This window comes from Saccopteryx bilineata, chromosome 8, assembly GCF_036850765.1.
Source record: "Saccopteryx bilineata isolate mSacBil1 chromosome 8, mSacBil1_pri_phased_curated, whole genome shotgun sequence".
Classification (NCBI taxonomy): Eukaryota; Metazoa; Chordata; class Mammalia; order Chiroptera; family Emballonuridae; genus Saccopteryx; species Saccopteryx bilineata.
In genome coordinates, this window is record NC_089497.1 from 51139413 (window position 1) to 51256575 (window position 117163).

The 117163-nt window shown below is 38.1% G+C and overlaps 2 protein-coding genes and 1 pseudogene across 5 annotated transcripts; 2 read left to right on the top strand and 1 right to left on the bottom strand.

The window, feature by feature from the left end:
• Nucleotides 1-5451: 5451 nt before the first annotated feature.
• On the bottom strand, nucleotides 5452-73057 carry IQCB1 (IQ motif containing B1). 4 transcript variants are annotated; one of them, XM_066241820.1, is made up of 15 exons: nucleotides 72968-73057; nucleotides 72379-72460; nucleotides 65883-65994; nucleotides 65500-65662; nucleotides 63655-63784; nucleotides 58408-58501; nucleotides 49066-49165; nucleotides 28876-29054; nucleotides 27624-27733; nucleotides 26842-26951; nucleotides 19281-19423; nucleotides 17365-17513; nucleotides 12240-12371; nucleotides 8511-8667; nucleotides 5452-6025 (listed from the first exon to the last, which is right to left on the bottom strand). In XM_066241820.1, exons 3-15 carry the CDS (start codon nucleotides 65980-65982, stop codon nucleotides 5796-5798), a joined length of 1797 nt encoding a protein of 598 aa, XP_066097917.1. In that variant the 5' UTR covers nucleotides 65983-65994; nucleotides 72379-72460; nucleotides 72968-73057; the 3' UTR covers nucleotides 5452-5795. The 4 variants fall into 4 exon arrangements, with proteins under 4 accessions (XP_066097917.1, XP_066097918.1, XP_066097919.1 ...); XM_066241821.1 differs by lacking the exon at nucleotides 72968-73057 and adding an exon at nucleotides 72918-72936; XM_066241822.1 differs by lacking the exon at nucleotides 12240-12371.
• LOC136312248 (large ribosomal subunit protein eL24-like) lies at nucleotides 9269-10036 on the top strand (annotated as a pseudogene).
• Nucleotides 73058-73158: 101 nt separating the features above from the next.
• Nucleotides 73159-110810, top strand: EAF2 (ELL associated factor 2). Its single transcript, XM_066241298.1, has 6 exons — nucleotides 73159-73345; nucleotides 82665-82759; nucleotides 87998-88134; nucleotides 92414-92556; nucleotides 97287-97538; nucleotides 110643-110810. Exons 1-6 carry the CDS (start codon nucleotides 73249-73251, stop codon nucleotides 110687-110689), a joined length of 771 nt encoding a protein of 256 aa, XP_066097395.1. The 5' UTR covers nucleotides 73159-73248; the 3' UTR covers nucleotides 110690-110810.
• The last annotated feature ends 6353 nt before the right edge of the window (nucleotides 110811-117163 follow it).

Here is a 117163-nt window from a genome sequence, read left to right on the forward strand (position 1 = left end):
TAACTTTCCTTACACACATTTTAATTAGGCTGACAGGCATAAGGTATACTGACCTATTAATATGAATGATTTAGCTGCATAATTTATATATCCAGTAATAAAATACCTTATAGGAGTCCTATACAGGCACAGGTATTAGTCTACTTCCTGGAACAGTCTTTCTCAATAAGATATGACTTCCTCTTTATGCCTGTGTGGTGCTGAGGGTTGCATATTCTAGAGAAGGCCACCTAGGACTTTGTCTCATCTCTTTATCTTCTTTATGTAATATGGGAATTCCATTAAGCCAATGTAGTCAATCCATATCAATTTTATATTTATATTTCTATGCTGCATATTTTTGTGACAGTATTACATGAAAATCCAGAGCACTAAAATTGCTTGGATCTCAAAAGTAGGGCAAACCCACTTTCCATGTGACAGACAAATCCACACTCAATCAGTGCCTCTTCATGATAAATTGAATATATTTTTTTCATTCCCTATGCCTAAAACAGTCCTCCTTCTCCTTTAACTGGTCAGTTCATTTTTAGTTCACTTTCCTGAGAGGCTTCTTCTGTCCGTCTCCCAGACTAAGTTAGTGACTCTCAGTATACATTACTCTCTGCAGAATAACAGTCATAACACTTTAATTCACTTGCTTAATATTTCCCTCTTCTACTGAAATGTAAACTCCATTAGCAGAGACTGTCTTCTGTATCTAGCACGGCATCTGTTGCATAAATTCTTCTAGGTATTCACTGAATGAATAGCTGTATCTTAGAGTTTAAAATCTTTTGAGATAATAGACACTTGGTCAAATATTGAGAATTCAGTCATTGAGGAGTTATTAAGTGGACATAATGCATAGTGGAGGACTAGAAATATATGTATAATGCACCATCCCAGCCTCAAGAGGGCTTCAAATAAAGTCCTCTTGTATGAATGGGCCATTTTCATACAACCAATTAAATAGCTATATAAATTCCAGAAATGAAAAGAGTGAATGATTAACTGTAGTGAATAAATGGTTCGTTTTAGAGTTATATAGAGCCAGATTTTTATTTTATTTTATTTTTTTTACAGAGACAGAGAGAGAGTCAGAGTGAGGGATAGAAAGAGACAGACAGGAACGGAGAGATGAGAAGCATCAATCATTAGTTTTTCGTTGCGCATTGTGACACCTTAGTTGTTCATTGATTGCTTTCTCATATGTGCCTTGACCGTGGGCCTTCAGCAGACCGAATAACCCCTTGCTCGAGCCAGCGACCTTGGGTCCAAGCTGGCGAGCTTTTTGCTCAAGCCAGATGAGCCCGCGCTCAAACTGGCAACCTCGGGGTCTCGAACCTGGGCCTTCGCATCCCAGTCTGACGTAGAGCCAGATTTTAACCTAGGCAAGATAGTCAAAGCCTCTTGTCTTTAGTTTTCACATCTGTGAAATAGAAATTATAAATGTTCCTATCTTGTAAGGATTAAATGAGAACGATCATAAAGTAATTAGCAGAGATGGGCAAATATCACACAATAAATTTTAACTATTATTTAGTAGCAGTAGTACACACTAGGTGAGGGACCAACTGTTAAAGACAAATGCTGAAATGGTCATCTTAGATCAGCAGTTCTTAAACTTTGATAAAAAAAGACAAGCAATAACAAGTGTTGATAAAGATGTGGAGAAAAGGAAATCCTTGTACACTGTTGTTGGAACTGTAAATTGGTACAGCCATTATGGAAAACAATATGGAGCTCCCTAAAAAATTAAAAATGTAACTACCATATGATCCAGCCATTTCCTTTCTGGGTATATATCTAGAGGAAGTGAAATATATATAATAGAATATTATACAGCTGCAAGAAAAAAGGAGATTCTGCCATTTGTGACATGAATGAAACTGGAGGACATTATAGGAAGTGAAATAAGCCAGAAAGAAAAATTAAAAAACACTGTATATGATCTTACTTGTATGATGACTTTTTTTTTTTTTTTTTTTTTTAAGATCAGAGGAGTCAGAGAGACAGACTCCTGCATGAACCTCTGATTGGTGGATCCCCATCAGGGGAATTGCTCTGTTGCTTGGAAACCCAGCTATTTTAAGTGCCTCAGGCAGAGGCCACAGAGCCATCCTCAACGCCTGTGGCCAGCTCACTTGAGCTAATTGAACCATGGCTGCAGGAAGGGGTAAGAAAAAGAGAAGAGTGAGGGGTGGAGAAGCAGATGGTTGCTTTTCCTGTGTGCCCTGACTGGGAAATGAACCCAGGACATCCACACATCAGCTGATGCTCTACCACTGAGCCAACCGGCCAGGGCCTATCTGGACCCTTAAAAAAATCAAATTAGTGGCCTGACCTGTGGTGGCGCAGTGGATAAAGCATCGACCTGGAAATGCTGAGGTTGCCGGTTCGAAACCCTGGGCTTGCCTGGTCAAGGCACATATGGGAGTTGATGCTTCCAGCTCCTCCCCCCTTCTCTCTCTGTCTCTCTCTCCTCTCTCTCCCTCTCTGTCTCTCTCTCCTCTCTAAAAATGAATAAATAAAATTTAAATAAATAAATAAAGGAATCTACATAAAAAAAAAAAAATCAAATTAGTAGAAACAGAGTAGAATGGTGGTTACCAGGAGCTGGAAGGTGGAGGAAATGGGGAGATGCTGTTCAAAGGATACAAACTTTCAGTTATAAGATGAATAAATTCTGCAAATCTAGTGTACATCATCGTGACTACAGTTAAAAATATCATATTATATATATGAAATTTGCTAAGTGTAGATCCTAAGCATTCTCACCACATAAACAAGAGGTAATTATGTGAGATGATTGATGTATTGTATTAACCTGATTGTGCTAATCATTTCACGACTATATAGATGAAATCATCACATTATACACTTTAAATATATACTTTTGTCAATTAAACCTCAATAAACCACCTGACCAGGTGGTGGCGCAGTGGATGGAGCATCGAACTGGGATGCCGAGGACCCTGGTTCAAGACCCGGAGGTTGCCAGATTGAGCGCGGGCTCATATGGTTTGAGCAAAAGCTCACCAGCTTGGACCCAAGGTTGCTGGCTCGAATAAGAGCACGGGGTTACTTGGTCTGCTGAAGGCCCATGGTCAAGGCACATATGAGAAAGCAATCAATGAACAACTAAGGTATCCCAACGAAAAACTGATGATTGATGCTTCTCATCTCTCTCCGTTCCTGTCTGTCTCTCTCTGACTCTGTCTCTGTCAAAACAAAACAAAAAAACAAACCTCAATAAACCTGGAGAAAAAAAAAGACTTCAAAATTTAATCATTAAATTGGCCCTAGCAATCATGCATTTTGATTCCCTTTTGCCATAATTTGAGGTTGACCTTAATGATATGGATATTTCTGAAATGAAAAACATGATTCAGAGTGGCTTTTCAACAGAATTTGTCTTACTACATAATTTTCTACTTCTATTATGTTAAGAATTTGTATTCCTCATATTTTTCTCATATTATTTATATTATAAAGTATATATAAATGCACTTTATTCTCTATAGAAAATGACCCCTGATGTGAGCAAGTCATCCAACAAAATTTGTGACAAAATGTAGATGATTAAATTATTGATGAAATCACTTTTTCATGTGTCTTAGATTTTTTAGTCTCATCTGAGTAATGCAGAATTGTTTTGTTATAGTAATATAGTAAATATAATAGCATTATAAGTCAGAGACTATGACAGCATTGTCAGAATTTGGATTGTCTTTCAGTATTGCTGTGGGGGGGTTGAGTTAGTCAGTTTAGCTGGGCTTGGTTCTTTTTATCTTCAATGCACCCCAATTCCTTTATTTTTTAGCTGCTGTTACCTTGTGCTTAAAGAGGGGTCTGGAAAGCTGTTCTCAGTGTTCCTGTTCTACCCTCCACTTTTAACCACCCCTGTATGCTTTTCCATAGAGGGAACTCCCTGCACTTTTACCCTATCCCAGCAGTAAACTTTATTACTTGGTGTTAGGCGAGACTTCAGGTCATGGGTGGTCTATTGTCCTGATCCAGCCTAAATTTTAGGCCAGGTCTCTTCTTCCTGGGTTTGGGGTATGGCTTCCTCAGGGTTCCTACCCTTTACCCCATGGCATTCAAATTGCTTCATCTCTGTGGCTGGTCTTGAGCAGGAGAGTTTCCTCCCAAGAATTAGTTGACCTCTGGTTTCTACTGATGTAACATTTCTGGGCCCAAGATTTTTTTTGCCCCTCTCAGGAGTGGAAGGTTTTGTTTCTATCCCTTCCTCAGCAATGCTAGAGCTCTACTTGTGTCTGGGTCTAGTGTTTCCTATCCCGCCCCAGGGACAGATAGATTTTGATTCTATTCCTTCTTTACATGCAATAGAATTTTGTCAGAACCTTGCAGGTAAGAGGGCTTGCTGCCCCTGCCCTTACAACTTTAAGGTTATTAAGGCCAGGGTTTGGGAAAGCAGGTAACGCTTTGGGCATATCATCTAGTAAGTAGCAGTCTATCACTTGTTTGCCTGCACCACTAAGGGCATCTCTTTAGGCCTCCTACTGCCCCCAAAGTTTCTTGTATGTGCTAGAGGTCTAAATTCTCCTGCTATATGAAACTCCTAGATAGTTTAAAGTGACATGCTACCCTACACTTGGCCTTTAAAATTTTAGTTGATTTCTTATCCTGCTACCTGTCTCCTATGCTCTATGAAAGATGAAATAGTTCATCTCACAGATACTGAATCTTATTATCAGTATCTGTGAGATGAACTATTTCATCTTTTAGAGCAACATTTTCATAGAAGTTTCTACATTCTAAATGAAACCAAAACTCTCATCTGCTTATTCTTACAGATGAACTTTATACATTTCTTTTCCAATCCCTAATAAAAATATTAGGATTTTGATTAGAATTTTACTAAACTCAACTTTGGGGGAATGGACATTATACTATTTGGTCTTCCCATCCAGAAATAGTGGTATTTATACTCATTTATACAAAACACACACTCCAGGTTCCTTAATCACTTGTTAACTGATTTAACTTAAATTCCATATAGTTACAAACACAAATAGTGGTGACTTTTGCTATTAAAACACAAGTAAAGATAAATAGGGACACCAGAGATTAATAGGTTGGAACCAAATAATCATCTAGGTACCTAGAATCATAACAAAAATTAAGCATTCTATTTAGCTTTGAGATTCTTAGGAGACAAGAAAAAAAAAGGGTAATAGTGGGTTATACAGTTCTCATAGAAAGAACGCAATTTTACCTTGAGAAATTTTTCTTGCATCGAATCCTATGATTTTTTAAATGTAGTACCTTCTAGAGATAATTAGATAGAAATTGAGTTCAAACACTATTGTGTAGAAAACAAATGTTCTTCAGTTGACCACTTCTTTTCCATATCTTAATAAAGGCCAAGAGTATACTTCCTATAAAAATAGGAATTCTAATAATAAATATGAAAAGGTGAAGTAATTCTGACAACTTTTTCAGAACAATCGTTGAAAAAATTTATTTCAGAAACACCATTAGTTGGAAAACAGCAGAAACAAACGAGAAATACCACATTTTTATATAAACAGAATGACATGCTGAGTTGAGTTCCACAATTAAATTCACTCCAATTTTTGTGTGGCCAGGTATGGAGGTGTGGGGGGAAAAAAGGAAACAGAAATAAGATAGAGGTAGAAGTGAACTCTGCTTACTTCCTGTAAGTGTTGTTTGGAGGGGAACCTCTGGAAAACTGAGTTAGGATGGGTCTAGTTTACTAGCATGCCAGAAGGCAGAACCAATATAATCTCCTAAAATACAGAATTTGTACAATTTCTCAGGGTACCTACTTAAGGGGGTTTGGGTCCACTAATGAATAAAGTTCCTAATTCTACACTAAGCTCATCCTTTGGGTAATCAATCTCATCTCCTGCTTCTTCCCCCAACGTTTTCCACCAGGGTGCTTGTACATGCTTCAGAGTGGTGAGATGGGCCTGCTTGGCCTTGGCTGCCACAGGTCTGGATCTACTTAGGAAGAGCTCAGGTTCTTTTTCTTCTGCTTCCTTTAGACTTGGTGCCTCTGTAGTAAACAGAAAATAAACAGGTGAGAGAAGAGTTCAATACAAACAAGTAGGAACTTGAAAACTATAGAGTTAGAATTCTGCAACAGAGACAGGGACAAGTTTCCAACTCTGAATCTATTATCATTGCTGGATTTATATGGCATGTGACTATTCACAAGTTGTAGCTGTGGCTGGCAGCAATTGCATCCACCCCCTCATTATATGTTTTTCTTTTTCTTTTTCTTTTTAGTGAGAGGAAGGGAGATAGCGAGACAGACTCCCGCATGCACTCCAACCAGGATCTACCTAGCAACCCCCATCTGGAGCTGATGTTCAAATCAATTGAGCTATCCTCAACACCTGGGCCGATGCTTGAACCAATCGAGCCACTGTCTGCAAGAGGGGAGAGAGAGAGAGAAGGTGTGGTGGAAAGGGAAGAGAAGCAGATAGTTGCTTCTTGAGTGCTCTGACCAAGGATTGAACCTGGGACATCAACACGTCAGGCCAACACTCTATCCACTGAGAAAACCAGCCAGGGCTTATATATTTAATAGAATAAGAAAAGATGTAGATTTATTTTAAAAGCATGCCCGGCATGTGGATGTCCTGGGTTTGATTCCGGTCAGGGCACATAGTAGAGGTGCCCATCTGCTTCCTCACCCCTCCCCTCTCACTTCTCTATTTCATCCTCTCCTGCAGCCATGGCTCAATTGTAGCAAGTTGGCCCCAGGCGCTGAGGATGGCTCCGCGGCCTCCGCCTCAGGCACTAAGAAGAACCCGGTTGCTGAGCAACGGAGCAATGACCCAGATGGGCAGAGCATCAACCCCTAGTGGGCTTGCTGGTGGATCCTGGTCGGGGCACATGCAGGAGTCTGTCTCTGCCTCCTCTCCTCTCACTTTATAAAAACATTTTCCCTTTAATTAAAATTAAATAAAAGGCAGGAATATTTAAAATAATAGAACTCCATCCTACAGATGAGGTTCAAATATAGCCACCTATCCCTTCAAAAATACAAAATTTGCAAGTAATGCATGAAATAGAAACCTTGGCCCTCTCTCATACACATATACTTCAAGTGTTTCAGAAACTGACTGAAACACTGTGGCTTCATGGATGGGATATCTCATTAAATGTACCAATGAGGATCAGATAAATTTATTAATTTTACAGAGGGTAGGGGGAATGACAAGTGTTAATTCAGGGTTGCTTTACTCTAGCTATTCATTGGTTGCCTATCCTATATGCCTTGCCTGGGAAAACCCAGAGTTTTAAACTAAGGACTTTGGTATTCCAGGTAGATGCTCTATTCACTGCATTACCACAGGCCAAGCCAGATGAATTTTTGTGAAAGCCCTTCATTAAAAATTATAAAATGGGCCTGACCCGGCGGTGGCACAGTGGATATAGCGTCGAACTGGGATGTGGAAGACCCCAGTTCGAGACCCCGAGGTCACCAGCTTGAGCGCGGGCTCACCTAGCTTGAGCAAAAAAGCTCGCCAGCTTGGACCCAAGGTTGCTGGCTCAAACAAGGGGTTACTCGGTCTGCTGAAGGCCCGTGGTCAAGGTACATATGAGAAAGCAATCAATGAACAACTAAGGTGTTGTAATGAAAAACTGATGATTGATGCTTCTCATCTCTCTCCGTTCCTGTCTGTCCCTATCTATCCCTCTCTCTGACTCTCTGTCCCTGAAAAAAATAAATAAATAAATAAAAATTATAAAATGGCACTGTAAACACTGTCATCATCTACTTCTAAAACATGATCAACAGCTTTGAGACTACATAATTGTTGGAGACCAAATAAGCCAACAGGGTATTTTGCAATTTGGATGTCTTGGGGACAGAGGTGTTGGGCCCAACCCCTCACCTCACCTGCCTATTTAAGTGAACAAAGAGATGTGCTTTCTGCCCACCCATGTTCTCTGGAAGAGACTGGAAGCTAGTTTCTTATTGGTGTAAAGTTAGATTGAATGGTATGGTGATAGTTGTCTTTGAGTTGCCTTGGAAACTTAATTGAATTGCTAATGGACCACATTTTCCCATGAATAAAGATGGTTGTCTTTCTGGGGAAGTCATGTTGTGGCTCAGGAACAGTAGTTACTGTTGGCAAGCCATGGCATCCTCCCAAACCCATCCAGTATGTATATATCTTTAAGTCTCTATCTTTAATTCAATTTCATACTTCTTCCTGCTCGAGACCCCGGAATAGACTCCTTGTAGCTGGTTCGCAACACATAATAGAATCTGGCTAGTAGGTCTCAGCATCTTTAAAGGTAATAACTGAGTTGGTACACATGAATGATAGCAAGGCTGGAGGTAGTCAGTAAGGAGGTTATAAGATCTGCATCATTTGCAACATTGTTTTGGTATGATCTAGTAGAGATTTCTGAGGACAGGAGATGGACTAAAAGACCATTCAGTGGTGTTTTCCTTCTGATTTTGGATGTCACAAAATCTTGCATAGGTTACTTTTAGGAAACAAAAATGATCGAGCACATACTCATTAACTGTTCAATGTTGGTGCTGATCTGAGCCTGCAGAGCCTCTCTGTGCTGCTGGGCTCTATCTTCTAGGGCTCTGCCCATGAAGTAGTGTTGTAGTCGTTCTTGTGCTTGGGAATGGAGCTCCCTGCTGGTCACAGCTGACATCTGAGAGCTCTGGGAACAGAGGGAAGAAAACATTGTCACAAAAAGGACATATATACCAAAGTATGCTTCACCCAACCACTTAGTAGAGGTTACAGAATACTTAGCTGTCTCTCATCTTATTAACTGAGTGTTATGACTGATATCTACCTTCTACTCTTGTGCAAGCATTTAAAAAGACTCTTAAAAGCAGCTTTAGATGCAACTACAGGTGGGGAAGTTTCTTTTGGGATGCTCCCACTTCCTCAGACAGTGTGATATTCTGGGAGAATAGACAGGATTGAGAAATCTTAGTAAAGATTATAAACGGTTTGATAAAGACACTGGCCTGGGAAAGTAACAAGGCCAACCCTTTTGTTCTGGATCCCACCTGATAAGACTATCTTACTTATCCCTACTCCCAAACTTATCTAAGTCATATGTTATAACTGTTTTTGATTTCATAGAACAAGGGACAAAAATCAGCCAAAGAACCATATTCTTTTGGCTAGTAAGCTACTTTAAGGAAAACTTAATTAGTTTGGAGAAGAATAAAATAATGTTAACTTTAAAGCTGATAAAATGATCCTTTCCTTCTCTTCACCATCATTCCTTCTTCCCGGCAGCTGTAACCATGAAGGTCGAGCTGTGTATTTCAGTGGCTACAAGATCTACCCCGGACACGGGAGGTGCTACACCAGGACCAAAGGGAAGGTTTTCAAATTTCTAAAAGCAAAATGTGAGTTGGCATTCCTTTCCAAGAGGAATACCTGACAGAAAAACTGGACTGTCCTCTACAGAAGAAAGCACAAAAAGGGACAGATGGCAGAAATTCAAAAGAAAAGAATCTGCCAAGCAATCAAATTCCAGAATGCTATCACTAGTGCATCTCTTGCTGACATAATAGCCAAGAGGAATCAGAAACCTGAAGTTAGGAAAGCTCAATGAGAACAAGCTATCAGGGCTGCCAAGGAAGCAAAAAAGTCTAGGCAAATGTCTAAAAAGACTGCAATGGCTACTGCTAAGGCTCCCACAAAGGCAGCACCTAAGTCAGGGGTTGGGAATCTTTTTGGCTGAGAGAACCATGAACACCACATATTTTAAAATGTAATTCTGTGAGAGCCATAAAACAACCCGTGTACGTTATGCATTATCCAATAAAAATTTGGTGTTGTCCCGGAGGACAGCTGTGATTGGCTTCCAGCCACCTGCAACCATGAACATGAGAATGTTTTATATTTTTAACGTTATTATTTTTTTATTAAAGATTTGTCTGCAAGCCAGATGCAGCCATCAAGAGTCACATCTGGCTCGCAAGCCATAGGTTCCCGACCCCTGACCTAAGTGAAAGATTGTGAAGCCTGTGAATGTTTCTGCTCCCTGTGTTAGTGGAAAACAGTAAGTTGGCAGATCAGATTTTTAAATAAAGGCCTGACTAGAAATCAATCAATCAATCAATCAATCCGACAAAACTTCCAACACCATAAAAATTCCAATTCCTGGATCTTGGATGCAGCTCTGCCCCAGCTAACACCTTACTGTTCAGCCATGGAATTTTAAACAGATACACTAGAATACAACTAGAGAAGCACTTCCTTTTCAAACAGGAGTATGCAACAGAATCACACTTAGTGCATTCAAAAAAAGACACTAACAACCTAAACATAAGAGCTAAAACTATATAAAACTCTTAGAAAAGGTGGAAGAAAACATCACAACATTAGATTTTGCACTGATTTCTTGGATATGATACTGAAGACACAGGCTACAAAAGTAAAAATAGACAAACTAGACTGTACCAAAATTAAAAAATTTTGTGCACCAAAAGATACTATCAATAGAGTAGAAAGAAAGCACAAAGAATGAGATAATATTTGCAAATCATATCTGATAAGAGATTAATATCCAAAATATACTGCTCACAAAAATTAGGGGATGTAGGCCCTGGCTGGTTGGCTCAGTGGTAGAGTGTTGGCCTGGTGTGCGGAGGTCTGGGTTCGATTCCCGGCCAGGGCACACAGGAGAAGCGCCCATCTGCTTCTCCACCCCTCCCCCTCTCCTTCCTCTCGGTCTCTCTCTTCCCCTCCCGCAGCTGAGGCTCCATTGGAGCAAAGATGGTCCGGGTGCTGGGGATGGCTCCTTGGCCTCTGCCCCAGGCGCTAGAGTGGATCTGGTCGCAACAGAGCGACGCCCTGGAGGGGCAGAGCATCGCCCCCTGGTGGGCGTGCTGGGTGGATCCCGGTCAGGCACATGCGGGAGTCTGTCTGACTGTCTCTCCCCATTTCCAGCTTCAGAAAAATACAAAAAAATAAAATAAAAAAATTAGGGGATGTGGCTCTGGCCGGTTGGCTCAGTGGTAGAGCGTGGGCCTGGCATGCGGGAGTCCCGGGTTCGGTTCCCGGCCAGGGCACACAGGAGAAGCGCCCATCTGCTTCTCCCCCCCCTCCCCCCTCCTTCCTCTCTGTCTCTCTCTTCTCCTCCCGCAGCCAAGGCTCCACTGGAGCAAAGTTGGCCCCGGCACTGAGGATGGCTCTGTGGCCTCTGCCTCAGACACTAGAATGGCTCTGGTTGCAACAGAGCAATGCCCCAGATGGGCAGAGCATCGCCCCCTGGTGGGCATGCCGGGTGGATCCCAGTCAGGCGCATGTGGGAGTCTGTCAGACTGCCTCCCCACTTCCAAATGCAGGAAGATACCCCCCCCAAAAAATTAGGGGATATTTTATTGCTTCATAGTCATTTTCGAAATATCCTCTAATTTTTGTGAGCAGTATATTTAGAGAACTTCTAAAAACCAACAAAAAAACTACCTGATTAAAAAAAACCTCTAAAACACCTGAATAAACATTTCTTCAACTAAAATATAAAATTGGCCAATAAACACATGAAAAGATCCTCAAACCCTGACCAGTTGGCTCAGGGGTAGAGCGTCAACCTGGTGTGTGGAGGTCCCAGGTTTGATTCCTGGTCAGGGCACACAGGAGAGGTGCCCATCTGCTTCTCCACCCCTTCCCCTCTCCTTCCTCTCTATCTCTCTCTTCCCCTCCCGCAGCCAAGGCTCCACTGGAGCAAAGTTGGCCCAGGCACTGAGGAAGGCTCCATGGCCTCCACCTCAGGTGCTAAAGTGGATCTGGCTGCAACGGAGCAACGCCCCAGATGGGCAGAGCATCGCTTCCTAGTGGGCATGCCAGGTGGATCCCAGTGGGTGCATGCAGGAGTCTGACTGACTCCCTGCTTCTAACCGGAAAAATACAAAAAAAAACCAAAATCAAATAAAATAAGATGCTCAAAATCACTAATTATTAGGGAAATATAAATCAAAATTATAATACCACTTCATCTATTATGACGTGAAAATAACGAATCTTGGTGAGGATGTGGAAACAGTCTTACTGAGACATTATGGAAAATAACTGACTTGAAGCAAAGTTTTCTGCTATACTACTACTGACTATACCTGTACACCTCTATGGCCCATGTTCATTAACTCTGTGGTAAAGCAACTGCATTACCTTAGACCACCAATATATATATACATATACATGAGACACTGTTTTGTTGTGAATATCATGTACTAAAATAACGTAACCGCATACAAGGCTACATACTGGATGTCTTCTGACATAGTCATCCACTTGTTGCTTCAGTTCAACTCTACGTGCATCAGTAAGTTCTCTGAGTCCTTGCCAAGGAGCAAATAATTTCTTTTTCTTATGGCACTTTGCCAGGAATTTAAGAGTCTACAAAGAAAAAAAAAATTGAGATTTTTCTTTCCCTCATAGAATTATTTTCTTCCTACAGCAATGTATGGTAGCAACAGCAGTATAATAGCTGTTAACTAAGTGCATATGAGGAGGACGTGGGGCTGTGACATGGTGAAATGACTTTAATTACATTCTTCTGTAGTGTTTTAATATTTTACAAGGATATATTCATGAATTATTTGTATAGTAAGCAACAAATAGAAAAAAATAGGTTCTAGTCTCAGTTCTAGTCCCTTATAAAGTGTACAATTTGGGGCAAGTCACTTATTTCTATAGGACAGAAAACTGACCTAATTCTACTTATCCTACAGGATTGTAAAGATAAAAAAGACAATCTAAAAGTAAAAGTTTTAAATTATAAATGAATGTTCTTCCCATGTCCTTTAGAATGGACTTCTAATAGAAAATCTTGTTAATATAAGGAAAGATTTGGAGACAAATTTGAAATTATTCTGCCCAATTTATTTTCACTTTTCTCCCTTTGTAGTTTTTATTTTCACTGAAGTTCGTACTGGTTAAGGCAGCAATTATCAACCTTTTTTTATTTCATGGCACACATAAACTAATTACTAAAATTCTGCAGCACTCTAAAAAGTAGACTATATTTTTTGCTGATCTGACAAAAAACCCTTTTAAAAAAATTTTTTTTCCTTTGATTTGAGAGAGAAAGGGAAAGAGAAGAAGAGGGAAAGGGAGAGAGGGGAGAGGGAAGCATCAACTCGTTCTACTTAGCTATTCCATTTGTTGTGCACTCATTGGTTGCTTCTCATATGTGCCCTGACCAGGGACTGAACCTGAGACCTGCGCGTGCTGGGGGTACGCTCTATCCACTGAACAACCAGGCCAGGTCCAAAAATAGATATACTTTTGATTCACACATACAGGATGGCTATTGTTTTACTAGCTGTTGTTATTTTTTTACTTGACAATTTAAGGATAAAGAGGTCAGTGCCCCTAACTAAATAGTCAGGTATGCACATTTTAAAAATTCTTGTGGCATACCAGTGTGCCATGGCATACTGGTTTAAAATCACTAGTTTAGGGCAAAGGCTGGCAAATTATGGTCCATAGGCTAAGTTGAGCTTGTTGCCTATTTTTAAATGGCTTACGGATTAAGAAATTTTTTTACATTTGATATGGTTGTACTAAGTTTAAAAAGAAAATATTTTGGCCTGACCAGGCAGTGTTGCAGTGGATAGAGTTGGCCTGAGACGCAGAGGACTCAGGTTTGAAACTCTGAAGTTGTCGGTTTGAGTATGGGCTCATTCAGCTTGAGCATGGGGCTGCTGGCTTGAGCAAGGGGTCACTAGCTTGGCTGGAGCCTCCTGGTCAAGGCACATATGAGAAGGTAATCAATGAACAACTAAGGTGCTGCAACAAAGAATTGATGCTTCTCATCTCTCTCCCTTCTTGTCTGTCCCTCTCTCTCTCACACACTAAAAAACAAAAACAAAATATGATTACTGAACTGGGTGGTATCATTGGGGTACCTTATTGTGAGTATACTTATGACTCTTCCTTTGGGCTGTTCAGATTTCCCAAAGAAAACACATTCAATCTACAATGTGCAGGATATAAGCCTGCTTTACAGCACTGAGAGCTGAGACAAAAAAAAATGGCTGGAGGCCTTCACATTTGGTATATAAAATTTCCCTAATACCACTGTTTTCTAGTACAGTATTCAAGTCTTCAATTGTACTTGCCTTGCCCTGTTGTAAGATCCTCTCCTGCTATTCTTCCTTTTCCTTGATTTTTCTTCCTTGCTTCCTCTATCTCCTACTTTTAGTACCATCTTAGGCTTATGATGCTATGTTGGGAATTTCAGAGAATTGTTCCAAAACAGAGGAATCACTGCGTTTAGATCAGAAATGTCCACCTTTACTTTTTTGCTGTCTCCTTTCCTCATTCTTTGTCATTTCAGAACTTTCTGAAATTGTATTTATCTTCTAATTTTTATTTATTTTCTTCACTGCCAATGGTTTGTTTCACTAAGTGCTTTTGTGATGGGCTGTGATGGGTATGTGCAAAGACACTATAGAACTTTTCTGCTATAATCAAGTAGCAACAATTAGCCATAATTCTGGCTCTAGAAACCAAATACCAGCAACCATTACCTTCCTTCTAAGCTTAAGCAACAAGAAGGCAAGAAAAGAAAATCCTGGAGCATTAAAAGGGAAAAGGTAGCTAACTTCAAATTGAATTACATTATACTGCTACAGAGAACTCCAACTTATCTATGTAAGTAAGAATGTTTAATTTGAAATTAGCAAGTTTACATAGGGTTTTCTTGATTTTTAGCTACCTAAAAAACAATGTCTCTGCTTTTGCACAAGGTGATGGATAAAAAGGAAGTACACGTGCCCTGGCCAGATGGCTCAGTGGTAGAGCGTCAGCCTGGCGTGCAGGAGTCCCAGGTTCGATTCCCAGCCAGGGCACACAGGAGAGGCGCCCATCTGCTTCTCCACCCCTCCCCCTCTCCTTCCTCTCTGTCTCTCTCTTCCCCTCCAGCAGCCAAGGCTCCATTGGAGCAGAGTTGGCCCAGGTGCTGAGGATGGCTCTGTGGCCTCTGCCTCAAGCGCTAGAATGGCTCTGGTTGCAACAGAGAGGTGCCCCAGATGGGCAGAGCATCGCCCCCTGGTGGGCATGCCGGGTGGATCCCGGTCCGGCACATGCGGAAGTCTGTCTGACTGCCTCCGTTTCCAACTTCAGAAAAATACAAAAAAAAAAAAAAAACCCCAAAAAAGGAAGTACACAAACAACAGTTCTAGCCTTTGTCTGTGAAGGACACTAAAATAACCAGTTCCTTCTGAGGACCCAGTCCAATGAAATGATAATCCTACTTTTTTCTATGAAACTGACCAATGATTATTTCCCTTTCTTACCAAGGTCAATTGCAGAGGCAACAGAAATAAAGGGTGGGGCAAAAGTAGGTTTACAGTTGTAGATACATAAAACAGAATTTATTTTTATATTATATATTAATTATTCTATTAGTTTTCCATATAGGCAACTGTAAACCTACTTTTATCTCACCCTGTATAATGCAAGTCACATATGTAATTTTAAATTATATAGTATATTGAAAAAAGATGTGTGAAAGTAATATTTTACATAGTTATATAAACATTATTACTCAATATAAGTATAATATCAGCATTTTTACATGAAAATATAAAAAATGATTGAGATATTTTATACTTTCTTTTTTCCATAGTGAGTCTTCAAAATATAGCGGGTATTTTTACACTTATAACACATTTCATTTTGGACTAGCTATATGTAAATACTCACTAGCTACATGTGGTTAGTGGCTACTGTATTGGACAATACAAGTCCAATTAGTGTACGTCTTAGAAATTGATGGTTCAAAAATGTGGCAAATGTGTCCTTTACTAATTATTGCCCCGTCCTGATTTTCTCTACTACTTTCCTTTTTCTTCCCTGTCTGGACTGTTATTTTTCTTTCTCTTTTCCCTCTTTGAAAGTAATCCTCTTCTTTCCTTCTTTATTTGACTAGCTTTGCTTTGGCCTCACTGTTATTTTTGGTAGTGAGCTCCAAAGACTATAAAAATGACCGTGACCTTCCCATTTTGATCTTACTTCAATGGAGATCCATATTCTTTTTTGGGTATATATAGAAGGCAGACTTGACATACTTTTTTTTCCCACTTATGCCAAAGGAAAGTGTGAAAGCCAAAAGAACTTTGCCTTTACGGCCCTCAGGTATTCTCCTATAACAACCCCTGCTCTTCTGTTTAAAGGAATGGTAGACAAACTCGAGTATCTCACTTTAGGAGAGAGGACCCTTTTACAAAGTGTTGGGCTTATCTAAATCAGGCAAAGTAGTGAGTCTACATAATAAAGACTCAGTTGATTTTCTGACAGGGAACAGTTTAAAAAGGAGGTTGCCATGAGGTAAAAATATTAGAAAGGACTCAAGGATTCCTCTAAAGGAGATGTCTCTAACACGTGACAGCCATGGGTTAATCCTTAGATGGTCTTATTTAGCAGAGAGTAAATATCAAATGTGGGTGTGATTCAGTGGTTGGTGCAGGACTGTTTGATGCAGGTATAGCCTGAGATTAAGAGACTGAGGAAGAAGTTGACAGACATCTCTTCCTATTTTCCCAGAACTTACTCTATTCTTTTTTATGAATGATTTAAAATAATCTTTGTAAAAGGTTAATCAGATAATTCAGCAAAGAGACTGTTCAAAATGTACCACTATGAAAAATCAAAAGTGACCAAACAATAAGACCTGAAATAGTAAATGATTTCATAATATATGTACTATGAAAGTTAACCATGTATAAGAACAAGATATCAGGAAAACTTGCCATGAAATGAAATAAACTCGTGTTGTGCTTTCCCAAGGCAAAAATTTATATATAACCATGCTCTAGATAAACCCCAGGAAAATAATCATTTAAGAACACCTTTCTATAACTCATAAATTATAGTGATCTAGTCATACCTAATCATTATCTACACATTAAAAATATCAAATGTGACATACTGCATTTACATAGAATTTTGCAATTTACAAAACACTTTCCCAATAAATTAGGTCATCTGATCCAAATAACAACTGAATGAAAATGGTAGGGTAGACATCCATTCATGCATCAAACATGTGCTGAGAGCTGACAACAATAAATATGATTTAGTTCCTTATCCTGGAGATGCTCACAGTCCAACTAAGAAAATAAAAGAATAAACACTGCAGTATGGTATATGTATACAAGGGTCTATGCAATTCTAAGGACTGGATGTCTAAATTAGTTTGGCAAGTCCAAAGAAGGTTTCTACTTTATAGAAGAGAAACTAAGGCTCAGATTACTGAGTCACTTAGGTTACTCAGTCACTAAGTGACCTGACCAAGATTACACATCAGGTAAATAGCAAAGTCAGGTTTGAACCCATTTTTTGCCTCCTAATCCAAGTACTCTTTTTCCTACATCAGACTCACAGCTCTCTGAAGTATGACAGCTGCTTTATACTCCATGAGAGATGGCTTCTGTTGGTGAAAATTTTTCCTTTCCCTGTATCCTCTCCAATGTTTCTGGATAATCAATGCTGATTTCTCTTCTAGTTCCCGGTTATGTTTTTCCACCTGACCTAAAAGGAGAACAGACACTGTTACAACCTACTCACCTTTATGCTTTCTCAAATTCTGGAATCAAAACAATGATAGTAACAAAAACCTTACAGTTCTTTGTTTAATTTTTTCCCCATTTCTATTGTTTTCCAATAGTTCTAATTTTCAGAAACAAAGAGCTCCAAAGGTTTTTTCAGATTTCAGATTGTACAAATTCTTTAGAGAAAAGACTCATGTTTTGTCACAGAAAAGAATAAGGGGCTAAAAACTCAATAGCAAGAGCACTTAGAAAAAAGAATCACAAGTACATACTTGTAAATGACTTGTGAAAGTCATTTAGTACCATGAGAGAGAAGGGAAAAACACACGTAAATGTTATCTATTGTGTGCTTTTAAATTTCTCATTTTACTTTCTGGGAGCTGGTCCACATATGGCCTAGGGTTCGCAGTATGTACTGATGGAGTAAGGCCGTCAAAGGTAATAATAAAAAGGGATATATCTGAGAGATGACAGTACAAAAAATTTGATAGGATTTACAGACCAACTGAGGGTGGCAATAAGGGAGGAAATGAATGCTAGGTAGGATGTCTCACAGATGAGAAACTGAGTAGACTATTGGTGCCATTACCTGAGACTGGGAATATAGAGAGAAGAATTAGAGGGGAGAGATAAGGACTAGACTCAGGGATATATGTGGATAACTAAGTAAAGTTATCAAACAGGCAGCTGGCTACAGAGCTATGCTGTCCAATATAGTCAACAGTCAACACTAGCCACAGATAGCTACTTAAGTTTAAATAAAGTAAAGTTAAAGATTCAGGTCCTCAAGTGCACTAGTCACAATTCAAATAATTAACAGCTCCTCTGGTCAGTGGCTAAATGTTAGACACTGCATATACAGAACATCTCTCATCTTGTAGAAAGTTCTGTTGGGTTAGAGCTTAGAAGAGAGGTGGAGGATGGAGAAAAGATTTCAGAGTGCTCAGCACTCGGTAGTCGAAGCTTCAGTTATGGATGGGATAACTTAGGAAGAACAACACGAGAATAATGGGGTGGAGCCAAACACTGAGAAACATTTAGATTTATGGAAAGGAAGATAAATAAGAAACTAGTGAAGGACACTGGCAATCAGTAGGAAGAGAAGAGGGAGAACAAAACAGAACCTTGAAACCAGTCAGATCTCTCTGACTACACTTTTTTTTTTAATTGATTGATTTTAGAGACATAGATAGGGAGGGGAAGAGAGAGAATAAATTCATTTGTTGTTCCAGTTAGTTGTGCCTTCATTGGTCACTTCTTGTATATGACCTGAATGGGGACTGAACCCACGACCTTGGTGTTTTGGGAAGACACTCTGACTAAACTAACCGGCCAGAGCCTCTCAGACTACACTTCAATATGAATTCCAGCTTAGTGTGTCAATGACAAGAAGGGGGTCACAAGGGTTACACTGGAGTATGAGTACAGTTCTAATGGCAGAATGGTGATATTCTAACTCCTTCAGTTCAAGGGATTCTCTATGTCACTGACAACTAACTTTAAGAATGTGTTTACCTATTTCACTACTTTATCTGAAAGATAAGAATAGAAAAATTGGTAGAGCTAGCTCATTGTCAACTAACAAGAGGTAGGTATTTGACAAGAGATTTAATAAGGTTTCTCTAAAAAAAAGAGAAAGAGAAGGTCCAAATTTTAAAAAAAGAAATCCCTAGGTAGCTAGAAAATTTAGTCTACTAAAAGATATCCTATACATTCTTACATTTATTAAACTGATACTGCCACCCACCTGGATGAACTATTTCGAGCATACTCAGTCGTAATTCTCGGGAAAGTCTCATTGCTCTCTGTCTTTGGAGTTGCAGTTGTAGTCTGCGGTCCTCTTCTTCCTTCCGTCTACTTAGCTCCAGTAATATCTTTGCTCGTCTGGATCTGTGATGGAAACATTAAGTACCATACATATAATTTTCAGAAGTCATATGCCCACTCAGAAGTATATGAAAAATGCTTAAACTCATTAGTAATCACATTGATATAGACAAAAAATATTTCAAGATAGTTCTTAGTGTTGTTAGAGTATGGGAAAATAAATTTTCCGGTTCTGCTGCTATACAACCTTCTAGAGAAATATTTAAAACACGTATCAAAAGCCCTAATTATGTTAACAAATTTATTCCATTTCTAACAATTTTTTTAAAGAAAGCCTGATATGTATATGAAGATTTATGTTCAGGGATGTTCTCCACAGCATTATAAGAGTAACAGTTGAAAACAAACTGTATGTCTCACAACACTGAACTGAACAAATACCGGTTCATTCACTGGATGAGTACTATAAAACAATAAAAATTTCAAAGAATATTCAGTAACATGGGAATATACCAACAATCTGATGTTAAGTGAAAATCAAAACAGGATATAGAAGACATCTAAGCTGTGTTAAAAATATATATTTACTTATATAGAAAAATGATTAAAGCCTGACCTGTGGTGGCACAGTGAATAAAATGTTGACTTCAGATGCTGAGGCTGCTGGCTTGAAACCCCAGACTTGCCCATTCAAGCATATATAAGAAACAACTACCACAAGCTGATGCTTCCTGCTCCTCCCCCTTTCCTCTCTCTCTTCTCTAATTTCAAGAAATAAATCTTTTAAAAAGAGTAATTAAAAACAAAAATTTCAACAGGGATCTTCACTGCATAGTGTGATTATGAATAATTTTAATTTTCTTCATGTTTACCTGTTTCTCAATTATTAATATTATTGTTATAATACATGGCCACAAAATTTTATTTAATTAGCATTCAATACTATCTGATTTTACTCAGCAAAATTTTACTCCCCAACCATTTTTAGCCAGTTTTAAATGCTTCCTACATCACTATGTAAGGAGATCACATGTATCAGTCATATATACTATACTGCTCACAAGAATTAGGGGATATTTTATTGCTCCATATTCACTTTGAAATATCCCCTAATTTTTGTGAGCAGTATATATACTAGTAGATTTCAACCTTTTTACACCTGGGGACCAGTGAAAATAGGAGAATTATGTTGGGAATTGCTAAGGTAAAAATAAGCTTAAGGAAATTCAACTAAGATCATTTGGTCTATAATCTTCATACATCAGGTGGTTTAACTCTTTCGCGGACCGACATGAAATTTCTGGTAGACTGGTTGTGGACTGGTGGTTAAAAAACACTGCTATATACTATTTGGTATGTACAGTATACTCAAAATGCCTTCAGATGACCACAGAAAACAAAACCAGAGAGAATAAGAAATGAGAAGCAAGATGCATTATTCATTTTATCTCTACAAACTTAATCTGCATGTATCTCACTGAAAAACATTTGCTTTTTTCTCTTAGATTCTTATATTGAACTGCCAACAAATGTATCTTGGCTATAGGAGACTTCATAATGGTGTAAAGAGGGATATAATGATTTTTAATCTAATTTCTTTTGGAAAAGCAAAAACAATTAGGCATATAAAAGGCATTTTAAAGTAGAGGAGAAAAACTACTAATGAATAAAATAAACACACAAAATAGAAACATGCATATATACAGAGAACAGACTAAGAGCTGTCAGAGGAGAGGGGTGCTGGGAAGCGGGGAAGTAAAGGGATTAAGCAAAATAAACAAAATAACCTAAACAAAGACACAGACAACAGTACTGTATACCAGAGGGAAAGGGGGGTGGGGGCAGGTAAAAGAGGGTAAAGGCAGATAAATGGTGATGGAAGGATACCTGACTTTGAGTGATGAACACATAACACAATATACAGATGATATATTATAGAATTGTATACTTGAAACCTATGCAAATTTATTAACCAATTTCACCCCAATAAATTCAATGAAATTAAAAAAAAAAAAACTCTTACCACTATTATCAAAGATAGTGAAGACCTGAAGTATGTGTGTGTAAAAAGGGGTTCTCCAGAGGTTGTAGGGTGAGCTGAATAGTTTCTAAGTATCTCTTCCTCTTCCTGAGAGATCAAGTAAGAACCTTTTCTTTCCCTTCCCAGTAGCTGATGGAAACTTGCCTCTCCTATGGAACACCCCCTCCAAAACTTCTGGGTTGTACAGTATGCATATAAAGACATTTTCTTCTCTTTTCTTCTTTTTTTTATTTTTATTTTTTATTTATTAATTTTAGAGAGGAGAGTGTGTGTGTGAGAGAGAAAGGGGGTAGGAGCAGGAAGCATCAACTCTCATATGTGCCTTGACCAAGTGCAGGGTTTTGAACCGGCGACCTCAGCATTCCAGGTCGATGCTTTATCCACTGCCCCATCACAGGTCAAGCTGAGACATTTTATTCTTTACCTACTTATAGAGTAAAAGTGAACAGGCCCTAAACAGCATCTCTTTTCAAATTCATTAACAAGAAAACGAAACAAAAACCACTTGTTTCTAACTTCTAAGTGATTATAGATTAACACCTAGTATGCATTACCATTATTAATATTATTATTATTATTGTGTGTGTGTGTGTGTCAGAGACAGAGAGGGACAGACAGGAAGGGAGAGAGATGAGAAGCATCAATTCTTTGTTGCGACACCTTAGTCGTTTATGATTGCTTTCTCACATGTGTCTTTTTTTTTTTTTTTAATTTTTTTTTTTTTATTCATTTTAGAGAGGAGAGGGAGAGACAGAGGGGGGGGGGAGAGACGGGGGGGGGGGAGGAGCTGGAAGCATCAACTCCCATATGTGCCTTGACCAGGCAAGCCCAGGGTTTCGAACCGGCAACCTCAGCATTTCCAGGTCAATGCTTTATCCACTGCGCCACCACAGGTCAGGCTCTCACATGTGTCTTGACCAGGGGGCTACAGCAGATTGAGTGACCCCTTGTTCAAGCCAGCGACCTTGGGTCCAAGCTGGTGAGCTTTGCTCAAACCAGATGAGCCTGCGCTCAAGCAGGCGACCTCAGACACATTACCATTATTTTTAATATACTAAACATAGTAATCATTAAAACTGCATCACTAGGGCATTTAATCTGTCAAAAAAAACTGAGTTTGGGAAACAGCTTAGTTATACAGGCTATAAAATATGGCTAAACCATAAGGCTATGAAGCATGCAGGTGGAAATAAAATATAAACCAGCAAGAGAGAAAAGTAAGGTTTGGTGATTGAAATAATGACTAAATTGTAAATATGTGTTTCTAAATTTATATGCTTTAATTTCACATTTTAAAACATATACTAGGATTGTGGATGCCTCCCCCCAGAAACATTCTAGTTATTCTGTGGGTGAGAGTGTCTATAATTACTAATCACTCAAAAATTAAAACACCATTAATTTAATTGCATTAGTAGTCATGTGACCATCTGGCATTTGAATTGTACTTCTGAAAAGGAAATGAGTGATTGGATATCATATTCTTAAATTAACTTACATAAGTATAACCCATGATTTACATTTAATTAACATGAATCTTTGCCATCAAGGAGGGAGTTGACCAAACTATCTGCTGACAAGACATTAGAAATTTTCCAGGAATTTCTTTCTTGTGGAAAAAATAAGTATAAATCTGGCAAGTACAATATGAATTGATGGCAAAGTAGTTGATGGGCTCAGTTCATTAATTCAATTTCACTGAGTAATTGCTACCTGGTACTAATGTCCTAACAGAGGAGAGAAACAATTCTGTCCTTACGAAGCTCAGTTTCAAGGAATAGTTAAAAGGTAGGAAAATATGCCATTATGGCATAAAGATTATTTTGAGTTGGTGGCAAATGAAAATCAGCAAATGCAGAAAGATTTTCAGGAGCTACCCTTATTGGACTAAAAGAAAAAGGTCTGTGAAATGAGGAGAGCCATAAATCCTCACATCCTAAGGAAGTTTTATGGTCATGTAGAAGATGGAAAGTTAGTGTCAAGACAGACCTGCACAAGACAGACCTATCTTCCATTAATTTATCCCAATATATTTACCTTCCGACAGTTTGCTGCCCCTGGAAGCCTAAAATAAAATGCCTTTCTTTGTAACTGTCACTCCTCTCCAAATTTATTAATATTTGTTAAAAATCTTTATAAGCCCAAGTTCTAAGCAACCCTTTGAGTTACTCATTATGTGAGGTTTCTTCTGAGTGATATACACTGCATGAGTGAATAAACTGTTTTCTCTTGTTAATCTGTTATTTTTTCTATTAGTCTAATTTGCAGGGCCACAGACAATGAACCTGAGATGAGTAGGAGAAAAAATTGTTTTATTTTCTTACAAAGTTAAAGATGTATATTTAAAACGCCTAAATATCAGCAACAGGATAGAAATAGGTAAATTGCGATGTTTCATGAATGTAGCTGGAGCAGTTATTAGCTGCTACAGAAAACAAAGTTGAGAAAAAGGTACTGAACAAAATATAAAGTTTCTGACCATGGAAAATGATTAAGTGAAAAAGAAAATCTTCAAGAAAGTGCTTTAGCAAGGTTGTCTATGAAAAAGTGCCTCTTGCTGAATGTTAAGAGTTCTGATGAATCTGAACCCATAATTGTGAGTGGTGGGCAGTCCCTCCCCCCAAAAACAAGGGAGGAAGAAATTACTATGAGATAATAACCTGACCGCAAAGTGACAGAAATAACCTTTGCAGAAAGCCCAGCTGTAAAGGAAGCAAGAGATATTTGCATAAACTGTTGCAACTAAGTAGATGAGGAAAGGTGAAGCCTGAAGCAAACTTGAAATTAAAAGTTAAATAGAACTCAAAAGTTAAAACTATACTGCAGTCAGTCCTAAAACTTCAAACCCAAAATACTGGAAACAAATTCATTATAATGTGTGATTTAAATAATTTTGGCTTAAAAGCTAATTTAAAAAAAAAAAATAAATATTTACAACCGATCTGGTTTGGTTACATAAATCAATGAAATTTTTCTATTTTAAAATAGTGTAATATGAATTAGATTCTAAAAACATACTTCTAAGTAGACAAAATTTATAATCCTGGGATACTTTTAAATAAAGATTTTAATAATGCAAGAAAAAGGAATTGTGAGACTAAACATTAGAGGTCTGAATCCATGTATGGGTACCTTTAAGTGTAAGAAGATAATAGCTGAGAATAATAGCAGGTAGAATTCATAAGAAATAACTACTGTGAGTCCACCACACAAGGTAAAGGTATTTATACTAATAACATCTCAGACTCCTGAACAGAAGCATATACGTTGTGACTCTCAAAGCATTCATCATTTCCCTACTTTACTTGACCAAAAAAATCCTTTTACAATTTTTTTTAAGGAGCTTTTTAGATAGACAATAAATTTTGAGCAATTCTGGAATGGACTATATTTGCCTCTCACCAGGACTATCAAACAGATTCATTTGTCTAACTAGATTTGCAATCTTCAAAGAAAAAATATGTCATATGGATTTCCCCTACCATTTTCTTTTTTTTTAAAATTATTTATTTATTCATTTTAGAGAGGAGAGGGAGAGACAGAGAGAGAGAGAGAGAGAGAGAGAGAGAGGAGAGACAGAGAGAGGGGGGGGAGGAGCTGGAAGCATCAACTCCCATATGTGCCTTGACCAGGCAAGCTCAGGGTTTTGAACCAGCGACCTCAGCATTTCCAGGTTGACACTTTATCCACTCCGCCACCATAGGTCAGGCTCCCCTACCATTTTCTAAATGTCTAGTAATATACTAAAAAATACTTTATATTAATCATGTGAGGTACACAGATAATTAACCCCATTTTATAAATGGGAAATTTGAGGATGAAAGAGGTGGGGCAATTTGTCTAAAGTTATTTAGCCTATAAATTGCAGAAATGAGATTCAAACTAAAGTCTATTTAGCTTTCCCAATATCTGGCATAGCCTCTGGCATATAGTAATTGAAATATGTTTAAAGAATTAATGTGTTTTGTTTTTTTGTTTTGTTGCTACCAATAAAATCCATGCCCAATAATACTAATACCCTATCTTTAAGTCTTCTCTGAGGGAAACTTTCATCAATAAAAGGAACATTTACTAAGGATACAGTTAGCCTGAGTGGCTTCAATACCTGCCACTAACCCATCCAGATTTGTACAGGCAATGGAACATATGAACACACACACACACACACACACACACACACACACACTCAGGTCATTTTATAAAAAAGTCAGTTATGATAAAGAATGCATTTCTTATGCAGTCTAACTTAAACCTAAATTTTAGTTCACTATTTTAAAAATATTTTTTAAACTGAGAAATGCGGTTGCAGTTATTAAAAGAATAGTTTCAATTAAAACCAACTGCTTCTAGAACATGCAAGTTTCACTTTAGTAGGCTAAAATTTAGCTTTAAGCTAGGCTGCATGAGAAATGACCTTTGGGGTGGCTCTACTTTATCATAAATGATCTAGGAACCAAGTCATTTGTGTGTGTGTTCTTTTTATTGCCTCTAAGAATCTAGATGAATTAGTCATACTAAAAACTGGGCCATGTCCCACCGGCAGACCCTTCACAGGCTGAATCTGTCACTTTGTGACTGATGGGAGCCCAGTGAGCTTTAATAAAGCAGCCTTGGTCAGCGGTGCTTTGAGCATCAACTCCTGTCCAGCAGCCTGACACAACAAAGATGCCCAAGTACAAAGTTCTCCAGAGCACTGAAAGAAAACACAAAGCCAACCAGGAGCAATAGCAACTCTTCCTCTGGTGGAAGTTTTCAGCTATTTAAGCAGGACTTAAGTGACTCATCAGGGACTGGATGTTTATTATTTCACATTTGGATTCTTTGGATCCAACAAGTCTGCATTGTACAACCCATCAAAAGAGTGTCAAACTTACTTGTATTGTATTACTTCATACTGGTGAAATTATTGTTCTTGTTTCTAATAACATAGAAGGGATTCTAAACAAAACAAAACAAAACAAAACTGGGCCATGTCTTCAGTATTTCATTTGAAATAGAGGTAGATGACAACTACATCATAGCTCAATAACCATAACTATCCAAGCCTTATTGAAGAAAATCAGGTTAACATACTTAAATACACATACATGTTTTAATCAGAATTACATATAAACAATTATGGCAACTTTTGATTTTAAGGGTTTAAAAAGGTCATGATCACTGGCTTCCTCTCTAGGCTTGGCTCACATCTTATTAAGTGAATAACATTGTGTATTTGTTACATTAGATTCTTGTCTTATATTATGTCCTTTGCTTTGAAAGTACATCTTGTTACTAGAGTGCTGGTACCCAGAAATGTATAAACAATGAAAGTAAGAATAAAAGAAACAGATTATAAAATGAAAAAGAAAAACAAAATTCCTGAGTTTTTACTCAGCTGTATCTAATAAGATGTATCTAACCCTCTCAGGTTACCATTCCTCTCACCAAAAATTTTTACCTGAAATTCCTCTGCAAAGTAATCAGAGCAGATGGAAGCTTCTTTAATCTCTTTCTAGTTTGGAAACCCTTCCAATAAGCTTGAATCAAACTAGCTGCTTGATGTAGTTTCTGAAATTAAATGCCAGAATTAATTTAAAGACATCTCTAAGAAATACAGTTTCAGAAGTTTTACCTCTTTTTTGTTTGTTTCCTAACCCTAACTAACCCCAAACCCTAACCCCTAAGAAGTTTTATTTCTTAAATCAGGTCTGGAGCATTAATCCCATCTCTAATAAATTGGGCAAGAAGCAACACTTCTTATAGGCCCAGGACAGTAAAGGCCAAAGAATATTAAATCTGACCTCCCAAAGGAGGTATGTTTAGGTTTATTTACTTAAGCAAAATCTAGAATGTATTCAAGATACAGTGTAATGAGCTTCAAATTCTCTCTGAATAATCTTACTTCCTACTCCCTTTACACATATTTCATAGTTCTGCTTATTTAATGCTTTAACTTCTTTGCTTGGCATCTTATTCCTAGCCTAACTTACTCAAAGATTCAAGGTATAAAGAACTCTACGTAGGCTAAAAATAATTTTAAAAAAAGGCTCTGCTGTTTAAATACAGTCCATAAATAACCCCTTGCCCCATCAAACTATGGCTGCTGTGGATCTTAGGGGGAATAACTAACAAAAAGGGAGAGCAAATAAAAGATTCAAGAGGTCATCACTCCAATACTTTGAAATGAAAACATTTACTGAAATGTTAGCAAATATCATAATTATTTTTATAATTTAATACCTCTTCTTCTACTTCCTGATAGACTCTAGGGCTTAAAAGGCCAATGAGCTGTCTAAATTCTTGACAAAACTCTGTCCCAGGCTCTTTTTTATTCAGTAGACTTCTGAGTCCTAAAATGGAATAACAAAGATACAACTATTAATAATAAAATACAATTTTGTTACTCAATTAATATTAATTTGAAGTTACAGGCTGATTTAGAAATACATGAACACAACAAGATTAATCACATGATTCTTCTTTTTCCTTCCCTCAGACTTCTAGATTGATGTCTTTAGGATACTCCTCTGTCCTAAGAGTTCTTATGTGCCCCATGTCCTTAAGGGTCCTTGTGCATTCTGATGCAAAATCTGTCTAGCTAATGTCTTGAATTAAAAAGATGGAGTGGAATCATTATGCTAAGTCAAAGAGTATATACCTAATTTATTTCTATTTGAATATAAAAACCTTAAATTGAAACATTTTAAAAAAGATAATGAATACATACTGAGAAATGCCTACCCAGTGGAAACACTTAAGCAGGTTATTATTCATCATTAATTAGTTACTACTAAATAAAAATACACAGTGGTGCTAATAACTTGGGCAGATCAATAGGTTCCTGAGCAGAGAGATGTTCTGTTTTTGAGGAAAGACAGTGAAGGAGTTGAATAGTAATTATTAATTGATATAACGATCAAAAGGGTTATCAACCTCTCAAACACAGCTCTATTTCTCCAGTAAAGTTTGTCCTGGTAAGGTCACAGATCTTTCTGGTCATAATTTTATAACAATATATGGTATATTCAATACACAACCTTTTCATCAGAGAGGGAGTAAATCTTCATTGTAAACTCAATAATGTACCAAACGCCATCTGTTGAGACACGAAGTTGCTTGCTTACCTAAAGACTTTTTCCTGGTTATCTGTTGTGATATTTTATCTGCACATTTCAGTTACTGACTTTTTCTTTTTTTCTCTTTAAGATTTTATTTATTCATTTAAGAAAGTAAAGACAGAAAGAGAGAGAGAGAGAAAGAGAGAAGGAGGGGAGGAGCAGGAAGCATCAACTCCCATACATGCCTTGATCAGGGAAGCCAGGGTTTCAAACCAGAGACACCTCAGCATTACAAGTCAACACTTGATCCACTGCGCCACCACAGGTCAGGCATAGTTACTGACTTTTTCAAAACATAGAAATAGTTTTCCATAAACCAACAATAAAAATGTTAATTTTTCAAATCTAAAAAAAAGAAAGGATATATGTACTACCTTTGTAGCAGGCACTTAGTCTTAGTAAAATCAAAATTTCCTGATGGGATTCTGCCATCAACAGTAGGAGCTTTGTAGCAATACTTCTTAGGACTGGACTAGGAGTTGATAAAAGCTTGAAAATAACTTCATCTAAAATTGAGTGCAGGGTTTTTGCTTCTATTCTGAGTAAATCACCACTAATAGAATAAAACAAAAAGAAAATGGACAATTACTAACTGTACATAGATATTACAACAAATTAAACAAAATGTCAGCAACCTGTGGCTGACTCTGGCCTGGTCCAAGAAGATAAGCATTTTAAAAAAGTATAGCTTAGTTCCAAGAATGCAGAACAATTAAGTCAATTAATATTTACTGAATTCATGCTGTGTATAAGATACCATGCTAGGTAAAATGAGGAATACAAAGTAGCCAAAGGCCCTCTCCTCAGAAAATCCTACAATCAAATTGTGGAGTAAAGATAAATGTGCAAAATATTCAAAAGGTTATTCAAAAGGTTCAAGGCAACAATAAGAAGAAAACCACAAGACAATAGTACATAATTGTTTAGTGATGTATGAAGACAAAAATGCTGTAGGAATTCAATTATCATGTCCTTTTTGTAGAAGAAACTTATGTTTCCTTTGGTATTTCTTTCATTACACTATCAACCTTATCTTGCAGTACTAATGTCACGAAAAATTATCTGAAATTTAGAAATAGTCAAGAGAGGCCCTGGCCAGTTGGCTCAGCGGTAGAGCATCGGCCTGGCGTGCGAGGGGACCCGGGTTCGATTCCCGGCCAGGGCACATAGGAGAAGCGCCCATTTGCTTCTCCACACCCCCTCCTTCCTCTCTGTCTCTCTCTTCCCCTCCCGCAGCCAAGGCTTCATTGGAGCAAAAGATGGCCCGGGCGCTGGGGATGGCTTCTTGGCCTCTGCCCCAGGCGCTAGAGTGGCTCTGGTCGCAGCAGAGCGATGCCCTGGAGGGGCAGAGCATCGCCCCCTGGTGGGCAGAGCTTCGCCCCTGGTGGGCGTGCCGGGTGGATCCCGGCCGGGCGCATGCGGGAGTCTGTCTTGACTATCTCTCCCCGTTTCCAGCTTCAGAAAAAAAACAAAAAACAAAAAATACAGAAATAGTCAAGAGAGAAGACTGGGAGTCTTTTTACTCACATTACCCCTAAAAATCACATACTCATTAATGAGGTGGGAAGATTTCTACTCACTACTGTTTGGATATTTTGCAATTCTGTAAAAGTAGAGGTTGACTTGTAGAAAACAAATAATAGCAATGATGTTTATCTGAGAGCAAAAGATTCTTATTCAATAACAATATAAATGACTTTTTTACAGTAGAAAAAGCAAAGTTGTATCTAAGTATGTACCCATTCAACTTCCTTGATACAATATTCTTCCAGATCCTCCTCCACTCAGAAACTTCTGACCGTTCTACCTCAGTCTTCATTGGCTACCCTTTTCCAGTATAAAGGTTATTACCCAGGATTTCATTTTCAGCCAATTTCCTTTATCACTCTATTTATAGTATATTTTCCATTGAGCTCATGTTCTCATGTTTTTAACTGTCATTTGTAGGTTGATTACTCATACATCTATAACTCTAGTCCAGATCTCTTCCAGAAGTAAGTCTATCTACTCACCTAAAATGGATATTTGAGTCATCTTGTCTTTAGCCATCTCAAATAAAGCTGCTATAAACATTTGCATATGCAAATGGAATACTACTCGGGCATATAAAAGAATGAAATCTTACCTCTTGTGATAGCATGGATGGACCTAGAGAGTATTACGCTAAATAAAATAAGTCAGAGAAAAACAAATACCATATGATTTCACTTATACATGGAATCTAAAGAACAAAATAAAATAGAAACAGATTCATAGATACAAAGAACAGACTGATGGTTGATAGAAGGGAGGGAGGTGGGGGACTAGGCGAAAAGGTGAGGGATTTAAGAAGTATAAATTGATAGTTACAGAATAGTCTCAGAGATGTGAATGCATAGGGAATACAGTCATTAATATCGTAATAACTATGTATGGAGCCAGATGGGTACTTGAAATACTAGGGGGACCATACTTTATAAAGTACATGATTGTCTAACCACTATGCTATATGTATGAAACTGACAAAATAATATTGAATATAAACTCATTGAGAACAAAAACAACCAAGTTTGTTTACGTGACCGCATGAAATGCCACTAAATGGAAAAGGAATCTGAATGAGTTAAAATAACTGAATCTATGCTAGGTATTATAACATGATATTGGAGTCTTGCATTTAGAAAATGAAGTCTTTCAATACAATGATAGTTTAAAGAAAAAGACATAGTTTTATCAGTATATAGCATTTTTCTCTGACTTTTATAAATTCTAGGAATAAAAGGCAATTTATTCAAATAAAAAATTAAAAAAAAATCTTGACAATTAAAAAAAAATTGTGTACATGTTTTTGCATAGACTCTTATTTCCCTGCCGATGAACATATCTCTGTTCAACATGACCCATACCGAATTCGTCATCTGTCTCCCCAAACCAACTCCTTACATATTCTTTGGTGGTTATACCACTATCTAATTATCCAATTTAACACCAAAACTCTGGTGTCATACCTGAATGCATCTTTTATTTCATCTCATATCAAAACATTCACCAAGTTCTACAATTTTTTAACAGCTCTAGTAAGTTTAACTGATATATAACAAACTGCACATAAAGTGTACAATTTGATAAATTTTGACTTGTTTCACTACCATAATCAAGATAATGAACATATCCATCACTCCCCCAAAGTTTCCTTGTGCTTTACTATAGTCCTTTTCTTCAAGCCCTCCCTGTAACCCTATCTTCAGACAAGAAGACAAAAATACTACAGGAATTCAATTATCACACACTTAATAGAGAAGGAAATTTGTCTATTCTTTGGTTTTTCCTTTATTACACTAAGAACCTTATCCTGCATATGTCATAAAAATATAAAACTTAGAAATACACAAAAGGGATTACTGAGTGTCTTTAATACTCACCTCACTTGGGAATATGTGATTTTCTAGGGGTGTACAACCATTGATCTACTTTTTGTCACTACAGTTAATGTTTTCTAGAATTTTATGCAAATAAAACATACAGTATGTAATTTTTTGGCCTAGCTTCTTTCACTGGGTATAATAATTTTGATATTCATCTGTGTCATCACATATATGAAAAAGTTATTTGTTTACCGCTGAATAATAATCTACTGTATATGACACACCACAGGTTACTCACCCGCAGGGAAAAGTTGGGTCGTTTCTAGCCTTTAGCTATTACAAATAAAGCTGCTATGAACATTTGTGTACAAGCCTTTGTATGGACATATGCTTTCATTATTCTTGGGCAAAAACCTAGGAATGGATTGAATAGGTAACATTGATGTGTATGTTTGTCTGTTAAGAAAGTGCCAAAATATCAGAGCCACAATAATCAAAACAGCATGGCACTGGCAGAAAAACAGACATACAGACCAATGGAACAAAATCGAGAGCCCAGAAATTAAACCACATATATATGAACAAATCATCTTCAACAAAGGAGCCAAGAAAACACACAATGGGAGAAAAGAAAGCCTCTTCAATAAATGGTGCTGGGAAAATTGAAAAGTCACATGCAAAAGAATGAAACTTGACTACAGTTTGTTCTCCTTCACAATAATTCAAAATGGATCAAAGACCTAAATATAAGATCTGAAACAATAAATTACATAGAAGAAAACAGGTACTGAACTCACATCCCTTGGCCTTAGAGAACAATTTATGAATTTGACCCCAAAGGCAAGGGGTAAAGGCAAAAATAAATGAACAGGACTATATCAAACTGAAAAGCTTCTGCACAGCAACAGAAACTGACAACAAAACAAACAGGCAGTCAAATAAATGGGAGATGATACCATAATTCCCCATGTATAAGACGCTCCCATGTATAAGGATGCACTTTAATTTTGGGGCCCGAAATTTGAAAAAAAAGTATTACATAAAGTTATTTAACTCAAGTTTTATTCATCCTAAAATTCATACAACTACTCATCTGTGCAAAAAAGAGAAAAATGCAAGTTAAAAAAATCTACAGGCCCTGGCCGGTTGGCTCAGCGGTAGAGCGTCGGCCTAGCGTGCGGAGGACCCGGGTTCGATTCCCGGCCAGGGCACACAGGAGAAGCGCCCATTTGCTTCTCCACCCCTCCGCCGCGCTTTCCTCTCTGTCTCTCTCTTCCCCTCCCGCAGCCAAGGCTCCATTGGAGCAAAGATGGCCCGGGCGCTGGGGATGGCTCTGTGGCCTCTGCCCCAGGCGCTAGAGTGGCTCTGGTCGCAACATGGCGACGCCCAGGATGGGCAGATTATCGCCCCCTGGTGGGCAGAGCGTCGCCCCTGGTGGGCGTGCCGGGTGGATCCCGGTCGGGCGCATGCGGGAGTCTGTCTGACTGTCTCTCCCCATTTCCAGCTTCAGAAAAAATGAAAAAAAAAAAAAAAAAAAAAAAAAATCTACAACCACTGTATAAGACATACTCAGTTTTTAGAACCCAAATTTTTCAAAAAATGGTGCGTTATACATGTGGAAATATGGTATATGCAAACAACAGCTCGGATAAAGGGTTAATATCCAAAATATACAAAGAACTCACTAAGGGCAGCAACAAACAAGCAAACAATACAATTAAAAAATAGAGAGAGGACCCAAACAGACACTTCTCCCAAGAAGACATACAAATGGCCAATAGTCACATGAAAAGATGCTCATCTTAACTAGCTATCTGAGAAATGCAAATCAAAACTACAGTGAGAGGCCCTGGCCGGTTGACTCAGCGGTAGAGCGTCGGCCTGGCGTGCGGGGGACCCAGGTTCGATTCCCGGCCAGGGCACATAGGAGAAGCGCCCATTTGCTTCTCCAACCACCCCCCCCCCTTCCTCTCTGTCTCTCTCTTCCCCTCCCGCAGCCAAGGCTCCATTGGAGCAAAGATGGCCCGGGCGCTGGGGATGGCTCCTTGGCCTCTGCCCCAGGCGCTAGAGTGGCTCTGGTCGCGGCAGAGCGACGCCCCGGAGGGGCAGAGCATCGCCCCTGGTGGGCGTGTCAGGTGGATCCCGGTCTCTCCCTGTTTTCAGCTTCAGAAAAAATACAAAAAAAAAAACACAAAAAAAACCTACAGTGAGATACCTCTTCACACCTGTTAGATTGGCCTTGTTATTATTAACAAGACAGGTTGGAGAGGATCTGGAGAAAAAGAAACCCTCATTCACTACTGGTGGGAATGTAAACTAGTCCGACCATTATGGAAGTATGGTGGTTTCTCAAAAAATTAAGGACAGAACTACCATATGACCCAGCAATCCCTCTACTGGGCACCTACCCCCAAAACTCAAAAACATTGGTACATAAAGACACATGCATTTCCATGTTCATCACAGCATTATTCACAGTGACCAAGACATGGAAACCATCAAAGTGTCCTTCAATAGAGGATTGGATAAAGATGTGATACATATATACCATGAAATACTACTCAGCCATAAGAAATGATGACATATTACCCTTTTCAACAACATAGATGGACCTTGAGAACATTATACTGAGTGAAATAAGTAAATCAGGAAAAGCTAAGAACTGTATGATTTCACACATAGGTGGGATATAAAACTGAGTCTCATGGACATAGATAAAAGTGAAGTGGTTACCAGAGAGAGATTTGGTGGAGGAGGTTATATGGAAGGAAGTAAAGAGGGACAAATATACAATGACTAAAAATGATTTGACTTTGGGTGATGGGTTTACAACATAATCAACAGTTGAAATGCTATAGAAATGTTTACCTGAAACCTATGTACTCTTATTGATCAATGTCACCCTGTTAAATTCAACTTTCTAAATAAAAATTTAAAGAATAAAAAAGAAACTGCCCAATTATATAAAGTGATTGTAAATTTTACCACTCCCACCAGCAGTGGATGAGTTCTTCCATGTCTTTAACAGCTGGGTCAGTCATGGTTTTAAATTTTAGTCATTTAATAAGTGTGTAGTGAAATCTTCCTCATTTCCAATGTTGCTGACTACCTTTTCATGTGCTCATTTGCCATCCATATATCTTTTTTCATGAAGTATCTGTTCAGATCATTTGTCCATTTTTTTTACTTTATTAAAAAAAATTTTTTTTGACAGAGAGTGAGTCAAAGAGAGGGACCGACACACACGATGGGAGATGAGAAGCATCAATTCTTCATTGCAGCACCTTAACTGCTCTCATATGTGCCTTGATGGGGAGGGGGGGTTCTAAGAGCAAGTGACCCCATGCTCAAGCTAGCAACCTTTGGGCTCAAATTAGCAACCGTGGGGTCAGGTCTATGATCCCACGCTCAAGCCAGCGACTCCGCGCTCAAGCTGGCAAATTCAGGGTTTCAAACCTGGGTCAACCATATCCCAGTCCAATGCTCTATACACTGCGCTACTGCCTGGTCAGGCCAAACTTTAGTCATTTAATAAGTGTGTAGTGAAATCTTCCTAATTACTAATGTTGCTGACCACCTTTTCATGTGCTCATTTGCCATCTACATATCTTCTTTCATGAACTATCTGTTCAGATCTTTTGCCCATTTTCAAACATTTTATTATTAATTTTGGAGAATTCTTTATATATTCTGGATACAAGTGTGGACAAGTCCTGCCGGGGGTGAGGATGACAGAGACGCAAAGACCCGACTCTGGGGACCAGGTTCAGTGATGCAGATCCACTTTATTCAGAAAGTAAGCTAGCTTATATACACAGGTTCAGCCTATAGAGTGTTACAGCGTGTCCTTCGTAGCCAATGGCTAAAAAGATCAGGGAGCTGCATGGTCAGTGCTGAGTCACCTTCTTATAGCGGGCGAGCTCCCTCCCTGGGTGTGCCCAGGAGGGTTCTGGGAGCTGGAGTATCCCCACAGTATTGCATCAGCCACAGCTGCTAGGAATGCACTCTGCGCTCCACCCACATACAAGTACTTAAGATATAAGTTTTGCAAATATTTTCTACCAGCCTGTCTCGTCTTTTTCATTTTTTAAAACAATGTTTTTTGAAGAGTGCATTTAAAAATTCAATGGTCTAATTTATCAAATTCTTTTATAAATTTTACTTTTAGAGTCATAATTAAGAAGTTTGTTCAACCCAAGTCATTATAGTTTCTACTAGTTTTATTCAAAAAGTTTTTCAGTTTAAGTTTTACATTTATGTCTATTATCCATTTTTAATTAATTTTTGTATATGGTAAGAGGTATAGATCAAATTTCTTTTCTTTATATATTAATAGCCAATTGTTCAGCCACCCTTAAAAAGACTAACCTTGCCCTACTGAATGACTTTATACCCCTTTTAAATATCAATTGTTCACACATGTGTGATTCTATGTAAGGATTCTACACTATTCCAATGATATACAGTGTGTCCATAAAGTCATGGTACACTTTTGACCGGTCACAGGAAAGCAACAAAAGACGATAGAAATGTGAAATCTGCACCAAATAAAAGGAAAACTCTCCCAGTTTCATACCTATTCAGTGCAGTTCGATGTGGGCTCACATACAGATTTTTTAGGGCTCCTTAGGTAGCTATCCCGTATAGCCTCTACAGACTCATCACTGACTGACGGCATACCAGAACAGGGTTTCTCCACCAAACTGCTGGTTTCCTTCAACTGCTTATCCCACCAAGTAATGTTATTCCTAGGTGGTGGCGCTTCGTTATAAATGCGCCGATATTCACATTGCACTTTGGTTATGGTTTTGAATTTAGCAAGCCACAGAACACACTGAACTTTCCTCTGTACCATCCACATCTCGACTGGCATGGCCGTGGACTGTTCCGCTGTATACACGGTGTTACGTCATCATCTGCACACGCGCACATGCTGCCACATCATCCTACAGAAACTGGGAGGGTTTTCCTTTTATTTGGTGCAGATTTCACATTTCTATCGTCTTTTGTTGCTTTCCTGTGACCGGTCAAAAGTGCACCATGACTTTACGGACACACTGTATTTGCTTATCTATGTACCAATACCTCACTGTCTCAATTATATCAGCTTTACTAAAAAGTCTTAAAATTAGGTACTGTTAGGTCTCCCAACGTTGTAGGGTGGGCTATTTTATATTTTAGTTCTTTTGACTTTTATGTGGATTCTAGTAGATTGGCTTACCAATTTCTGCAAAAATGGGATTTTGATCAGGATTATGTTTAAGGTAAACAGTAAGGTCTTCAATTGATGATGTCAGCAGGGTCTGTGACATTAAGCAAAATGACATATAAACAATTTTACGATAGGCTAATGGATTAAACAAGAGTTAAGTTCCTACAGCATATCGCCAATGTTGTAACAAAACAACATTGAACAATATGTTATTTGAAGACCTGCTGTATATCAATTTACAGAGAATTCAAATCTTGCCCTGGTCAGATGGCTCGTGTATAGAGCATCAATCCAGTATGCAGAAGTCCCGGGTTTGAACCCCAGTCAGGGCACTCATGAGAAGCGACCATTGCTTCTCTTCCCCTTTATCCCCCCTTTCTCTCTCTCATCCCCTCTTGCAGTGAGTGACTTGACTGGTTTGAGCACTGGCCCAGGTGCTGAGGATAGCTTAGCAAACATAGGTTCCAGATGGGGAAACATTTGCTGGGTGGATCCCAGTCAGCGCACATGTGGGAGTCTATCTCCCCTCCTTTCACTTAAAATAAATAAATAAAACAAAGTCTTCACAATATTGTACCACTGATCTATCAGCACAGCAAATCTCTCCTTTATTTACATGTTCTGCAATTCCCTTCAGCAAATTCTTATACTTTTAAGTAAATAGGTCTTTCATCTTTTATCAGATTTAACCCTACACATTTCATATTTTTATGCTATTATAAATAGCACTTCTGAAATTTCAGTTTCCGAGTATTACTCGATGGATATAAAAATTCAATTTATATTTAATATTGATCCTGTATTCTACTACCCTTGTTATACTCAATTGGTTTTAGTGGCTTCTTTGTACACTCCATTAAATTTCTTTATACAGATAACAGTGCTATCCCCAAACACAGAAAGTTTTGAGTCTTCCTGTACATATGGATAACTTCTCTTTTCCTTGTTTGATTGTACTGACTAGAAACTCCAGTACGTTTAGAAATTTATCAAAGTGGGCATCCTTGTCTTGTTCATGATCTTACAGGGGAAGCATTTAGTAATCTACCATTAAGTATCTCAGCCATAGGTTTTTCCTTAATCAGACTGAGGAAGTACTTCTATTACTACTTTGCTAAGTTTTAATTCACTGGGGTGACATTGGTTAATAAAATTATAGTTTTCAGGTGTACAATTCTATAATACCTCATCTGCATACTGTATTGTGTGTTCACCACACCACGTCAAATCTCTTTTAATCACCATTTATTGCTTCTATATCCTCACTTACCTCCCCCTGTCCATCTGGTAATCACCATATTGTCTGTGTCTATGAGGTTTTTTTCTTTTTGCTTAATCCCTTTATCATTTTTTTAAAAATTTATTCATTTTAGAGAGGAGAGAGAGAGAGGAGAGACAGAGAGAGAGAAGGGGGGAGGAGCTGGAAGCATCAACTCCCATATGTGCCCTGACCAGGCAAGCCCAGGGTTTCGAACCGGCGACCTCAGCACTTCCAGGTCGATGCTTTATCCCACTGCACCAACACAGGTCAGGCCCCTTTATCATTTTTATCCTGCTTTCTAGCTGCCCTCCACTCTGACAGCTGTCAGTCTGTTGTCTGTTTCTATTTTGTTTGGTTATTTTGTTCATTAGATTTCACATGAGTGAGATTATATGGTACTTGTGTCTCTGACTGGTTCATTTCATCAGCATAATACAGTAGTCTCTCGCCATATCGTGGTTCACTTTTCGCAGTCTCATAGTATAGTGGATTTTTAAATTTACATATCTAATTTTGTATTGTGGATTTTTCACTATATCGTAGAATTTTGTGGTATATAGGTATTTTAATATATTTATTACTTTTGTGGTAAAATAAGCATTTTTTAGCCTAAAAAATTGAAAACAATATTAAAAATATTAATTAAAACATCACCACTCAAGTTGTAATATATTCACTGGTAAGTACCCATATAGAATTTTATCTATTGTTAAAATTACATAGGTTTAAGAGTATAGATTAAAGTGGTTAGGAGCATAAGAAGTGTTCATAAGAGTGTGGGAACGGTTTATAAGACTGTAAGGATGGTTTATAAAGCCTTAAACAATATATAAATAATAAAATAAAGGTCGCTACTTTGTGCATTTTCACCTATTGCAGGGGGTTCTAGAACCTAACCCCCACGATAGACGAGGGACCACTGTACTTTCTAGGTCCAGCTATTCTGTCACAAAAGGTAAGCTTTCCTTCTTTTTTATGGCTTAGTAGTATTCCATTGTGTAAATGTACCTCAGTTTGTTTTTTTTATTAAGTGAGAGGCAGGGAGGCAGAGACAGGCTCTTGCATGCACCCTGACCAAGATCCACCTGGCAAGCCCCTACCAGGGAACCATCTGCTGAGTAACCAGGCTATTTTAGCAACTAAAGCAGAGGCCATGTAGCCATCCTCAGCACCCAGGGCCAACTTTGCTTGAGCCATTCAAGCCATGGCTGAGGGAGGGGAAGGGAGAGAAAAAGGGGGTAGGAGTGGGTAGGGGTGGAGAAGTAGATGGTTGCTTCTCCTGTGTGCTCTGACTGGGAATTGCACATGAGACTTCCACAAGCCAGGCTGATGCTCTACTGCTGAGCCAAGCAGCCAAGGCCATATCACAGCTTTTTTTTAAAAAAAATCTTTTAAAAAATGATTTTTCTGATTTTACAGAGAGAGGAAGGGTTGGGGGAATGAGAAGCATCAACCCATAGTTGCTTCACTTTAGTTGTTCATTGATGACCTGGCATATGTGCCTCGACCGGGCAAGCCCAAGGTTTCAAACTGGCCAACTCAGTATTCCAGGTTGATGCTCTGTCTACTGTGCAACCAGAGGGCAGGCGTACCACAGCTTTTTGATCTGTTCATCTACTTACGGACATATGGGCTGCTTCCATATCTTGTCTATTGTAAATAATGCTGCAGTGAACATAGGAGTGCATATTTTCTTTTTAACTAGTGTTTGTTTCTTTTGAAATAGTCTAATAAATGGAATTGCCGGGTCATAAAGTAGTTCTATTTTAAATTTTTTGAGGTAACTCCATTGGTTGCACCAATCTGCATTCCTACCAACACAAGGTTTCCCTTTTCTACACATCTTCACCAACATTTGCTTGTTGATTTGTTGATGACTGTCATCTGACAGGTGTGAGGTGATATTCCGTTGTTGTTTTAATTTGCATTTCTGTTGATTAGTGACGATAAGCATTTTTCATGTCTATTGGCCATAAGTTTGTCTCTCTGGAGAAGTGTATTCAGGTCCTTTGCTCATTTGTAAATTAGATTATTTGTTTTTGTTTTTTGGTGGACTTTTATAACTTTATAAATTTTTGATATAAACCCCAAATCAGATGTATCACTGGCAAATATGTTCTACCATTCTGTGTTTTGTCAGCTCATTTTGTTGATGGTTTCCTTTTGCTGCGCAAACACTTTTTATAGTCTGATGTAATCCGATTAATTTATTTTTCTTATTTCTCAGCCTAAGGAGATATATCCAAAAAAATACTGCTATGAGACATGTCCAAGATTTTACTGTTTTCTTCTAGAATTGTAATGGTTTCAAGTCGTATAATTCAGTCTTTCATCGATTTTGAGTTTATTCTTAGATATGGTATAAGAAGGTGGTCTAGTTTCATTTTTTTCACACCTGTCCATTTTTTCCAACACCATTTATGAATGGACTGTATTTACCCCATTGTATGTTCTTGCCTTCTTTGTCAAATACTGACCATAAAGATATGGTTTTAATTCTGGGCTCTTTATTCTGTTCCTTGATCTATGTCAGTTTTTATGTCATTTCTATGCTGTTTTGATTCCTATAGTCTTGTAGTATAACTTGATTTCAGGTAGTGTGAAGCCTCTGACTTTGTTCTTCCTTCTCAAGATTGCTGTTGTTATTCGGGGTCTTTTATGGTTCCATAGGAATTTTTGGAATATTTATTCTAGTTCTGTGAATTATGCCATTGGTATCTTAATAGAATCAAGTTGAATCCATAAATATGGCATATGCTTCCACTTATTTGTATCTTCAATTTTTTCTTCAGTGTCTTATAATTTTCCGAGGACTGGTCTTTTACATCCTTGGTTAAAATTATTCCTAGTTTTTTTTTTTGTTTTTTTTTACACAATTGTAAGTAGGATTGCTATCTTATAATGATTGGTGCATAAAAATGCAACTAATTTCTGGATTTTTATTTTGTATCCTGCTACTGTATTAAATTCATCTATTAGTTCTAGCAGTTTTTTTGGTAGAATCTTTAGGGTTCTCTATATGCAGTATCATGTCACCTGCAAATAATGACAGTTTTACTTTTTCCTTCTCAATTTAGATGCACTTTTAATTTCTTCTTCTTGTCTAATTACTGTGGCTAGGACTTCTAGTACTATGATGAATAAAAACAGTAAAAACAGACATCCCTGTCTTGTTTCTGATCTTAAGGAAAATGCCTATGGCTTTTGCCCACTGAGTATGATGCTGGCTGTTGGGTTGTCATATATGGCCTTTATTACATTGAGGTATATTGCCTCTATTCCACTTTGTTGAGAGTTCTTTTTAATCATATATCAGTGCCGAATTTTATCAAATGCTTTTTTCAGTATCTATTGGTACAATCATGTGATTTTTATCCTTCATTTTGTTTATGTGGTGTATCACCGTTTATTGACTTGTGGATATTGTATCAATCCTACATCTCCAGAATAAATTCCACTTAATCATGGTTTATGACCTTTTAAATGTATTGCTGGATACAGTTTGCTAATATTTTATTGCAGGCTTCAGCATTTATCAGTGATATTGGCCTATAGTCTTCTTTCTTTAGTGTCTTCATCTGGTTTTGAAATTAGGATAATCCTGGCCTCATAAAATGAGTTTGGGAGTCTTCTCTACCCTTGAATTTGTTGAAATACTTTAAGAAGAATAGATGTTAGTTTTTCCTTGAACATTTGGTAAAATTCACCTGTGAAGTCATCTGGTTCTGGACTTCTGTTCTTTGGAAGTTTTCATTAGTGCTTCAATTTTACTACTTGTAATCTGTCTGTCCAGATTCTCAGATTCTTCCAATTCAGTTTTAAAATATTGTGTATCTCTAGGAATTTACTCATTTTGTGCAGATTGTCCAATTTGTTGGCTTATATTTGTTGGTAATATTTTCTAAATTTATTTATTTATTTATTTATTTTTACTTTTCTTTACAGAGACAGAGAGAGAGTCAGAGAGAAGGATAGATAGGGACAGACAGACAGGAATGAAGAGAGATGAGAAGCATCAATCGTCAGTTTTTTCGTTGCGACACCTTAGTTCACTGATTGCTTTTTCATATGTGTCTTGACAGTGGGGCTACAGCAGACCAAGTAACCCCTTGCTCGAGCCAGCAACCTTGGGTCCAAGCCGGTGAGCTTTGCTCAAACCAGATGAGCCCGCGCTCAAGCTGGCAACCCGGGGTCTCGAACCTGGGTCCTCCACATCCCAGCCTGACGCTCTATCCACTGCGCCACTGCCTGGTCAGGCATTTTCTTACATTTCTTTGAATTTCTTTGATGTCAGTTGATGCTTCTCTTCTTTCATTACTAATTTTATTTATATACTCTCGTTTTTTATTGATGAATTTGGTTACAGGTTGTCAATCTTTGACAGTAATATTGTCATAATAGGAAATTTTAACACTCCACTGGCATCTTCCAGAAAGAAAACCAATAAGGAAACAGGGGCCTTAAATGACATAATAGATCAGATGGATTTAAGTGATGTCTTCAGAGCATTTCATTCCAAAGCAGAATATACATTCTTTTCAAGTGCACAAGGAACATTTTCTAGGATAGACCACATGTTAGGACATAAACAAAGTCTCAATAAACTTAAGGAGACTGAAATAATATCAATCATCTTTTCTGGATATAATGGTATAAAATTAAAAATCAATCACAATCACAAGAAAAGAAATTTTAAAAATACACAAAGACATGGTGGCTAAATGTTACTAAACAATAAATGGGCTAACAATGAAATCAAGGAGGAAATCAAAAGACACTTTACCTGACCAGAGGTGGCACACTGGATAGAGCATCAACCTGGGATGCTGAACACCCAGGTTCGAAACCCCAAGGTCACTGGCTAGAGCATGAAATCATCCAGCTCGAGTGCAAACTCACCAGTTGAGCATGGGATTATACACACAACCCCATGGCCATTGGCTTAAACCCAAATGTCACTGGCTTGAAGCCCAAGGTTGCTGGTCTGAGCTCAAGTTGCTGTCTTGAGCAATGGATCACTGGCTCCGCTCGAGCCCCCTGGTCAAGGTACGTATAAAAAAGCAGTCAGTGAACAACTAAGGTGCCATGACGACAAGCTGATGCCTCTTCATCTCTCTTCCTTCCTGTCTGTCCCTCCCTCCCCACCTCTCCCTTGCTTAAAAAATTGTATTGGCTTTTTAATATATTCTTGGACACAACTTGCTAAATTTTTAGAATTCTTTACATTTGTGTTCACGAGTATATTGATGAGTAGTTTCTCATGTCTTTGACTGGTTTTGGTATTAAGGTAATGCTGACTTTATATAACAGGGGTCGGGAACCTATGGCTCACGAGCCAGATATGGCTGCATTTGGCTCGCAGACAAATCTTTAGTAAAAAAAAAAATAATGTTAAAAATATAAAACATTCTCATGTATTACAACCCATTCATTTCCTACTGCTCATGTTCATAGTTGTGGGTGGCTGAAGCAATCACAGCTGTTCTCCGGGACAACACCAACTTTTTATTGGATAATGCATAACGTACACAGGTCGTTGTATGGCTCTCACGAAAATACATTTTAATATATGTGGTGTTCATGGCTCTCTCAGCCAAAAAGGTTCCTGACCCCTGTACTAGACTGATCATGGTGATCACATCATAAGGTATATAAATGTCCACTCAATATGTTGTATACCTGAAATTAAAATATTATATGTCGGCCCTGGCTGGTTGGCTCAGCGGTAGAGTGTCGGCCTGGCGTGCGGGGGACCCGGGTTCGATTCCCGGCTAAGGCACATAGGAGAAGCACCCATTTGCTTCTCCACCCCCCCTCCCTCTTCTCTGTCTCTCTCTTCCCCTCCCGCAGCCAAGGCTCCATTGGAGCAAAGATGGCCTGGGCGCTGGGGATGGCTCCTTGGCCTCTGCCCCAGGCGCTAGAGTGGCTCTCATCGCAAAAAAGCGACGCCCCCTGGTGGGCAGAGCTTCGCCCCTGGTGGGCGTGCCGGGTGGATCCCGGTCGGGCGCATGTGGGAGTCTGTCTGACTGTCTCTCCCCGTTTCCAGCTTCAGAAAAATACAAAAAAAAAAAAAAATATATATATATATATATGTCAACTATACATTAATAAAAAATTTTCAATTAAATTTTTTTTAGAGATAGTGAGGCAGATTCCCACATGCACCCCAACTGGGATCCACCTGGCAACCCCACCAGGGGCTAATGCTCAAGTACAGAGGTATTTTTATTAGAGTCTGAGGCTGATGTGCTCCAATGGAACTGTCCTCAGCTTCTGGGGAAACACTCAAAACAACAGAGCCACTGGTTACAGGAGAGAAAGGGGGACAGGAAGAAGCAGATGGTAGCTTCTCCTATATACCCTGACCAGGAATCAAACCTGGGAAGTCCATATCCTGAGTTGATGCTCTATCCACTGAGCCTCTGGCCAAGGCCAAAAACACTCTATTTTTATTTTTGGAGAGAGATAGAGAGACAGAGATAAAAGAGAAACAGGAAGGGAGAGAGATGAGAAGCATCAACTCATAGTTGCGGACCTTATTTGTTAGTTGTTCATTGATTGCTTTTACGTATGTACTGTGGGGCTCCAGCTGAGCCAGTGACCCCTTGGCTCATGTCTATGATCTCACGCTCAAGCTGGCAACCATGTGCTCAAGCTGGCAAACCTGTGTTCAATCTGGTGAGCCTGCGCTCAAGCTGGATGAGCCCATGCTTTAGTCAGCAATGTTGGGGTTTTGAACCTGGGTCCTCAGTGTCCCAGGAGGATTCTCTATCTATTGTGCTACTGCCTGGTCAGCCTAAAAAAATTTTTTTTTAATGTTGCTCAACTATCTTTTTGCTTACATTGCTTCTGATAGGAAAATTGCTGTCATCCTCATGGTCACTTTTCTGTATATGATACCTTTTTCCTTCTGGCTTCTTTTAATATCTTCTATCACTGTTTTAAGCACTTTATATACAATATGCCTTCAAGCAGAATTTCCTTCAAACTTATTTGTCCTTGGGGTTTAATGAGCTTCTTGAATCTTCAAGGTTATGATTTTCATCAAATTTGGAAATTTTTCAGCAACTATTTCTTCAAATATTTTCTTTTGACTCTACTATCTCATTTAAGTACTCTGATTATACTATATAAAGCTGTTTGAAATAGTACTACAGATCACTATATTCCCTCCCTGCCTTTCTTTTCCTTCCTTTCTCCTTTTTGCTTATTCTTCTCTGTTTTGTTTCGGATAGTTTCTACTGCTCTGTCTTCAAATACACTAATCTTATGCAGTGTTAATTTGTTATTAAGCCAATGCATTGTACTTTCATCTCAGACATTGTAGTTTTCATGTCTAAAAGTTCAGTTTGGATCTTATGTATGCCTCTATTCAATATCCTGAACATATGGAAAAATAGCTGTAATAACTGTTCTAATGGCCTTGTCTGTTACTTATAACATATATGTCAGTCTTGATCAACTGATTCATATTATTGTGGGTTCTGTTTTCCTGCTTGCTTGCATTCCTGGTACTTGTATAAATTTTTATCTTGTTGGGTGCTAGATATTTTTGTATTCCTAAAAATACCTGTTTTCTTTTGGTTAAATATTTTCAAGAGCCATGTAAAAATCATATGCAAGCAATGATTTAGCAAAATTGGTAATGGTTCTGACCAAAACACTAAAAAAAAAAAAATCAATAACATTTTGTAAAATCAGGTTGCCTACTGATCTGCACTGTTTTAACAGTTATAATTACATATAATATATATATATATATTTTTTAGCAAAACCGACAGAAAGACAAACAGGAAGGAAGAGAGATGAGAGGCATCAACTCATACTTGTGGCACTTTAGTTGTTCATTGATTGCTTTCTCATATGTGCCTTAACTGGGGAACTCCACCCAACCAGTGTCCCCTCAAGCCAGTGACCTTGGGCATCAAGCCAGAGACTTTGGGGGCTGAAGCCAGAGACAATGAGGTCATGTCTATGATCCTACACTCAAGCCAGGACCCCATTCTCAAGCTGGTGAGCCAGTACTGCTCAAGCTGGCAAACTCAGGTTTTCAAACCTGGGTCTTCAGCATCTGTCCACTGGTCGGGCTAGTTATAGATTCTTTCTGAGCATGATCAGTTTGCAGTGACTGCAAGAAATTATCACTTTGCATCACTAAAGGAAGAGAAAAAGAAAGATCAAAGATTCTATGATGGGCCTGACCAGGCGGTGGCGCAGTGGATAGAGCATCGGACTGGGATGCTGAGGACCCAGGTTCGAGACCCTGAGGTTGCCAGCTTGAGTGCGGGATCATCTAATATGAGCAAAAGCTCACCAGCTTGGACCCAAGGTCGCTGGCTCAAGCAAGGGGTTACTCGGTCTGCTGAAGGCCCGTGGTCAAGGCACATATGAGAAAGCAATCAATGAACAACTAAGGTGTTGCAAAGCGCAACGAAAAACTAATGATTGATGCTTCTCATCTCTCCATTCCTGTCTATCTGTCCCTGTCTATCCCTCTCTGACTCTCTCTGTAAAAAAAAAAAAAAGAAAAAGATTCTGTGATGGTACCAGTGGGACTTTCTCATCCTTTTAAAGTCAAACCAAAGCACAACCTTTTCTGCTAAATTTCCTGCCCCTTTGTACTTAAAAGATTTAGATGCAATTCAATTACTTGAAAATAATTTGATCATTTTGGATCCTGCTTTTATTTTGTTTGGATGGTCCAGAATAGTGCTGAGTCTAGTGGTAATTATCCCCCACTAACAAGGTGAAAAAACCTTCCTGAGTACCCTACTATACAGTACTCCTTTATTCATGACATTTTCCAGTTTGGCTGTTAGAATCAGGTAGTATTCTTGACTCTGTGTGACCTTTTGATACCACTCCTTTTAATCCTTTTGGATTACTGTTCTCCCTGACTTTGGGTAATTTCCTATCACATATGTGACCTGCATGCTACTGAATACTTGGAAAGGAACACTCTACAGATGCCTAGGGTTGTCTATGTGGCTCTCTCTTCTATCATATTCTGTCTTGAGAACTCTAGCTGTTTTGTTTTCCCCAGACTCTCAGCTCTCTCTTCAACTCAGTCTAGCTGGGATATCCCTCCTTCATGACAGCCAGGAATTCCGTAAATGTATTAAGGAAACTGTTAGGTTTACCTTGCTCATTCCTTTTTCTCAGGGCTCATTTCCTTTCATTGACTGAAGTCCAGTTTCTTGAAAACTGTTTGTTATTTCATGTTTTGCCTGGTAGATTTTTTTTTCCAGGTGGTAAGGTAAATCCATTTCTATCCTTCCATTTTGATCCCAAGTGGAAGTGAAGTACTGATGATTTTTAGTCACTAGTTTTTAAAATCCTTTACTTTTTACTTGGATTACTGTGGTTTCTTCCTTTAATTGCCTTCTTTTTCTAGAGCTTTATGTCCTTTAAATATTTCCTCCCCAGTGACCAAAATAACATAAGTGAAATGTAATCCGACCATTTTAAAAATCTTGCAATCGTCCCTATTTCCTATATAATAAAACTAAGTTTTCTTAACACAGCATACAAGCTCTTCATGACAAGTTTCTACAAACCTGGACAGCCACCTCCACATATCAAACTTTAAATGCTGGCAATAATAAACTGTACCTATTCTTCACCCTCAACATGTTTCTTATCTCTGTGCATTTGCTTACCTTGTTACCTCTGCATAGAAATACTGCTTTCTCTTTGTCCTCCCTGGCTATTTTTCAGAAGACAGAAAGACTCCGGCATGTACCGGGATCCACCGGGCAATCCCCATCTTGGGCCAATGCTCTGCCCATTTGGGGCCATGCTCACAACTGAGCTATTTTTAGCACCTGAGGCAGAGGCTCCACGAAGTCATCCTCAGCACCCAAGCCAACATGATCAAACCAATTGAGCCATGGTTGCAGGCGGAGAAGAGAGAGGGAGGGGGATGGATACAGGGGGAGAGAGAGAGAAGGGGGAGGAATAAGGGGTAAAGAAGCAGATGCTCGCTTCTCCTGTGTGCCCTGACCAGGAATTGAACCCAGGACATCCACACCCCAGGCCGATGCTCTACCACTGAGCCAACTAGCCAGGGCCTAATTTCTCATTCTTAAAGTTTCATTTCAGTAGTTACCTTCTCCAAGAAGCACTTCCCCTAAGTTTGAGTCAGAACCTCCTAACTTTTGTATACACCTTCAATATATTTAATACACTATGATTATGTTCATGTGTCAGTCTATTTCACTATATTGTAAGCTATTTGAAGACAAGGTTTATATCTTAATCAATTTGGTAAACCTAACAACAGATACACATACCGGAAACATAGGTGTTTAATAAATCCATTATTAAAGTAAAAAAATCCAGTTATTTCAAGTGTACATGCTCTGCCTTTGAATTTTAACTTGGGGAAATTGTCTATTACGTTTTTTAGGCCCTTCTATAGCACCTGGCACAATACTGAGCTTGCAGTTTGCTAAACAAATATATAATTAAACTTTTTTATTGTGATCCCAACATTTTTCTTCAGAAATGACAGTGGTTTTTCTTCACCAAGTGTGAAATTTGGTGGAAAATCATAAGCTCAGATATGATACTAATTCAACAGATTTCCTGTGTTGTAAAGCATGTAATTTTCATTCTTTTTCTAAAAAACAATGATAATAAGTATCATATACAATCCACATGCAATTGACTTCAGCAAAACTGAAATGAAATTGGTAATGTTGCTAATCAAAAATAAAAACATAAATATTTTGTAAAACCAAGTCACCTGTTGATCTGTAGTATATTCTGTAGCATAGTCATGACTGTAGATCCTATTTGAACATTATCAGTTTGCAGTAAGTGCAAGAAATTATCACTCCGTAGTACTAAAGAGAAAAAAGATTAAAACAATGATTTTACGATACAATTGGAATTCACTTGTCCTTTCAAAACCAAATCAAAGCATGACTATTTCTGCAAAACTTCTTACCTGTGTATACTTAACAATAAAGAAGATAGATAGGATTTCAATAACCATAGTCATTCCATTTTTATGAAGTTATTATAAATACTAGAGTATCAATACAAACCTAAGAATCTTTTATCTCCCCTTAAATGAAAAATAAAATATAACATGTCCTAAATTAGAATCTGTTTTTCTAGTACTGAATTTCAGTGAATAAAATCAAATATCTTGTGAAGACAGAATATGTAAATGATACAGATGATTACAATCATATCCTTAAAATAATTTAATTGTTATAAAATATGTCAAAAGTTTGCTAACATTTTGTCTTAAATAATAATAAAATCATTGACTAAAAAGCAACATTTGCTTTAATTGGTTAATAAGTTTTAGGCTTTCAGCAGTTATGAAGACTTAGCATTGGATCCTTAAATGCAAGTTGTTTGATCACTTTGGACACTCATTTCTTCACCTGTAAAACTAGAAATAATAGTTGTCTCACAGGATGTCCTAGAACAGAATAGGTTCCCAGTAAATGTCAATTTCTGTTCCCTTCTCCACTAACTAATCAGAATATTAATTAAAGTGGGACCAGATATGTGGCAACAAAGCTCTGTGAACATTCTCCTAGTTTCTACAAAACAACTTACTCTTTTCCTCTATCTACTGAAGGAACATATTTGATTTCCTTTTATTTAAAAAAATGTTTTATGGTTATTTTATTGATTTTAGAGAATGAGGAAGGGAGAGAGGGAGGGAGAGAGACAGGAACATTGGTCGAACATTGATCTGTTCCTCTATGTGCCCAGAAATGGCAACCTCCACACTTTGGGATGATGCTCTAATCAACTGAGCTATTTGGACAGGGCTATTTTATTTCTTTCACAAGAAATGTCTATTTACATAGTCTAACATTTCACTATTTCACTAGGTACCGATTCTTAAAATGTTTAACAACTTCAAACAATCCCACTATTAAATATTTCTATGGCTTCTTATTTTCTAGTCTATAAAAAAACCTCTTCTAAGTAGCTGAGGTAGGTATATTCCTTCATTTTTACCTACTTAAAGGTGTCTTATTAACTCTTTAATTAACTTTGATTTCACCAAAATCATGTAGTATATATATACTGTATACATTAGTTTGTTTTATCTATATTGGAAAGTTATGCTAAAATAATTTATTACGCCCTGGCCAGTTGGCTTAGTGGATAGAACGTTGGTCCAGTGTGCCAATGTCCTGGATTTGATTTCTGGTTAGGGAACACACAAGAAGCGATCATCTGCTTTTCTTTTTCTTCCTCTCCCCGTTTCTCTCTTCTCTGGCAGCCAGTGGCTTGACTGGTTTGAGCATTGGCCCCAGGCACTGAGGATAGCTCAGCTGATTCGAACATCAGGCCCAGATGGAAGGTGGTGGGGGGGTGCCAGGTGGACCCAGGTCAGGGTGCATGTGGGAGTCTGTCTCTCTAGCTTCCTTCTTCTCAACTTAAAAAAAAAATTCTTAGTCATTTCATTTTATATTTTATACTGTTTATATTATTACATAACTAGTTTTTGGAGCCTTTATTCTGTTTTTCAAGTGTAGTCAGGTAACTGGACCATGAAACAAAAACTAATACTTTTACCTATTTCTTTAATTAAAATTTTCATAATGAAAGTTTTAAATATATATGAGTTAAAAAAGAATTATAATGGCCTTGTATGTACCCATCATTCAACTTTAACAATGACCTTGTTTCATTGGCCAAACATGCTTCACCTTTCCATTCACTTCCTACCTCCCTCCCATTTTATTTTGAAGTAAATCCAGGACACTGATTCATTTTATCTACAAACAATATACATTCACAAAAGATATGAATTATCAAGCAATAAAATAAAACCATTATCTAATCTAAATAATCATGATTCTTAATTGTATCAAATGTTCAGTCAGTGCTCCAATTTCTAAGTGTTTTGTGAATTTTTAAAAGTTTGTTTAAATTAAGATCTAAGTAAGATCCACACATTGTAACTAATTATATTTTAATTTATTTTAATCTATGGATTCCTCCTCTACTTTTTTATTTCCTTTGAAATGTATTTGCTAACAAAACTATGCCAATTGTCCTATGAGTTTCCCAGAGTCTATTTTTGCTATGCATTCCTGGAATATAACATTAATTTTCTATGATCTTCTACAAATTACTGTTGAAACTGGAGGCAAACCAAATCTCTGGGTTTCAGAGGCCACATCCACCAGACTCTTAGTGGCCACACCATACTGAGGTCTGAGAAAAATTCAGGACAAACACCTGGGGCCCTGGGGTGGGAGCCATACCCATCAACTTTCCTGATGCCTATTTAGCACCAGCAAACAGACTCAGCAGGTGATTCTCAGGGAACTTTGAGTCTTCTGCTTACTTGCCCCCAGGCCCAGTGCTGGCAAAAACTAGCTCAGTTTCAGGTGTGCAGCCAGCTCCAGTAAACGACTCTCCCAATCTTCCTCCCTGACACCAGGGGTTCCTCAGTTGAAAGAACTTCTGCAGAGGGGACTGTTGGCCCCATCCAACTTGAACCTACTGATCACCTCTCTGGGAAGAAACAGATTTGCAGTATGCAGCCATAGCTGAGAAATTATGCTCTGAGTAGGGGCCACTTTCCCCGTACCAAGCTTCTGACTAAGAGACCCCCAAAGTAGGGGATCCCATTAATGTTGTCCTCCTGACCTGTTATCTTAACCCTCCAAGCTTGCAAACTGTGGAGGGGTCAATGGGGTGAGGTCAGTCTGAACCCACTCTACAGCCTTTCTACAGAAAACTCTGGGAAGACCAGGCAGTTGCAAGAGGGGGTAGAGCAGCTGAAAAGGAGAAGCAAGTCTTAGGAATTTGGGTCATTTCAAGGAGTTTCTTTCAGCTCTAAGCAGGAGTAAGTTGATTCTCATACACAGGTTGGCCCTTCCCACACACACCTAGGCACAGAAAACACAGACACAAACAGTGAACAGAGTGGATGTTCCAGATAGGTAACCCACAGTGGGTTACAAACAACGTATAACATCAACCTATACTGGAATCCTGCCCTAGAGGACTCAGAACCAACAAAACCAGTAGTAGTGGGTTGCAGACTGCATCAACACTAGTTTCAACTAGCCACACAAGTGGCATACTCAAAGGAGGAGACCAGCAGGCACCAGACCCTGCTGAGAATAACTATGCCCCATTGGACAGATACTGTACAGCATCTCATACATGTGAGCAAGGTTGACCCTTCATAGAGCCAGCCAGCCTGAAGGGTTAACTCAACCCACAAAAAAGCCAACAGCATCTAAGACTCACTTAGAACAGAAGGGCAAATATAACCCTCGAGCAAGGAGCTTGGGTGGCCTGGAGGTTAATACCATTGACCCCACTATTCCTCATAAAAACATCACAACAAATCTTAATGTCAGAGCTGAGCTACCTAATACACAGACAAAATGGGCCAAAAAAAAAAAAAAATGCCCCAAATGGATCAACAAGAGAAATCCACAGAAAAAGAAATGAAATGGAAGCAACCAAATTATAAGACGCAGATTTAAAATAATGGTTATTAGGATGCTCAAGGATCTTAGAGTATGAATGAATGATCTCAGTGAGAACGTAAACAAAGTGATAGTAACATTAAATAGATCACTGAAACCATAAAAGAGAAACAACTAAAAATGGCAAGTACAGTATCTGAAATGAAGACTGCATTAGAAGAAAACAACAGCAGGTTGGATGAATCAGACAATCGAATTAGTGATTTAGAGGACAAGATAAATATAAGCACAGAAGCAGAGCAGCAAAAATAAAAGAAGCTCAAGAAAGCTGAGGAAACTCTAAGAGACATCTGTGACAACATCAAGTGAAACATCTATATCACAGGAGTTCCTGAAGGAGAAGATGACAAATAAGGAATAGAGAACTTGTTTGAAGAAATCATAACTAAAAACTTCCCTAACCTGATGAAGGAATAAGTCACATAAGTTCAAGAAGCACAGAGGTCCAATGAAAGATGAATCCAAAGAGGCCCACACCAAAACATACATAAAATGCCAAAGATAAGAGACAAAGAAAGAATCCTAAAAGCTACAGGAGAAAAGCAACAAATTCTTTACTAAGGAGCCCCCACAAGGCTGACATCTGACTTCTCAACTGAAAACACTTCAGGCCAGAAGGGATTGGAAAGAAATATTCAAAGTGTTGCAAAACAAGAACCTACAACCAAGACTATGCTATTCAGCAAAGCTATCACTTAAAATTGAAGGAGAAATAAAGAACTTTTCAGACAACAAAATGGTCAAGGAGTTCATCACCACCATACCTGTATTTTAAGAAATGCAAAAGGGCCTGCTAAAAGAAAAGCAAAGGGAAAAAGAGAAAGAAGATTGCAGGTTTAAAGAATAAAATGGCAATAAATAAGCACATATCTGGCCCTGGCCAGTTGGCCCAATGGTAAGGTGTTGGCCCAATGGTAAGGTGTCAGCCCGGCATGTGGATGCCCTGTGTTCAATTCCCAGTCAAGGCACACAGGAGAAGCAACTATCTGCTTTTCCACTCACTTTTCTCCTTCTGCAGCCATGGTTCAATTGGTTTGAGAGCACTAGTCCCAGGGGCTCCGTGGAGCCCCTATGTCAGGTGCTAAAAATAGCTCAGTTGTAAGCATGGCCCCAGAAGGGTACAGCATCAGTCCCAGATAGGGGTTGCCAGGTGGATCCCCATCAAGGCACATGTGGGAGTCTGTCTATCTCACCACCTCTTAGTGAGAAGAAAAAAGCACTTATCAATAATAACCTTAAATGTAAATGAATTAAATGCTCCAAACAAAAGACACAGAAGAGTTGAATGGGTAAGAAAACAGGACCCATACATATGTTGTCTACAGGAGACCCACATCAGAACAAAAGATAAATACAGACTGAAAGTGAAGGGATGGAAAAAAATATTTCATGCTAATGGAAATAAAAAAAATCTGCAGCAGCAAAACTCGTATCTAATAAAATAATCTTTAAAACAAAGGTTACAGTAAGGGACAAAGAAAGTCACTACGTAATGATAAAAGGAAAAATCCAACAAGAGGATATAAGCATTGCAAATACTTAGGCACCCAATATAGGAGCACCTAAAGATATAAAGCAAATTTTAATGGACATAAGGGAGAGATCAACAGCACTACATTAATAGTAGGGAATTTTAACACACCACTGACATCAACAGATAGGTCCTCCTGACAGAAAAACAACAAAGAAATCAGCTTCAAATGACACATTACATCAACTGGACTTAATAGCTTCAGAACATTTCACCTCAAAGCAGCAGAATATACAGTCTTTTCAAGTGCACACTGTACTTTTTCTAGGATAGACCACATGTGAGGACAAAAAATAAGTCTCAACAAATTTAAGAAGACTGAAATCATATCAAGCATCTTCTCTGACCACAATGGTATAAAACTAGAAAACAACTACAATACAAAAAACTGAAAAACATTCAAACATTTTGAGGCTAAAAAACATGTTATTAAAAAATGACTAGATTGGCCCTGGCTGGTTGGCTCAGTGGTAGAGCGTCGGCCTGGCATGCAGAAGTCCCAGGTTCGATTCTCGGCCAGGGCACACAGGAGAAGCGCTCATCTACTTCTCCACCCCCCCTCCTTCCTCTCTGTCTCTCTCTTCCCCTCCGCAGCCGAGGCTCCATTGGAGCAAAGATGGCCCGGGTGCTGGGGATGGCTCCTTGGCCTCTGCCCCAGGCGCTAGAGTGGCTCTGGTCGCAACAGAGCGACGCCCCGGAGGGGCAGAGCATCGCCCCCTGGTGGGCAGAGCGTCGCCCCCTGGTGGGCGTGCTGGGTGGATCCCGGTCGGGCGCATGTGGGAGTTTAAATGTCTGTCTCTCCCTGTTTCTAGCTTTGGAAAAATAACCAAAAAAAAAAAAAAAAAGACTAGATCAAGAAATAAATAAAAAATTTCCTTGAAACTAATGAAAATGAATATACAAAACTCCAAATCTACGGGCAGTCCTAGACACAGCAATCAGACAAGTAAAAGGCATCCAAATTGGAAAGGAAGAAGTAAAACTGTCATTATTTGCTGATGACATGATATTGTACATAAAAAACCATGAAGTCTCCATTAAAAAAACCCAAAAACTACTAGACCTGATAAATGAAGTCAGCAAAATGGCAGAATATAAAATGAATTTTCAGAAATCAGTGGCATTTTTATATACCAGTAATGAACAGTCAGAGAGAGAAATAAATTAAGGAAATTATACCATTTACTATTGCAGCAAAAAAAATAATAATAAAGCATTGGCCCTGGCCAGTTGGCTCAGTGGAAGAGCGTTGGCATGGCATGTGGAAGTCCAAGGTTTGATTCCTGGCCAGGGCATAGAGAAGTGCCCATCTGCTTCTCCACCTTTCTTCCTCTCCTTCCTCTCTGTCTCTCTCTTCCCCTCCCAAAGTCAAGGCTCCATGGGAGCAAAGTTGGTCCAGGCACTGAGGATGGCTCCATCGCCTCCACCTCAGGCTTTAGAATGGCTCCAGTTGCAGTGGAACAACATCCCAGATGGGCCAAGCATCGCCCCCTGGTGGGCATGCCAGGTGGATCCTGGTCAGCCGCATGTGAGAGTCTGTCTGCCACCCCCTGCTTCTCACTTCAGAAAAATACACACACACACATAAAAAAAAAGCATCCAAGAATAAATTTAACCAAGAGGGTAAAAGATTTGTACTTGGAAAATTGTAAGACATTGAAAAAAGAAATTAAGAAAAATACAAAGTGGAAGCATATTTCATGTTCATGGATAGGAAGAATTAACATCATTAAAATATTCATCTTACCCAAAGCAATCTATAAATTCAGTGCAATTCCTGTTAAAATACTAATGGCATACTTATCTAGAAGAAATAACCCAAAAATTTACATGGAACCAAAAAAGAACCCAAATACCCTCAGCAATCTTGAAAATGAAGAACAAAGCAGGATATATCACACTTCCTATATCAAATGTACTACAAGGCCATTGTAATAAAAACAGCCTGATACTGATGTAGGAATAGGCAGACAGATAATAAAACAAAACAGAGAACCCAGAAATAAACTGCTTCCTTTATAGTCAATTAAGGAGGCAAGAGTATACAATGGAGTCAAGATAATCTCTTTAATAAATGGTGTTTGGAAAATTGAGTAGGTACATGCAAAAAAAACCCAAACAAACTACACCACCAACTTACACCATTCACAAAATAAACACAAAATGGATAAAAGACTAAATGTAATTTACAAAACCATAAAAATCCTAGAAGAAAACATAGGCTGTAGACTCTCAGACATCTCTCATAGCAATATTTTGCCAATATATCTCCTTGGGTAAATGAAATAAAAAAAAATAAACAAATGGGACTTTTATCAAAATAAAAAACTTTTGTACAGCAAGATACCATTAGCAAAAGAAAAGGACAACGCACTCTATGGGAGAACATAGTCACCAATACATATAAGGAATTAATAACCAAAATTCTTAAGGAACTTCTAAAACTCAACACCAGAAGACAAACAATCCGATTAAAAAATGGGCAAAGACTTGATTAGAACTCCTCTAAAGAGGACATACAGATGGCCAATAGGCATATGAAAAAATGCTCAATGTCACTAGTAATCAGGGAAATGCAAATTAAAACCACAAGAGGCCCTGGCTGGTTGGCTCAGCAGTACAGCGTCGACCCTACATGTGGAAGTCCCAGCCAGGGCACACAGGAGAAGCACCCGTCTGCTTCTCCACCCTTCACCTCTCCTTTCTCTCTCTCTCTTCCCCTCCTGCAGCCAAGCTCCGTTGGAGTCAAGTTGGCCCAGGCTCTGAGGAAGGCTCCATGGCCTCAGCCTCAGGCGTTAGAATGGCTTCAGTGGCTCTAGTTGCAATGGAACAAGGGCCCAGATTGGCAAAGCATGGTCCCCTAGTGGGCATGCCGGGTGGATCCTGGTCAGGCACATGCAGGAGTCTGTCTCTCTGCCTTCCCACTTTTCACTTAAAGGGAAAAAAAAAGAACCAAAAAACCCCCAAAAACCCACAATGAGATATCACCTCATACCTGCTGGAATAGCTCTCATTAACAAGTCAACAAACAAGCAATGGAGAGGGTGTGGAAAAAAGGGAGCCCTCCTGCACAGCTGGTGGGATTGCAGACTCATACAGCCACTGTGAAAAACAATATAGAGTTTTCTAAAAAACTAAAAATAAAACTGCCTCATGACTCAGCTATCCTAACTCTAGGGATCCTAAGAATCCCAAAGCACTAATTCAAAAGAAGATATCCACTCCGTGTTCACTGTAGTGTTGCTTGCAATAGCCAAGATCTGGAAACAGCCCAAGTGTCTATCAGTAAACAAGTGGATAAAAAAGCTGTGGTACATTTACATCATGGAATATTATGAAGCTGTAAAAAAGAAGGAAATCTTACCTTTTGTGGCAACATGGATGGACCTGGAGATTACTATGCTAAGTGAAATAAGCAGGCAGAGAAAGACAAATAACATGTGATCTCACTAACGTGTAATCTAATGAAAGCTACAAAATAGAAACAGAGGTAGGGTCACAGAGAAGAGATGCACAGCTGTCAGAGGGGAAGGGGAAGAGGTGACAGGATCAAAGTTGAAGACATTAGTCAAAATCATATATACAGACAATATAGTAGCAATAGCCAGAGGGAAAGAGGGGTGCAAGGAGAAGGGAAGGCAAAGGGAAGAAAATGGGGATGGAAAGAAACTTTGCACGATGCAGTGTGTGTGTGTGTGGGTGTTATATTGTTGGGAAAAATAAAAATTAAAAAACAAAACTTTCACAAAAATTAAAAACAAAACTTTTCTCCCTAAATTATTAACATTATCAATTTTTATCTTGGACTTGCTTAATAGAAAAAGGAGAAAGCTATATTTTAGCAATTTTCCCCTTAATATAATATTCACATTGTCATTGTTGGCTATTTAAAACTGTAATGTACAAATGGGCTGTTATTTTCTTGTACATGAGGTTACTTCAACATGTTTTCATTTAACTATAAATATGTGTAGAGCTGATGAGGTATGTATTTTTAGAAAAAAAAATCAAACTGTTAGCAGATGACTTTACAATGACTATCAGTCACATTAAATATCTTTTCTCTTACCATTTTGGATAAGTTGAACATGGCCTCCCACTAGCCAGAAGAGAGAATCAGTCACAATTTGGAAAAAGTGTAGTAATTCTTTTTTTTCTTCACCCTTAACACAAGCACACACAAAAAACCAATTTACTGTTTTTGTAATTGCTTTATCAAAGAGAGAAAAAGAGAGAGAAATAGAAAGAGAGAGAGTTTTCTCATTGAGTTAGAAGGCTGGTTTCTGGATCTATCAGCTAATTATGAGGTACATGATCTTGAAGCCTTTACTTTCTTAATTTATGAAACTTGTGCTTAAATGCTAGTAATACCTATTCTACTTATTAGAAAGGATTGTTACCCAGAGGTCAAATTAGACAATGAAAGTAGTATAAAAATTTTCCAGTGGTTATACTAGGATTTTTCAACTCTAGCTATGCAAAAGAATCACCTGTGGAGCTTTTCATTTATTAATTTTTAAAAAGATTTTATGTATTGATTTTACAGGAGTTGGGGAAGAGAAATATCAATAGTTGCTTCACTCTCGTTGTTCATTGGTTGCTTGTTGTATGTGCCTTGACCAGGCAAGCCCAGGGTTCTGAACCAGTGACCTCAGCATTCCAGGTCAGAGCTCTATCCACTGCACCATTACAGGTCAGGCCTGTGAAGTTTTTAAAATATTCCATACACAGTCTTTGGTGCAAACTTACTGAATCTGAATCTCCAAAGTTAAAGTCTGGACATCTGTATTTTTACAGTTAGGTGGATGTTATCAGTTACTCTACACCCAAGGTTGAAAATCACTACAATATGCAAATGTAAGTGTCAGCATGTAAAGCCTTATTAATAGTGCATTGCAGTTGCAGCATCTACTCTCATTCCCTGAGGGCAGAGACCATGTTACTTAGCTCTCCACTACACACTCAGTGTCTAAAAGTGACTGACATGTTGTAAATGTTCAATCAACATTTATTCAATAAATAAATGACAATTTTCCCTACTTCTTCTTTTCTGGAAGGTAGGGTGAAATTATTCTAGATTAGAGTATGTGTCACTATGAGAAATAAGATTCCATTCATTCACAATTCTGTCATTTACTGACCATGTAATTTTAGCAGAAACTTGTATGAAGGCTACTAATCTTTTTCACATCGTGAATGTTTGTACTGCAGCACTAAAATAATGATAACAGCAAGAACATTATGATAGCTATGATTATTCTTTATAATAACGAACATATGTTCTTCCTGTTTTTCTAGCAAAGGGTTAGATAGGTGCTAACTTAAATATAAGATAAAAAAAGGAAATGTCACATTATATCAAGAATTCTCTAATCCAATAAACAGCCTTTGCCAGTTTCACCAACACACACAGCAAGTAATCCTCACTGTTGTCAATCTCAAAGAATAGTGCTAGGCTCCTAGACTTCTCATTTTCTTAAAAACTCATTAGATAATATCACTTATAAATTTATGGCTTCTGGAATGGTTAACACAATTTACCTTCAAATCACTTCAAAATTCTCCCATAGGTGTTTTTCCCTTCCAATGTATCATATACATATTATATATATTCTTATATAATACCCTTATATAATATATACATATGAGGCCAGAACATCCTGTGTATGTCCTGCCATGTGATATTCATTGTATATGCTAATTTTAAAAAAATGTGGGAAACATCTAGGTAGATTCAGTTTTCTTAGTATCTCATTTTTATCCCTCTTTTTAATTTTGCCCTGTGGTTAAGTGGCCCTCTTTTTCTATAGCTGATTTATTCCCTTTAATATATGTACTAAACAATTTTTTTCTCTCATACATTATATGTATTTTTAAAATATCTAACACTTTAGTATTAAAATAAGCTTTAAACACACCATTTCTTTCCATAATTAAAAGCAGGACCATTTGAGACAATTATTCTTAAATCTATAAAAATGTGCAGTGAAAAGCTAAGTTATATCAACATCTATTAGGCTTATTTTTTAGCATAAAACATGCAAATAGTAGGTTTATTAAATGACTTAATTCAACATCAGCAATTTAGTATATGTGCTGCCGAAGCGAGCACGGACATCAGCAATTTAGTTTCAGCAAAACATCATCCATCACATTGATGTTTTTGATTTGATCTTTAGTGATTTTGTAGGTTTGTTTTTAATTAACATCTGTAAGTCCTTTAATTAATAAGTATTGGGGAATTTTTTAAATCTATACAAACATCATAATAAAGAATATGAAAGTATAATGCAAAGTATTAAAGAACTATATAAATGACAAGACTGTAATTACTATTACCCTGAAAAGGTGAATATTAAAGTGCTTTGAAGAAGACATAAATTTTTCATACTGGCCTAAGCTATTCAAAAGACAGAAAACACTTTACAAAGGAGAAACTGAGATACAGTGAATCAAGTGACAGAGCTAGTCTGTGGCAGCACAACCAGAAAAAGAAATAGAATACAACAAAATTTCCATAGTTCACGCCACTTTAATTAATGTGAATTAAATTAAATCTAGCAAATATTGATTTAGTGCTAGCATCTCTCAAAAATGCCAGTGGAGATTCAACAAGTGGTATTTGTGACCTATTACATAGAAAGCATATACTCTACCACTAAGTCAAATTCCCTGCCAATGAGTTTTACATTTAAACCACTATGTTGTCCATATTGTTGTATTTCTCATTAAATTTCATGCATATAACTTTATTCCTTTTTAATTAATAATACATTTGTCTTAGGTTTTCTACAAGCAACAGCCTGGGAGTTTTTCAAGTGCAAGATTATGTCTATTCCTTATATTCTCAAAGCATCTCAAATAAAACAGTATCCCATGGGGACTTTTATTTCTCTTCATAATTCACATAAGTTGTGAATGTGCTCAATTTCTGATGTAGCAGTAGACCCAAATGTACATACAGCCAAGAGCTCTTCCAACATAAAGGAGTTTCAGCCTTACAGACTTATGATTCCATATACATTCCACAACCAAATTGATCTAATTGACATTCTGTTAGGAAAATAGGTTCAAGTTAGGTTTGCTCACCTGTTTTTCGGCTGTGTAGCCATAACCTGATGTAACCAAGGAAACAGGACCTTGAGCACTGTCTTAATGTAAGCATCTTATGTAATCAAGAACATGGTTTTTGGCTAAGTGCCACTATTATCTGATTATCACAAAACACCTGAGTGCAGTGTCAGCTGTGTCTGTCTGCTGCTGCTGTTGCCGCCGCCATACTGCGTCCGGTGCTGCTGCCAACAAAGCATGTCCTATCTGCCTAAAACTCCATGCATCTTTTTCCAGCTCCCAGCTCCCAGCCCCTTGCGGCCTTCCATCCATTGCCTCTGAACTTGGACCAAACATATTCATAAAACATTACTCACACAACTGTGGAATTCACATTCAACTATACAGGCAATCCTTGCTTTTGCATGGTACAGTATTAAATGAACGTGAGCCTATCAATACCTTTACATGGCTCTGATATATTGAATTTCAGTTAAGATAGTACTGTGCAAAGCTTGCTAAGTGAAATAAGTCTAACTAATAACCTAAGAACTATATGACTTCACCCACATGTGGGATATAAAACTGAAAGTCATAAACACCAACAACAGTATGGTGGTTAGCAGAGAGGAGGGGGTAAAGGCGGTCAAATATACAGTGATGGAAGATGTTTTGATTTTGGGTGGTGGGCACACAATGCAATATACAGATCATGTATCATAGAAACGTATACTTGAAACCTATATGATCCTATTAAACCCATGTCACCCCAATAAAAAAACTTTTAAGTGAGAGGATGGGAGGCAGAGTGACAGATTTCTGCATGCACCCCAAACAGGATCCACCTGGCGAGCACACTAGGGGGTGATGCTCTGTCCATTTGGGGCACTGCTCTGTTGCTCAGTAACTGAGCTCTTCTTAGCACCTGAGGCAAAGGCCATGAAGATATCCTCAGCCCCCAGGGCCAACTCACTCCAATCAAGCCATGGCTGCAGCAAGGGAGGAGGGAGAGAAGGAGGCAGAGAAGGAAGAAGTGAGGGGGTGGGGAGGAGGGAGGGAGGGAGGGAGGGAGAAAGAGAGACAGAGAAAGAGGCGAGAGGGAGAAGGGTGGAGAAGCAGATGGGCACTTCTCCTGTGTGCCCTGACTGAGAATAGAACCTGGGAGATCCACATGCAAAGCCAATGCTTGACAACTAAGCCAACCAGCCAGGGCCTTTTTATAAAAAAGCAAGAACTGCTTGTTATGTAATATTCGCCAAGATATGGAAGGCCATAAAATAGGTCTGAGAACATTTCAAAAGATTTAAACGATACTTTGTGTTATCTGACCTGACAGAATTAAATAAGAAACAATTAACAAGAAAACAAGAAAGTTGTCAAATATCTTGAAAGTAAGCAATATACCATACTTCTAAATTAATTAAAATTCTTAATTCTATGGGTCAGAAAAAGAATACATAGAGCATCTAGTACATTTCACCCAGAAAATACTTGGATTTTGACTAGAGAAGATTTGAAAGATCAAATAGAAAGTTCACTTTTATTTTGCTTCACCACTGGAATTACTGAGAAAAGCCTGGGCCTAGAGAACAACTTTCCTCTACTATTAAGTAGAAAGAAAATGCTAGAAAATGTCTACAGGTGCAGCTCAAAGTTCAGTAGTAAGGCAGATTCTTAAGAAATCATCCAGTCCGCTTCAGCCAGCACTTTAAAAATTTTAAATGTAGACATTTTTTGTTGTTGTAACTTTAAAAACTGATTACTCTAGGCCCTGGCCGGTTGGGTCAGTGGTAGAGCGTCGGCCTGGCGTGCAGGGGTCCCGGGTTCGATTCCTGGCCAGGGCACACAGGAGAAGCGCCCATCTGCTTCTCCACCCCTCCCCCTCTCCTTCCTCTCTGTCTCTCTCTTCCCCTCCTGCAGCCAAGGCTCCATTGGAGCAAAGATGGCCCGGGCGCTGGGGATGGCTCCTCGGCCTCTGCCCCAGGCGCTAGAGTGGCTCTGGTCGCAACAGAGCAACGCCCCGGAGGGGCAGAGCATCGACCCCTGGTGGGCAGAGCGTCGCCCCCTGGTGGGCAGAGCATCGCCCCCTGGTGGGCGTGCCGGGTGGATCCCGGTCAGGCGCATGTGGGAGTCTGTCTGACTGTCTCTCTCCGTTTCCGGCTTCAGAAAAATACAGAAAAAAAATAAAAAATAAATAAAAATTGATTACTCTAATTGTACCTTCAGTCAAATATTGCACATCTGAAAAATAACGTGGAACATTTACCTTAGCTGCATTGATGAAACATGTTTGCAATTGCCTCCCCAAAACCAGAAAATTTTCTGCAGCTGATGGAAGTAATTCATTGTAAAACTCCTCTGCATCTTCTCCTGGTTCTAAGCCCACACAGCAATGGCTGAAGTAAGAGGATAAGTTTGTGACTCAGGTTGTGTTAATTATAAATTTCAACTGATTTCTAAAGCTTTTATAAAGACACTGTGCCTTAAGAATTTGTAGCATCTTCCTTTGACTGTCAAACCAACCAAGAACTTTTGCTGTAAAACTATGTAACAATTTTTTCAAAAAGTCATACTCATATGGGTTTTGCCTATATTTAGAGCCAGGACTCCTATGTCCTGAAAACCTACATGTCAACCCTTCAGGAAATAAAACACGTCTGACTCGAAGAGAAGTGAGGCTGTTTTCAGTGAATGGGCTACAAGCATTTAAAAAACCATAGGATACCTTTCAGAATCTAAACCATATCATTTGTTCTAACTGATACAGTTTAGACATCAAATAGCTGAAAAATAACTGGGGTGAGATTAGTCTGAAAGGGACAGATTAGAAAATCAAACACTCTAACTTTATACCAATTCTACTTTTTAATAGATCTATTTTCCTAAAATCTGCAAAATATCTGAGTGCATATTCCTTACATCAGAGGGGGAAGCCCAAGAATGGTCTTAAAATGTGTACTCTTAATGAGTAAGTAAGGCTATCTGAGACTTTTACACAAAATGTGCAGACACTGATGAGCACTAGTAATTACATAGTGAGCATGCTAAAACTTTAACTGGCTATGCTCAATGTATCATGGTTTGTTTTTGTTTCTGCACAGCAATTCCTAAAATTAATGGACTAAGGCTCATACGCATCAGTTTTTCTGTTTGGTTTCTAAAGTTAATTAAGAGTACTTACTTTGAGAATGTTAATAAATGACATGTTTTTTGTATATTCACAAACATTGGATTCCACTCAAGAGAGCCCACATCAACCAATATTTTCATGAGCTTACATATCTTATCAGAATAAAGACATAAGGCTTTATTTACTTAAGAAAATAATCTTGAAAATCAAAGTATAAAATATTATGTATATTACTAACTTTTCCTAACAGTATACCTTGAATCTGGCTGTCATCTAGTAACCAATTAGGAGTAAACAGTTTTCAAGATCCATTTAGTAATACACACTTTCAGTTACTTAATTAGGAAGTGGCTTAGTCACCGAGAACATCTGGTTTATTTTACTGACTCCTTAAAATTTTTTTTTAAATTTTTTACTTCTTTTCTCTTAATTTCTAGCAGGGAAGTAGATCAGTAAATGCTGCCTCTAAATTTTATTGCTAGAATTTGGATTACCAAATGAAATACACAGATGAGATAGGTAAATCAATACAAAGTGAAACAAATTATTTTCTCTATCTGTTCTCCTATACTACTTTGCTTATGCCTTTCATTTTAGCACCTATTTCATTCTGCCTTGTACAATAAATTCACATGACTGTGATCACATCTTCACTTGAAGTTTTTAGAGCCAGTGTCTTAGTATCTTCATTTCTTCCTATATTCTTTAGTCAATCAAGTCTACTGGCACTTGGAATTCAATGGTGAGAGAAAAGACGTGATCATAATCTTCACAGAGCTTATGAAGCCAAATTTTAGACAGTAAAACATTCCCAAATATATAGTTATAAAAAACCAACATACAGTGTGAAAGAAAAGTACAACCATAACCTATCTCAGGAGGTTGCTGATACTTGTTAGATGAATAAAAAGAAGCAAATGTTGAAAAAAGAATCTACCAATATATCCCTTAAGAACAAGGCGATTTATGGATTCATTTTACCTTAATATCTGAGCAAGCTGAGAAATTGTAGTCCAACCGCCCTGGATTCGAGAACATTCTTGACTGAGCACCAATAGGCAATATCTAATGAGGTCATAACAATATATATCTTGTTTGACTTTCTTCAACTCTGAGCTTCCTAAAGGTGTGTTGTTTATTATTTCTAGGAAAAAAGAAAATGAGATACACTTACTTTTATTTTAAAAATCTAAGAACTATGTATTTTTATAGGTTGAATAAAAATACATTAAAAGGAAAAAAACCACTGCTTAATCATGATGTTTTCTCTGAACAAATTAGAAATAAATGCTAAAATTGTACACATGATGAAATTGTTTTATTATTTATACAGTGTTAGCCAATCACAAAAATAAATTTCTTACCTTTTAACTTCAACAGTATGATAGGGACATTCTGTTCAGGACTTTTTGCAACTTCAGCAGCTAGAGATAAGATCCTTGGGTCTGTACCTCTTGGCTTCATTTCTCATATCACCTATATTGTAACAGAATGAGGAAAATAAAGATCAAATATCATACTGTAAAACAGTAACTCCCTAAATGTTTTAAAAAGTTTCAATATAAATAAAAACTTAACTTTGCTTGCTTTGTTTGAGAAGTGAAGGGTATGGTTTTTTATTTTTGTTTCCTTTCATTTCTCCCGTATAGAAAACTCTGGTTTTTCTAACTAGTATACCTTTACAAGAGCTAGAGACACCTATACATTACTGTAACAACTACAGGTTTTGTTTATTATGTACGCACTAACACTTACTGTGCCTGAGACTTCACATTCACTCTTTCTAATCTGCACAACAGTCCTACGATAGAAATTAATTTTCCTGTACCATGAAAGAAAACCACATATGTATAAAAGAGCTAACATAAGTCTGAGACTGCTATTTCCAAATATCTCCTTAAAAGGCTAGCCCTTGGGCTGGTGTCTAGAAACTTGGGTTTCAGGTTTTTACCATTCCCTAATAAGACTGCCTCACTGTGCATAAACAATGTAATTTGTTCTGAATACCTGCTTTCTTTCCTGAAGTTTAGAATTCTGGTACATGGTAGCACAGAATGCCTATATGACAATCCTCCAATAAAGACTCTGGTCACTGAGTCTCCAGTGAGCTTCCCTGATAGACAACACTTCAATATGTTGTCACAACTCATTGAAGGAGAAATTACGAATGTCCTGTATGATTGTACTGGGAGAGGACTTTTGAAAGTTTGCACCTGTTTCCCTCTAGATTTTGCCCCATGGGCCTTTTTTCTTTTGCTGATTTTGCTTTGTATCTTTTCATCACTGTAACAGTCATGAATATGACTATATCCTGAGAACTCTGAGTCCTCCTAGCAAATCACTGAACTTGAAGTTCGTCTTGGGGATTCCCAACGCACAACCCAGAAACGTTATGCAACTATAAGATAATCAAAGCTTATTTAGCCTCACCAGGCAGTGGCATAGTGGATAGGGCGTTGGACTGGGACATGGAGGACCCAGGTTCGAAACCCCGAGGTCACTGGCTTGAACGTGGGCTCATCAGTTTGACCTTGGGATCATAGACATGACCCCACGGTCACTGGCTTAAGCCCAAAGTTGCTGACTTAAGCAAGGGGTCCCTCGTATTGCTGTAGCCCCGGTGAAGGCACATATGAGAAAGCAATCAATGAACAACTAAGATGCTGTAATGAAGAACTGATGCTTCTCATCTCTCTCTCTTCCTGTCTGTTGTCCCTATCGATCCCTGTCTCTGTCTGTCAAAATAAATAAATAAGCTTGTTTATGAATAAATGAAATCAATTATCTTAAAATTTTTTAATTCACATTTCAATAGAATTTGTTCCTAAAACTTTTCTTTATAAAAATTAATTTAATTTAAAACATTCAAAGCTCAAAGATATCATTAAAAATGTATAATCTTAACTTATAATTAACAGAAGCTAACATACATTGTTTACTATGAACTAAGCACTGTGATAAGGGCATTTATATGCATAACTTATTTAATTTTTACAACAGGACTACAGTGCCGTAATCATCTCCATTTTACAGATAAGAAAAATAAAGCTTGAAGAACTTAAGAAACTTGTCATGGTTCCCCCAACATGTATTCAAATCCAGATCAGTCTGACTCCAAAGTCTGTGGTTTTAATTACTATGTTTGTAATATTGACCCCAATGTGAAATAGTAAAGAACATAAAACACACCACAAATTACCTACTTCTAACCCATTTTCTTAGCTATTATTTTCCATAACTGTCCATTCTTTCTATTGAAGAGTTGGACATAATATAGGCATCTCAAATCATCCTTTATTATACAAAATATAATTTTAAAAAACTCAAAATTGGCCCTGGCCGGTTGGCTCAGCGGTAGAGCGTCGGCCTAGCGTGCGGAGGACCCGGGTTCGATTCCCGGCCAGGGCACAAAGGAGAAGCGCCCATTTGCTTCTCCACCCCTCCGCCGCGCTTTCCTCTCTGTCTCTCTCTTCCCCTCCCGCAGCCAAGGCTCCATTGGAGCAAAGATGGCCCGGGCGCTGGGGATGGCTCTGTGGCCTCTGCCTCAGGCGCTAGAGTGGCTCTGGTCGCAATATGGCGACACCCAGGATGGGCAGAGCATCGCCCCCTGGTGGGCAGAGCGTCGCCCCATGGTGGGCATGCCGGGTGGATCCCAGTTGGGCGCATGCGGGAGTCTGTCTGACTGTCTCTCCCTGTTTCCAGCTTCAGAAAAATGCAAAAAAAAAAAAGCAAAAAAAATGCAAAAAAAAAAAAAAAAAAACAACTCAAAATTTCAGGAAATATATATATTTTTTCTATTCAGTAAGAGGAGGGGAGGGAGAGACTCCCGCATGTGCCCTGACAGGGATCCACCTGGCAAGCACACTAGGGGGCAATGCTCTGCCCATCTGGGGCACTGCTCAGTTTAGTTTATCAACCAAACTCTTCTTAGCGTCTGAGGCAAGACCATGGAGCCATCCTCAGCTCCCAGGGCCAAGTTGCTCCAATCAAGTCATGGCTGCAGGAGAGGGAGAGAGGGAGGAGAAGAGAGGGAGGGAGAGGAGTGGAGAAGCAAATGGGCGCTTCTCCTATGAGCCCTGACCAGGAATGGAACCTGGGACATTCACATGTGAGCTGACGCTCTACCACTGAGCCAACCGGCCAGGGCAGGAAATATTTTAAAGAAAGTCCAGCACAACTCCCAGTACATAGCAGACAAACAACTTTCCAAGATTGTGGATATAATTATCTCATCTTTCCAAAGGTAGCATTATGCTGTTTCCTCTGTAAGGGTGAATCAAAATACAGCAGTCCCTTTATTCACTTTCGCTTTCCACAGTTTCAGTTACCCACAGTTAACATAGGCCCAAAAGGATTAAATGGAAAATTCCAGAAATAAACAATTGATAATTTTTAAGTTGCATGCCATTCTGAGTGGCGTGATAAAATCTCACACCGTCCCGCTCTTTTCTGCCTTGGATGTGAATCATCCATTTGTCCAGTGTCTCCACATGCTTCCTGCCCATTAGCCACTTAGTCTTCTCAATGGTGAGATCACCTGTCCCTGTATAACAGTGCTTCTTTTAAGGCAGGGGTCTCAAACTCAACTCAGCATGTGGGCCGCAGAGCAAGATCACAGCCCTTAGGTGGCGGGCCCCACTAGGTCTACAATAGGCAACTGTTACGCAACACTTTTCTCACTGCAGTTGAAAACAAAAAAAAAATCAGTACAACAAGCACAAACATGCGGCCCACGGGCCACGAGTTTGAGACCGCTGTTTTAAGGTAACCCTCACTTTACTAAAATAATGGCCCCCAAGTGAAGGAGTAGTGATGCTGGCAATTCAGCTATGTCAAAGAGAAGTTGTAATGTGCTTCCTGTAGATAACAAGATGATTACAGTACAATAAGATATTTTGTAAGAGAGACCACATAACTTTTATTAGTTGTTATAATTGTTTTATTATTAGTCATTGTTGTTAATCTCATACTGTGGCTGTTCTTCAAACGTATCCTCCATGAATAAAGAGGAGAACTACCAACATATTTAAATATTCCCTTTACTGGAAGTCATTCAGAGTGTACGCTATTATAACCAATGCTGCAATGAATATCAATGTACATGTCTTTATGCTCTCATGCTAGTATTCTGCAGTATGAATTTTCCTTGAAGTTGGAGTCATCATAGTTTTACAATTTTTATGTAGTCAAGTATAACAATCTTTTCCTCTATGGTTTCTGCAACATTGATGTCATGTTTAGAAAAGGTCCTCTCTACCCTAAGAGTTAAATATACTAGTGTTTTTCTAGTGTTTTTATGGTTTTGTTGTACTTATATCTTCATTTAACTTATATCTTTATATCTTCAATACACATGTAAGTTATTTTTGTGAATGGTTTAAGATAGAAATATAACTAAATTTTTTGAGTTAGATGAGGTTATCGATTGGTGAAAAAAGAACAAATGAACATAGCTGTCATGAATTCCTGAGGTAATTAGTCATGAACAGATATAACAGAAGAAATCTGAAATTCCACTTGGGTATATATTTGGACTCTATTTAATTCTTTAATCTATTTTTTTCATTCCTAGGCTAGTTCAACACATTTTATTTTAATATATATTTGGAGAAAATTCACACTAGAAGGTAAACTTCGTAAGAGCAAAACTCAGACGACCCTGACAGCTGCCTTCTCTCTGGATCATTGCTGTATTCCCAGAGGCTAGACTAGTGCCTGGCATATGGTAGGTACTTAATGAACATACGGTGAAATAACAAATAAATGCACAAACTTGGGGCATTCCAAAACTCAACTTCTTGACCCTTGCTTTTCTTTTTTTTTGTTGATGTTGTGAGAGAGACGGTTGGAAAACAGACAGGGACAGAAAGACTGGAGGGAGAGAGAAAAAGCATCAACTCATAGTTGTGGCACTTTTGTTATTCAATGATTGCTTTCTCCTATGCCTTGGGGGAGGGGGCTCCAGCTGAGCCAGTGACCCCTTGTCAAACCAGTAACCTATGGGCTCAAGCCAGTGACCATAGGGTCATCTATGATCCCACGCTCAAGCTGGCGCCCCATGCTCAAAGCTGGTGAGCCTGCGCTCAAGCCAGTGACCTCGGGGTTTTGAATCTGTCTTCATTATCTCAGGCCAATGTTCCATCCACTGTGCCACCGGCAACCCCCTTGCTTTTCTCTTTGTTACAAGATGGAAACCTCACATTTCTGGTCAGAGGCCTTTTTAATTTTTTTAAACATATTTTATGTATTAATTTTACAAAAAAAGGAAGGTCTGTGTGGCAAGAAGTATCGGCTCATAGGTGTTTCACTTTAGTTGTTCATTGCTTACTTGTGGTACATGCCTTGACCAGGCAAGCCTAGGATTTCGAACCGGCGACCTCAGCATTCCAGGCCAATGCTCTATCCACTGCGCCACCACAGGCCAGGCATAGTTGTAAACCTTTTTAAGTAAAATAGGCTGAAAACACTATTCATGCCCTCTGGCTAATAAAATAAAACATCACTGAAATATTATCATCACCCAATGTGTGTGGGGCAGCATTGTTAGATGTAAGGATCACAAAGACTTTTTTATATAGGACAGATGTCCTGCTAATGTTCTGATTGGAAAGGAAAAATATACACAACATATACATATACATGAATACATATATGTAAAATAAAATAATTATATAAAATATTAAGTGCCAAATAAATGACATAGATAATACAGACCATAACGTCAGAGAATAGGTTTTCCTGAATTAGTTTCCTTATCTGTAAAATAAATAAAACAGCAATTCCTAATTCCTAGACTAATTCAAGATTTAGAAGAGCAGGCAGTCAGCAAGGATGGTCTTAAAATGCTGCATAACAGTCAAGTTAAGCCTCAATAATAACTATTTGGAGAGCTTTTAGTATGAGTTTTAAGTGCTTTCATGTATTAACTCGCTTAATTTTCTCAACAGCTGTAAGGTGTAATAACTATGATCTACCCCCCATTTTTTTTTTTTTTGGTATTTTTCTGAAGCTGGAAACGGGGAGAGACAGTCAGACAGACTCCCACATGCGCTGACCGGGATCCACCCGGCACGCCCACCAGGGGCAACGCTCTGCCCACCAGGGGTCGAGACTGCCCCTCTGGGGCGTAGCTCTGCCGTGACCAGAGCCACTCTAGCGCCTGGGGCAGAGGCCACAGAGCCATCCCCAGCACCCGGGCCATCTTTGCTCCAATGGAGCCTTGGCTGCGGGAAGGGAAGAGAGAGACAGAGAGGAAGGAGAGGGGGGGGGGGTGGAGAAGCAGATGAGCGCCTCTCCTGTGTGCCCTGGCCGGGAATCAAACCCGGGACTTCTGCACGCCAGGCCGACGCTCTACCACTGAGCAAACCGGCCAGGGCCGTCCACCCCCCATTTTAATTTAATTTTATTTTTTTGCATTTTTCTGAAGCTGGAAACAGGGAGAGACAGTCAGACAGACTCCCGCATGCGCCCGACCGGGATCCACCCGGCACGCCCACCAGGGGCGACGCTCTGCCCACCAGGGGGCGATGCTCTGCCCCTCCGGGGCGTCGCCATGTTGCGACCAGAGCCACTCTAGCGCCTGAGGCAGAGGCCACAGAGCCATCCCCAGCGCCCGGGCCATCTTTGCTCCAATGGAGCCTTGGCTGCGGGAGGGGAAGAGAGAGACAGAGAGGAAGGGGGGGGGGGGGTGGAGAAGCAAATGGGCGCTTCTCCTGTGTGCCCTGGCCGGGAATCGAACCCGGGTCCTCCGCACGCTAGGCCGACGCTCTACCGCTGAGCCAACCGACCAGGGCCTAAAGTCATGAACTTTTTAACAGGAAAAAAAAGACAATTATTTCTCAATTGTAAATGCTATATTACCTGTTGCCAGAGCACAAGCTCCCGCCTTGATTCTCTGGGAATCGGGTCTTCTTGGCCCTGCGCTTGCTGCCTCCCCGGATCACTGTGGAGGAAATAAATATAAGACCAGATGCAACGCAGTTTCAACTGGTCCTAAACGTGCAGTTCCTAACTCCGAATCTTTTCTCCCTCCCTGCACAAGCCCTGACCCTGTGGGTCCTAATGGCACCGGGAACTTCCTAAGAAACAGGTCAGAAAACGATGGTCGAGGTAAGGCGTCGCCTTCCAGTCAGGTCCACGGACCGAGGCTCTGAGGTCGCGGGGCTCCTTACTCATGACTCTCGACCCAACTGTGGCTTACCAGGCCTTGTGCCTCGAGTCACCCCCTTCCTCCCCGGGCCTCAGTTTCCACACCAAATCCCCACAGAAGGGAGTGGAGCAGGCCCATTCTCCCGTTAAGAGCTCCTACACTCCGCGTCACTTGGCCCAGCAGTCGGGGTGCCAGCCTCTTGGCACCGTGGGGTCTACACCTTCCGCAGCCACCACCTTAGATCCGTTACCTCAACCCGCTTCCCGTTTCTCTCCCGGAGAACCTACTCCGACGGCTCACCTCAGCTGAGCGGCGTTCCCGAAGCGGCGTTCCGGGAGCAGCGTGCGTCGCAACGCGGGAAGGGGCCTAGAGGCGGGACCGGGATCCTCGAGCCAAGGGGCGGGGCGTCTTTCGCTAGGCAGCCAATCAGCACACGAGACGTCCGGTGGGCGTGCGCGTGGAGCGCGGGGCGGAGTTGTGGGTGGCTCCGCCGGCGGCTTTGAGTACAGCTGCAGAAGGCTGAGGTGGCAGACGGCGGGGAGAACCTGAGACCCAGGCAAAATCGGAGCCGAAGGAGAAGGATGAGTAGACCCTGGCACATCGGCAGTCGCGAGCGGGTTCTTAAATTAGGCGAGACTTTTGAGAAGCAACCGCGCTGTGCCTTTCACACTGTGCGCTGTGAGTGAGGACGACCCTGGGAAAAGGGGAACGCTCTGGGGATGGGGTTTTGGAGGCACAGACGTCTCCGAGTTATGTTCTCACAGATTCCCTTATTCTGCTGCAGAGTGGGATGCCCGGCGCGATCCACTGTCCTGCCTGGAGCGCTGTGGGTGGGTGGGTGGGTGGAAGGAGGCAGAGTCCAGCAGGTGGGGGTAAACCTTGGGCAGAGAGATTTAAGTGAAACCGACAGGCGAAGGGGAAACTTTGTGGAGGTCTGCATAAGTGACTATGGGAGACAGACGTGATTGGTGGATGATAGAGGTGGAAAGGAAAACAATTGCCGGTAGGTGACAAATGGAAGGGAGCAAAGGACCGAATTTAGACAGTGGAAAGGGAATGCCTTGAGACTGGTAGGGAAATATTCTCTCCTTTCTTAAACGCTTTTTCTGTTTGGCTAATTAGGATTCTTATTTAGAATGTTCCTAGGGACAGATTCTGAACCACCTCTATAATCTGTCTCTTTCGGATTCCTGATTTCATTCAGTTATCAAAAACTGATCAAAGTATTGGAGGGTGTGTTATTTCTTGATTCGGAAGATACTTTCTTCCCTATGATTTCTCCTTTTGATTTCTTTTTTGTTGTCCTCTGGAACTAGTTTTGATAAATTATTCTTTTTTATGTTGTTGAGGTAGAAAAGGGAACTCTTTTTGCTTTAATAGTTGGATGGTATAGCTACTAGGAAGAAAAATATAGCATATTATGGTTTGGCATGTAAAACATTCATTCTTTGCATAATACCCCCCATAGAATTATAGAGCGGAAAGGAAACTTTTGAGATCATTGAACCGTAACCTCTTGTTTTTCTGTGCCAAAATTGTAAAGTAGGGTTTTTTTTTTCATTTCCTTTCCACAGTTCTACCTTTCCTTAGTGTCTAGTTTAGTATCTCATCATTCCACCTCAGTCATTCTACCCTTAGACCAGGGGTCCCCAAACTTTTTACACAGGGGGCCAGTTCACTGTCCCTCAGACTGTTGGAGGGTCGGACATAAAAAAAAAACTATGAACAAATCCCTATGCAAACTGCATATATCTTATTTTAAAGTAAAAAAACCAAAACAGGAACAAATACAATATTTAAAATAAAGAACAAGTAAATTTAAATCAATAAACTGACCAGTATTTCAATGGGAACTATGCTCCTCTCACTGACCACCAATGAAAGAGGTGCCCCTTACGAAAGTGCGGTGGGGGCCAGATAAATGACCTCAGGGGGCTGCATGTGGCCTGCGGGCCATAGTTTGGGGACTCCTGCCTTAGACCCTGCAAATCTTTATGGCTTTTTTTTCTCTGAGGTGTTCCAAGCTTCAATCAAAACACCCAATTAAAACTTAGATTTTCCTAAAGTTTTAGACAATCTAATTATAGTAACTCATAGTAAAGATATGAAGAACCAATAGGTTTCTAACTTTCCATGGATATACATTTTATAAAGGGTTTTGTTAAGCAAAATTAATACCCAAATTTAGAATAAAAAGGGTAGATATTTGCAAACAGAGACTCTTAAACAGTGTCCCTTGATTCTTCTTCTTCTCTGTACTCTATTGTTCTAAGCTCCCCACAGTGACACAGTTAGTGCTGGCTGTGGAGTTTCTTGCCTTCTTCAGTCCCACTTTACAAAAGTATGTTGTAGTTTTTACTTGGTTTCTTCATGACTTTCTCTCAAATAGTCTTTCCTCTCTCCTTTCCTCTTCTTTGGTATGCAGTAGTCTTAATTTTTCAAATTACAAAATTTAGGATTATAAAAATATGATCAGGAATATATTTTCATAAACTTGGGTATATATTCTCTTTTTAAGGCTATGAATCCCGAGTCATGTGAATAAAATTGCAGATCCTTCAAAGCCTTTCATTTATCATAGTTCTCAAAATGCTGGAATTGTGTCTTAAGAGTCTGAGAATCAGATGATCCCCCTACAGAATGAAAATAAAACAACAACCACAATAAATAAGATGTGTGAATATACTCTCGGTCTTGTGGAAGACCTTAGAAAGGTTTTCAGCCCTTAGTTTTATTCTTGTTGAAGCAGGAAGAATCTAGATTTATTTAAATAAAATCAGGCTTTATTCTTGAGGACAGGTTTATTTCCCATATGATCCTCACTCTTAAGGACTCATAGTAAAGGAAGGAAACTATGGAATGGAATAGCAGACATTGATACAAAGCAGGTAGACCTGATTTATAACAAACACATGTCAGTGTCGTCTGGGAGAAGGGAAAAAGTAACATCCTGTCTTTTTTTAAATATGTAAAGTAGTAATAATAATATCTAAATTTCATAATTTTTAAAGATTAAATAAGATAGCATGAATAACCTAGTGTAGTATTTGGTGCCTGGTAGAAAATAATAATAGTCACCACTATTCTTGAAGTGGTATATTTATTATGTAGGTATGAGGACTGCCAATGAAATGTAATTTACTTAGACTTTTAAAAGCATTTATCAAGCCTGACCTGTGGTGGCGCAGTGGATAAAGTATTGACCTGGAAATGCTGAGGTGGCCGGTTCGAAACCCTGGGCTTGCCTGGTCAAGGCACATATGGGAGTTGATGCTTCCAGCTCCTCCCCTCTTCTCTCTCACCTCTCCCTCTCTGTCTGTCTCTCTCCTCTCTAAAATGAAAAAAAAAAAATTAAAAAAAAAGAAATCTTAAAAAAAAAGCATTTATCAAGGCTTTACAATAAAACTATCAAAAAGATAGTCTGGCGTGTGATAGGGAAGATATGAGATATTCTATAAATGATCAGGTAAATGCTCAGCAGCAGATGTTTCACCAGTAGAAGTGTTTGAGTGACAGGACTCACCAGAATAAATTTTGGATTTGGGCTAGTACTAGTTTTACAATGTATATTCAGATAAGGGAACAAAAACAAACATTGAAATTTCTAAGTTTATAAATGATATCATTTTGGCTGTCAGGAAATAATGAACTCATTGGCATTGACTGCAGGGAGAGTGTTCAAGTGGAAACACTCCCAGTGAAGTGGTTATTAAGCTTTTATGTGAGAAAATATTAGAAAGTACAGTAATGAAAACTAGGATTAAAATTATAGTTATACTTAATATTCTCCAATCAGTGTGGTATATTGGAAAGGGTGTGGGTATTGGAGTTAGTTGAATTAGTTCAAATCTAAGGAAGTAAATTTATTTTAGTAATTATGGGTTATTTTATGAAGATATTGACATTATAAACCGTTATAGCCAAAATAGTCAGAAAAGTGGTCAACACTGACAGAAAAGTAAGTACAAAGTAGGACATGTTTTTCTAATCTTTATGTAATATCAGTAATTGTATTGTAAATCTGAATAAAATAACATAGATGAAGGAAATCTAGACAGAATAAATATGGTCAAAGTGGTGGTTAAGTTTTCAAACCAAGGAGAACTGAAAGAAAAAAACTAATCTGGAATCAACAATTTACAAGAGAATGTATTTGACATTTGGAAGTATATGAAAAGCATGAACATGAAATTATTCAACAAATTCTAAAATTCTAGAACTATGCTTAACCCCTTGAAAGTGTATATACTTTTTTAAAAATAAGTTGTTTGAAGATAAATAAAAGACAGTACTTAAATAACAAATAATAAAAAATAAAATTTATTAATCCTAATAGTATAATTAGAAATGTAAATAGGTTCAGAATAGTTTTGATAGACTTATTGATTAATTCACAGTTTTCATTAGGTAAATCTACAGATATTTTTAGTACATTCTTGTCTTTTTTACTTATCTCAGATCCTATAGGCATTTATAGATAGGCTTCAGGGGCTTGTAAATCACTTGAAATTATATAGTATTTGATATGTATATTTATGTATACTTTTATATGTGTGTGTGTGGAGAGGATCTATAGCTGGTCTGTAATTTCTATCAGATGCCTGTAGGGATTTATGACTATCCCACATCTCGGAACACCGTTCCCCCAACACACAGATGTACGCAAAAGTTAAGGATTGTAGATATAAGAGAAAGAGGCTATACAATGTGATAGAATATGTGGCTTGAGTTTTGTTTTGTTTTTTAAGTGAGAGGAGTGGAGATGTTGAGACAGTCTCCCGCATGCTCCAGGACCAGGATCCAAGAGCCCACTCCCATCTGCCACTAATGCTCAAATCAACTGAACTGTCCTCAGCACCTGGGGCTGATGCTGGAACTAATTGAGCCACTGGGTGCAGGAGAGGAAGAGAGGAAGAAGGGGGAGTAAGAGGGGGAGAGAAGCAGATGTTTGCTTCTCTTGTGTGCCCTGACTGGGAAATGAACCCAAGACATCCATGCGCCAGGCAGATGGCTCTATCCAGTGAACCAGCTGGCAAGGGCCTTTGAATTTTTTTGTTTTTTGTTTTTTCAGGGCCTTTGGGTTTTTTACTTGATCTTTTACTGGCTTTATTACAGAGGAGTGCCTCAACAGCAAAATATAGGTGAAAATATTTATTTCAAAGAGATTGTCAAGGTAAAAAGTGATTATTATAAAGAAAGGTGTTCTTAAACACCAAAACAGAGGTTCGGGAGCCTATGGCTCGCAAGCCAGATGTGGCTCTTTTGATGGCTGCATCTGGCTCACAGACAAATCTTTAATAAAAAAAATAATAATGTTAAAAATATAAAACATTCTCATGTATTACAATCCATTCATTTCCTACTGCTCATGTTCATGGTTGCAGGTGGCTGCAGCCAATCACAGCTGTCCTCCGGGACAACACCAAATTTTTATTGGATAATGCTTAACGTACACGGGTCATTGTGTGCTCTCACGGAATTACATTTTAAAATATGTGGCGTTCATGGCTCTCTCAGCCAAAACGTTCCTTACTCTTGTTTTAGATTAAAATGGCTGAATTTTACTTTAGAGATGTTTTGTTTGACTCTCACAGTTAACATGAATTACTGTGACTACTTAAAAATCAAGACCTTCGATACAAAAATCTTTTAAAAATCAGAAGATAACTTGGTAATACCTAGCCCAAATTCCTTTTGGCAGCAGTTGGTTGAAGCCCAGTTGTAGCTGTCCTCTTGAGACTAGGTTTATTCATTCTTTGGGTCACTGTGGTTTCCACTGGTCTGTTTCATGCCTTGGGTTACCTGTCTCCTTTCAAAGCATTATTTAGTGGGAGTCATATGACAGTCATACCTCCCAAAATTGTCCTTTGTGTCACTGTCAGAAAAACATGAAAGGTCAGAAGGACATGGTTTTACTCTAGGGCAGGGGTCCCCAAACTTTTTACACAGGGGGCCAGTTCACTGTCCCTCAGACCGTTGGAGGGCCAGACTATAAAAAAAAACTATGAACAAATCCCTATGCACACTGCACATATCTTATTTTAAAGTAAAAAAACAAAATGAGAACAAATACAATATTTAAACTAAAGAACAAGTAAATTTAAATCAACAAACTGACCAGTATTTCAATGGGAACTATGCTCCTCTCATCGACCACCAATGAAAGAGGTGCCCCTTCCGGAAGTGCGGTGGGGGCCGGATAAATGGCCTCAGGGGGCTGCATGCGGCCCATGGGCCGTAGTTTGGGGACCCCTGCTCTAGGGTATAATTTATATTGTTTTATATATTTATTACAGAGAATTCTTTATTGTCAAATATTAAGTAATAGGTGCCCTCTGTGAAAGCAGAAGAATACTAGTGAAAAAAGTACAAAGGAAGATGGCAATATCTATCCTAAAAGAAGTGATAGTCTTGAAGTAAAGATGAACCTAACCCTCAGGAAACAATTAGAATCAAGCCTCTACACATTTTAAATTAAATTAATTTATACTTAAAAATAAGTTTGGAAGTGCTTCAGAGGAGGGTTAACAATATGAACTTGAGTCAATTACCAAGCTCTCTATGTACCCATTATATGAAAGGTATTGTTCTAGGAGCCACAATTCTGGAGGAATGAAAGTATGAGGTATTGTGTGAGCAAAAGCACAGAGAAAAGCAGAAGGGCAACTTTAGGTACTTTGATAGTTTAGCCTTTTGCTGATTGGAAACTACATAGTTTGTCCTAGGCAAGAATGGAAGATGCCTCTGAAAAGATAATATGAAAGAAGACAGTCATTTTCTCTTCTCATTGATGTTGGTATCAGTGAAACTGATGTCAGAGGTTGTTGGCCAATCTTCTCATCTTTTCACTCTAGCTGGATTTTGGAGTTCCTTATTCTAGCTTTTGCAGATATCAATTGGGTGATCTTGGGCAAGGGACTTAATTTCTTACACCTTCATTTCCCTTATCTGTGAGGTAGTGCTATTCATTACAGCAGGGGTCCCCAAACTATGGCCCGCGGGCCACATGCGGCCCCCTTAGGCCATTTATCTATCCAGGCCCCGCCGCACTTCTGGAAGGGTACCTCTTTCATTGGTGGTCAGTGAGAGGAGCATAGTTCCCATTGAAATATTGGTCAGTTTGTTGATTTAAATTTACTTGTTCTTTATTTTAAATATTGTATTTGTTCCCGTTTTGTTTTTTTACTTTAAAATAAGATATGTGCAGTGTGCATAGGAATTTGTTCATAGTTTTTTTTATAGTCCGGCCCTCCAACGGTCGGAGGGACAGTGAACTGGCCCCCTGTGTAAAAAGTTTGGGGACCCCTGCTTTACAGAATTGTTGTGAAGTTTTGAGAGAAAAGTAATTAGGGAGATTTAAAAAAAAACTGATTAGCACATAGGTTATAGCTGATATTATTATTGTTTTACTTTATCTTAGTTTATTCTCTTGGATTTTTTTGCCTTCTGGTCTGCTTTCTATTTTCTCTCTATCTCTGTGATACTCAAGGCACAGTTATGATTTTTCCCTTTAAATATGACTGTCATTTCATCAATTGACATTTTTATGTGAAATTGTTTTTTGTTATTTAAGTATATAGTAGATGCACATTTTATTAGTTTCAGGTGTACAATATAGTGATTAGACATTTATATACCTTATATTATGATTAATACAATTGGCATTAACAGTTATTTCTCTAAGTCCAAAACCTCTTTCAAGCATCTAAAGCTTAATACCTTAATTATCTTTTATCTTTCTCATTACCTTCTACTGCTACTAACAAATGCCTCAATTTATTTTCAGTCTAATCTTTATAAATCAATCTTACTACCTAGGGATACATTGTAAAATGTATCAAACTCTTTCATGTTTTTCATATTGCTTATGTTATTTTTAAAAACGATTTCTTAAAATCTAGGAATAAGCGTCAAGATTTGAAGGGACGGTTATTGTATGTAATAAGTTTTGAAATAAAGCAGCATGAAGAATGAACCATATTGTAAAGAATGCTTAGTGTGAATTGGTATTTAAGGAACAGAGGAATGGATTTAGTTTCTTTTCGTAGCATTATTATGAGAATTAAATATGAAGTGTTAAACAAGATGAGTGGCATATAGGAAGTGTTGCATAAATATTAGCTATTATAATTATCATTATGAAGCAGGGCCAGCCTTTCGTTATTGGCAGTGGTGATTTGATGAGCACTAGAAGATTCTCCTTTCCCAAGATTGTCCATTATAATTCCCTACTATTTACTAATAAATATTTATTACTTTGGATTTAGACTTTTTGCCTTTGGCGCTTCCCTGTTAATATTAAGACCAATCTCTTGGGGTTGAGGGTAATTGGAAGGGGCCTCTCAGGGGCTAATAACATTCTATTTCTTAATATGGTTGCTGATTATGCATGTGCCACTTTGTGAAAATTCATCAGGCTTATGATTTATGTTTTATTTTGCATGTATGTTCTATTTTAATAAAGAGTCAGCCTAGAAAAAAAATAAATATAACCCAAGGAGTTCTATATCTGAAATGTCAGTCATTGATATATATTGATGTGAATTAAGTGCTTTTTATATCTTTAGTGGTTTTTAAGTTTTTACAGCATGTGAAATATTTCAGTGCCCTAAATTGCTTCTGGGTGATATATTTTAATGACCTCATTTTAATTACTGTTTAACTCAATATGAAAACTTATTCTAAGGTTTTCTGAGATTGCAGATATAGTTAAATTTATACATCCTTTGGTGGTGTACATATCCATGAAAAACTCAAGCTGTTAATAAATAAGATTATTTTATCTAAAGTATCTCCCTAAATATGTATTTGCCATGTGTTCATTCATTTTGCATTCTGCTTTAACAGCAGAAAACCAGTAGTAGGCACCCACAGTGGCTCACAAAAATATATGGCGGAAAAAGACTGAAAATCGAAAACATTCTACTGATAATACTTTTTAGCCAATTGTGAAAACACTGATAGTTTTTAGCATTGGAACATTTAGTCTAGTTCATCTTGATCTAAACAGGATTCCAGGGAGCATGGTTTAAAGCAGGTGTAGTCAATCTTTTTATACCTACCGCCCACTTTTGTATCTCTGTTAGTAGTAAAATTTTCTAACTGCCCACCAGTTCACAGTAATGGTGATTTATAAAGTAGGGAAGTAACTTTACTTTATATAATTTATAAAGCAGAGTTACAGCAGGTTAAAGCATATAATAATAATTACTCACCAAGTACTTTATGTCGGATTTTCGCTAAGTTTGGCAGAATCAATCTTTATAAAACAACTTACTATAGTTAAAAAATCTATCTTTTTATTTATACCTTGGTTGCTCTGCTACCGCCCACCATGAAAGCTGGAACGCCCACTAGTGGGCGGTAGGGACCAGGTTGAATACCACTGGTTTAAAGAATAGTGTTTGAGTATAGCTATTTCCCTTTTTTTTTTGGAATTATATATACAGATGTATACCGGATTGCATTTTGTTTGTTTATTTGTAATATAAAGTCTTTAAAACCATTTTAATTACTGGTTGTTAAAAAATGATTTATCGGCCCTGGCCGGTTGGCTCAGTGGTAGAGCGTCAGCCTGGCATGCAGGAGTCCCGGTTCGATTCCCAGCCAGGGCACACAGGAGAAGCGCCCATCTGCTTCTCCACCCCTCCCCCTCTCCTTCCTCTCTGTCTCTCTCTTCCCCTCCTGCAGCCAAGGCTCCATTGGAGCAAAGTTGGCTGGGGCGCTGAGAATGGCTCCATGACCTCCGCCTCAGGTGCTAGAATGGCTCCAGTTGCAACAGAGCAACGCCCCAGATGGACAGAGCATCGCCCCCTGGTGGGCATGCCGGGTGGATCCCAGTCAGGCACACACGGGAGTCTGTCTGACTGCCTCCCTGTTTCCAACTTCAGAAAAATACAAAAAAAAAAAAAAGATTTATCATTCTGAAACCTCCTATTTTTGATATCCAGGGATTTAGGTGTTGTTTCATCTTATTAAAGTTTGTATCTATTTTTAGATGACTTCAAACCTGCTTCTGTTGACACTTCTTGTGAAGGAGAGCTTGAGGTTGGCAAAGGTGAACAGGTGACAATAACTCTGCCAAATATAGAAGTGAGTATTTCTATATATTTAGACAAAGGGATATTTTTGTAAGATTTCCACTAAATTTAAATGAAATAAGTACACAATTCATGTAGTGATAGTCAAAGCATTTAATAAACAATGAAGAAAAAAGAAAAAAACACCTTTACTTAAAACAATCTTAAAATACATTAATCTATTTTTAAAAGTTTCAACAGTTACATCAAATGATTTGAAAGAATTGGAAGTCTAAACAAATATTAAATTACTTCTATAGGCTAGATTTTGTACTACAAACTAGGAATAATAACACATTCCCTGTCTAGTCCTAATCCATAATAGCCGACAGACATGTAAACATCTAGTGCTATATGTTGGAGCATTTTGTGCAAACACAGTGGAACAAATACTCTACCTGGTGGAGTTTTGAAAGGCTTCCAAAGAAGGTGCTATTTGAGCTCAGCATTAAAGGATGAGTAGAATATTCTAGGCAGAAGAAATAGTATGTGAAAGACTAGTAGAGAAAGAACAAGTTTGCAGAATAAATGAATTCATGTAGTACATTATAAAAAATGAAAAATGATTGATAGGAGTGGATTGGGAGTAGATTGTGAATAATCTTTTATGTTGCAATATAGAATTTGGACTTGATCTCATAGGTATTAGAGAACTGTTAGAGGTTTTTAATCAGACAACTAATGTGAATAGATTTGTGTTTATGAAGTGATTTTAGCAATAGTTTAGGGAATAAGTTGGAAAAGGAAGAGATTAAGGTCAGGGAGGCTATAACCAGAAATTTTAAATTTTGACCATTTAAAAATTTCCAAGCGTATCCGAGTAAAACTATCAAATACTATTTATATAAGAATACAAGTTTTTTGTTTTATGTTCAGTTTTCTCAGTTCTTGAGTTAGAAATTTTTTAGTATTCAACTTAAATTTCTTTATATTGACTTGATCTATTCTCATAGAAAACCATGACTGCAACTTTAACATATAAAGAAATGTTTTTATGTTATATATGGACTTTTGAGCTTTATTTGTTTTGTTTAATTTTTGTAATAGAAATGGTTTTGTAAAAAAAAAAAAAAGAAATGGTTTTGTTCTAGTTCATTCATGTTCTTTTTTTCTTTTTCTTTTTCTTTTTTTTTTTTTTTTTTGAGAGAGAGAGAAAGAGAGAGATGAGAGGCATCAATTTGTAGTTGCGGCTCTTTTACTTATTCATTGATTTGCTTCTCATATGTACCTTGACCAAGGGACTCCAGCCAAACCAGTGACCCCTTGCTCAAGCCAGAGACCTTGGGCTTCAAGCCAAACCTTTGGGTTTAAGCCAGCGACCATGGAATTATGTCTATGATCCCACACTCAAGTCAGTGACCCCACGCTCAAGCCAGCTGAACCCGCATTCAAGCCAGCAACCTCGGCGTTTCGAACCTGGGACCTCAGTGTTCCAGGTCAGTGTTCTCTCCACTGCATTACCACTGGTCAGGCCAGCCTCATTCTTTTGTGTGCATGTATAAGATAGTTTGTCATAGTTAGAAGGGTAGCAAACAAACTGTCCTCTAGTCTTTTTTTTTTTTTTATTAATCAAAACCATTTAATTAGGCCCCATTATTATGTCAGATTAAAGATGCCGCTGAAGATTTTCCTATGCTAAATTAAATTTGTGGGGACCTTTTATTGTATATTTCTCATTTGCTCACTACGAAACTGAAGGAAATGTAATGTCAATTGTTACGAGACCTTGTGGATTTGTATTACCTTGTACTACTGTTTTATGAGAAAGGATTCAGATTCTGGCACTTCTAAAATAATTTGGAAATCTAGAACCCAAAATCTAAGGCTTTTCTTTCCTTTTTGTTTTTCCTTTTGATGTTATTTAAAGAAAAACCTATACTACCACTTAATTTTAAAAGTTACTTAAAAACCTTAAATTGGTAACAGGCACCACCAGCTTGGTCTCAGATTATAGGATTATTGATCATTGATGATTGGTTTGCAGAAGAACTTTGTATTTTTCTTTGTCATGTATAATATTGCCTTCTCAAATTGTAGTCCCCCATCCTCATCTCTTGCATTGCTTTTCTACATACTTTAAGCAGATGAGAGTTCTTATATTTATTTATAAACTTTTTTTTATTCACACAGATCCTACTTTAATTAAGAGTTACTGTTTACCATATGTTTAGTTATGGTCTCAATTGAAATATTTCTTTTTTGAGTGTGACAGAGAAAGAGACAGAGTGAGGGGCAAATAGGGACAGACAGACAGGAAGGGAGAGAGATGAGAAGTATCAGCTCATAGTTGTGGCACCTTTGTTGTTCATTGACTATTTTCTGATATGTGCCTTGACCAGGGGGCTTCAGCTAAGCCAGTGACCCCTTGCTTAAGCCAGCAACTTTGGGCTTCAAGCCAGTGATCTTTGGGCTCTAGGCAACACCCACGAGGTCATGTTCAGTGGTAGGATTCAAATAATTTAACAACTCATTCTCTGCCCTAAACAGTTGTTTTATGTATAAAAAGAGATAAACCGAAAGGAAGTTTATTTCATGCATTTATTACTTAAATAAGAACAGTAAAAGAGGTACACAAAACTAAATTATAAGAGTTTTAAAATATTAATGAAAAAATATTAAATAATACCTGACAAAAAACTGTTATTTAAGATATTTTCATATTTCTTTTTTTTTTTTTACCGAGACAGAGAGAGAGTCAGAGAGAGGGATAGACAGGGACAGACAGATAGGAACGGAGAGGTGAGAAGCATCAATCATTAGTTTTTTGTTAGGCATTACAACACCTTAATTGTTCATTGATTGCCTTCTCATACATGCCTTGATTGTGGGCCTTCAGCAGACTGAGTAACCCTTGCTCGAGCCAGCGAGCTTGGGCTCAAGCTGGTGAGCTTTGCTCAAACCAGATGAGCCCTCGCTCAAGCTGGCGACCTTGGGGTCTCGAACCTGGATCCTCGGCATCCCAGTCTGATGCTCTATCCACTGCGCCACAGCGTGGTCAGGCTTCATATTGCTTCTTTATGGGCATCCTCACTTGCAATTTTTTTCACCTGTGGACGGAATGAACATTTCCACAGGCACTTAGAATACACTGTTGCACAGATGAACATTAAAAAAGAGTAAGGGGCCCTGGCCAGTTGGCATAGTGGTAGAGCATCAACCCAGTATGTGGAAGTCCCGGGTTGATTCCTGGCCAGAGCACACAGAAGTGCCTACCTGCTTCTCCACCCTTTTTTTCTCTCCTTTCTCTCTATTTCTCTCTTCTCCTCCCACAGCCAAAGCTCCATTGGAGCAAAGTTGGCCCAGGTGCTGAGGATGGCTCCATGGCCTCCCCCTCGGGCACTAGAATGGCTCTGGCAAAGGAGCAACAGCCCAGATGAGCGGAGAGCATCGCCCCCTAGTGGGCATGCTGGGTGGATCCTGGGCGGGCACATGTGGTAGTCTGTCTCTCTGCCTCCCTGTTTCTCACTTCAGAAAAAAAAAAAAAAGCAAGGAATGTAAATTTGTGATTTCCACACTGGGCGGCTGCCCTGGCACCCTCCTTAAAGAGAACCCTGACTACAAGTCCCATTTTAACTGGTTTGCGAAACTCAACAAAAAATTAGGTATTGGTTCTGCCAAACTGGTGTGAACTGGCTGAACCCCACCACTGGTCGTTTCTGTGATCCCATGCTTAAGCTGCCAGCCCTGTGCTCAAGCTGGTGACCTCGGAGTTTTGAGCCTGGGTCCTCGGCATGCCAGGTTGATGCTCTATCCACTGCGCCACTGCCTGGTCAGAATATACTCACATTTTGATGATCTCAAAAATGTCTTTTCTACAGTTTTTCTTCTAGGAATCCAGAAAAGACTACTGTGATATTTTGACATTATGTTCCTTAAGTCTTTTTTATTCTGTAAAAGTCCCTTTCCCTTTTTATACCAGTAGTTGGTTAGAGAAATCACATTATTTATCTTTGAGAATATACTCATGTTCTAGGTTCCAAATTACTTCTGTTGTCCAGTATTATTTAACTTGTCCTTTATTCCTTATATTTCTTGTAAAATGATAGTTATATTTAAAGTCTTGACGAGAGTTAGATTCTTTGTAGGGAGTTTTGTTTTGTTTTTAGCAAGAAAACTGTATAGGTGATTCTTCATACTTTCTTTTATATCACATCATGAAGCATATCATGTCTGTCTGTCTCACGTTTAATGCTGCTAAAATTAATCAGTGGGTTTAGTGCAGTGGTTGGCAAACTGCGGCTTGCGAGCCACATGCGGCTCTTTGGCTCTTCCACAAAATACCACGTCCGGGAGCTACTTCGATAAGGAATGTACCTCTACCTATATAGTTTAAGTTTAAATAATTTGGCTCTCAAAAGAAATTTCAATCGTTGTACTGTTGATATTTGGCTCTGTTGACTAATGAGTTTGCCAACCATTGGTTTAGCGTAACAGGTGTTCTTTGATACATTCATTTTCCTTTATCTGCATAGGGAAGCATCACTTTAAGAAATACAAGATTTAAAAACTAAACTTAAGAAGGAAAAAGAGAGGTAGAAAATAGGATTCCAGGCTTCTGCTCCCTTATCTATAAACCATGTTGGTTGTATTAGAATTAAATCCCAATTGCCTGTTGTAGACCGATGAAACAAATCTGTACTGGCTCAGGAAAAGTACTTTCTTTATTCCCTTCTATCAAAGATAGAGGCTTTAAGATCTCAGCCTCTCTTCATCTCTGACTCTTTTTTTTTGTATTTTTCTGAAGCTGGAAACGGGGAGAGATAGTCAGACAGACTCCTGCATGCGCCCGACCGGGATCCACCTGGCACGCCCACCAGGGGGCTACGCTCTGCCCACCAGGGTGTGATGCTTTGCCCCTCCAGGGCGTCGCTCTGTTGCGACCAGAGCCACTCTAGTGCCTGGGGCAGAGGCCAAGGAGCCATCCCCAGCGCCCGGGCCATCCTTGCTCCAATGGAGCCTCGCTGTGGGAGGGGAAGAGAGAGACAGAGAGGAAGGAGAGGGGGAGGGGTGGAGAAGCAGATGGGCGCTTCTCCTGTGTGCCCTGGCCGGGAATCGAACCCGGGACCCCCGCACACCAGGCCGATGCTCTACCACTGAGCCAACCGGCCAGGGCCCATCTCTGACTTTTACTAAATTTAAGTATTTAGGTAACTTGAAGTATAACATAAATTGAGAAACAGATCTCGACAGATCTCTCCCAACTGAATTTATATAATAAATTTCAAGTAATGATAATTAACTTTTTAAACAGGGTTCAACTCCACCAGTAACTGTTTTCAAAGGTTCAAAGAAACCTTACTTAAAAGAATGCATTTTGATAATTAACCATGATACTGGAGAATGTCGACTAGAAAAACTCAGCAGCAATATCACTGTAAAAAAAACAAGGTACGTGGTTAACAAAACATTATTTTATCAGCATATAAATTGCTAACGAAATGTTAGCGAAAAGCATTATTTGATTAAGTCACATTATTATATAGGGGTTATTTCTGTATGGTACAAAATTCTTATAACCATTTTCTAAGTTAAATTTGGTAGAGAGCCTTAACCAAAAACTTGTACATTTTTTCTATGATATGGAAAAGCTTGCTTTGTTTTTGAATATTTTCTGTATGTGTAGACATACCTTGTTCTCTATGGCAGTGGTCCCCAACCCCTGGGCCGCGGACCGGTACCGGTCCATGGGCCATTTGGTACCGGTCCGCAGAAAAAGAATAAATAACTTACATTATTTCCACTTTATTTATATTTAAGTCTGAACGATGTTTTATTTTTTAAAAATGACCAGTTTCCCTCTGTTACATTCATCTAAGACAGTGGTTCTCAACCTTTCTAATGCCGTGACCCCGCAATACAGTTCCTCATGTTGCGGTGACCCCAAACCAAAAAATAATTTTGGTGGCTACTTCATAACTGTAATTTTGCTACAGTTATGATTCAGAATGTAAATACCTGATATACATTATGTATTTTCATTGCTACAAATCAAACATAATTTAAACATAGTGATTAATCACAAAAACAATATTTAATTATATATTGAGAAATATTTATTACTAATGGACTTCCTTACCTGGTGTATTGGGGCTACCATTCCGTAAATAGCTGCTTAACTAATGGATCTGTTTTTTCCAGATTAGTGGCAAGTTTTCTATATAGAACAGTGTGAACTACGTCATAGGATACACTGCAGTTTCTGCACAGCATGGTATCTCTCAGGGCTCTTTCACACTACAAAGCAGCAGTTTCTGCGGTGGAATCCACATCTCATTTACATCAATGGGAGACCCGTGGATTCCGCAGAAGAGAGATCCCCGTTCGGCAGAAATGCAGTTCCAACACATTTCTTCCTCTCCTATTGAAGTCAATGGGAGGCCGCAGCAGATTCCGCTCAAATATAGAGCATGTTGCTTAATTTTTTCCACGCTAGAACTTTTCCTAGAGCAGCAAAATTCCAAAGGTGGAATCCGCCACCCCCATAGACTTCTATAAGAGGCAGATCTTTTACACTGCAGAATCCGCACAGCAGATTCCTCAGTGTGAGGCCTCTTTCAGTCTATTGGGGGTTTTGCTGCTCTAGGAAAAGTTCTAGCATGGAAAAAATTAAGCAACATGCTCTATATTTGAGCGGAATCTGCTGTGGCCTCCCATTGACTTGAATAGGAGAGGAAGAAATGTGTTGGAAACTGTCATTTCTCCGCCTCTTATTGAAATCAAAAGGAGGCTGCGGCGGATTGTGTGGTAACCCGAGATTCTCCGGAGCTCTCTTCCACAAAATCCGCTGCACTCCCAATGAAATCAATAGGAGGTGGATTAAATGCTGGAAACTGCTGATTTCAGCAGTTTCCTCATTCAGAATATGGGAAAATAGTGGGAGATATGGGAGATAATTATACATTGGGGAACAGTGTGAACTACACCTTATAGTGGTCTCATAGTATAAGACCGATGTAGTTCACACTGTAAATGTATGGTGCTTTGTGTACTGTGTATTGATTACACACAAAGCACCTTACACTTACACAGTATTGTGTGTATGGTGTGTGTACTGTTTTTACATTATTAACCTTTTTTACACCAGCAGGCTCTCTTGCAGGCTCTCTTGGCTCTCCGCCTCTTGCACTCCACCTTCTAGGCTTCTGTCCTCTGGCGCTTGCTGCACATGCCCACTGATGACGTCAGCAAGCTCCAGACACACGTAATGCGCTGCTATGGACTGTAGAGCGCCCCCCCCCACTTCCTCCACCCCTTAGGCCCCGGACGGATGATACAATCACATCTGCACATGACCGCAGGCATTCAGTTTGGAATGCACGTCCATAATGGCGTACATTCAAGCTGAATAGCACTGCTGCAGACGGTAGCGCGGCTTCTCAGTGGCTAGGCGACCCTGTGTTTTGGTCGTTTGACCCCCGCCGTGGTTGTGACCCACAGGTTGAGAACCACTGATCTTAGACTCACTCTTGACGCAGGTCTTGGTCACGTGATACATTTATCCATCCCACCCTAAAGGCTGGTCCGTGAAAATATTTTCTGACATTAAACCAGTCTGTGGCCCAAAAAAGGTTGGGGACCACTGCTCTATGGAACTGGACTGAAAGGAGACATTATATATACTCTTCAGCATTATTTCATCTTCATTAGTAAAAGTTTATTGAGCACCTTGACTTTGCAAGGCACTAGGAAAAGGATAGTTTTCTATATAAGTATTAACCTCAAAACTTCTGCATTTTAATTAGATTAACATATAATTTTATTAGGAAAGTCAGTAAGAGTATAGCTGTCTCATATCCTTTTTTGGTACAGGCAGGTGCATTAATTGTTATGTAATATAAGGGACTTACTCTAAAAGCCATGCAAATACAGTGTGTCTGTAAAGTCATGGTGCACTTTTGACCAGTCACAGGAAAGCAACAAAAGACGATAGAAATGTGAAATCTGCACCAAATAAAAGGAAAACCCTCCCAGTTTCTGTAGGATGATGTGGCAGCATGTGCGCATGCACAGATGATGATGTAACACCGTGTATACAGCGGAGCAGCCCACCACCATACCAGTCGAGATGTGGACGGTACAGAGGAAAGTTCAGTGTGTTCTGTGGCTCGCTAAATTCGAATCCATGACCAAAGTGCAATGTGAATATCATCGCGTTTATAACGAAGCGCCACCACATAGGAATAACATTACTCGGTGGGATAAGCAGTTGAAGGAAACTGGCAGTTTGGTGGAGAAACCCCATTCTGGTAGGAAAATCAGTCAGTGACGAGTCTGTAGAGGCTGTACGGGATAGCTACCTAAGGAGCCCTAAAACTTCTGTGCATGAGCCTACATCGAACTGCACTGAATAGGTATGAAACTGGGAGAGTTTTCCTTTTATTTGGTGCAGATTTCACATTTCTATTGTCTTTTGTTGCTTTCCTGTGACCGGTCAAAAGTGCACCATGACTTTACGGACATACTGTAGAATAAACAAAAATTGCTTTAGGAATCAAAGGAGGGGAAAAGTTATGGTTGATTGGAGCGTTTAGGGAGCCCTTATTAATGTAACTTGAGAGAAGGTTAAGATTTAGGACTTTTTTTCTCCCACAAAACATACTTGGTAAGAATTACCGTTAGTGCTTGTTAAATACATGAGTTCCCAAGTCAAATTTTAGATAAGGGAGGATCCTGGGAAGCTCTGTTTTTTATTTTCCCCCTCCTCCAGGTGATTTTATTGGCAGGAAAGTTTGTAAACTACTGATTTAATTGATCAGAGAGAACATGAGGATGTAAACAAGGTTGGGAAAAGATGTCTCGGGAAAGATATATCTGACTTATTGGGGACCATGAATAAGACCTGTTTGAATAAGGCAGAGATTTGTCTCTGTGCCTGCATATAAATAAGTATTGGAAAGTGAAGAATGAAGTTGATAGTAGATTAGAAAGTCGTAAAGGTAGGTTGAAGTTAATGCCTGAATTTCAGACATTGTCTTAAGGGCTTTACTGGCAGTGGTTATGTATTAAATAACATTGTTAAAAATAGGGATTAAGTTTTTTTTAATAAAAAATATTTTTGTATTGAAACATTAATCCACCATAGAAACTGAGTAAAGTGAAACTATGTGGAAGACAGAAAAATGCACAAACCACAATTTTGAGAGTAGGAATAAAGAGAAAAATGAGGTGCTAAATATATACTTTGTGAATGAATAACTGATGGAATTTGGTCACTGGAAATAGAAGAGGCAGAAGTCAAGTATGATTATATACTTTCCTTAAAAGTATTGAAAGAAAAGAAAGTAAATGAGTCTGCTTTAGTAACATACCTTAAAGTTATGATTGAAAAATGTGTGACTTAACTTTGAGAGAAATGATCATTTTAGAATTTAGTGAATACATTGTACCTAATATACACTTAGGTATATTTTATTTTTAGTCTTTTGTGTGTCTTATCTCTATAATTTTGAGCAGCGGTTTTGTTTTTATTCACATTTGTATCCCTCAGTGGAACAGGGCTTCATAAATATTTGTTAAATAATGTATTAAATTAACATTTCCATTCTTGAATACTATTTAAATATGTTTAGGAAAAAGAATAAGTGATCAATTTTAGGAACTCTGTAATTTGAAATTGTTGTTACATTGCCATCACACCTGTTTCAACCTTTGATATTCTTAATTGCAGAGTTGAAGGAAGCAGTAAAATTCAGCCTCGTGTAGAGCATCAGCAGCAACAAATGTGGAATTTAACTAGGACTCCCAATCTTATAAAACAGTCTCCATCTGAAGACAAGTCTCCAACATCTCCGATGGATGATATTGAAAGAGGTAAACTCTTAAGTGTATATAATGTTCCTTTACAAGAAATTATTAAAAGTGAACATTTTCATTTTAATTGACAAGGGAACTAACTATAAAGTTTTATTGATAGCATTTTTTTATTATTATGGGCATTTTGGGGGGAGAGTGTAGATTGTGATTTTTAGGGTATTTTGTAATTATATATCTAAGAGAATTTACAGCTTTTTTATTATTCAGAGGGAAAAGTGTTTAGATGTGTGTAACTGGAGTTTTCTTCTTTTTGACAGTTGTGGTTCAAATTCAGTTCTTCACAGCATCTTCCTGTCAAAGTTCTTTATGCATAGCCAAACTGTAGATGTCTAAGATATCATCAACACAGTACTGAAGTGAGGAAATATAGTAAGCAGAAGCAGCAGGCAAATTCTGAATTGCTGCTCACTTCTCAGCAGGAAGGTGTTTCTAGGGAGGCTCATTCCTTTTGAAAGTAAGGAAATTTAAATCTCCATTTTATTTATTTATTTATTTATTTATTCCTTTATTGATTTATTTATTTTTAGTGAGAGAGGGAGAGAGACAGATAAGAAAGGAGAGAGATGAGAAGAATCAACTCATAGTTTCATCACCTTAGTTGTTCATTGATTGCTTTTTCATATGTGCCTTGACCAAGGTGGGGGTGGGGGTGTGTTGCTCCAGCTGAGCCAGTGACCCCTTGCTCAAGCCAGTGACCATGGGGTCATGTCTACGATCCCACGCTCAACCTGGCAACCACGGGTTTCAATCCTGGGTCCTCAGCATCCCAAGCCGACACTGTATCCACTGTACCACCTCCTGGTCAGGTTCCATTTTATTTTCTAGCTACATTTTGGATGTTGGTGTTATAGTAATTGTGGTAGGAGTAAGACCCTGATAACCAAAGTATATTTGCTTCTATACTTTTCCTTCGTAACTTACGTGTAGCAATCCAATTCCACTTGACCCCCTCCTAGGTCCAGTATGGTATTAGTACCCTAATATATTAGTGTTCCCTTTACTAACAGTAAGGAAGATAGAAGCTCAGAACTCTAGTTGCTAAAAGGGATCTTGAGTTTTATTATTATATCTTATCTGCTTCCAAAATGGATTTGAATCATGATATAATTCATATACATGTATACAGTAAAATACTGGAAAAGAAAATCATGGTATTAAAGGGGAAGAGGAAACAAATTTGTTAATTAATAAAACATTATATTTAGATATGAGCATCCTAGCCAGTAAGATCAAAACAAAGACTAGCATATTTTGTATTATCTATAGAGACAGGTTCCAAAGAATTAGACTCTTCCCTGCTACTAAATTTTAAAAGGAATTCATTATATGGAACCTGTTCTAGGTAATATTAAATGATATAGTATCTTCAATAATTTTATAATATAAGAAGTTCCTCTCTGTGTCAGTTTTTTAGCAGAGACTTTAATAAAAGCGTTGTATTGATCATATCATAGAGGATAAGTTAGCATGGTCCAAACCTAAGATCTAACTTTCTGTAAGAATTTACATTGAGTTGTTTGTATAGCCTGTTCCTTAGATGGTCTTCTTTTAAGTATTTCCTTGACTCTGCTCTGCCAGTGCCTCCTACTATGGTTGAATCATGTTTTCAGATTTATATCTAGGTGTCTGGCACGTGTATTAGTGTTTCTATGGTTTAATTTTTACATTTACATCTTTGAGCTATCTGGAATTTTAGTTTAGGGAATAAGATGTGAATCCAAATTTCTCTCTGCCGTAACAGTATCAATAAATAGTATTGATAATCAACAAGTATTGTACTAATAAAGAGTATCTATATCAATATCTATTTATTGAGTAAACCATCATTTCTTTTGTTGATATGAAAAGCCATTTTTATCACATGCAAAATTTCTATGTGGACTTAAGTCTTATCACAATATAAAATACATAATGGCCAATAAATACTATATAAAAAATTGATCAAACTCACTAATGCTTTTTTTTTTGACAGAGACAGAGAGAATCAGAGAGAGGGACAGATAAAGACAGACAGACAGGAAGGGATATGAGAAACATCATCCACTTGTTGTGGCATCTTAGTTGTTGATTGCTTGTTCATTGATTACTTTCTCATGTGCCTTGACCAGGGGGCTACAGCAGAGCAAGTAACTCCCTGTTCAAGCCAGTGACCTTGGGTTTCAAACCAGCAACCTTTGGGCTCTGCTCAAGCCAGCAACCATGGGGTCCTGTCCATGATCTTATGCTCAAGTCGAATGAGCCTGCGCTCAAGCCAGCGATCTTGGGTTTCGAACCTGGGTCCTCCACATCCTAGTCCAATGCTCTATCCACTGTGCCTCCGCCTGGTCAGGCTGGGATGATACTTTAAAAGTGCTATAAAACAAATAAACAGAAAACTCTTTCAACCAAGAATACATTAACCAGCAAAATTGTCCTTCAGAAACAAAGAAGTTATAAAGTCTTTCCCAGATAAACAAAAGGTGAGGCAGATCCTCACCACCAGACACATTTCTTACAAGAAATGCTAAAAAAAAGTTCTTCATATGGTATTTCCTCAAAAAATTAAGAATAGAACTACCATATGACCCAGCAATTTCTCTACTGGGTAGCTACTCAAAAAACTTGAAAACATTGGTACACAAAGACACATGCACCCCCATGTTAATCACAGCATTATTCACAGTGGCTAAGACATGGGAAAGTGTCCTTCAATAGAGGACAGCTGAAGAAGAAGCGGAACATATATACAATGTAGTACTACTCAGCCATAAGAAATGATGACATATTGCCACTTAAGATAACATTGATGGAGCTTGAGAACATTATACTGAGTGAAATAAGTAAATCAGAAAAAGCTAGAACTATATGATTTCACACATAGGTGGGATATAAAACAGACTCACAGACATAGTGAAGTGGTTACCAGGGGGAGGAGGTAGTGAAGGAGAGGTTGTGGGTAAAGGAGTAAAGAGGGACAAATCTAAGGTGATGGAAGATGATTTGACTTTGGGTGATGGGCACACAACATAATCAACAGTTCAAATGCTATAGAAATTTATACCTGAAAGCTGTGTACTTTTAATGATAGTATCACCCCATTAAATTTAATTTTCTAAATAAAATGAAAGAAAATTACAAGCCAATATTTGTTGAACATAAATGCAAAAATTCTCAACACAAAACTAGCAAAAGGAATTCAACTGCACATTCAAAGGATTATACACCATGATTAAGTGGTTGTTTTTTTTGCCTGAGTTGCAAGGATATTTCAATGTATGCAAATCAATAACCATGATAACACCATGTTAACAGAATGGGACTAAAAATCATGATCATCTCAATAGATGCAAAAAAGGCATTTGAAAAAAACATACTTTCATGATAAAAATTAAATTGTTGTACACTTTAAATATATACCGTTTTAGTTGTCAATTATACCTTAATATAGCTGACAAAAAAAGAAATTCATCTGTATGTATCGTATTACATTATATGTATTGGGTAAATTAAAAAACAAATTGAAAGATGGTTTCTGCCAAAATAGCTTTTAATTTTTATAGTTTTAATCTTTATAATTTTATTGTTTTACTTGAATTATTTTTATATTTGCATGTAATAGTATAAATAAAAGTAGTGTTTATTTTTGGATACTGCCGAATACGTTTTTGTTTTTTTTTAAGTGAGAGGAGGGGAGATAGACTCCCACATGTGCCCCGAGTAGGATCCACCCAGCAACCGCCATCTGGGGCCAATGTTTGAATCAACCAAGCTATCCTCAGCACCTGAGCCTGAAGCTTGGATCAACCGAGCTATACGCAACACCCAGAGCTGATGCTCGAACCACTCGAGCCACTGGCTGCAAGAGGAAAAGAGAAATGAAAGGGGAAAGGGAGGGGAAGAGAAGCAGTTGGTTGCTTCTCTTGTGTGCCCTGATTAGGGATCAAACCCAGGACATCCACATGCTGGCTGATGCTCTATCAGCTGAGCAAACCAGCCAGGGCCCTAATGCCTTTTAACTTTCATAATCCCAACATTGAAGTTTGGCTTGGTTTGGCTTGATATTAGAGTAGCTTTTAAAAAAAAATTGGATAGTTTCTTGAACTCTGGATGTATGTTGTCCAGAAATGGAACTGGGAGAAAGAGGTACTACTGAGAAGAGACAGAAAGGAGAAGTTTGAGTCCACAGATGCATTTTTTGCAGAAAAATTTGAATTGTTCCTTTTTTTTAACTCCTAGTTTGATGATGACAGAGTGAACTCAAGCTCTAATAGCAGTGATTTGGGTGTCAAAATCTAAAATGCCAGTTTCCAAGCAGAATTTAAAAACATACATGGTCACAAGAAAGTGTTGGCAGTGATTATTTCTAGGGATTAAAAGAATTTAAAGGTTGTAAAGGATGTTACTTTTTATTTTGTACTAGTAGAGCAGCTTATTATTATTATTATTTTAAATTTATTTATTGACTTTAGAAAGAGCTGAAGGGGGAGAGAGAGAGAGAAACATCAATCTTTCTGTATATATGCCCTGACCAAGGATCAAACCCACAACCTTTGCACATTGGGACAGTGCTCTAACCAACTGAGCTTTCTAGCCAGGGCTAGAGGAGCTTTTAAAATAAAATGCTGTAATATGTGTTTAGTCTGAGTCCTCATTAAGACTTTATTAGGAACTAATGCATTCAAATTTTATTATATTTATTTAATATTTATATTCAATGTTATTTAGCAAATCTTTTATTATATTTTTAGAACTGAAGGCAGAAGCTAATCGAATGGATCAGATGAGTAGTGATAGTTCATCAGATTCTAAAAGTTCATCATCTTCAAGCAGTGAAGATAGTTCCAGTGACTCAGAAGATGAAGAGTGCAGATCCTCTCCTGATCCAGGGAACTCTGTCTCTCAGTACCCTACCGTGTCTGCCATGCCACCTTGCAGGGTTCCTGATATAGATGTGGGTAATGATAGATATCATAACAGTGGCCTTCTGATGAATACTTTAAGTAAGTATACATAAACGTGAGTAATTAGAAAAGTAAGAATTTACAGTGAAGTTGTACAGATTACGATCTAAAATTTGGATGAAGAGAAAGACTCCTATTCATTTGATGCTATTAATTATTACCTTCTTATTGAATTATTCATTTTTCTCTTGACTGTGACATAAAGTCTTATTAGTTTTTCTCTTATCTTTCTCGATACTTTCCCTTGTCTTTGCTGGTTTATAATCTCCTCAGTCATAACAGCTGGAGTGTTTCAAGACTTAATCCTAGGTCTTTTTTTCTTTTTCTTAATCATTTCTTAGTTTTCAGTTACACTTGGCATACATATTATATTAGTTTCAAGTGTACACCCAGCGATTAGACATTCTATAACTTATTAAATGATCATCCCAATAAGTCTTGTACCCATCTGAAACCATACATAGTTTAGAATATTATTGACTATATTTCCTATGCTGTACTTTACATCCCAGCACTGTTCTGTAACAACCGGTCTGTACTTCTTAACCCCTTCACCTTTTCCACCCAGTCCTCTAAACCCCCTCCCATCTGGCAACCCTGAAAATGTTCTTTGTTTCTATGAGTCTGTTTCTATTCTGCTTGTTTGCTTATTTTGGTTTTTAGATTCAATCATTGATAGATATGTATTTATCACCATTTTACTGTTCATATTTTTTATCTTTTTCTTCTTATTAAAGAAGACCCTTTAACATTTTATGTAATACTGGTTTGATGGTGATGAACTCCTTTAGGATTTTTTTGTTTGGGAAGCTCTTTATTTGTCATTTGATTGATTCTGAATGATAGTTTAGGCTGTGTAGAATACTCTTAGTTGTAGGCCCTTGCTTTTCATCACTTTGAATACTTCTTGCCAATCCCTCCTGGCCAAAAGAGTTTCTGTTGAGAAATCAGCTGAGAGTCTTCTGGGAGCTCTCTTGTTGGTAACTAACTGTTTTCCTCTTGCTGCTTTTAAGATTCTCTGTTTGTCTTTAACCTTTGCATCTTAATTATGATGTGTCTTGGTGTGGGCCTCTTTGGGTTCATCTTGTTTGGCACATAGGAGAAGCGCCCATTTGCTCCTCCACCCCCCCCCCCTCCTTCCTCTCTGTCTCTCTCTTCCCCTCCCGCAGCCAAGGCTCCATTGGAGCAAAGATGGCCCGGGCGCTGGGGATGGCTCCTTGGCCTCTGCCCCAGGCGCTAGAGTGGCTCTGGTCACAACAGAGTGATGCCCCGGAGGGGCAGAGCATCGCCCCCTGGTGGGCAGAGCATCACCCCTGGTGGGTGTGCTGGGTGGATCCCGGTCGGGCACATGTGGGAGTCTGTCTGTCTCTCCCCGTTTCCAGCTTCAGAAAAATACAAAATAAATAAATAAATAAAAAATCCCTAGTTATAGGACATCCATCCAGCTAGATTTCAGTTGGTTCTGAATGATGATTGTTCTGTAGTTTAGTTGTAATTTTGATGTGGCTATTGGGAGGATTCGAGTACCATGTGCTCGAATGCTGTGCTCTTGCCTGGAAGCCATCAATTTCTTTCTTTTTTTCTCTCTTTTCCTAGATAATCTCCATATATCTGTTTCAATCAATAGATAATTTGTAAATTTGCATCTCTGATTTAGACCTATGAGCTCTATCTAGATCCATAAGCCCAATATCATCTTTTAGCAAAAGACATTTCAAATTTCTTTTGTCTAAAATCAATTTAAAATATTTGAGCATATTTCTTCTCTTTTTTAAAAAAAAAATTATTTATTGATTTTAGTGAGAGAGGCAAGTAGAGAGACAGGAATATCAATATGTTCCTGATGTGCCCTGGACAGGGATCAAACTGGCAACCACTGTGCTTCAGGACGTTGCTCGAACCAACCGAGATATCTGGTCAGGGCTCATGTTTCTTCTTAGTAAGAGACAGGATTCCTCTAATTTTGCAAATCAGAAACCTAATTGTATTCAAGGGTTGACTTCTTTTCTTTCTTTATAGTATAGTCAGTCCTTCACCAAGTCCTGCTTATTTTTCTTCCTTAATATTTCTCAAATTCACCTACTTTTCTGCATTGCTACCACTATTACTCTAGTTAAATGTACCATTATTTCCTGCCTTAACTATGCAATAAATTCCTAATTGGTTTACCCCATATTTACTCAAACCCATTTTTTATCTATTGTGTACATTGCAGCCATATTGATCTTTTCATAATTCAACTATGTCACCTCTTCTGCTTTAAAATCTGTAATAGCTTGTAATTCTTTTAGGATAGCAACAAAATGCCTTACCATAATAGCCTTGCTCTTTTGTATTATAGCAACATTTGCCTTCTTTTGCCACTTCACTCAAATCCTTTCACCCTCCTCAGTACCCTAATAAATGCTGTCCATTTATCCAGAAACTCTTCCTTCTTTTTATGTAATTAACTTTTTCTCCTTTAGATTACAATTCAAAATTTATATTATCAAGAAAGCCTACTTCTACCTTCCTGACACAGTCCAATCCCTCTTTTTATACAGCTTCAGAGTAATATTATCTGTATATCAAATATAATAATTATAAATGTATAAATTTATATTTATTTGTATAATATGCTTTATTCCAAAGTATAAGCTGCAGGAGGACAGTTTATTTTTGTTTACCATTGAAGGCTAGAACCTATTGCAGTACCTGATACATAGTAGATGCTCAATAAATACTTTTTAATAAATCCATGCAAGTTGATACACTGGGGGAAAATGGGACTTTCTATATGTTTAAAACTAATCTCACTGTGTAATTAATAATGATAAAGTAAGCAGCCAGGAAAGAGAGACTAGCTATAGCCTAATAATGGAATTAAACAAAAAAGGAGCCAAGACTGGTAGCTGAGGGAGTAACGCTATGAATTAATTAGGGACAAGGAAAGGTCTTTTGAACTCCTATTAATTTATATCTTTAATGCTGTTACTCCAAATTTGAGTGCTAAAATTAGAGCATCTGATTTCTTGAATGTCCAAATAATAGCAACAGGTTTAATTCACTAAGAAGATAAACACTTATGAATTGATATTCAATATTCAATTTACCACGTATGTACCATATGTATTAAAATATGAAGTTATATGTGTGTGTGTATATATAAAACAAAAATGAACAGAAATAGGAGAAATTAACAAGTTTTTATGTTAGTAGAAGATTAATGTATCTAATCAATCAGACAAAATATAGTAAGGGTATATAAAATCTTTCAACAACATAATTAACATACTTATTCTAACAGTAAAGAATTCTACAATACAGAAATGTAAAGTGGGGCTTTGTTAAGTTATATATAAAATGTAGAAATTAATTTCTACTAGATTAAGAAAACATTTCAGAAATTCATATTTTATATGACTATAATACAATAAAATATAAATAATTGACACAAAGTTCATTTAAAATACATGTTTAGAAACTTCAAAGCACATGCCTAATAACTTACATGTTAAAGGGAAGCTATAATGAAATTACAAAATATTTATAATTAAGCAGTATCAAAAATAATATATCTCAACAGTTTTGGAATGCAGCCAACATGATACTTATAAGGAAATGTATAGCCTCAAAAAAGTTTTTTTAATTGAAAATAAATAAGTAAAAATTTCATTTTGAGGAACTAGAAGAATAATAACATCTTGAAGTAGAAAAAGAAAGTAATATAGATTAGATATTAAATTAATGTAATAGAATACAAAGAAACATTAGAGGGTAAACAAAACCAGAAGTAATTTCTTTGAAAACTAGTAGGAAAGACCAACCTCAAACAAGGTCTGCTGAAGAAAAAGAAAAGGCACAAATATTGTTTATTTCTAATAAACAATATTAGGAATGAAAAAGTGGTTAGAATTATAGATCTAAGAATGCTTTTATTTTTTAAGTTATGAGAATTTTGTTAAAATTTTATCCCAATAAATTTAGCACAGAAGTAGATGATTTTCTAGAAAAAGTACAATTTATCAAATAAAGAGATAATGGAAAGCCTGAGGAACTAACGTCTTTCTTTCCACCCTACTTCTACGTCCCAAGATGCTGGTAAACTGAAGATAGTTTCACAGATGAATTTTAACAAATTCAAGGAACAAATTAATTCTTCTATAAACTATTTCAGTACAGAAAAGTAGGGAAATTGACCCAATTCCTTTATAATTCTAGGATAATTTTATATCAAAACTGTACTGGAACAAGACAGAAAGCAATATGAATCAAAATGAATCAATTTCATTTAAGAACATGGATGCAAAATTACTAAATAAAATATAAACAAATTGAATAACCAGTGTACTTAAGCAAGCTAAGTCATGACCATTATCACAGAAATATAAAAAGTGTTCAGTGTCTGAAACAGTATCAATATAATTCACCATATTAACAGATTATTGGAGTAAAGCCATATGATCATTTCAACAAATTTGAATTTGACAAAATTTAATATTAATTTTAAAACTTTTACCAAAGATTGACTATAAGGGAATTTCCTTAACCGTAAAAGTTAACTACAAAAAAGCAAAATTACTGCCAACATTATGGTAATAGAGACTCTAGAAGCATTCCCACTAAAGTTAGGAAGAAGACAAGGACTAATATCATGATTTCTATTCAACATTGTACTGAGCAGTCTAGCAAATGCAATAAAAAAAAAAAAAGTAAAAGAAATGAGATACTGGCATCCCCTGAGTTATGAATGAAATAGGTTCAGTAGGTTTTAAAATGTTTAAGTATTTATATGCACAGAAAGGTAAAAATAAATACTTTGTTAAGACAAACATCTAAGTTGCATTTAATAGGTAAATGTACCTATTACATGTTCCAGCTTACATATAAACTCAACTTAAGAACAAACCTACAGAACCTGTCTCATTCAAACCTGGGGACTACGTATATAAGAATTGGAAACAAGAAATAAAATGCTTCTTATTTATAGACAATATAATTTTCTACATAGAAAGTCTAAGAGAATCAACATATTATAGAAATAATGAATTTGGAAAGATTGTGGATGAAAAATTACATGTAAAAGTCAGTAGTGATGTGTTATACCTCTAATAACCACTTGGGATTTCTTTAAAAAAAATAATGAATTTATTTTTCTCAATATATCTTATACAGACTGAAAGTTTCCTATTAAGAAGAAATAACCACTTGAAATTTCTTTTTAAAAAAAGAGTGAATTTTTTTTCTCAATATATTTTATCCAAACTGGAGGTTTCCTTAGTAAGAGGAAATAAACCCTCTCTTATTGTTATTGCAATCATCCCATTTCTCAACCTTATAAAACCCAGTATCCTCTAAGAAAAATTTTAAGTCCCCTTTACTGTTTTAAAATGAATTTTATAGCTTAAGTACATACATCTTTGAAAATAATTAATGTAATATTAAGACAAAATCAAAATAATTTATAGTAAACTAATATGTATCCACTCTTTAAAAATATTCAGGCATGGCTACACCAGAAGACATAACCAAGTAGCCATATGTTTATACTGTACTGACTTTTAGTGAATAAATTGGAAATTAAGAGCACAACATTAAATTTGTCAATAATTTTTATATAATGTGTTGTAATAAGGACTGGAAAAGTATATACCTGTATATATATATTCATAGATTTGCATGTACAGACAAGTATTGAGGTGCTGTATTGTTGATCCAAAGATGTGAGCACCATTGAGCTCACTAATGTGTTTTCCCAAATGATTAAAGAAAAGAAAATCTTTGTATGGTTCTAAGAAAAAGTATCCTTTCAGTTTACATGATACTTACATCCTTGTACATTTAAATGAATTTTAAATCTGTACAAAAGAATACTTTCAGTTTTAAAATAAAAGAATACTGGCCCTGTCTGGTTGGCTCAGCCGTAGAGCGTAGACTTCCAGCATGTGGAAGTCCGAGGTTTGATTCCCGGCCAGGGCACACAGGAGAAGTGCCCATCTGCTTCTCCACCCTCCCCCCTCTCCTTCCTCTCTGTTTCTTCCCCTCCCACAGCCAGGGCTCCATTGGAGCAATGTTGGCCCCGGGCACTGAGGATGGCTCCATGGCCTCCACCTCAGGCGCTAGAATGGCTCCGGCTGCAATGGAGCAATGCCCCAGATGGGCAGAGCATCGCCCCCTGGTAGGCATGCCAGGTGGATCCCAGTCGGATGCATGTGGGAGTCTGACTGTCTCCCCACTTCTAACTTTGGAAAAATATAAAAAAAAAAAAAAAAAAGAAGAAGAAGAAGAAGAAGACTTCCAGTTTATAAAAAATACAATTAAGTTATGGTTTTAAAATTCTAAACAAGTCTTACAAGTACGTGAATATCCCACTGGATTCGAGTTTTATAGAATGTGCAAGACATCTTCATTGCATAAGACTGGTCCCCGCATTGCAAGACATTTATCATCCCTAAATTTTCCTCCCACTAAATGCCACTGGCAATCTGCAAATCATCTGGATAAGTAACCCCTCATGTAAATTTCTATAACATCTCCCAGGGGGAAGTATTGATCTAATTGAAAACCATTGATTTGGTGGCTTAATGCATTTGCTGTGGGCAAACTCTTTTATTTAAATCATAATTACCATTTTAATTGAAAATGTATTGCCAGCCTGACCTGTGATGGCGTAGTGGATAAAGCCTTGACCTGGAACACTGAGGTCGTTGGTTGGAATCCCTGGGTTTGCTCGGTCAAGGTACATATGGGAGTTGATGCTTCTTGCTCCTCCCCTATCTTCTCTCTCTTTCTCTCTCTCCCTGTGTGTGTGTGTGTCCGCTCTCTAAAATGAATAATTAAAATCTTTAAGAAAAAAAACTATATTACCGAATCTCATATATTCAAAACTGTATGAACATTTTAACAACATGCTAATACTATGCATATAACCTCTATAGCATTGTTTTTAAACTGCCAACCATGGACTGGTGCCATTCCACAAAAGAGTTAACCACCCACCTTGATGTTGTATGAAAATTAACCACTAGTTTAAAAACCATTGCTTTATAGCAGGAATCTAGTAAGAAAAGTTGAACTCAGGATGTTTGGGTTAGTGTCACTTGAGAAACTCATATTACAGGCGTATCAAGTTTACCATTCTTAATCCATTCAGTAGTTGTATAATAAGTGGAAATTTAAGTCTTAAAAATGATAAAATGGTAATCATGGGAACCAGATGCTCAAAAGAAGCTTTAGAAGATCTCTTTATCAAATGATGTGATCAGTTCTGGAGTTCAGGTAATAGACTGAGATACCTTACAGCAACTTGTATATTGCCTAAAAACTATACCTCTTAAACTGGGAATTAACTTGAAAATAATGCCAGCTTTTGTTGATTGTGATAGAGTTAGGAAAAATAAGAATATTTTTAGCCATTTTAATTTACTACCCAAATGATTTTATCTAGTCCCATAGCTTCAAATAAACCCTTACAATCACTGATTCCCAAATCTTTTTATTATTTTTAAATTTTATTTAGTAAATTGACTTTAACATGGTGACATTGATCAATAAGAATACATAGGTTTCAGGTGAACATTTCTATAGTACTGTATTTGAACTGTTGATTATGTTGTATACCCATCACCCAAAGTCAAATCATTTTCTGTCACCTAATATTTGTCCCTGTTTACACCCTTCACCCATGTCCTCCCCCTCCCTTCTCCCGTATGTCCCTTTCTTTCTGATAACCACTTCACTTTTATCTATGTACATGAGTCTCAGTTTTATGTCCCACCTATGTGTGAAATCATACAGTTCTTACCTTTTTCTGATTTACTTATTTCACTCAGTATAATGTTTTCAGGGTCCATCCATGTTGTCATAAATGATACTATCAGTTTCTTATGGCTGCATAGTATTCCATTCTGTACCACATATATATACCACATCTTCTTTATCCAATCTTCTATCAAGGGACACTTTGTTTCCACATCTTGGCCACTGTGAATAGGCTGGGATGAACATGGGGTGCACTTGTCTTTACATACCAATGTTTTTGAGTTTTGGGAGTAGATACCAGTAGAGGGATTGATTGCTGGGTCATATGATAGTTCTATTCTTAATTTTTTGAGGAACCACCATAGGGTTCCTTTTACTCCACAGCCTCTCCAACACTTGGTATTACCTGTCTTGTTGATAATAGCCAATCTAACAGGTGTGAGGTGGTATCTCATTGTAGTTTTTATTTATATTTCTTGAATAGCTGGTGAAGATGAGCATTTTTTCATTACCTGTTCGCAATTTGTATGTCTTCTTGGGAGAAGTGTCTGTTCACTTTTTCCTCTACTTTTTTAAATTGGATTGTTTGCTTGTTTGTTGATGAGCTTTGTGAGTTCTTTATGTTTTGGATATTAACCTCTTATCGGAGCTGTTGTTTGAAAATATCATCTCCCATTTAGTTGGCTGCCTATGTGTTTTGTTGTCAGTTTCTTTTCTGTGCAGAAGCTTTTTCGTTTATATATATATAGTCTCATTTATTTATTTTTACCTTTACTTCCTTTGCCTTTGGGGTCAAATACATAAATTGTTCTCTATGGCCAAGGTCTATTAGCTTGTTTGGTGGTATTCCATACTTCTTTACCCTGTTTATTCTTTCTCTCAGCTGTGTGTTTCAGTACTGGATTTTTCATGAGTGTTTACCATTAAGTTATTAAGAGAAAACTGTTCATATATACAAGAGTCCTTTGTCTTAGGAGTGCTTCTGTACTCCATCCTCCTTTGCAAGTGCAGATGTTTATCTTCTCCCTTTTTATTTTATTGTTGTCACAGATTATCCTTGTTTTTATTTTGACCTTGTTGGAGTTTTTACTTGTAGTTTTGATCTGTTTTGTTCTTTATATCTGGTCAAATAATCTCCATGAGTATTTCCAGCAGTGGGTGTTTTCTGGTGATAAATTCTCTCAGCTTCTATATGTCTGTAAAATTTATTTCTCCTTCATATTTGAAGGAAAACTTTGATAGATAGACTATTCTTGGCTGGTAATTTCTCTCTTTCATTACTTTGAATGCTTGGGTCCATTCTCTTGGGTCTAAACTCTGCTTGTAGAGTTTCTTCTGAGAAGTCTGATGATAACCTAATGGGTTTTTCTTGATATGTTATGTTCTTCTTCTTCCTAGCTGCCTTGAGAATTTTTTCTTTGTCATTGATTTTTGACAGTTTTATTATGCTGTGCTTTGGAGTAGGTCTGTTTGGGTTGAGGTAACTCAGAGTTCCGTTTGCTTCCTGGATTCGAAGCCCTGACTCTTTCCATAGGCGTGGGAAATTCTCACTTATTACTTGTTTGAATAGGCTCTCCATTTCCTTCTTCCTCTCTTCTTCTTCAGATATACCCATTATTCTTAAATGCTCTTCCTGATGGATTCTGACAATTCTTGTAGAGCTCTCTCAGTTTTTTTAACTCATGAGTCTCTTTCCTCTCTGTACCATCTTTAATTGCCTGTCTTTGATGTCACTGATTCTTTCCTCTATCTGGCTTGTTCTGTTAGCTAAACTTGCTATATCAGTCTTCAATTCATTTATTGAGTTCCTCATCTCTGTTTTTAAATTTTCAATCTCCTTGGTGAGTTATTCATTTTGTTTATTAATTTGTTTTCTAAGCTCATTAAGTTGCTTCTTGGTGTATTCTCACATCTTGTTGAGTATTTTCAGAACTTCAATTTTGAATACTCTTATCATTTATCTCCAAGGCTTCCATGTGATTTATTTTTTTTTTTCTGGAAATTTTTTATTTTCTTTCTGAACTACATCTCTGTCTTATGTATCCATGGTATTCAATTTGTTCTTTCTTGATGTCATTTAAGAGTGGTATTGTTAATAACCCTAACAGAAAAACAATGAAAAAAGTACAATACAAAATGCAAAAATTTTTTAAATTATGACAAGAAAAAACACAGAAAAAAAGATCAAAAGCCAATAAAAAATCAAAAGAAAATACCCATTAAAAATAAGAAAAAAAATATAAAAATTAAAGAGTATAAAAGAAAAAATAAGAAAAAAGGGAAAATGGGAGGAAAGAAAAAATTAATTTTGGTTTTGAGAAGTTTCTTTCAGTAAGTGTCACTTTATTATAGCCTTTAGGTCTGTGAAGTTTCTATGTTGTCCTCAACGGAGATATTGCTATCGCAGTGATGTAGATGGGGCTGCAGTCATGTTGGTTGGGGCGTGTTGTGAGGGCTTTAAGGCTTCGGCCTTACAGCTTTGGCTTTATGGCTTCAGCTTTCTGGCTTTATGGCTCTAGCAATGGCAATCTCAGGCTTCCAGTTGCTCCTTCCCACGTCTCAACACACCTTGGGACCAGACGTGGAGCACCTCTGTTTTTCAGGGGAGATAGTGGCTCTGGGGAGCTTGCTGTGGAGTTTCTCTGCCATTCTCCTTATCGCGAGGTGAGGGAGGCAGGATCTTGGAGGCAGGGGGGGTCGTACTTTAGCTTTCTCTGTCTCTGCCAAGTGTGGCTGCAGGCAGACTGCAGGAAAACTGGCTGTGACCCTATGCTCTGGCCACTTTGGTTTTTCCCCCTTCTGCCCCTCTATGTCACTGTTCCTCCCAGCAAAAGGAGCTCCAGTCATTCTGAGTTTCCCTCTCTGTACTCCTCAGACAGAATCCAGGGAGCCCAAACTTCCCTTCTCCCTGTAGTCCAGCAGAGAAAGAGAAACCCAGTCACTCCTGGTTTATTTCCTCCCCTCTTGAAAGCCCACTACGAATGTGTTTTATCTCCCACCCCCTCTTTTCACCCCAAGCCACCTTTAGTCCATTTGGTACGTGGTTCTTTCAAGTGCTCCTGTGAGCCTAGCTGGGGACCCTTTGCTGCATTATAGTTGTTCACTTTGTTGAAATGTCAAGGGAAGAGATCAGGAGTATCTCTCATGCTGCCATTACTCTGACATCATCTCCCTCAAATCTTTTATTTCAAGCTCTAGCATCTACCTTGAGCTTGTATCCAATTGCCTATACCAGTGGTCGGCAAACTCATTCATCAACAGAGCCAAATATCAACAGTACAATGATTGAAATTTCTTTTGAGAGCCAAATTTTTTTAACTTAAATTATATAGGTAGGTACATTCCTTATCGAGGTAGCACCCGCATGTGGTATTTTGTGGAAGAGCCACAACCAAGGGACCAAAGAGCCACATGTGGCTCGCGAGCTACAGTTTGCTGACCAAAGGCCTATACCATATATATTTAAATATTTACTAGGTATCTCAAATGTAACATGTTGAAATTGACCTTGTGATTTTTCTAACACAATTTTGTTCTTTTAGTGTTTTTTCATCTCTGTAAATAATACAATCATTTATACCAGGGGTCCCCAAACTTTTTACACAGGGGGCCAGTTCACTGTCCCTCAGACCATTGGAGGGCCGGACTATAAAAAAAAACTATAGACAAATCCCTATGCACACTGCACATATCTTATTTTAAAGTAAAAAAACACAATGGGAACAAATACAATATTTAAAATAAAGAACAAGTAAATTTAAATCAACAAACTGAGCAGTATTTCCATGGGAACTAGGCTCCTCTCACCGACCACCAATGAAAGAGGTGCCCCTTCCAGAAGTGCGGCGGGGGCTGGATAAATGGCCTCAGGGGGCCGCATGTGGCCCGCGGGCCAGAGTTTGGGGACCCCTGATTTATACAGTTATTTTTTTTTCATTTATGCAGTTATTTAGACTAGAAATTTGGGCTTATTCTTTATGTTTTGCTTTCTCTCATGCCTTATTAATCTAGTGCTTTTGATGATCCTGTAAGCTCTACCTTCAAATTATATTATAAATCTGCCCATTAGCACCACTTCCATCTGAACCACTGGAGTCAAAGCCAGTATTTTTTATTTTTGTGACAGAGAGACAGATAGGGACAGACAGACATGAAGGGAGAGCAATGAGAAGCATCAGTTCCCCATTGAAGCACCTTAGTTGTTCATTGATTGCTTTCTCATATATGCCTTGACCTGGAGGGGGGTTGGCTACAGCAGACCGAGTGACCCCATGTGACCTTGGGCTCAAGCTGGTGAGCCTTGCTCAAACCAGATGAGTCTGCGCTCAAGCTGGCAACCTCAGGATTTCGAACCTGTGTCCTCTGTGTCCCAGTCCAACACTCTATCCACTGCACCACTGCCTGGTCAGGCAAAGCTGGCATTATTTCTTATGTGAGAAACTGCAATCACTTCTTAACTACTCTCTCTGATTCCATGTTTCTTCCACACTATTATAGTTTAGTCCTTAATATACAGTAGTGTCCAATTCAGTTGCCTTCTTAATATTTTCCAATGAATTACCATTTCAAATAAAATTCAAAGTTTTTACCATGACCTAGATGGTCTTCTGGATAGCTTTCTGACCTCATATCTTATCATTCTCTTCCTCATTCATTTCATTCCATCCACAATGACCTTCTTATAGTTAGAACTACTTCTACCTTGGGACATTTGTATGTGCTCGTCCCTGAGCCTGGATAGTTACTCCTGTCCATATTTTCATGACTTTATTTTCACATCTTGATCTCTGTTCAAATGTCACCCTTCAAGGAGGCTTTCCCAACTATTCTATCTAAAATAGCACTTCTTTCCATTCTCTTCATACCTATCTTTTTTCATAGTGTTTATCCCTACTTGGCGTTATGTCATATATTTGTTTATTGTTTGTTTTCTTCACTGGAATGTAAATTTCATGGCCATAATCATATGAATGAATTACAAAAGGAATCAATGATGGGTTACTTTTAACAAACACTAATTAATGATTTTGACAACATTTTAAGTAAAAAATTATATAATTTTTTTTTATTCTTTGAAATGATAGTCTAAACCACTTATCTCTCATTTCCTGATGGAATTAAATCAGTGCAATAAAAATAAGGGTGATGTTGGTAGGTGAAATAAGACTGAAGTAGATGCCAGATGATAAAACTATGCTGAAGAGTCATGGGGTGTTTTTTACAGATAGTGTTAATTATTTGAATTACTAATGATGTGACAAAATTGTATGATAAGCAGTTTATTAATGACAAATTGTTGGCTAAACAGGATAACATGGGACTTTTGTATAATATTTGTTATAAAAAATAAATATATTAAAAAATAAATATTAACTACTACAGTTTTGCCATTTTTTATTTTAGGAAATGATTTGCAGCTGAGTGAATCAGGAAGTGACACTGATGACTGAAGAGACATTCAGCTATACATATAAAATTTACAAGACATGTGATAATTTATTTTATATTAAGAATAAAAATTCCTAGGACTGAGAAAAATGTATCTTAACTTTAAATGATAAAAGAAATTAAATTGTTTCAGAATTTTCAGTTTATGTTACATTTTTTTATCCTTTGTGCATACCAGCATTTTCATGTGTGTTTTCATTTCATCTTCAAAATTTTTTTGAAGTTTTAAAGAGGAGGAAACAGACTCGGAGGTTAAACTTGCCCACACATATTCCACATATTGTTAGTTAACGAGTGGCAGGTCAGGTGTTCTAGTTTTCAAGTTCAGTGCTCTGTTTTATCACACGGTTGTCTCCAACTGTGCAATGTCAAAACTATAGATCTGTAATACTGTGAATTTCATTATAGCTCTGAGCCTTTTCTATCTCATATTCCTTAAATTTTTGTTGAAAATATATTGTTAGCAAAATTAAGTTATAATTTAGGGTAAAGTGAAGCTAAATAATTGTGGGGGGGGTTGATTTTTTAAATTTATTTTTATTTATTCATTTTAGAGAAGAGAGAGATAGAGAGAGGGGGGGAGGAGCAGGAAGCTTCAACTTCCATATGTGTCTTGACTGGGCAAGCCCAGGGTTTTGAACCAGCGACCTCAGCATTCCAGGTTGACGCTTGATCCACTGCGCCACCACAGGTCAGACAATAATTGTTTTAATGAAACAACTATTATCTTAATATTTTTCATTATTTTAGTATTAAGTGTTGAGATAATATTTATATCTAATATTTTTAATTTAGATGAAAAGATAAATATTAGATTATAGTTAAAGCCACTGACCAGTAGCAAGGTTTTTTTTAATTAATAAACTTTATTTTTTAAAGCAGTTTTAGGTCCACAACAAAATTGAACAGAAAGTACAGTGAATTTTTATATACTCCCTGTCCCCACTCATGTACAACCTCCCCACTATAAACCCTGACCAGAGTGGTGCATTTTTTACAGTTGATGAACCTCTATTAACATATAGTTTATATTAGAGTTCACGCTTTGTTTTTTATATTCTATAGATTTTGACAAATGTATAATGATGTATCCACCATTATAGTACCACACAGAACAGTTTCACTGTCTTGAAAATCCTGTGTTCTGCCTATTCATTCCTCCCCTCCAACCCATATGCCACTGATCTTTTTACTCTTTCTTTACTTTTGCCTTTTCCAGCATGTCATATAATTGGAGTTATACAGTATGCAGCCTTTTCAAATTAACTTCTTTCAGGCCCTGACTTTTGCCAAATTTGAATACAATTTATTTTTGTGTGCTGATTTTATATTCATATACCTGTTATACATGTTCTTTTTAAATTCCACATTTGCCTTTTCTCTGACTATATTAGTATTTATCTTTTTAGAGCATTAGTCTTTCTATATACGACTAAATATCTCTCTGCTGTCAAGCATTGAGGACAGAAATGTTTTTACTCTTACCATTGATATTTTAGACTTCTATTTTTATTACCTTTTTGTCTCTGAAGGGTGTGTTGAAATATATCCAGGAGTTGCTTTTCTCTTTGATCTTTTCCCTTTTATCCTTCTATCTGGTTTCAACTTAGCAAAAATATAGGGTATAAGAGGCATATTGATATGACAGAAAGGCCTCTAGAATAGGCCTTGGAAAGCTGGAGTTCTGGTTCCTGCTCTGTCCTTTCTGAGCTCTTTTGTAATATTCTTCAGGCCAGACTAGGACAGAGACTTTAAAACCAGTGTTCTTTAAATCTACATCATAAGAATCATCAGAGGTGCTCATTAAAAACACAAGTTTTAAAGCAGGAGGTATCACACTCCCTAACTTTATACTGCAAATCTATAGTAATCAAAACAGTATTATATTGACAGAAAAACAGATATGCAGACCAACGGAATAGAATTCAGATCCCAGAAATTAACCCACACATATATGGCAACTAATTTTTAACAAAGGAGGCAAGAATATACAATGAAGAAAGGAAAGTTTCTTAATAAATGAAGGGAAAACTTGGAAACCACATACTAAAGAATAAAACCAGACTGTCATCTGATATCATACACAAAAATTAAGTGAGCCTGACCAGGTGGTGGCGCAGTGAATAAAGCGTTGGACTGGGATGCGGAAGGACCCAGGTTCAAGACCCCAAGGTTGCCAGCTTGAGCGCGGGCTCATCTGGCTTGAGCCAAAAAAAAAAAAAAAAAAGCTCACCAGCTTGGACCCAAGGTCGCTGGCTCGAGCAGGGGATTACTCGGGCTGCTGAAGGCCTGCAGTCAAGGCACATATGAGAAAGCAATCAATGAACAACTAAGGAGTCCCAACGAAAAACTGATGATTGATGCTTCTCATCTCTCTCCGTTCCTGTCTGTCTGCCCCTATCTATCCCTCTCTCTGACTCTCTCCCTGTAAAAAAAATAATAAATAAAAATTAAAAAAAAATTAAGTGAATTAAAGACTGGAATATGAGACTTGAAACATAAAATGCATAGAAAAAAAACATAGGCACTAAATTTAGGGACTTTGGTCTCAAAGGTTTTTGTGATATTGACCCTAAAGGCAAGGGAAGTAAAAGCAAAAGTAAATGAATAGGACTACATCAAACCAAAGAACTTCTGCATAGCAAAAGAAACCATCAATAAAACAAAATGGCAACAACAAAATGGGGGAAGATATTTGCAAATAATACTACCAATAATGGGCTAATATCCAAAATAGATAAAGAACTCATCAGCAATCAAACACACACACAAAAACAATCTGATTAAAAGAATGGGCAGAGGACCTGAACACTTTTCCCAAGAAGACATAAACTTGGCCAACATTATATATGAAAAAATGCTCAACATCACTAGTTATAAGGGAAATGCAAATCAAAACCTTACTAATATATCAATTCACACCTGTTAGAATTATCAATACAAAAAATAAGTGTTGGAGAGGAGAAAATTTGAAAACACTTATTTGTAAAGATCTATGTTCATTGCAGTATTATTTACAATAGCCAAGACATGGAGACAACCTAATTGTCTTTTGATAGATGAGTGGATAGAGCTGTACATATAGACAATGGAATATTACTCAGCCATGAAAAAGATGAACCATTGCTATTTAACAACATGGATAAATCTTGAGATTATTAAGCTAAATAAAATACAATGGAAAAGGACAAAGATTGTATGGTTTCGTTCATATGTGGGTATAACACAAAAAGCAATAAGCAAACAAAAAAATTCATGGATACAGACAACAGAATGGTAGTAGAGGGGAAGGAGGCTGGAGAAGAATGAAGAGGGTACAGGAGGTCAAGGTGGGAAGGAGACTGGACTTTCAATGCTGAACACAATAGGGCAGGGGTCGGGAACCTTTTTGGCTGAGAGAGCCATGAACGCCACATATTTTAAAATGTAATTCCATGAGAGCCATACAATGACCCATGTACGTTACGCATTATCCAATAAAAATTTGGTGTTGTCCCAGAGGACAGCTGTGATTGGCTCCAGCCATCCACAACCATGAACATGAGCAGTAGGAAATGAATGGATTGTAATACATGAGAATGTTTTATATTTTTAACATTATTATTATTATTATTATTGTATTTTTCTGAAGCTGGAAATGGGGAGAGACAGTCAGACTCCCGCATGCGCCCGACCGGGATCCACCCGGCACACCCACCAGGGGCAACACTCTGCCCACCAGGGGGCGATGCTCTGCCCCTCCGGGGCGTCGCTCTGCCACGACCAGAGCCACTCTAGCGCCTGGGGCAGAGGCCAAGGAGCCATCCCCAGCGCCTGGGCCATCTTTGCTCCAATGGAGCCTTGGCTGCGGGAGGGGAAGAGAGAGACAGAGAGGAAGGAGGGGGGGTGGAGAAGCAAATGGGCACCTCTCCTGTGTGCCCTGGCCGGGAATCGAACCCGGGTCCCCCGCACACCAGGCCGATGCTCTACCGCTGAGCCAACCGGCCAGGGCCACGTTATTATTTTTTTATTAAACATTTGTCTGCGAGCCAGATGCAGTCATCAAAAGAACCACATCTGGCTCATGAGCCATAGGTTCCCAACCCCTGCAATAGGATATACAGATACTGTATTATAAAGTTGTACACCTGAAATTTATATAATATTATTAAACAATGTTATCCCAATAAATTTAATTTAAAAATAGGTTCTTGGATGAATTTTCAAGGGGAAGATGTGTTTGTATACAAATACATACATACATATAAATTAACATAATGACTCATCATCAGGGTAGTTTAGTTTACATAAAATGAGATTAAGATTTCTTTCATCTCTGAAATTATTTGATTCTATGAATAATACCATTATGTTGTCATAATCAAAAGACAAATTTCATCTACACAAATGAATATCAGAGAACCAATGTCAATACTCTAATGTTTGGTATTTTGGGTACCTATAAGCACAAATGAATTGGTGCACTACACGCAGGTGCTATTTCATCTGCACTGCTAGATGGGATGCTATTCTAGTACAAGGCTAGGGGAGCCACTGACATAATTAGACCTTCAAGGCATCTGTGCCACCAGTGGTTAACTGGATTAGTAATTTCATTTGTTTTGCATCCAGGGTCATTAAGCAGACCAGAAAGAGAAATACTCCCTGAAAGAATAACTACAGCTTAATTATTAATGCCACAGTCAGAAATGAAGCTGGATTCTTTATGTAAAGGTTTGTGGAACACAGGGGTACATGTACAAGAAACTGGGAAGACACGGTCAAAGTCTGAAGTAGTTTACAGAAGAAAGGTCACCCTTTTATGGTTTTGTCAATAAATTACTCAACTTGGCCCTGGCCGGTTGGCTCAGTGGTAGAGCGTCGGCCCGGCGTGCAGAAGTCCCGGGTTCGATTCCTGGCCAGGGCACACAGGAGAGGTGCCCATCTGCTTCTCCACCCCTCCCCCTCTCCTTCCTCTCTGTCTCTCTCTTCCCCTCCCACAGTGAGGCTCCATTGGAGCAAAGATGGCCCGGGCGCTGGGGATGGCTCCTTGGCCTCTGCCCCAGGCGCTAGAGTGGCTCTGGTCGCAACAGAGCAACGCCCCCTGGTGGGCGTGCCGGGTGGATCCCGGTCGGGCGCATGCGGGAGTCTGTCTCACTGTCTCTCCCCATTTCCAGCTTCAGAAAAATACAAAAAATAAAAATAAAATAAAATAAAAAAATTACTCAACTAGGTAAATGTAAGAATTTTGCAAGGGATAGAGTTATAAGTCCTCTCTCATAGTCTCATAAAATAATTTCTTCTCCAACTTTGTTGGTTTCCTCATTCTCCTTATAGCTCTCCAACCAATCTTTTTTTTTTTTTTTTTGACTGACAACCATGTAGAAGGGCATCCTACTCTTCTCTACTTTTACCTCTTTGACTTAGCAAAAACAATACTTTATAAAATTCATCTATCATCATGATGCCTGTTCTTGTTCTTCCTGTGATAAGGACCAAAATATATTCTAGAGTATTTGGGGGTTCATCCACTAAAAAATAAGAAAAATGATATTTGCAATAGTATTTAGAAAGTAACTGGTTAATAATTTTTGCTCAAATTAAATTTTATTTATTGCCCTGGCTGGTTGGTTCAGTAGATAGAGTGTGGGCCTGACATGGATGTCCTAGGTTTGATTCACAGTCAGGGCACACAAGAGAAACAACTATCTGCTTCTCTACCCCTTTCTTTCCCCTTTCTCCCCCTCTTCTCCTCCCACAGCCATTGGCTCAGTTGGTTCGAGCTTCGGCCCTGCATGCTGAGGATGGCTGGTTGGTCTGAGCATGTCAGCCTCAGGAGCTAAAAATAACTCAGTTGATTCGAGCATCAGCCTCATACCAGGTGAATCCCAGTTGGCGTGCATGTGGGAGTCTGTCTCATTATCTCTCTTCCTCTCATTTAAAAAAATTATCTATTAAATGATGGATTTATCTTGAAGTGATGCGAACACAGGGATTGAATTTAGCAAAGGAGAAGAATGATTCCTGAAGGTACATCGCCAACTCTTTTCTCATTGTCTTTAGCCCCACCTCTTTAATTGCTTATGGGATATTTTATTTGAACATTTTTATGTTGAAAACCAAAATTCAACATCTTTTCTATTTCCAAATTCAATTATGTGTTGACTTTTCCTCTCCAATGCATTTCAGTTTGCTAATACCCAATTTTGATGTCATGGTGAAATTCCAGTTCTGCCACCTACTGGCCACATGACTTTGCACAAATTACTTAACCTCTGGACATTTATTCCTATAAAATGAACATAATAATAAAAATTAGAATAGATAGGCAATACATACAGTATGTAATTCATATATATATATCAACCTTGCCCATAATTGGTGTTCAGTAAATGGCAGCTATTGTTATCCAAAAATCACTGTTTAAATCTATGCTTGAGGGATTGTATTAACTCTTTTTGCATTCTTTTGCAATTCTCCAGCATTGTCCTTCCCAT

Bases quoted from the DNA above. Each gene is read 5' to 3' on its own strand.
- IQCB1 (XM_066241820.1), bottom strand. From the start codon at position 65,982: ATGAAGCCAAGAGGTACAGACCCAAGGATCTTATCTCTAGCTGCTGAA. The intron at 49,166-58,407 runs GTAAGAGAAAAG...TTTTCTCTTTAG, and splicing joins TGTTCAACTTATCCAAAATG to TACTACGGAGTGATAATTTC. The intron at 6,026-8,510 runs GTATGTGCTCGA...TGTTTACTACAG, and splicing joins CAACATTGAACAGTTAATGA to AGGCACCAAGTCTAAAGGAA.
- EAF2 (XM_066241298.1), top strand. From the start codon at position 73,249: ATGAGTAGACCCTGGCACATCGGCAGTCGCGAGCGGGTTCTTAAATTA. The intron at 73,346-82,664 runs GTGAGTGAGGAC...ATCTATTTTTAG, and splicing joins TGCCTTTCACACTGTGCGCT to ATGACTTCAAACCTGCTTCT. The intron at 92,557-97,286 runs GTAAACTCTTAA...TTATATTTTTAG, and splicing joins GATGGATGATATTGAAAGAG to AACTGAAGGCAGAAGCTAAT.